The sequence below is a fragment of the Dermacentor andersoni genome, chromosome 6 (genome assembly GCF_023375885.2).
Source record: "Dermacentor andersoni chromosome 6, qqDerAnde1_hic_scaffold, whole genome shotgun sequence".
Taxonomy (NCBI): domain Eukaryota; kingdom Metazoa; phylum Arthropoda; class Arachnida; order Ixodida; family Ixodidae; genus Dermacentor; species Dermacentor andersoni.
Window position 1 is genome coordinate 142,081,165 of NC_092819.1, and position 144,179 is coordinate 142,225,343.

The following is a 144,179-nucleotide window of genomic DNA, read 5'->3' on the forward strand; positions in this document are numbered from 1 at the left end:
CACTATAACTGCCGAAGGGGGGTATGTAATGATTTAGTGCTTTAGAGTAAAGGTAGTAATGGTAACTTAGAGTAATGGTAGTAATGGGAGTAATGGTAATTGTGACATCATGCCGCCGCCCATAGCGGTGCTTCATCAACATTGAAATCAGTTGCTTAGCTAGTTTTTTGTTATATACGAAAGGCTAGGGACGTCACCCCCCCGTGGCACGTTGCCGTCGCCGCGGCAGCTTTTCCAGTCTCTTCTGGAATCGTTCAATCCCATTCCCCATCCGTATAGAGTAGCATGCCAGTGGTTGTATGTTTTTCTAATAAAGTAATGCTTTTCTAATAAAGAGCCTCTCTCTCTCTCTCTCGCTCGCTCGCTCTGCCTTGCATTGTTGTAAGGAGCACCTTATCATCAAGTATGTGGTTCGGACGCTTGCTTCGTGCTTGTTCTTTATTGAAACGTATGCTGTTCTGTATGTTGTAAGCGTGATTCAGGAGAATGTATGCACTCTTTGGTTCACCTTGCCGTGTTCGTGAAGCCTCTGCCATGCGGTGGTACGAGCCACTGCTCCTGGCCTGCATTGCCGCCGGAATCGACCCACATTTTTGCTAACGAATGCGCGGACACGAAAAATTCCAACCATCGAGAGGCTAACAGCTTCGCTGTGAATGAATTGAAAGCTTGGATTTCCTCGACGGGCCCTGCGAAACGGAAACTGGCGTGCGCACGTGGGCTCGCGTACGCGTGCTACTCGATGCGACAACTCTTGCATAGGCTTGTGTTTCTTCATCATCATCATCATCAGCCTGGTTACGCCCACTGCAGGGCAAAGGCCTCTCCCATACTTCTCCAACTACCCCGGTCATGTACTAATTGTGGCTATGTTGTCCCTGCAAACTTCATAATCTCATCGGCCCACCTAACTTTCTGCCGCCCTCTGCTACGCTTCCCTTCCCTTGGAATCCATTCTGCAACTCTTAATGACCATCGGTTATCTTCCCTCCTCATTACGTGTCCTGCCCATGCCCATTTCTTTTTCTTGATTTCAACTAAGATATCATTAACTCGCGTTTGTTCCTGCACCCAATCTGCTCTTTTCTTATGCCTTAACGTTACACCTATCATTCATCTTTCCATAGCTCGTTGCGTCGTCCTCAATTTAAGTAGAACCCTTTTCGTAAGCCTCCAGGTTTCTGCCCCGTACGTGAGTACTGGTAAGACACAGCTGTTATAAACTTTTCTCTTGAGGGATAATGGCAACTTGCTGTTCATGATGTGAGAATGCCTGCCAAACGCACCCCAGCCCATTCTTATTCTTCTGATTATTTCAGTCTCATGATCCGGATCCGCTGTCACTACCTGTCCTAAGTAGATGTATTCCCTTACCACTTCCAGTGCCTCACTACCTATCGTAAACTGCTGTTCTCTTCCGAGACTGTTGAACATTACTTTAGTTTTCTGCAGATTCATTTTTAGACCCCCCCCTTCGGCTTTGCCTCTCCAGGTTAGTGAGCATGCATTGCAGTTGGTCCCCTGAGTTACTAAGCAAGGCAATATCATCAGCTAATCACAAGTTACTAAGGTATTCTCCATTAACTCTTATCCCCATTTCTCCCCAATCCAGGTCTCTGAATACCTCCTGTAAACACGCTGTGAATAGCATTGGAGAGATCGTATCTCCCTGCCTGACGCCTTTCTTTATTGGGATTTTGTTGCTTTCTTTATGGAGGACTACGGTGGCTGTGGAGCCGCTATAGATATCTTTCAGTATTTTTACATACGGCTCGTCTACACCCAGATTCCGCAATGTCTCCATGACTGCTGAGGTTTCGACTGAATCAAACGCTTTCTCGTAATCAATGAAAGCTATATATAAAGGTTGGTTATATTCCGCACGTTTTTCTATCACCTGATTGATAGTGTGAGTATGGTCTATTGTTGAGTATCCTTTACGGAATCCTGCCTGGTCCTTTCGTTGACGGAAGTCTAAGGTGTTCCTGATTCTATTTGCAATTACCTTAGTAAATACTTTGTAGGCAACGGACAGTAAGCTAATCGGTCTATAATTTTTCAAGTCTTTCGAGTCCCCTTTCTTATGGATTAGGATTATCTTAGCGTTTTTCCAAGATTCCGGTACGCTCGAAGTCATGAGGCATTGCGTAGACAGGGTGGCCAGTTTCTATAGAACAATCTGCCCACCATCCTTCAACAAATCTGCTGTTACCTGATCCTCCCCAGCGGCCTTCCCCCTTTGCATAGCTCTCAAGGCTTTCTTTACTTCTTCCGGCGTTACCTGTGGGATTTCGAATTCCTCTAGACTACTCTCTCTTCCATTACCATCGTGGGTGCCACTGGTACTGTATAAATCTCTATAGAATTCCTCAGCCACTTGAACTATCTCATCCATATTAGTAATGATATTGCCGGCTTTGTCTCTTAACGCATACATCTGTTTCTTGCCAATTCCTAGTTTCTTCTTCACTGTTTTAAGGCTTCCGCCGTTCTTGAGAGCATGTTCAATTCTATCCATATTATACATCCTTGTGTCAGCTGTCTTACGCTTGTTGATTAACTTCAAAAGTTCTGCCAGTTCTATTCTAGCTGTAGGGCTAGAGGCTTTCATACATTGGCGTTTCTTGATGAGATCTTTCGTCTCCTGCGATAGCTTACTGGTATCCTCTCTAACATAGTTACCACCGACTTCTATTGCACACTCCTTAATGATGCCCACAAGATTGTCGTTCATTGCTTCAACACTAAGGTCCTCTTCCTGAGTTAAAGCCGAATACCAGTTCTGTAGCTTGATCTGGAGTTCCTCTGTTTTCCCTCTTACCGCTAACTCATTGATCGGCTTCTTATGTATCAGTTTCTTCCGTTCCCTCCTCAGGTCTAGTCTAATTCGAGTTCTTACCATCCTATGGTCACTGCAGCTCACTTTGCCGAGCACGTCCACATCTTGTATGATGCCAGGGTTAGCGCAGAGTATGAAGTCTATTTCATTTCTAGTCTCGCGTTCGGGCTCCTCCACGTCCACTTTCGGCTATCCCGCTTGTGGAAGAAGGTATTCATTATCCTCATGATAGTTCTGCAAACTCTACCAATAACTCTCCCCTGCTATTCCTAGTGCCTATGCCATGTTCCCCCACTGCCTTGTCTCCAGCCTACTTCTTGCCTACCTTGGCTATAAAGTCGCCCATTAGTATAGTGTATTTTGTTTTCACTCTACCCATCGCCGATTCCACGTCTTCATAGAAGCTTTCGAATTCCTGGTCATCATGACTGGATGTAGGGGCGTAGACCTGTACAACCTTCATTTCGCACCTCTTTTTAAGTTTCACAACAAGACCTGCCACCCTTTCGTTAATGCTATAGAATTCCTGTATGTTACCAGCTATATTCTTATTAATCAAGAATCCGACTCCTAGTTCTCGTCTCTCCGCTAAGCCCCGGTAGCACAGGACGTGCCCGCTTTTCAGCACTGTATATGCTTCTACTTGCCGTGGTTGCTCAGTGGCTATGGTGTTGGGCTGCTGAGCACGAGGTCGCGGGATCGAATCCCGGCCATGGCGGCCGCATTTAGATGGGGGCGAAATGCGAAAACACCCGTGTACTTAGATTTAGATGCACGTTAAAGAGCTCCAGGTGGTCGAAATTTCCGGAGTCCTCCACTACGGCGTGCCTCATAATCAGAAAGTGGTTTTGGCACATAAAACCCCATATATTATTATTATATGCTTCTTTCGGCCTCCTAACTTCACTGAGCCCTATTATATCCCATTTACTGCCCTCTAATTCCTTCAATAGCACTGCTAGACTCGCCTCACTAGATCACGTTCCAGCGTTAAACGTTGCTAGGTTCATATTCCAACGGCGGCCTGTCCGGAGCCAGTGATTCTTAGCACCCTCTGCTGCGTCGTAGGTCTGACCGCCGCCGTGGTCAGTGGCTTCGCAGCTGCTGGGGACTGAGGACCGGGGTTTGGTTGTTGTGTTCATATAGGAGGTTGTGGCCAAGTACTGCAGCAGGGTGGCCAATCCTGCTCTGATGAGGGAGTGCGTTACCGGTTCTGGTCACCGGGATCAGGCCACACTCCAGGCCTGTTTATGCAATTTTATCAACACGCGGATTTTTTTTAATCCGGTGGAAAATTGCGCGGCGCCGGGATTCTATCCACGGACCTCTTGCACGCGAGGCGGGTGTTCTACCTCTACGCCACCGTTGCAACCCCTTGTGTTTCTTCAATATTTCTTATTTCTTTTAAATGCAGCCGACCGCTTCGGGGCGAGTCCGCCGTTGTAGGTATGTGGCGTAGCGTTGAAATCGTCATCATCATAATCAACGCGAAGACGCGGTTTTTGGCCGATCCCCCATTGAGGGTGTTTGTTATAGTATATGGGAGTTATAATCATCAACACACTACCTAATTGCTAGAGCGTCAGATTGCTGCGCTGGAGAGGGGGGGGGGGGGGGGCGTGTTCGAGGTTCGAACCCCTCTATGGGACCCTCTTCAGTATTCTTTTGTAATGTGAATGGGAATCTAGACGGCGAGAATTCTACCAGCCACTGACCGACCGATCCTGTTGAAAACATGAAATGGTAAATAAAGCTTCATTTTAAAGATACCGATTAACATGGGTGAAGGAATCAAAATGGTGGATGATAAGGTGGCGCGCTTACGCGCAACCTTAATAAAGAGGTGGCCTCAAGGCCGGCAATGCGATGGAGTGAGAAAATCGCCCCGCGATATTCTCACAGCATGAATGACTCACAGCGATGACTCGCAGCAGGGAGTCGAAACCGGACTCCGAGACATAAGAGAGCCTGCGAGTTTGCGTCATCAAGTGCCGTTCAGCCACGCTTACAGGCAGTATCGTGTTGCATGAGGACTTTGGGTTGGGTGGCATGATGGCGTCTTATACCCTCGGTAGCTTCGTAAGTCAGGGGCAAGTGTGAGGTGTCCATGTGCTCATCGTCTCGATCGTACATGGGGCACCTAATGTTCGATTGACTGAATTCCCCGGCACAGAAGTTTCGCGTTCACTTTTCCGTGACGAGAGGGGTCAGGGCGACACCCAAAACGAAGCCCGCGTCTCAAAAGCGCATCTTTATTCCTTTAGCCCACGAAGGATGACCTCATACAACAAAGCAATTAAGGCACGTGTCTGACGACAAAAGAAAAAGCAGGACATTCTTGACACGCTCTATCTTTCCCTGGAAAAAGAATACATCTCTTCTTTCATGGGATCGCAGCATTCAGGTGCGTGAAATATACATGCATAAGCAAAGATTTAAGTGAGGATTAAAACAAAAAAGAAAACGAGAAAATGAAAGCCGAAAGGAATGTAAAATGGGACGTAACAGTAACAAGTTGTAACAACCGAAGTACACAAGCAGCGGACATTAACAAGTCTGGAATACGTATAGTGCAATGATACATAGCGCAGACTAAATGCCATAAGCTGTCCGTAATATACTGTCACGTTGAAGCGACGGTGAAGAAGCAAACGCTGTGAAACTATGAATCAAGAATTGAATGCCTTATCTGATGAACTTCTGCCCAGAACAACAAGCAGTACTCCAAGCACGACGATAGCGGTGAGTGTGGTCTTCGAAATCTGATATCATGGCTCAAGTGCTTCCTTTTTTACACACGAATTGCGATACCTTCCTGAAAAACTTCTTGCGCTCAATCGCCTTCCGGAATGTACACAACAGCGTCCGCACCGCGCACGTAGCCTGAACAGATAGGTAGGGCTCTGTCACTACAGAATCTGCAACAATATTCAATAAAATTGCACCAAGCGACAAGCCGGCAACAGGGTCAATCCGTATACGGACCGGAGATTCCGTGGCAATGTATATTTCCTGCTCCGCCTATGAATGTAACTTCAAGTTAGTACTGCAGATCAAACTTGCAATTGAGATTTTTTCAATGCTGTCCTGAATTCCTTTTTTTTTTGTGAGCCTGTGTTCCGTATACGTTTTCTCGCAGGTTTACAATGTTGCGTGATTGAAATGCGATAATACCACCCGTGAGCGATGGCTTCCAAATGTTGTCCCAATACGTCCAAACGGCTCTCTCGTTTGATCCTGTGTACCACAGTGCATCAGCTCAGTGTCCCGCGCGCTCCCACCCGTGGTGCAAAAAGCGCCGGCAGCCATGCGTTCCGAGTGCGGCGTTTGAAAAGATGTACCACTGTACGCGTGATCGTACAAATATTAGCCCACAATACGCTAGCGAATAATACTGACAGTCTCGACGAGCACTGTTATCCTACTGTTAGGCCTACTAACGTAACGCATCCGTCGTCCACCTGGCAATGCAAAGAAACAAAGGTGAATGGCGCTTACGTTATTGTGTCGCATGATCCCGCGGCGCCCGTGACCCCGTTACGGGCTACCTCGTGCTCATACCTGCGAATAAATCAGGCTCGTGCGCACGGCGTTGGGACAGCGTCGAACGGAATGATTCGCAACTCGAGCCAGGAGAGATGCGCGGGGAATGCCCACGTGCATATGTAGCTAGGAACAATTCTCAAACTTTCATGTGTACCGAGATGCTGCCATGTACTAGAAACGCTAGCGCACTCGTTTGGCGTCTGCCCAACCTATGCGAGCAGGAACCGGAAGGGTCTAGCTTTTGCTCTGGCAAACATCAATTCCAGACCACAGACCGAACGACTTCAGTTTGAATCCTTAGCACCGTTCAAGATGTCCCACAAGAGCAAGAAACCTTTAAAGAAATAATTATTCCTTTTGTCTAAGTAGTATGGTTTGCACGAGCAACGTTCAATATTTATAGCCCTTTTGTTGACAGAAGGAGGGTACACTGACGCATGAGGGCCGTAGCACACCATTTCGCGGGCTTTTCTTATCTCTCTTGTGAGCCTTCTTTCGCCCTTTCCAGCAGTGTGTATATATAAATCCCGTGTCAGAAATCACAACTAACTAACTAACTAACTAACTAACTAACTAACTAACTAACTAACTAACTAACTAACTAACTAACTAACTAACTAACTAACTAACTAACTAACTAACTAACTAACTAACTAACTAACTAACTAACTAACTAACTAAATAAATAAATAAAGAGATAAATAAATAAATAAAATAAATAAATAAATAAATAAATAAATAAATAAATAACTCTTATGCGTGCTGTCCGCAAGGTCAAATGCGAGACGAAGCAGAAGGATGTGAATCAAAGTAGGGCTAGTCTCAGGTTAGTCCCGATAGTTGGCGACGCCCTTCAGAGTAAGTTAGGTTAGGGTAGGTTAGGTTAGAACAGGTTATGTTGTAAAGTCGTTAGCATGTTCTAATCGGTTTCCATGGGGTTTGCTTTCGGCAAGCTGAATTTTAAGCACATGGGGATCGACTAGACTCGGTCATGAGCCAGTCTAAAGAGCCGTTATCTCCCGTCTGTTATGAAGGCTGACAGTATACCAAGACATCTAGCATGATTCCGAGTGACGAATTTCGCTTACTACAGGCTTGTAGTTTAGTCCGCTCCTTTCGCCAAGTTGCTTGTGCAGGCTGTTTCATATACAGCACTGGAGCGAAATTGTTCCGGTAAAAACCAGCGATAATGATTGTCAAGGACTGCGCAAATTTCTTTGAAACCCGCTAAAATTCCGTATTTCGTTGAGTACCATTTTGTGTAAACCACCTAAATCACGAAGCAAGAAAAAGCCTGTCATGCATCCGGGAAGAAAGTGGCGTGTTACGCAGTAACTCCTGCCCATGACCTACATGGCTGCGGGTTATTTTCCTGGAACAGACCACTTTACAAGGCGGCAAGCGGACCGAGCAACCTCTCCCTCAAGGATGGAAAGCTTCGCGTTATTGAAATAATTATATGCTTGAAGACGAATATTTGTCGCAGTGAGAATATTTATGGGTACTGTTTGTTGGTTTATTACACAATTCTGTAGAAAGCAGAGCTGGTCATTGGAATATCTACGGCCACCGTACAGCTGGCTATTATAAGCCTATTAGCTATATGTGTGCTGTACTTGGTGCATGTGACTAAAGGCTGCTTCGCATGGAGTGACTGGAGTGAAAAAAACCGTTGCTCTCACTTAGGACAGCGAGTTTTGTCGAAGGCATCCGCCTTCTTTTTTCACTTTAAATCCACAAAAAAATCCGCTAAGTACAGGCAACGAACAGAATCACGTTTAAAATGTCTTTTATTGCATATACGTGAAACACGGTTGAAAAAAATTACACTGGATACTAAAGTCTGTTTAATTTCTTCCATAATAGAATAAAAGATATAAATTATCACTATTAATGAACGCTTTTTTGTGCGACTTTGAAGTGGCGGATACGCATTGCGAAACGAAACTAAGATCTGTAGAATCACTGGCCGGAAAACAGGTTGGACTACCGGGTAATGATTATAATTACAGCAAAATATCTTCTGTTTCATCTTGGTATGGTCGCGCGTCCTCTTAACGTATCTGTTCACTGATGTGGCTGAGTCTAGGGTCGGTGTTATCACTGACCCTGTAGACTTCTATGGTGCGGATCTTGGGAACAACGCCCTGGGGCAACGGTAGCTGAAGCAACATTTATCGTGCGGCACTCAAGTGCTCCGAAGTCAACAGCTGCAGAGTTAGCGCGCACCATAATAGCGAGGCTTCCTTCAGCAGCGTGTGGCAACTGAGACATATCTTGTGCCACTTGCGGTGTTGTCTGCCTAAGGGAAGGAAACAATTCAGCAATCGTAATATATGTTTCTTCGTAGCAGGGTGCACAACTAAGTCCCCTTCCTTTGCAGAAAGTTCTGCCTTGCAATAGCGGCACTTGACTCTTCTGGTGTCACCTGACACTTCCATCAAGCAGTCTCGAAGCGTTGGCTGCAGTAGCGATTCTTCGCTGATTTCGGAGAGGCCGCTAGGGGGCCGTGACGAGCGGATGTGTATCACGTCGGCTCTGTCTTCCTGCAGTGATTTCTAGCGGCAAATGTTGACGGATCGACCAGAGCTGGTTAAAATCATCAATCGGAAGCTGCGAGGACTCTGCGGACACCAGCGTTTGGTCCGTAAGTGGATTTTTCGCCACCTTAGAGCCACACGTCTGCCAGCCGTGGTGCCGACGCGCTAACACGAACGCCGGCCACTGGGCCTAACGTGGGCTAAGGCTTACCGAAGCCCCCGGTGCCGCCGCGTCAGCTGTGCGGCAGCCAACAGAAGGAATGAATATCACCGTGGAAGGTCGCAGCGCCGAACAGGGCGAGCTCGACGCCCCGGATTGGATCACAGTACTCAACAAATGCAACCTCGAGGAGAAATGGGCACGGAACGCCAAGCGCGTCTCAGAAGACACCCCACCACCATCAGCGAAACGCGACGGCAAACAGCACGCGGAGAAATCGATCGCCTCGAACCAAGTCAAGCTTCCCGAAAATGGATGGAGAATCATTTTCCGCCCCAAGGGAGGCATGGTAGTCAAACAGTACGATGGACCAACCCTGACCGAAGCCATACATGTAGCTGCGAAGATTGAATGGAACAAGGCGTGCCAGCTTGTAAAGAACGAGAAGCAAGGAATTTTGGTCTTCTTCACCCCCAGCACGGAGGCAAGAGACAAGCTCCTACGCCTCACAAACCTGGAGATTGAAGGAAAAGTGCACGAAGTCACCGTTCACCTGGCAGTACCCGACGACTTCTCGAGAGGCGTCATCCACGGCATAGGACTACAGACCTCACTGCAAAAGATCACGCAGGGGATAGCAGAACATGAGGAGAACCCCAAGGTGCTGGCGATCAGGCGACTAGGACAGAGCAAGACCATCATGCTCACATTCGCCACCAAGGAGGTACCGAGGAAAATCAAATGTCTAGGTGCCATCCTGAACTGTTATTTGTACAAAAAAAAGTACGACGTATGCTATAAGTGCGGAGCCCTGGGACATCGTTCCGACGTTTGCGAGAGCAAGGAAGAGAAATGCAGAGGCTGCGGCATCCCCAACCCAAGCGAGGGACACGACTGCAACCCCACCTGCAAGCTGTGCGGCCAACCGCACCCCACTGGCGCCAGAATCTGCAAGGGGATCTTCAGAACGCCATACATCGTTAAGAAACGACAATGGGAGAAGCTGCAGCAACAGGAGGAGGCGGAGAAGAAACTACCAGAGCATCGCAGCCGGCGGGACGCTAGCAAGACGCGGGCCACGAGCAAGGAGCGCCGCCGGTCAGCATCCTTTCCGAGGCTACCACAGCAGGCCACCCCCACCCCGCCAAAGAAGCAAGGGACAACAACCATCAAAAAGGTAGGCTGGGAAGCGGGGAATTCCCATGACTCTGACATAGTGAGGGAGCTCAAAGAGCAAATGCAACAACAACACGAAATGATGAAACAGCAACAGGAACAATGGAAACTTTACCAGGAGCAAACAGTGGCTCAGATGCAGGAGCTCCGTAATCACGTTATCGAGTTGCAAAGGGAGAACACTGAGCTCAAGGCTCAACTCATTAGACAACCGGCAGCGCGTCAGGATGCCATGGCCGATACGTCGTCCGAATCAGAGCAAGAGGTATCTGCACCACCAAAGAAAAAGCGAGTTAAAAATACCGCTTCGGGCCTTGAAATCGCAGAGGGCAGGGCAGAAAAACTTGAGGTAGACATGCAGCAACTCAAAGAGGTAGTACAGCAGGCGGCCATAGCTACCCAGCGTAACGCGGAGAGGATAGACCAACTCTCAGCCCAGCTCAGCCAACTAGTCATCCCAATGGGAACTCGCCTTGATCAACTAGCAGAACAGCAAAACCAACTCTTTCTGCGGTTGAACCATGGCCAGACTCAACACTAGGGCAAACACAATATGGCAATGGAACTGTAGGGGCTTTATAAAAAAAAGAAACGTTCTCCAAGCCTACCTTGCGGGATGCGATGGTCCCGACATCATCGCGCTGCAAGAGTGTGGGAAAAACGCTAAACTCAGCGGATACAAAACATACCCAGGCCAGTCGCCAAACACTCAGACTGCTACCCTGGTGAAGAGAAATATCACCGTCATACAGCATGAGGTAGGATGCACGCAGATTGACTATGTGTTAACGGAGATTCTACCGCAGAGGCGGAAAGAACGCAGCCTGCTAGTCATAAACGTCTACAGCTCTCCTAAGCTAAGGAAAGGCTGTGGCTTCAGGGAGCTCTTTGCCAAAGCGCAAGCATTAGCACGGGGTAAGCAGCGTCTCGTAATCGTAGGGGATTTTAATGCTCCCCACCAAGCATGGGGCTACCACTACTCCCAGATAAAGGGAAGGGAATTATGGGACGCTATGATGAAATGCAATTTAACACTCCTCAACGATCCACTCGCACCGACAAGGCAGGGGAACAGCGTGTCATTCGACACCTCCCCCGACCTGGCCATGGTCGGAGCGGACGTTGAGGCTACTTGGCACAACACGAGAGAGAACCTGGGCAGTGACCACAGAATCATAGAGATCGTTGTCCAAAACGGAGTAAACATCAAACGGGAGAGAAAAATCCTAAAATCTATCAACTGGCAGTCCTTCCGAACCAATGGAGCGGATTGTGGGGCGATCACCGACATAGTTGAATGGACCAATGGCATTAAGCGGGCGTGCAAAGAGGCTGAGGAGGAAGTAGAATTAGATGAGGAACAAAACTGGGTTGATAGCCACATGAGACAGCTGTGGCGGAAAAAAAACGAAGCAGAAACCGAGCTAGCCCAAAAAAGGGGCAACCGTAACCTGAGAAGAAGAATAGCAGCTCTCAACAAGGAAATTGAGAGCCATGCCCAAACCCTAAATAGACAACACTGGAACGACATCTGCGATAGACTAGACGGTCAATTAAGCTCCGTCACCACCTGGAAACTATTGAGACACCTCTTAGACCCAGACAACACCAAAGCTGAGACCAGGAGACAAATGCAACGACTAACCCACAATTTCCAGGGGTCGGAGGAGGATATGATAAACCAGATCAAAGACAGGTACATAGGAGAAACAAACACCGAAACATTGCCCGACTACAGTGGCGAAAACAACGAAGAGCTGGACCAACCAATCACCTTAAGAGAGGTCCAAGCTGCCTTAAACAGGCTCAGCGGAAAAACCGCGGCTGGCCCAGATGGGGTCACCAATAAGATGCTTCGAAACCTCGATGACCACTCCCTCCAGCAACTGACAGCATTCTTTCAAAAGTGTTGGGAACGGGGGGAGATACCCGGGGAGTGGAAGACAGCAAATCTAGTCCTCATCCCCAAATCAGGAAAGGAACTCAAACTTGAGAACCTTAGGCCAATCTCGTTAACCTCCTGTGTAGCCAAGCTCATGGAACACGTCATACAGACTAGGCTCAACGATTACTTGGAAAGTAAGGAACTCTACCCAGACAGCATGATTGGTTTCAGACAACAACTGTCCACAACTGACGTCATGCTACAACTCAAAGAACAAGTATTGGAACGGAAGACTAGCGACTCGAGAGTCATAGTCGGACTGGACGTCAGCAAAGCATTTGACAACGTCAAACACAGAGCGATCCTGTCACACCTCAGTCACCTAAATGTTGGAAGCAAGCTATACAACTATATCAAAAGCTTCCTCACGGACCGAACGGTGAACATAGAAATCGGGGGCACAATAAAAAAAAACATTAAGCTAGGCAACAAGGGAACACCGCAGGGATCAGTGCTCTCCCCTACCTTGTTCAATATTGCAATGATCGGGCTGCCAGCACGACTCAGAAAGATAGAAGGCCTCTGCCACACACTCTATGCTGACGACCTCACCCTTTGGGTCGACAGAGGGGGGAGCGATGGCCAAATAGAAGGCACCCTACAAAGGGCAATATGGGAAACGGAATGCTATCTGAGACCCATAGGGCTAAAATGCTCGCCGGAAAAATCGGAGATGCTCATCATGGGCAAGCAGCAGGTCAATATCCAGCTCCTGGTCAACAACACCCCGGTACCAAGGGTGGACAAGATCAGGATACTGGGTATGTGGATACAACAAAATGGGAAAAACACCGAAACAATTAACCGACTAGCCGCCACGACCAACCAAACATGCAGGCTTCTCAGGAGGATAGCAAACAAAAACGCGGGGATGAAAGAGGCAAACCTACTTCGGCTCGTTCATTCTTTCATCATTAGCAGAATCACCTACGCTATCCCGTACTTAAAAACAACTAAAGCAGAGAGAGACAAGGTAGACATTCTCATCAGGAAAGGTGTCAAAACAGCACTAGGTTTACCAGCATGCACATCAACCGAGATGATTCTGAACCTAGGAGTGTCGAACACCCTAGAGGAAATGTGCGAGGCGAAACTCACGGCACAATATATCAGACTAACTGGCAGCAAAACGGGCCGATCCATCCTCAGAAACCTGGGCTATCAAAACCCAGAATCACGTGATAGGATAACCGTCATCCCCAAAGAAATTGCTAACAAGTTAAGAATAACCCCTATCCCAAGAAACATGCACCCCATACACAACAAGGAACGCAGGAGAAGCAGGGTCCAAAGACTCCAAGGCTCCCTCCTCCAAACACAAGGGGTAGTGTACACCGATGCGGCAGAATACCCAGAGGGGCATTATGCTGCAGTAGTAGTGAACGACAAAGGCGCGCTAGTCTCTAGCTGTAGCGTACGACACTCTTCACCAGATGAGGCAGAGATGGCGGCGATTGCCCTGGCAATCACACACCCATCAACTAGAATAGTCATCACCGATTCTAAAACTGCAATCAAAGCCTATGACAAAGGTAAGGTTTCCAAAGAGGCCGGCAAAATCCTGCAAGCAGGCAAGGAGAACGTACCTAACGACCTAATTAGGATAATATGGGCACCCGCTCATAGTGGACTCACAGGGAACGAGATCGCCAATGAGGTCGCCCGAGGACTCACACACCGGGCCCCAGCGCAGGCGGATTACTTCCTGTCCAAAAAGCGAGAGTTAACCACATACAGAGAAATTCTAGAACACTACAGAATGGGGAGGAGAACTCTGCCTCCCCCCCATAGATCTCTCACAAAGCAGGAAGAGGTAATATGGCGCAAACTGCAGACAGGTACCTTCCCAAACCCGTATATTCTGCACAAATGGCATCCTGAGGTGCACTCTCCAAAATGTAAAAACTGTGAAGGCACAGCAACGCTAAATCACATGCTTTGGGCTTGCCCAGCACTAAACGGCCTACATGGAAACAGAGAGTCATGGGAATCCTCGTTCCATAGCCAGGAAGAGCAAGCCCAAAAACAGGCCATCCGTCAAGCCCAGGCCGCCGCCGGAAGCCAACTGATTCCGGCCGACGTCTAGGGGGGAGGTAGACGGTGATAGGGAGAGCTGCGTCTCACCCGATCACCCATACTCTCTGACGGGTGTAAATAAAGTGCTATCTCTCTCTCTCTCTCGCTGATTTCGGGTATGTATGTCATCGGAGCCACTTCAGGAGGCAAAGTCCCTTAAACGCGTCCGTGAAAATGGCTAAGAGTGAAACTGCTTATGACTTGTGGAACTGCTACAGCTATAATAACTGTATAAGATAGTAACTCCCTCTGCCTTTCAAGAAGGCATGAATAAGCTGCACATTTGCGACACGTGACGTAAAAATTATTCTCGGGAAAATATCAGTTTTTGTACCGCCAGAGAAGATGCCAACGTTACATGAAGAGCGTTAAAAAACCTGCCACCCGCAAGAGAGCAAGTTTTCCCGCTAGGCAGCGCAGTTATCCGCTAAATCTAGTGGGGAAAACCACTAAATTGGCAAACTACAGGAAAAATAGGCGATAATACTGAGTGTCTACTTAAGCTGTGAGCACGGTGGTTCTGCCAGCATGATAATATCATGTACACAAAACTACGAAGATATACGTGCACATGGTAGCGCAACTCCCTTAAGAGCCCCTGCGTCCTGCAATGGCGGCTTCTGCAGACACAGTAGCGCCATCTACAGTTCGCGTGGGGTCAAATTCTCGGTGGCAAAAATAATAATCGTTCGCCGTTCAAGGCTTTTTGCGGGACGTTGTCTACTGCAGCAGCTAACATCACATCCCGTTTACTACATTCACACAGCACACAACACTGCAAATGAAGCGTGAGAGTATTCGCCGCAACATCGCGTCACAATCCATCACTTGTGACACACCTGTATTTATAGCCCTTAGTATATAGCGACAGGAACTACAACGGCGAGCCTTGAGATTTTTGCAAGGATTGAGGACGATGTCTTCAAGCACATTTTGATCTAAGTACTTTGTGCATGTGTCATCCCCTCCACACATCTGTTGTTTCCGCGTCAAGATAAAATCTACACTATACTGAAATAACTCGCAGACAGCATCTTCACCTTCACAAACGCGGCATGCGTGCCACCTGTAGTTTTTCTCTTGTACTGCAAACGTAGGTAACACATATTATTTAGTGTAAAGGCAGGTAAAATATAATGCTACTGATAAAATCTTACAAGGTTAATACTATTTATATCGCCATCATTTTTATGGCTACCCGTAATACAGTTTTGATACCATCACGATGGCAAATATGGTAATACAATCTCGGCACATGTCAGTTCAGGTCACCACGAGCAAATTTCCGTAAAGCTGCACAATTTAGCACTCATAATTATATGTAGGTGGAAGCAAACAGCCTGTAACTGCACATTTTCCTATTCTAACCACATTGTCTGTTCTTTATTCAAATGTGTTCATTGGCGCTGTATTGGATGCATAATTTTTATCAACTGGTACTTTGCCCCTCGAGATGTAGTCGCGCTTCAATCGGACAACCACGACCACTTAGAGTTGATGTACTAACTCCCTCAGGGCAACTTTAAACCGACTGGACCTGAGGCCGTTCTCTGAGTCAAAGATACTCGTACCGTGGCTACACCCGTCCCTGGCACAAAAAGTGATTAGTGCACTAGTACACTACTTGAAGCGCACCGGTTTAACAGACCACTTGTACACCATCCCACCTATACTCATTTCTTGCGCTTTCGCTCTTTTTCTGTTCCCCCTTTCCCTTATCCCCAGTGTGCGGTAACAAACCGGACGCTCATCTGGAAGACCTGTCTGCCTTTCCGCTCCTCGCTCCGTCTTTCTATCTAGTGGAAAAGCTCGGCGAAAAAAAACGACAGCCGCAAAGGCGCCGCCATGTTACTACGACTCATTCTTGTCACACTAAAGATATGGAAAATATGTCGCAAAATCTAGTATCTGCACATAGCACGTACGTATTGATAACGTAGAAAGTTCATTCCGCATATTTCTCAGAAGTATCGGATAGCTATTTATAAAATTTGCATGTAATATTTACGGTTTCTGAAATCCTACGTTTGCAGGTGCCGGAACTGGAAGGTGCCACCATACTGGGGGACAATCGGGATCCCGTTGACTACGCGTCTCATCTGAATCGCATCTCACCGTCTGCTCCTACGCGCCTGCGCAGAGTGGCAACATGGCGGCGCCCTTTCTGCTCCCGATTTCAATGAATGGGCGCTATGTTGAGTTTTTGTTCTAGAATTGGTTATATTAACTCATGCACGACCATAACTGATGTCGCTGCTCATTGGTGAAGCACATTTCAGCCTCGCCTTCGCAACGATGTAAATTGACCTTTCAGCAACCTTAACTTTGTCTTCTTGGCTTCGAACGGCTTTGTGACTTAGTGAATCGGTCATTGTCAAGAAAATACTGAGCTGCAAGAGCGGAAATTCACAATATGCACGTACCTCAAGTTGTTTTGCGTTCAGGCTTTTGAAATATGATTGTTTGGGGGTTTAGAAATATATAGCACAAAAATGAACCAACAAATACGCTCGAAGCCACAGGCATGAAGATTAAACAGATCCTTGTGCCATACCCATTATTCCATGGTAGTAGCCGAACAATCACCGTACCGTGTTATCCCCGGTAATTTCACAGAAAACTCCGTCTCTCCCGAGGGGTGGGCCCGTATATACAAGAACACCTTGCGCTTGAATTATTCGTAAGGCGAAATTTCAGCCAATCCTGGTGCTAGACGTAGAATTATTGAAGCCACTCAACAATTATATGATCATTTTGTCACCATGATTGCTATTGAGTATAACTGCTATTGATGATTCAATTGCAGTTGCCAATGATTACAACACTCTCACGACCAAAACACTTTGTGAATTCGCCCCTGCTCTTTCTGCCGTCTGCTTGCCTGACTGGCGTCTGTCTCTGGGAGTTACAGCTGGATATAGCTGACTCAAAAGCTACAGCCAGGAGGCCAGAGAAACTACCAGGCTCCTCGAAAGAAAAGCCTCGCAGTTGGCGAAAGATTAATCCTGGTCCGGGACTCGAACCCGGAACCACTGCCTTTCCGGGGCAGCCGCTCTGCCATCTGAGCTAATCAGGCGACTAGCGGATGGCAGGGCGAAGTCGAACTTGTCAACAACTCGAAGCAAAGGCAAGAGTTTGACGTAATAGTAGGTGTACGCTTGGGCGGACGTCTCATTTTCCCTTTAATTACCACTCTCCACCGTGCGGGTTTCCACAGAACTATTACGTCAAACTCTTGCCCTTGCTTCTAGTTGTTGTCAAGTTCGACTTCGCCCTGCCATCTGCTTGCCGCCTGGTTACCTCAGATGGTAGAGCGGCTGCCTCGAAAAGGCTGTGGCCTCGGGTCCGTGTCCCGGACCAGGACGAATTTTACTTCAACTGCGAAGCTTTTCTTTCGAGGAACCCGTATAGGTTTCCTGTGCAGCAAGCGCTTCGATTGGGTGGACGTCTCATTTTCCCTGTATTAATGCAAGTACAAAAATGTCAGTGCGTTACCCTGATATCATACATTACACTCTTCGCAACACATACGCTTAAGTATTTACAAACTTAACCTGCTATGGGATCTGCCAGGGGACGCTCAGTCACGTCAAGGTTAGACTTTGACGAACGCTTCAGCAATATCACTTGTGTTGTAGCATGCTTTTTTTCCTGGGCATGTTTCTTTCATTTTATTCCGCCAGCAGTGCACCATCTTAGGTGCGACGAATGAGTTGTTTTTCTACTGATTACAAATCGCCAGGGGAACTAATATGGTGTCCTCCAAATCCGCTGCTCCGGTTGTAAGCTGCTAACTGGGCCAAATGCACCACCGGCTCAGCCAACACACAGTGGTGGCCCTGACCGCAGAATAGGTAGCACCGGTGCCCTTGACACTAGGCGCTCACACGGATGCATTTTTCCACCGGGAGGCGTCAGGAAGCACGAGGACGACCTGTGGTGGATCAGTGCGTCACAAATAAAAACTCTCGCCGATAAACCCCCGTCCCCCATTGGACGTTGTAAGCGTACTCACTGTCGCAGGCCAAGCGCCACTGCATCGCCACGAATTGTCAGAACAGGGTGCACTTCGTGAATGCTGAGGCGCCTCTTTACGTCGCGCCTGAATGACCACATAGAGAACCACCCTCCAGTCGCGACGCTCGTAGCGCAGCCTTTTGTGCGAGCAAGGAATACCTTGCCCACTTTTTCACTCACGGACGTCAAACGTAGCGTCATGCTTGCGGGCACCCTGAATACTCCGTTTTGTTGCATTACCTGCGCAATTGCGTAATTAGCCAACGACGGGGGACATTATCGGTCGTGGTGAATTGCGTCTTCTAATCTTTTGTGCACTCACCGGAGGAACGACCTTAGGCCGTAACACTGAAGTATCTGTCAGCAACGTACTGTATAATTCGAACGACATGCGCTTCTGGTCGTGAAATCATCACTGCTGACTGCTGGCCAGGTTAATCTCATTTCTGTACTCCCGCCTTTATTTCGGGAAGCCACGGGCCAGGGTTTCAGTTGTGAGAAGCATCGTTCATCACCTCCCCGAGTTGTCATGGTGGCCATCGCCCGACTTCTGCCTCGCTTCGTGGTGACCAGCTTAGGCCTCGCGCTTAACTTCACTTCAAGGCTCATCCCGGATGGCGGCAGAGATGGCAGAGGTTGTCCCGGAATTGTGAGTTCAACTCTTTTCTATGTTTGCGCTACTATTGTTGGGATCAAATTATAAGATTTCGCCCGTCGGCTTCCTACGAATCGCGGAACCCACGTTTACACAGGTGTTCGTATGCAAGCGCGCTTTTTACAAAATGGCACGCGCCAATGTAGACAGTGAATGCGAACAGATAATGTGGACAGCCAATGAGGATGAGTCTGAACGAAAGAAAAACTTTGCGAATTCCCCACTAGCTTCGCAGTTACGCGATAGCTTAAACACAAAATAAATTAAATTGTGGGGTTTTACGTGCCAAAACCAGGCTTATACACAAGACGGTTAAATAGCTTAATGTCGTCTGTAGAGAACGCGTACAAGTAGGCATTCAAGGGAGCCTTCCCCTTTCTAAAGGTGTGAAAAGGTATCTCTAGGACGGCTGAAATACCGAATAGAATTGTGCCCATAGTAGAAAAGATACTTTTACGGTAGAATTGTACGTGAGAAGAAATCCCAGGCAGTCCTGAGGCTGGATATATTATTAACGAAGCCGGCCAGCCAACAACGACGAGCACTTACGAGCTGAAAGCTTTGTGATTTCAGCCCCTGTTGCTTCTGCGAGAGTAATTTACTCTATCTAGCCTTCACTGCCGTGATGTCCAGGGTGTGACTAAATTCACAGTGAAATTGACTTTCTTGTCGTTATAGTGAAAGGTGATAAACGTAAGGAATGAAGAGGTGCGGTGCTTCAGGCTTCGCGCTGTAACCTTCTACACGCAAAACATTATAACACCTTTATGGGTGTATAAATAGTGCTTGGTTGTCCTATAGTTTACGCTATAGTTTATGGGTAGGATCGGTGGGGTGAAATGAAGTTTTCTTGTTTGACTACTTATGGTGGCACGTAAAAAAATGATGATAATTGCGACAGACGACACCAAAATCGCATTAAGCAGTTGCAGCTATCTCTGTAAAAACTCTAGAGTTCGCATATATTTATATATATATATATATAGCCATAAAGATCAGGAATGCCATGAGAGAAACGAACACCCTTTCGAATGTGAACAATTTTTTTTTTCGTGTAGCTATGTTTGGAAAGACGTAAAACAGCAACAACTGTTGCCAACAAAGTAACACAGCCATAGCTCACGCCATTAGGGATACAGTAGAAGTGTAAGTCTAACGTTATGCATCCTACTTTTATGACGTCCTCATTCCGGCTTCCGCTGTCAACAGTGCAGAGTAGCAGGTATGCGCGCAGACGTGGCATAAATAATGCCACGCAAAAAAAGTAGGTCTTGCTGTTGCTGTTGCGTGTTAGTCCTCCCTCGTTTGTGTTGTCTGGTAGTGTTCGGACCTTCGCCTGATCCTCGTCATCAGCTTGATAGTCTGAAGGCTCTCAACATATTATTGTATGAGAGCGGACTGGACAAGAGACTTTGAAGAGTCCTGGATCGTGCAAGATTCTCAATGCCATCTTCATTATCATAATCAATGTCTTCTATTTTATTTCTTTCTACGCCCTTTCCCCTTCCCCAACGTCGAGTAGCAGGTCAGAACATTGATTCAGGCCGATCTCAGTTTTTCTATCATATTAAATACCTATATCTCTCTCTATTCTTTTGCGCCCGTGTTTGCTCACCTTACCTTCTTTCACGGTGAATACCTTCTCGTTTCTTTTCACAAGACACGAAAGAGACCAACGTCCTTCGCATCTCCATTTGCGATTTGTTTCGAAAAACCCCCTTATCCCCGATAAAAGCTGTTTTATATTAAGAATTGTCATAGGGCAATTATGTCTGGCATGTGTGCTATAATTCCTGTGTTACGTATAAGTCTGCGGAGTGTTTTGCGGGATCTGTTGTGTACCAAGGAATTATACACGGCGTTACCACCAATGCCGTCTTGCAGAACAAGACGGGAGCGTTCGGGTTGTCAAAGGCTGGAGAAGTTTATATTAAGTGGCGGACATCTGCTTCTGTGGCTACAAGCGGGCATTCTTTACACGTTACAGTAGGTGGAAAGTGCGGCCAGCTCCACGTAAAGGTGACAGCTATTGTAGGAGCCAGTCCAGCCCGCTTCCTTCTCTAAACATCATTTATCGCAGTAAGGCGGTAGGAGAGAGAGAGAGCTGTCTCACGACGGGACAAAAGCACGTGTGTCCAGCCCGAGGGAATCTGTTTGCCAGTACAACCTTCCTCCATTGTCCTTCCCCCCTTCCCGCAAGAAAACCACTTGTCGAAAAAAGTTGAAATAAAATGAGCGGCGGCGTGTTCCGCCGTCACATTCTTTTTTCCAGGAGTCCCTCATCGGCGATAACGGTTACCCCTTGGAGACCCACGAGGTAGCCACCGGGGACGGCTACATTCTGCAGATGCACCGAATACCCCACGGAAGGATGGGTTCCTGCGCTCACGTCAGCGCCTCCAAGGACACCTGGTGTGGAGGACGCGGTCCGGTCTTCGTCATGACAGGCCTTCTCGCCGATTCGACCTCCCTGGTGCTCGACTTCCCGGGCCAGTCACTCGGTGCGTTCGTCTTGTCTTCTCGAAACATGTGTTCATCTATCAAATTCAGCTAATTATGAACAACTGTGACCTCACGTCATGTTAAGGTGCTCTCTGAAGCTGCATGTCAGACATTATGCAAATGCTTCTACTACTACTGCTACGACTGCAACTACTACCATACTGACAGTAATAATCAATGAATCAATCAATCAATCAATCAATCAATCAATCAATCAATCAATCAATCAATCAATCAATCAATCAATCAATCACTTACTTACCCTGCTCAATAACAGCCCTAAGGTTTGAGTCGCTGGCACTAACGTTCATTAACAAAACAATATCTACAGGGGAATATAATTAAAATAAAACACAACGAATAGAAAAAGCAATTCTGAGAACAAAGAACCTAAAAGAAAGAACAAGGTAAATACGAAAGAAAAAGAAAGAGAAAAGCCAGTTAAACAATGTGTGAAACTATAATAATAATAATAATGCCTTTATTTATGTCATATGTAGGGTACACGACACTGGAAGCCAGCAGTAAAAGCTGTCATAAATGACAGCTTGACAAAGCCGCAGGCCCCCCAATAAACAACCCAAATCTAGGGAAAAAAAAGCAATGACTGCGAGTTATGAAAAATATCGAAATCATGAATATAAGCGTTTTAAAGGCAGTATTTTGTGTACATTTGATTGTTAGCGATGACAGGCTGGAGCATGAAAAGGCCTATGTTCTCTGGGGATTTCGCGCGCAATATGAAACGTGATACAACTGAGGATTTCGGGAGAGGTGAGGATACCGTGAAGGAGTTTGAAAAGAAAAAGAAAGTGAGCGACTACGTCGGCAGCGAAGTAAGGGCAACGACAATAATCCAGCAGTACTAGAACAAGGTCCATGTTATCAAAGTGGCAATGATGTATGCTTGAAAGTTTTTTTTCTGGACGCGATCAATAATGTCGCTGCTGGATCGAGAAATGCCACTGCTGACAACCGACGCGTATACGGGCTGTGGAACACAGATTGTTGTGTACAACGTGTGGAACGCCGTAGAAGAATCGAATTCCCTCGCTAGCGTGAAATGGAGACCAGACAACACGCATCCTGAATTGCAACGGCTTTAGTGTAAGCAGAAAAGGGCTAGGCAATATCAAAAAGGAGACCGAGATCATTGATCTCACAGACCTTATACAATGGTAAAGCATCAACAAAATAAGAAAAAGAATTGTTTGCGGTTTAAAGAGTGAAATTCATGACTTTGTTTCTATAGCAGCATTCAAGGTGACGTTACATCTTTGCACCATTCAGAAAAACAAAACAGGTCAGAGTGCAGAATGTGACAGTCGTCAACAGTATGAAATTGTTTAAAAATCTTGAGGCCATCGGCATACAGAAAAAAAAAGAATTCTGAATAGCAGAAAGAACGTCATTATTAAAAATTGAAAAAAAAAAGGTATGGTCCCAATAGTGGTGCTAGATCGACGCCACTATTTGCCATGTACAAATGCGATGTTTGGTCATTGGCAACGACATAACATGCTCTATCAAGAAGATAACGGCTCAAGAAATTGACAAATGACGAGAAACGCCCAAGTGCAAAAGCTTGGCACGTAGTGGCATGTGGTTGACTACATTTAAAGCTTTGTTGAGGTCACAGTAAATGGTGCGAACCTGCCCCCTAGGAAGTATCCGCGCGAATATCTGCGTCAGAACACTTGTAAGTGGAGCGGTCATAGACAATTCCATACTGAATCGGAATGAATCAGTTCTTCACAGTAAAAGAGGACATGTTGTGAAGGGCAAGGTCCAATATTTTAGACGTGGCACAGAGAAAATAAATTAGGTAACAATTCAAGACATCGGTATTACAGCCAGATTGATATACAGGTAAAACACGAGCAGTTTTCCACATGTGACGGAAAGTAGTATTCAGAGGGTTAATAAATACGGATATCGATACTGGGGCAAGTATATTCCCGTAAGCTTTTAGAAAGGCGGAGGGGATGCCATCACGCTGCAGGATAGGGAAGGCTTAAAGCTCTTAAGACATTCGCTGAATAATAATAATAATAATAATAATAATAATAATAATAATAATAATAATAATAATAATGTTTATAGCCATCAAAAGCACAAAACTACATGAACAGGCCGGTCTTAGCCGCAGATGACTTGTAGGACCGTGTCTATGAATATGATACACATGGCGAGAAAGAAAAAAAAAATACATAAATTGATGAGGCATGTAGAATAAATGAAATGAATGAAAAGAATGGAGCAGAACAAGATAACATTCGTTTAGTCTACTTAAAACGAAGGAACTTGCAGTAAATATTATGATGCAAAAAAGATCTGGCGGTTAATTTCACTATTGCTGCCTTAAAATTTCGTTCAGCATGCTTTTCGATGTCACACTAAAAATTTCATCTGGTAATTTGTTAAATACGTCCGGCACATAAGCACAGTGTCTGGAGGCCCGATACCTTGTGGCTGAACGAGGAACTACATACCGGGCGTGTTTTCGAAGTTCTTTTGAGGCGGCATTTTTTTTCTTTGAAAGCGGAATTTCAAAAAGGTATGACGACAGCTGTTTCTATAAGCAATGAATGAAAATTTGGTAGACCTAGTTCACAGAAGATATATGCAGCTGTTACTGTTGGGGAATTGTAGGCAACATTTAAAAAAAATATTTTTTTATAATCCTGTCTACCCTGCATCTCCAATGATCCGAACAGAAGCTGAATACTGTAATACCGTATCTCAATACACTGTAACCTAGTGCATGTAGAATAATCTTTCTTGGAGACAAGGGTGCGAAACTTTTGATATTAAACAACAGCCAAGCTACTGACCTCCGTTTAGAACAAACAAGTGATAAGTGATGTTGCCACGATAAGTTACTATCGAAATATAGATTCCCAGATATTTCACAGTCCACGTATGGGATAGGCGCACATCCACAATAAACACAGTCCGACTCATGTAAGTAGAGAAGCATGTTAATTACGGTAGTCTTGAGTGGAGAGCGAAAACAAACAAGTTGTGTTTTGGGGGCATTAACAACAATTCCATAATTAGTGAACCGAGGCATTACCTTGTACACGTCATTTTGCAGCATTTCTGTGGACATTTCGTGAAAAAGATGTTTTGCCAGTAACACAGTGTCATCCACATACTGGAACACGGAACATTTGGAAATTGCCAAAGGAAAGCCTTTAACAAAGATATTAAACAACAATGACGATAAGATGGCTTCCTGAAGAATTCCAGCTTTCAACGAGAGCTTAGAACTAAAAATGCCCTTATCATCGGTAGCCACCATTTGAAATCTACTGCTCAAGTAATCTTCGAGAATGTTATAAAAAGGCCAACGAAATCCCCCCAAAATCCAGTTTAGTTACCAAGATATGATGATTGAAAGATTCAAACGCTTTCGCTACATCTAACAACAGCGCACACGTGAAATGGTTCTGATCGAATGCCGAGAACAGTTCATCTGAAAATTCCTCAAGCAGTGCCACAGTACCACACCCTGAAACAAAGCCAAACTGTCGATCAATTAGGATGGAACATTTGTTGCGAAAAGAAGACATAGTATGGAAAAGAAATTTTTCTAAGACTGAGAAATAACCGGCAATATAGAAATTGGCCGATAGCTTTCAATACTTTCTTTCTTCCCTGACTTGTGTAGTGGCAAAACAACTGCATTTTTTAGGCATTCTGGAATTTAGTCACCTTCCAAGAAGCCGTTCAGTATACGGAAGATAATGTCGGACAGCGCATTTAAATTCCTTCTGCAGGTGATATTCCATTATATCTAGCGGGCTGGTTAGGCCGGAAAGTGTAAATGATTTCTTCCAGATCACCCTTCAAAATTCTCGGAAGAAAAGGTGACGCCGATACCGATTTCCCTAACGATCGAGTGTTTGTGGATCGAGAGACAGCTCTTTCGGATGCTCTAACAAAGTGCCTGTTCAAAGCACCAGCCACTGCTGTGGGAGGTTCCTGAAAAGCACCGAAAAGTGACCGTTTACTGGAACTCACTCCTCTCAGATGATTTACCAAAGACCGAGTTTTGTTTACATTATTTGAAAATTGTTGGAACTTATAAAAGAAGTAACAGCGTTTGGCGCCACGGAGAGGAGCAACAACTCTATTTCTTGCAGACATGTATTCTAAGTGCCGTGCTTGGTTTCTAGGATTTCTTCTGCAGCGTTTCCACAAGGTGTCTCGATACGAAATGGAAGAAAGACTTTCCGTGTTCATCCAGCAGTGACCCTTTCTTGTCGGCTTAGATATCAGCAGTGTGCAACGTAATTCAAAATTTTTTCAATTGCGTACAGAACCTTGCATACATTTGCTCGACGAATCTTGTTTGGTTAAGGATGCCCAGTCAAACGAACCAGTAAGCTTATCAAGCTTGGATTCATTAACCATAGGGACAACGCATTTGCGCTGCCCAGATGCAGTTTCGATCGACAGCGTTCCAGACGCGTCCGGTAATACAAGACGGCATGATACAAAGTAGTGGTCCGCCAACCTTTGTAGTATAGTACATGACCCAAATGAACTGCTGGGAGTTGTGACCGCTATGTGATCTAAACAAAATTGCGCTAGGCTATTGTTAACTAATTGTTCTCTGGTAGGAGCTCCAATTGTACATTCCAGACCACAAGTGGACAATGTAGATAAATAATCTCAGTCACTTTTTCGGGGCATAAATATTGATATTCAAGTCTCCGATCAACCTGAATCGGTCCACCTAGCTCCACTGCCACAGAATTTCATCAAGCTCTACAAGAAACCGTGAAAGGCTGCATGAGGTTGGTCGATAAATCGATAAGATATGGACAGAAAATGACTTCTTCCAAACTTTGACCATTATAGGTTCGGAATGTACAAAAGATGCATCAACAGAAGAAACTTCACAGTTGTTGTTCACAAAGAGAGCAATACCTCCGCCACGACGCCCGTTTCGTGTAACCAAACGTGCCGAAAAGCCATGCAAGATAAACGTATCAAGGCAAACCGGGAACCATCGATTTCTGCTATCACAAAAATGTCTACAAAGCTAGCTGTCGATTCAGCCAGTAATTTAAATTCGCACCACTATTTACGCAGAAGCGGTAAAGTATTTACAAGAACTGCACGCAAATTGTGTTTTAAATGAACTGAAGTCTGGTAGTTCGCTGAAAGAAAAAGGCATGTTGGCTAAGCAATATTTGCCAGTTCTGCTTGTTTAGCGATCCGAACATGAGACGCTGTTTATAATTTTTCACGAAGATCTTGCCTCCTTTCGTCCAACGAAACCGATAACCCGGATCCTTTGCTTTCGTTCTGGCTTTGGCTTTCGTTCTGATAACTTTGGTCAAGTTATCATTGAAGTAGATCTTTGGAAATTATAAACATTTACGTAGTTTCTTCAGCTTTCCCCGCGCTTCAAACCATTTTTCCTTCCAAATTACATATTTATAGCGCACGAGGACCACATGTATACGACCGATTTTGACTTTTAAGCGATGTACGGCCGCAATGTCACCAGACGAAAACCCCGACAGGTCCAGATTTGTTGCCATTCGCGTGATTGTTTGTGGTATGCTTTTGTTACTTCTCTCTAGCAAACCGTGAATCTCAAGATTCTTTAGTCTGTTGTATTGCTGACTTTCATTTTGGTTTTATTTTAGCTTTTGTATTACTGCAGCCTGAGTGAACACCATTTTTTTCAGAGCCAGTTCAGCACAACCAGAAATTTCACGCTGCTGGATATCCTGTTGTTGTTTCAAAACACAATCGTACTTCTGGGACAAAAGCGACATTATATAACAATAATAACGTTTCATGTGCGAGAGAGACAGAAGAAAAGGCAAAGAAAACTTCGCCTTATATATATAGGCTAACTTACCTGCGTATATTTAATACGCACGTAAACAACGGCCTTCATTGTGTACTCAAAGTTTGTCGCATATTCCAGTCTTTAGAAGGCTCAGCAGAGCTTTACTGGTATTTTGCACACACGAACATGCACGCCATTTTCGTTGTTGTTAAGGCGCATCACCAAAAAGAAAGAAAATAAATATATTGCAGGACACGCGCACTCAGTCGAGGGGAACTAAAGATGTGCTCTTTTACCTTCACTTTGCCTAAACCTGAATATTTGAGCGTAGTGCATACTAAGCCAACACTAGCCCCTGAAATGCGGTGTGGTGCAGGTAGAGAGTATTATTTCATTTCATGCTGTTTAAGCTGGTGACCACTTCATTATATATTTCAACAAACGTATAGAACGGGAATGCGCACAGCACCTGACGGAACAAATGACCTGACAAGTGTACCTACAGTATTCGTTTGTATATTATGTAGCATCGTTCACATAACGGCAAAGTTCGCAGAACATTGCAACGGAATTTCTTAGAACTACACTGTCGTGTTAAATAATTCCTACAGCTTATTTTAATAATAAAGGCACGAACACAACGACTAGTCGCTAAATATTTGCGACGTCGATGTATTATATATACCTGTTCAAATGTACAATTCAAATAATACAAAATAGAAGTCAGAGCGTACAGAGACTGTTATGGCTGCTACCGTGCAGGAACGGCATCCGGCCGGAGGGCCAGGAGCATAATAACGCTCACACAAGAACGGGAACACTGCGCCCGTTTATTCAGTGACAGCCCTTTTCCAAGACGCTCTGATGCAGCGTGGCACGTGCGCTCACGTCAGTGTCACGTCAAGGCGAACGCGGTTTTTCTGTATTCGTTGTCGTTTTCACTTTGCAACACTCCTACCTCCTTAAGGTGAGTACCACTGTACGGATTTTCTTATACTGGTCGATCTACGAAGGACAGCTGGTTCAGCCTCTTCTGGTTGCGTCGGCACACCAGCTGGTTTATCTTGCGAAGGTTGCGCCGGCACGGGCCTGTATCGAGGACGGACTTGATCCATGTGACGCTGAAACTCACCTTCTGCCGTTTGAGCGGAGATCATTCGGGATCCTCTTGTTTCTTTCACTGCGGCTGGCAGCCACCTTTCGCCCTCTCCGAAGTTGCGAGCCCAAACAGGAGTGCCCGGGTTCAGCCAGCACCACCTAGATAGCACAAGGCCTTTTCACTCCGATCCATGACGTCATGTTACCTGGACCGACTGCCATAGAGTCTAATGAGGATGTTCCTCAGTAGGCGACATTGATTTTGACGTCACCGCTTACCTAACGCCAGCCTTGTCAATGGAAATTTCGGGCCGGGTAGCGTGACGTCATGTATGACAATAAAGAGGCCTTGCGCTATCTAGGTGGTGTTCGTTCAGCTTGCTTCCTTGATCTGCCTGTGGACAGATAGGAAAAGTTACGGGCGGTGGAAGGCACGTGTCTAACCGAAAACGGATCTGATAACCCAAAAGACGTTGAGACGGTGATCGTCCATCATCCAGGGGCGTTCTACGGTACTTAAAGAGCAGTTTAGTCAATTGCTCAGCCAAGTCACCTGACTGAGCCTTCTGAGGCCATCTTTCAGCGTCCGCACGTTGCGTTCAGCAAGCCCGTTCGATTGTGGGTGGTATGGTGCCGTACTAAAATGGTTTATGCTATTTTCAGTCAGAAACTTCGGGAAAGTCTCTGACGTGAACTGACTTCCGTTGTCTGTCACAATGGTTCTCGGTATGCCCAGCCTGCACAAGATTTCACGCAAGGATGTAACTGTCGATTGCACTGTGGCATGACGCAATGGAATTGCTTCGATCCATTTCGAATGTGAATCTATGGCCACGAGGATTAATGGTGTTATTCACTGGACCAGCAAAATCCAAATGTATACGTGACCAATTCTCGTGCGTTAGTGGCCAGCTTAGTGGTATCTTCGCCGGTGGCATTGCGCTTGCTTGTATGCATGTTGTACACTTCCTACTGATTTGTTCGATAGCTCCGTCGATGCCGGGTCACCACACCACCCTACGGGTCAATGCTTTCATTCCAGACCATCCCTGGTGCCTCTCGTGCCGGAGTTGCAGCATGTAAGCACGAGCAGCCTCGGGAATCACGACTCTGTGACCCTAATAAATAGACCTTCGTAAACGGTTAGCTCACTCTTTCGTGTCAAACACCGTTCGAACCGCAGACCGGGCGCTTTGCGCTCCTTTGGCCAACCATGAAGCACGTAGGACTTGACAAATCTAAGTACTCGATCTTTCTCGGTGAACTGTCTCATTGCTTGTGAAGGGAGGGGGGTGTCATCCAGCTGCTGCAGCGAGTGCACGTATATGTGTAGCTCCTCTGATGTGTCCTCGGTGGTTTCTAGAGAAAGCCGACAGAGTGCATCTGCATTCAGGTTGTCCAAGCCAGGTTTGTACTCTATCTTGTACTGGTATGCTCCCAGTAGCAAGGACCAACGCTGAATTCTTGCAGCGGCCATGATGTGCGTGGGACAATCTTCGCGAAATAGACACACCAGCGGCTTGTGATTTGTGATCAAGGTTCTTCCCAGTCTGTAGTCCCGAAACTTTGATAGCCCGAACACTAGGGCCAACGCTTCACGCTCAAGTTGTGAATAATTCCTTCCTTCTTTGGTAAGTCTTCGAGAGCCAGAACCTATAGGCTTGTCAACATTGCCAATGCGATGGGACAGTACCACTCCGATTTCGTTCGGTGATGCATCACACTTCAAGCGCAGCAGCAGTGAGGGATCGAAGTGAGTAAGCATTTTGGCATCGCATAAAGCGTTTTTTCCCTTCTGAAAAGGTTCCCGTTGTTCAGAGCCCTAATTCCAGTGACGTTCTTTCGTTAGCAAATCGTAGAGCGGGGATAGCAGACTGGCCATATTGGGAAGGAACTTGCTGTAATACGTGAGAAGACCCAAGTAAGAACGCAGTTCACTCTCGTTCTTGGGTGTTGGCGCCTTCATGATAGCGTCCATTTTCTTCTCCAGAGGTTGCAGCCCTCCCGTACTGATCTTGTGGCTAAGGTACGAAACCGCAGGCATCTGAAGGTGCACTTGTCCTTCCTTAGCTTGACGCCGTGCTCTCGAAAGCACTGGAGAACTGTCTTGAGGTTCTTTCCGCTGTCATTCCCCTTCTCGGCAACTAGAACGTCGTCCAAGTACGCCTGGACTCTCAGCAAACTTTCAGGACGCTGTCCATTATTCGCTGAAAGATATCTGGGGCAGAAGACACACCAAATGGCAGGCGATTAAAGCAGAATAACCCCCGATGTGTTTTAATGACAGTGATCGTCCTTAACTGCTCATCCAGGGGAACCTGGTTGTAGGCGTCTCGAAGGCCCAATTTGCTGTAAACGTCACCCTCGTGTAGTGCAGCAAAAAGGTCATTTATTACCGGGAGTGGGTACTGCTCTGTCACACAGCTGTCATTTACAGTTAGCTTCTAATCGCCACACAATCGAACTGTTTCGTATTTCTTCATTACCGGAACTGTCGGCGTCGCCCACTCCCAGTGAGCCACCAAGGACAGTACTCCGTATGTACCAAGCCTGTTCACCTCGTTAGAAACGTTTTCTCGCATTGCATATGGAAGTGGCCTGCATTTGAAGAACGTTGGAACCGCATCCTCCTTCATGTACAGATGAGCGAGCGGAACCTTGAACAGACCCAGTTCAGATTCAAACACTTCCTCCTACTCACACAGGATCGCTTGCAAGTTTAACCCTTGCTCCTCAAAACCGCTCAAAACCGCTCAAAACAAGCTCAAAACCGCAGCCCCTTCGCTGTTCAGTGCCTGGATGAGATAATGGCCGCACAGGCTCGGTCCGGAGACGCGAACAACGGTCAGCGATGCCGTAACAGTCGTGTTGCAGTATGAAACTCGGAGCGTTAGCTTCCCGGCTGTAGGCAACGGACCCAAGTAGCATGATTATTTCAAGCTGGATTTTTCAAGACAGGGCCAGCTTGTGCGATGTTGGCAGTAGAGGTCCCAGGACACCACACACACGGGTGAGCCGGTGTCAATTTCCATCCCGTTGTCGGCCCCGCCCCAGCAAAGATTGCGTCGTACCAGGCTGACGAGTTCGTTGACTGCGGTTGGTTGCGGCTTTAGTGTATATAACTGCGCGGAGAGCTCGGCTCGGGCATTTTCCGTTGAGCCGCTGTTCAGCACCAAGCTCTGCTGCAGTCGGTTTCCTTTAGATCAACACATGGCAGCTAGGTGTCCATTTTTCCTACAGTTGAAAAATTTGGCGTGTCTAAAGGCACTAGTCGGCTCACCGGGCTCGCGGCTTCCCCACCAGTGACAGCCTTTAGACGATCCAGTCACCTGATTGCAGGTTTTTTCTTTCACTGCTGTCTATCATCCGTTAGTCTGTGAAGCTCGGGCTCTTCCTTCGGTTCCATCTGCTTCATAAGCTGAACACCCTATCGTGCAGCCTCTGCTGCAAGGAATTTGTTTTCTGCCTCCTGCAACGTCAGTTTCGGGTGAGAAATCAGTGCCTTCTGCACGTCACTGCTGTGAATTCGGCACACAATCCTGTCTCGCAGCAGGCGGTTCAACATGGTCCCGAAGTTGCGTTTATCAGCCAGGCGTCGAAGCTCCACGATAAACGGCTGAGCTGACTGCTCTTCCATTTGAATGCGGGTAAAGAACTTCAAGCTTCCGGCTATCTCGTTTGGCGTGGGTGCGTAAAATTCTTCGAGAATGGTAACTGCTTCCGCGTCGGTTAACTTGCTCACGTTCCGCAGTGCAGAACGCCCACTCGGTACGTCTACAGGCTGCAAACCCCGTGCCGAGATGAGAAGCGCTCTTTTTTTAACATCGTCGACGATGTCGGAACCCTCGAAGTACGACTCGACTCTGATGTAGTACGACGACAACTTGTCCTTGGCTTCGTCGAACTGTGGAACATGCTACGCCATGGCAGGAGTGTTCGCCCTCATCAAGGTGCTTGTTCGTTGCTGGCCGCCACTGTTATGACTGCTACCAGGCAGGAGCGGCATCCGGCCGGACGGCCAGGAGCATAATAACGCTCACAGAAGAACGGGAACACTGCGCCCGTTTATTCAGTGACAGCCCTTTTCCAACACGTTCTGAAGCAGCCCGCGGCACGCCTTGTGACGACAGTCTCGCATCATGGCGAACGCGGTTTTTCTGTTTTCGTTTCGTTTTCACGTTGCAGCAGAGACAAAAAGAAAAAAGAATGCGCAATAGCATTTTTTGCACCCAGAATGTCACATCCTGCCATAATAGAACATACCTTATTTCACTTTTACTTCGCTCGTAAAAACATCTTTCCAAGTGTTAAATTTATTCGTAATGCCAATAATTATTCATGGTCGAAGTTACCTGGCACAAAGGTATTAGCGTTCCAAAGTTCGTTTTTGTCCGTGGATCTCCGAGTGCTATGTGCATTGCTAGACAGTGAGAGGCATTGTCCTCATTCTAAATATTAAAGTGGTTTTGAACGTCTATTTGAACTACCTGAAAACAATAAATCTAGTTCGCTGCCAAGGTGTAATATTTCACAATAGTGAGACTGTAGGAAACTGGTTTAGGTTTCCTTTACAATTTTGGTAACAGTGTGACATTTTCTTCGAAATGACTTAGGGGGGGGGGGGGTGACTGCTGAAGTTCTTTATTTGCCGTATTACCTGTTATGAATACTCAATAGCGATAGTTAAATGTAAAAAAATATAATGGTACATGTTTAAGTGACCTATTTAAAATGTACCTAACTGCGGCAGAAAGGTCTGTAATGAGATGCCAATGGCTTGGTGCGTTTATCGAGTAGCATGCCAGACGATCAGCCAGGCGAGCATCATTGTGGCTTGTATCTTTCTGTCTTCTCTTCTCGAGTCTCTCGTTCATCCGTTAAATTTTCCTCAAGTTAAATTCCCAAGAGAGAGAAAAGGATGCATAGAAAGGCAGGGAGGTTAACCACAAGTAGTTCCGGTTGGCTACCCAGCACGGGTGGAAGGGTTAAGGGGGATAAAAGGAGAATGATAGTGGAAGGGGGAAATAGAGAGAAAGAGAGACGAGTACGAACAAACCGCTTACACTATAGAGCGGTAGAGGGCGGTGTTCTTAAAGCTTATCGTAAAGCCCTGTAGACTGCAGGAACCTTAATAACGCGAGTAATACCTTCACCGCGGTTGCTCTTTGGGAGCACTGACCTAAAGCTTTGAGTTCTTGTAATGAACGATTCTTCAACTGGTCCAGTACTCTGCACATATACTTGTCTCTGGCCACTATACCGCCAGCAGATAAAGATAATATGTGCGAGCGTCTCATCGCTGCTCCATGTGTCGCCCGTGGGGCTGTTGGCCATTCCAATAAGGAAAGCGTATGAGTTCCTAATGCAACGCCTAGCTACAGATGGTACAGCATGGTCTGTTCACGTCGTGGCAACCCAGATGGTAAGTGCATCAGTATGTCCGGAGACAACGAGCGCAAACGACACATGGTGAAAAGCTTCGAGTCCCACGAGGGCAAAGTACTTTCACGGGACATCAACCGCAGCCTAGCCGCAGCGTCTGTTCGCGAATGCGGAATGAAGAAACGTTGACGACTTTCATGTGCGAATCGGTTGGCTTCGTCGGCGTGGTCATTTCCGCTGATGTTGCAATGTCCTGGAAGCCATTGAAATATTATATCGTGTCCTTTGTTATTGCTGTGATTATATATGTGTCGAATTTCTGAGGTCAGTTGTTCATTGGGTCCGTGGCACATTGGGTTTTGTATGCACTTAACGGCGTCCTTGGTGTCACTAAAGACTGTCAATAATTGTAGTGGTCCCTGAATAATGAAATCACCCGCAGCATGGAGTGCCGCAAGTTCTGCACCCTTCGATGTGGTCGCACATGAAGCTTTAATTTGACTTCTTCAAATTTTGCGGGATGATGACTGCTGCAGCAGAGCTGTTCAGTTTTACCGAACGATTTGTGTAGACATATTGCCGGAATCTTTGCCTGTTGTGAATGTCTTCCAAAGTTGCTAGCCTCAAAGCTTACAACGGTGCTCTAGCTTTCCTTCTGATACCTACAATTGTCAATTGCACTCGCAGCCGGTGCAGAAACCACAATGGGTCTCATAATCGTGTAATAGGCGTAGGTTGTGATGGCAAGTAGGACTGATGTCTCAAATATTTCTGGCAAAAGTTAAATCTGGCCTCTTTGCTGGCAAGCAAGCAGGATGGTGTGAGGGAATGCGAGTAAGGTGTTGGAGGTGTGCTCTCAGGACAACCTCGCCAATGTCTACTGTCAAAGGAGCGTCTCTGGCAATTTGCACCTACATTTTGGGAGACTGAGACAACTTCGGAGTTCTTGTACTTGCACACTCTAGATATCGCGGATATTTGTAGTGCAAGTATGTTCTAATACAGGTAAGCTGTACCGCAGGAATCCCTAGAACAGTGTTTTGTAGGGTTTGAACATTTATGGTATTGTTGCGCCCCAGGACGTCCCGCCGATATACGCAAGGAGGTCCACAATGGAGGCTAAATGTTTTGTCATGAACGACACGTAAGGGCTCCAAGACACGTATCTATCAATAATGACGCCAAGAAATCGGTGCATTTGTCGGTATCGCACAGCTTGGTCATTATTGCGCAAACTATGGGGGTCCATCGCCTCCAGCAGCATAGCTTTGCGAGTAAAAGCATCCAGTGCACATATCTCAGGTGAAAGCTCCAGTTCTTGCCTTCTTAGGTATATTGACACGGCCATTGAAGCCTTCTAAAATGCTGCGCGGACTTGTACACTAAAGGATAGTCTAATAGCACTCCGGCACGCTAGCCAAGCAGTAAAAGAACCATAATATCTGCTGCTGTCATATAATTACGATTTATAACCAAGGTAGCAAATAGTATCGTTCTGTGCCAGTCACTGCGATAGACAAAGGGTAGATGGACTGCATCAGATTTAGCGCTCAGCTCAGGCGCGCAGTCAGACCACTTGTGTGTGGATGATAGGCAGTGCTTTGCCAACATTCAGCGGGGCAAGCACGAAGAATGTTACCTGCCCCGCGTAGCAGGACGTGCTTACCACTGCCCGTGAGGAGCTCTCTTCGGCTGTCATGATAGAGAATGACGTCATAAAGGAGACAACAAGCGACGTCGGTAGAGCAGCTTGTTGGCCACACCCTGGGGATAGCAATGGTCGTAGCGAGGACCATCGCGACCACTGCCCATCATTTCTCGAGGTGCACGTCGTGACAGCGCAGGGTGGTCAAGCGCACTTGTGTGTGGACGATAAGCTGTGCTTATCCAGTGTTCAGTGCGGCAAGTACAGAGGATGTTACCTTCCACTCGTGCTAAGACGTACTTACCACTGTCTTGAGGAGCTCATTTGGGGTGTCATGATGGAGACAGCGAAACCGTCTAGGATGTCAAACCAAAAAGTAAGAATGATTCTAAAGGGCTATAAAATGTTGTAGCCGGCAAACAGCCTGCGCTGAAGAACGCTTATGTCATTGGAAACATCCATATACACTGATGGGGCGAAGCACAGCACGGTAAATATCAGGCATGAAAAAACGGCGCGAACACAGCACCACGTGCCATGGAGGACTAAGTGAGCGGTTGTGGTTGCTCAGTGTTCAGTGGGGCGAGAACGGAGGATGCTACCTACCACTCGTGGCATGACGCACTCCCAACAGTCTTGAATAGTTCATTCCTCGGTGCCATGGTGGACACAGCGAAACCGCCTAGGATGCCAAAGCCAACAAGGAAGAATGATTCTACAGGGCTATAAAAAGGTTGTAGCTGTCAAGCAGGCTGCGCTGAAGAGCGCTTGTGGAAATGGAAGCATTCACATTCATCGATGTGGCGAAGCGCGGAAAACTAGACATCAGGCTAAAAAAAACGGCGCGAATGCAGTCCCACGTGTGATGGAGAACTAAGTAAGCTGTAATTAGTACCTCGTGAAGCTGATTCGGAGTACTGGAGGGTAGTGGGCGATGTAGCAGAAGCACAAGTTAACCGTCCCCTCAGCAACACGGGTCATCCAGAAGGTGCCACAGGCTGGACGGCGAAAGAAGCAACATTCGTCAGCACCCGTGGGCACCGGTACACAGCCTCTCCAAAAAGATGCGCAACTGAGGAACCGGATTGCCAGCGTTTCCGCGCACAGACGCGCCATACATATCCAATGCTTTGTCCAGGTTACGCCGCGGCGGTACTAGATGGCATCGAACTTTCAGTGATGTGGGAAAGACTTGTTTCAGTGTACACGCGTCATAAAAACTCGTATGGTTGTTGGTAAAACATTGTGTCGTTTTGCTCATTTAGAGCTAGTGCATTACCACCAACATTGTTGAGTTGCATTTTCTGCAAAATTTATTCGAAGAAAAAAAAAACACAAATCACAAGGTCGCAGTGCGTCGAACTGGCACCCCGATCCCTACTCGCACTCCTTCGGGCTGGGGAGCTTAGTTGTACCCTGACCTCACAGCTTACAACAATGAGGCCAACATGGGTGGCACACCGCCACCTACCGAGCCGAGACCAATTGCAGTTAGCGTTCAGTTGTTGGCTGTGGTGAAGGTAGTAAGCCATCGGCAGGACTATGTAGCGAATAATTCTACCTTGAGCACAGAAATTGTCCTGATGAGAGCACATCGTTTAGCAAGCGTTGTTATGAAGAAGAACGAGAGAACCCGTAGAAAAGATCACGATTATTTGTCGGCTGCTATAACGGTCCTCAATTCACCTGCCCACAGGCGTTGCGTCTGATGGAATTATTAAGGATCTGGCGGGATTATATATTCACTAAATGTACCTCGACAAGAGAAGTCGACCTAAGTACGGCATATGATCTAGCAGAGGTTGCGATGACGAGAGATATGTAATGAACGGGGGACGAAGTGCGCACTTTTCGGCCGGCTGTTATAGCAGGCCTAATTGGGATACCTGTACACAAAGAATCGATTTTAGTCTAGCTGACGCGCTGTGCTGTCCGGATCAAGAACTTGACTGGCCGAGTCGGTGACAAGGAACCAGATCAAGGAAGGACAGTTCAGGCGAACTCCGGCATGCTAGCCAAGCGGTAAAGGAGCTTGAGTATATTCTGCTGTTATAAGGTTACCATATAAAACAAACATAACAAATAATATCCTTTTTTCAGAGTCTCTGTGATAGGTAAAGGGTAGATCGACCACATCACATTTGCACTCAGTTCAGGCGCGCGGTCAGGCCTCGTTTGTGCGCATCACAAGCTGTGCTTAGCCGGGGTTCAGTGTGGCAAGCATGAAGGATCTTACCTACGACATGTAGCAGCACGTTCTCACCAGCGCGTGTGAGGAGCTCATCTCGTGTGTCATGATGAAGAACGACGTCGCAGAGGTGACAAGAAGCGAGGTCGGTGGAACAGCTTGTCGGGAACGCCCTGCGGATAACAATGGGCGTGGTGTCGTCAATCGAGACATCAGCCATTTCGCCATGTGGACGTTGTGACCTCGCCTAGGTGGTCAAGGCCGCTTGTGTGAATCATACGCTGCGGTTACCCAGTGTTCAGCGGAGCAAGCAAGGAGCATGTTACCTACCATTTGTGGAAGGATGTGCTCCCCACCGTCTTGAATAGCTCATTTCGGGTGCCATGATGGAGACATAGCGTCTGCTCCAAGAATGTCAAAGCCAACAAGGAAGAATCACTCCACATGGCTATAAAAAGGTCACAGCTGGCAAACAAGCAGCGCTGAAGAGCGGTTATGCCATTGGCAGCATTTATATTCACTTGGTGGCGAAGCACAGAACGGTAAATATCAGGCATGAAAAAAGGATTCGAACGAAGTGCACCGTGCCATGAAGAACTAAATGAGCGGCTGTGATTGCCCAGTGTTCAGTTGGGCAAGCACGGAGGATGTTACCTACAACTCGTGGCAGGAAGTACTAGCAACTGTATTGAAAAGCTCATTTCCAGTCCCATGATGGAGACATAGCGACAGCACAAAAAATGTCAAAGCCAGCAATAAAGGATAATTTTACAGAGCAATAAAAGGTTGTTACTGGTAAACAGGCTGCGCTGAAGAGCGCTTGTGGCTATGGCAACGTTCACATTCACTGATGTGACGAAGCAGAGAACGGTAAATATCAGGCATGAAAAAACGGCACGAATGCAGTCCCACGTTGCATGGAGAACGACGTGAGCGGCTGCGGTTGCCCAGTGCTCAGTTGGGCAAGCACGGAGGATGTTAACTACCACTCGTGCCAGGCATACTCACCACATTCTTGAATGGCTCATTCTGGGTTCCATGATGGAGACCTAGCGACACCGCAAAAATGTCATTGCCAACAAGGAAGAACGACTCGTCGCGGCTATAAAAAGGTTGTAGCTGCAAAACACGCTGCGCTGAAGAGCGTTCATGTCATTGGCAGCATTCACATTAATGGAAGTGGCGAAGCACAGAACGGTAAATATGAGGCATGAAAAAACAGCGCGAACGCAGTCCCAGGTGCCATGGAGAACGTCGTGAGTGGCTGCGGTTGCCCAGTGTTCAGTTGGGCAAGCACAGAGTATGTTACCTACCACTCGTGGCAGGCATACTCACGACAGTCTTGAATGGCTCGTCCTGGATTCCTTGATGGAGAAATAACGACACCGCCAAGGATGTCAAAGCGCACAAGGTAGAATGGCGCTTCACGGCTAATAAATGGTTGTAGCTGGCATAACAGGCTGCGCTGAAGAGTTCTTGTGGCATTGGCAGCATTCAAATTCACTGATGTGGCGAAGCGCACAACAGTAAATATAAGGCATGAACAAACGGCGCGAATGCAGTCCCAGGTGCCATGGTGTACGCAGTGAGCGGCTGAGGTTGCCCAGTGTTCAGTTGGGCAAGTGCGGTGGATGTTAGCTACCACTCGTGGCAGGACGTGCTCACCACAGCCTTGAATGGGTTATTCCGGGTGCAATGATTGAGACCTAGCAAAACCACCTAAGATGCCAAAGCAATGAGGAAGAATGAATGTACAGGGCTATAAAAAGTTGCAGATGGAAAACGGGTGGCACTGAAGAGCGTCTATGACATTCGTAGCATTCACATTCACTGATGTGGTGAAGTACGGATATCAGGTAAGAAATACGGAACTAACGCATACCCACGTGCGAATGAGAACTAAGTAAGCTTCAATTTATACAAATGACATAGGGTGGATGACGAAGTAGCACAAGCACAAGTTATCCGCTCCCTCAGCAACTTGCGACACTGCACAGACGGCACCGGTTGGACGGTGCAAGAAGCAACATTCCTCAGCGCCCATGGGCACCGGTACACAGTCTCTCCAAAAAAATGCGCAACAGAGGAGCCGGATTGCCACAAGGCACAATTCTCAGCGTTTCCACGCACAGACGCGTCATACATATTCAATGTTATGTCCAGGCTACGCCGCGGCGGTACTAGATGGCATCGAACTTTCAGAGATGTGGGAAAGAGTTGCTTAACTTTACACGCGTCATAAAAACTCGTATCGTTGTTGGTAAAACATTGTGTCGTTTTGCTCATTTAAAGCTAATGCATTACTTAAAACATCGTTCAGTCTCGTTTTCTGCAAAAGGTATTCAAAGAAAAAAACACACCAATCACAGTGTGGCAATGCTTCGAACAGGCACCCCGACCCCTACTCGGACTCCTTCGGGGTAGGGAGCTTAGTTTTAACCCTGACCTCACCGTTTAGAACAATGAGGCCAACATGGGTCGCACACACGCCACCGGTAGCGTTCGCGAGTCTTATTCTGCCTCCCGCCACCTACCGAGCCGAGACCAATTGCAGTTAGCGTTCAGTTGTTGGCTGTGGTGAAGGTAGTAAGCCATCGGCAGGACTATATAGTGAATAATTCTACCTTGAGCATAGAAATTGTCCTGATGAGAGCATATCGTTTAGCAAGCGTTGTTATGAAGAAGAACGAGAGAACCCGTAGAAAAGATCACGATTATTTGTCGGCTGCTATAACGGTCCTCAATTCACCTGCCCACAGGCGTTGCGTCTGATGGAATTATTATGGCACTGGCGGGATTATATATTCAGTAAGTCTACCTCGAGAAGAGAAGTCGACCTAAGTACGGCATATGGTCTTGCAGAGGTTGCGATGACGAGAGATATGTAATGAACCGGGGACGAAGTGCCCGCTTTTCGGCCGGCTGTTATAGCAGGCCTAATGGGGATACCTGTACACAAAGAATCGATTTTAGTCTAGCTGACGGGCGGTGCTGTCCGCATCAAGAACGTGACTGGTCAATTTGGCGACAAGGAACCAGCTCAAGCAAGGACAGTTCAGGCGAACTCCAGCATGCTAGCCAAGCGGTAAAGGAGCTTAAGTATATTCTGCTGTTATAAGGTTACCGTATAAAACAAACATAACAAATAGTATCCTTTTTTCAGAGTCACTGTGATAGGTAAAGGGTTGATCGACCACATCACATTTGCACTCAGTTCAGGCGCGCGGTCAGGCCTCGTTTGTGTGCATGACAAGCTGTGCTTAGCCGGGGTTCAGTGTGGCAAGCATGAAGGATCTTACCTACGACATGCAGCAGCACGTTCTCACCTGCGCGTGTAAGGAGCTCATCTCGTGTGTCATGATGCAGAACGACGTCGCAGAGGTGACAAGTAGCGAGGTCGGTGGAACAGCTTGTCGGGAACGCCCTGCTGATAACAATGGGCGTGGTGTCGTCAATCGAGACATCAGCCATTTCGCCATGTGGACGCTGTGACCTCGCCTAGGTGGTCAAGGCCGCTTGTGTGAATCATACGCTGTGGTTACCCAGTGTTCAGCAGAGCAAGCAAGGAGCATGTTACCTACCATTTGTGGAAGGACGTGCTCACCACCGTCTTGAATAGCTCATTTCGGGTGCCATGATGGAGACATAGCGTCGGCTCCAAGAATGTCAAAGCCAACAAGGAAGAATGACTCCACATGGCTATAAAAAGGTCATAGCTGGCAAACAGGCAGCGCTGAAGAGCGGTTATGCCATTGGCAGCATTTATATTCACTGGGTGGCGAAGCACAGAACGGTAAATATCAGGCATGAAAAAAGGATTCGAACGAAGTGCACCGTGCCATGAAGGACTAAATGAGCGGCTGTGATTGCCCAGTGTTCAGTTGGGCAAGCACGGAGGATGTTACCTACAACTCGTGGCAGGAAGTACTAGCAACTGTATTGAAAAGCTCATTTCCACTCCCATGATGGAGACATAGCGACAGCACAAAAAATGTCAAAGCCAGCAATAAAGGATAATTTTAGAGAGCAATAAAAGGTTGTTACTGGTAAACAGGCTGCGCTGAAGAGCGCTTGTGGCTATGGCAACGTTCACATTCACTGATGTGACGAAGCAGAGAACGGTAAATATCAGGCATGAAAAAACGGCACGAATGCAGTCCCACGTTCCATGGAGAACGACGTGAGCGGCTGCGGTTGCCCAGTGCTCAGTTGGGCAAGCACGGAGGATGTTAACTACCACTCGTGCCAGGCATACTCACCACATTCTTGAATGGCTCATTCTGGGTTCCATGATGGAGACCTAGCGACACCGCAAAGATGTCATTGCCAACAAGGAAGAACGACTCGGCGCGGCTATAAAAAGGTTGTAGCTGCAAAACACGCTGCGCTGAAGAGCGTTCATGTCATTGGCGGCATTCACATTTATGGAAGTGGCGAAGCACAGAACGGTAAAAATGAGGCATGAAAAAACAGCGCGAACGCAGTCCCAGGTGCCATGGAGAACGTCGTGAGTGGCTGCGGTTGCCCAGTGTTCAGTTGGGCAAGCACAAAGTATGTTACCTACCACTCGTGGCAGGCATACTCACCACAGTCTTGAATGGCTCGTCCTGGATTCCTTGATGGAGACATAACGACACCGCCAAGGATGTCAAAGCGCACAAGGTAGAATGACGCTTCACGGCTAATAAATGGTTGTAGCTGGCATAACAGGCTGCGCTGAAGAGTTCTTGTGGCATTGGCAGCATTCAAATTCACTGATGTGGCGAAGCGCACAACAGTAAATATAAGGCATGAACAAACGGCGCGAATGCAGTCCCAGGTGCCATGGTGTACGAAGTGAGCGGCTGAGGTTGCCGAGTGTTCAGTTGGGCAAGCGCGGTGGATGTTAGCTACCACTCGTGGCAGGACGTGCTCACCACAGCCTTGAATGGTTTATTCCGGGTGCAATGATTGAGACCTAGCAAAGCCACCTAAGATGCCAAAGCAATGAGGAAGAATGATTGTACAGGGCTATAAAAAGTTGCAGATGGAAAACGGGTGGCACTGAAGAGCGCTTATGACATTCGTAGCATTCACATTCACTGATGTGGTGAAGTACGGATATCAGGTAAGAAATACGGAACTAACGCATACCCACGTGCGAATGAGAAATAAGTAAGCTTCAATTTATACAATTGAAATAGGGTGGATGACGAGGTAGCACAAGCACAAGTTATCCGCTCCCTCAGCAACTTGCGACACTGCACTGACGGCACCGGTTGGATGGTGCAAGAAGCAACATTCCTCAGCGCCCGTGGGCACCGGTACACAGTCTCTCCAAAAAAATGCGCAACAGAGGAGCCGGATTGCCACAAGGCACAATTCTCAGCGTTTCCACGCACCGACGCGCCATACATATTCAATGTTATGTCCAGGCTACGCCGCGTCGGTACTAGAAGGCATCGAACTTTCAGAGATGTGAGAAAGAGTTGCTTAACTGTACACGCGTCATGAAAACTCGTATCGTTGTTGGTAAAAAATTGTGTCGTTTTGCTCATTTAAAGCTAATGCATTACTTAAAACATCGTTCAGTCGCGTTTTGTGCAAAAGGTATTCAAAGAAAAAAACACACCAATCACAGTGTGGCAATGCTTCGAACAGGCACCCCGACCCCTGGACTCCTTCGGGGTAGGGAGCTTAGTTTTAACCCTGACCTCAACGTTTAGAACAATGAGGCCAACATGGGTCGCACACACGCCACCGGTAGCGTTCGCGAGTCTTATTCTGCCTCCCGCCACCTACCGAGCCGAGACCAATTGCTGTTAGCGTTCAGTTGTTGGCTGTGGTGAAGGTAGTAAGCCATCGGCAGGACTATATAGTGAATAATTCTACGTTGAGCACAGAAATTGTCCTGATGAGAGCATATCGTTTAGCAAGCGTTGTTATGAAGAAGAACGAGAGAACCCGTAGAAAAGATCACGATTATTTGTCGGCTGCTATAACGGTCCTCAATTCACCTGCCCACAGGCGTTGCGTCTGATGGAATTATTATGGCACTGGCGGGATTATATATTCAGTAAGTCTACCTCGAGAAGAGAAGTCGACCTAAGTACGGCATATGGTCTAGCAGAGGTTGCGATGACGAGAGATATGTAATGAACCGGGGACGAAGTGCCCGCTTTTCGGCCGGCTGTTATAGCAGGCCTAATGGGGATACCTGTACACAAAGAATCGATTTTAGTCTAGCTGACGGGCTGTGCTGTCCGGATCAAGAACGTGACTGGTCAATTTGGCGACAAGGAACCAGCTCAAGGAAGGACAGTTCAGGCGAACTCCGGCATGCTAGCCAAGCGGTAAAGGAGCTTAAGTATATTCTGCTGTTATAAGGTTACCATATAAAACAAACATAACAAATAGTATCCTTTTTTCAGAGTCACTGTGATAGGTAAAGGGTAGATCGACCACATCACATTTGCACTGAGTTCAGGCGCGCGGTCAGACCTCGTTTGTGTGCATGACAAGCTGTGCTTAGCCGGGGCTCAGTGTGGCAAGCATGAAGGATCTTACCTACGACATGTAGCAGCACGTTCTCACCTGCGCGTGTGAGGAGCTCATCTCGTGTGCCACGATGCAGAACGACGTCGCAGAGGTGACAAGTAGCGAGGTCGGTGGAACAGCTTGTCGGGAACGCCCTGCTGATAACAATGGGCGTGGTGTCGTCAATCGAGACATCAGCCATTTCGCCATGTGGACGTTGTGACCTCGCCTAGGTGGTCAAGGCCGCTTGTGTGAATCATACGCTGTGGTTACCCAGTGTTCAGCGGAGCAAGCAAGGAGCATGTTACCTACCATTTGTGGAAGGATGTGCTCCCCACCGTCTTGAATAGCTCATTTCGGGTGCCATGATGGAGACATAGCGTCTGCTCCAAGAATGTCAAAGCCAACAAGGAAGAATCACTCCACATGGCTATAAAAAGGTCACAGCTGGCAAACAAGCAGCGCTGAAGAGCGGTTATGCCATTGGCAGCATTTATATTCACTTGGTGGCGAAGCACAGAACGGTAAATATCAGGCATGAAAAAAGGATTCGAACGAAGTGCACCGTGCCATGAAGAACTAAATGAGAGGCTGTGATTGCCCAGTGTTCAGTTGGGCAAGCACGGAGGATGTTACCTACAACTCGTGGCAGGAAGTACTAGCAACTGTATTGAAAAGCTCATTTCCAGTCCCATGATGGAGACATAGCGGCAGCACAAAAAATGTCAAAGCCAGCAATAAAGGATAATTTTAGAGAGCAATAAAAGGTTGTTACTGGTAAACAGGCTGCGCTGAAGAGCGCTTGTGGCTATGGCAACGTTCACATTCACTGATGTGACGAAGCAGAGAACGGTAAATATCAGGCATGAAAAAACGGCACGAATGCAGTCCCACGTTCGATGGAGAACGACGTGAGCGGCTGCGGTTGCCCAGTGCTCAGTTGGGCAAGCACGGAGGATGTTAACTACCACTCGTGCCAGGCATACTCACCACATTCTTGAATGGCTCATTCTGGGTTCCATGATGGAGACCTAGCGACACCGCAAAGATGTCATTGCCAACAAGGAAGAACGACTCGTCGCAGCTAAAAAAAGGTTGTAGCTGCAAAACACGCTGCGCTGAAGAGCGTTCATGTCATTGGCAGCATTCACATTTATGGAAGTGGCGATGCACAGAACGTTAAATATGAGGAATGAAAAAACAGCGCGAACGCAGTCCCAGGTGCCATGGACAACGTCGTGAGTGGCTGCAGTTGCCCAGTGTTCAGTTGGGCAAGCACAGAGTATGTTACCTACCACTCGTGGCAGGCATACTCACCACAGTCTTGAATGGCTCGTCCTGGATTCCTTGATGGAAACATAACGACACCGCCAAGGATGTCAAAGCGCACAAGGTAGAATGGCGCTTCACGGCTAATAAATGGTTGTAGCTGGCATAACAGGCTGCGCTGAAGAGTTCTTGTGGCATTGGCAGCATTCAAATTCACTGATGTGGCGAAGCGCACAACAGTAAATATAAGGCATGAACAAACGGCGCGAATGCAGTCCCAGGTGCCATGGTGTACGCAGTGAGCGGCTGAGGTTGCCCAGTGTTCAGTTGGGCAAGTGCGGTGGATGTTAGCTACCACTCGTGGCAGGACGTGCTCACCACAGCCTTGAATGGGTTATTCCGGGTGCAATGATTGAGACCTAGCAAAACCACCTAAGATGCCAAAGCAATGAGGAAGAATGAATGTACAGGGCTATAAAAAGTTGCAGATGGAAAACGGGTGGCACTGAAGAGCGTCTATGACATTCGTAGCATTCACATTCACTGATGTGGTGAAGTACGGATATCAGGTAAGAAATACGGAACTCACGCATACCCACGTGCGAATGAGAACTAAGTAAGCTTCAATTTATACAAATGACATAGGGTGGATGACGAAGTAGCACAAGCACAAGTTATCCGCTCCCTCAGCAACTTGCGACACTGCACAGACGGCACCGGTTGGACGGTGCAAGAAGCAACATTCCTCAGCGCCCGTGGGCACCGGTACACAGTCTCTCCAAAAAAATGCGCAACAGAGGAGCCGGATTGCCACAAGGCACAATTCTCAGCGTTTCCACGCACAGACGCGTCATACATATTCAATGTTATGTCCAGGCTACGCCGCGGCGGTACTAGATGGCATCGAACTTTCAGAGATGTGGGAAAGAGTTGCTTAACTTTACACGCGTCATAAAAACTCGTATCGTTGTTGGTAAAACATTGTGTCGTTTTGCTCATTTAAAGCTAATGCATTACTTAAAACATCGTTCAGTCGCGTTTTCTGCAAAAGGTATTCAAAGAAAAAAACACACCAATCACAGTGTGGCAATGCTTCGAACAGGCACCCCGACCCCTACTCGGACTCCTTCGGGGTAGGGAGCTTAGTTTTAACCCTGACCTCACCGTTTAGAACAATGAGGCCAACATGGGTCGCACACACGCCACCGGTAGCGTTCGCGAGTCTTATTCTGCCTCCCGCCACCTACCGAGCCGAGACCAATTGCAGTTAGCGTTCAGTTGTTGGCTGTGGTGAAGGTAGTAAGCCATCGGCAGGACTATATAGTGAATAATTCTACCTTGAGCATAGAAATTGTCCTGATGAGAGCATATCGTTTAGCAAGCGTTGTTATGAAGAAGAACGAGAGAACCCGTAGAAAAGATCACGATTATTTGTCGGCTGCTATAACGGTCCTCAATTCACCTGCCCACAGGCGTTGCGTCTGATGGAATTATTATGGCACTGGCGGGATTATATATTCAGTAAGTCTACCTCGAGAAGAGAAGTCGACCTAAGTACGGCATATGGTCTTGCAGAGGTTGCGATGACGAGAGATATGTAATGAACCGGGGACGAAGTGCCCGCTTTTCGGCCGGCTGTTATAGCAGGCCTAATGGGGATACCTGTACACAAAGAATCGATTTTAGTCTAGCTGACGGGCGGTGCTGTCCGCATCAAGAACGTGACTGGTCAATTTGGCGACAAGGAACCAGCTCAAGCAAGGACAGTTCAGGCGAACTCCAGCATGCTAGCCAAGCGGTAAAGGAGCTTAAGTATATTCTGCTGTTATAAGGTTACCGTATAAAACAAACATAACAAATAGTATCCTTTTTTCAGAGTCACTGTGATAGGTAAAGGGTTGATCGACCACATCACATTTGCACTCAGTTCAGGCGCGCGGTCAGGCCTCGTTTGTGTGCATGACAAGCTGTGCTTAGCCGGGGTTCAGTGTGGCAAGCATGAAGGATCTTACCTACGACATGCAGCAGCACGTTCTCACCTGCGCGTGTGAGGAGCTCATCTCGTGTGTCATGATGCAGAACGACGTCGCAGAGGTGACAAGTAGCGAGGTCGGTGGAACAGCTTGTCGGGAACGCCCTGCTGATAACAATGGGCGTGGTGTCGTCAATCGAGACATCAGCCATTTCGCCATGTGGACGCTGTGACCTCGCCTAGGTGGTCAAGGCCGCTTGTGTGAATCATACGCTGTGGTTACCCAGTGTTCAGCGGAGCAAGCAAGGAGCATGTTACCTACCATTTGTGGAAGGACGTGCTCACCACCGTCTTGAATAGCTCATTTCGGGTGCCATGATGGAGACATAGCGTCGGCTCCAAGAATGTCAAAGCCAACAAGGAAGAATGACTCCACATGGCTATAAAAAGGTCATAGCTGGCAAACAGGCAGCGCTGAAGAGCGGTTATGCCATTGGCAGCATATATATTCACTGGGTGGCGAAGCACAGAACGGTAAATATCAGGCATGAAAAAAGGATTCGAACGAAGTGCACCGTGCCATGAAGGACTAAATGAGCGGCTGTGATTGCCCAGTGTTCAGTTGGGCAAGCACGGAGGATGTTACCTACAACTCGTGGCAGGAAGTACTAGCAACTGTATTGAAAAGCTCATTTCCACTCCCATGATGGAGACATAGCGACAGCACAAAAAATGTCAAAGCCAGCAATAAAGGATAATTTTAGAGAGCAATAAAAGGTTGTTACTGGTAAACAGGCTGCGCTGAAGAGCGCTTGTGGCTATGGCAACGTTCACATTCACTGATGTGACGAAGCAGAGAACGGTAAATATCAGGCATGAAAAAACGGCACGAATGCAGTCCCACGTTCCATGGAGAACGACGTGAGCGGCTGCGGTTGCCCAGTGCTCAGTTGGGCAAGCACGGAGGATGTTAACTACCACTCGTGCCAGGCATACTCACCACATTCTTGAATGGCTCATTCTGGGTTCCATGATGGAGACCTAGCGACACCGCAAAGATGTCATTGCCAACAAGGAAGAACGACTCGGCGCGGCTATAAAAAGGTTGTAGCTGCAAAACACGCTGCGCTGAAGAGCGTTCATGTCATTCGCGGCATTCACATTTATGGAAGTGGCGAAGCACAGAACGGTAAATATGAGGCATGAAAAAACAGCGCGAACGCAGTCCCAGGTGCCATGGAGAACGTCGTGAGTGGCTGCGGTTGCCCAGTGTTCAGTTGGGCAAGCACAAAGTATGTTACCTACCACTCGTGGCAGGCATACTCACCACAGTCTTGAATGGCTCGTCCTGGATTCCTTGATGGAGACATAACGACACCGCCAAGGATGTCAAAGCGCACAAGGTAGAATGACGCTTCACGGCTAATAAATGGTTGTAGCTGGCATAACAGGCTGCGCTGAAGAGTTCTTGTGGCATTGGCAGCATTCAAATTCACTGATGTGGCGAAGCGCACAACAGTAAATATAAGGCATGAACAAACGGCGCGAATGCAGTCCCAGGTGCCATGGTGTACGAAGTGAGCGGCTGAGGTTGCCGAGTGTTCAGTTGGGCAAGCTCGGTGGATGTTAGCTACCACTCGTGGCAGGACGTGCTCACCACAGCCTTGAATGGTTTATTCCGGGTGCAATGATTGAGACCTAGCAAAGCCACCTAAGATGCCAAAGCAATGAGGAAGAATGATTGTACAGGGCTATAAAAAGTTGCAGATGGAAAACGGGTGGCACTGAAGAGCGCTTATGACATTCGTAGCATTCACATTCACTGATGTGGTGAAGTACGGATATCAGGTAAGAAATACGGAACTAACGCATACCCACGTGCGAATGAGAAATAAGTAAGCTTCAATTTATACAATTGAAATAGGGTGGATGACAAGGTAGCACAAGCACAAGTTATCCGCTCCCTCAGCAACTTGCGACACTGCACTGACGGCACCGGTTGGATGGTGCAAGAAGCAACATTCCTCAGCGCCCGTGGGCACCGGTACACAGTCTCTCCAAAAAAATGCGCAACAGAGGAGCCGGATTGCCACAAGGCACAATTCTCAGCGTTTCCACGCACAGACGCGCCATACATAATCAATGTTATGTCCAGGCTACGCCGCGTCGGTACTAGAAGGCATCGAACTTTCAGAGATGTGAGAAACAGTTGCTTAACTGTACACGCGTCATGAAAACTCGTATCGTTGTTGGTAAAAAATTGTGTCGTTTTGCTCATTTAAAGCTAATGCATTACTTAAAACATCGTTCAGTCGCGTTTTGTGCAAAAGGTATTCAAAGAAAAAAACACACCAATCACAGTGTGGCAATGCTTCGAACAGGCACCCCGACCCCTGGACTCCTTCGGGGTAGGGAGCTTAGTTTTAACCCTGACCTCAACGTTTAGAACAATGAGGCCAACATGGGTCGCACACACGCCACCGGTAGCGTTCGCGAGTCTTATTCTGCCTCCCGCCACCTACCGAGCCGAGACCAATTGCTGTTAGCGTTCAGTTGTTGGCTGTGGTGAAGGTAGTAAGCCATCGGCATTCACTATATAGTGAATAATTCTACGTTGAGCACAGAAATTGTCCTGATGAGAGCATATCGTTTAGCAAGCGTTGTTATGAAGAAGAACGAGAGAACCCGTAGAAAAGATCACGATTATTTGTCGGCTGCTATAACGGTCCTCAATTCACCTGCCCACAGGCGTTGCGTCTGATGGAATTATTATGGCACTGGCGGGATTATATATTCAGTAAGTCTACCTCGAGAAGAGAAGTCGACCTAAGTACGGCATATGGTCTAGCAGAGGTTGCGATGACGAGAGATATGTAATGAACCGGGGACGAAGTGCCCGCTTTTCGGCCGGCTGTTATAGCAGGCCTAATGGGGATACCTGTACACAAAGAATCGATTTTAGTCTAGCTGACGGGCTGTGCTGTCCGGATCAAGAACGTGACTGGTCAATTTGGCGACAAGGAACCAGCTCAAGGAAGGACAGTTCAGGCGAACTCCGGCATGCTAGCCAAGCGGTAAAGGAGCTTAAGTATATTCTGCTGTTATAAGGTTACCATATAAAACAAACATAACAAATAGTATCCTTTTTTCAGAGTCACTGTGATAGGTAAAGGGTAGATCGACCACATCACATTTGCACTGAGTTCAGGCGCGCGGTCAGACCTCGTTTGTGTGCATGACAAGCTGTGCTTAGCCGGGGCTCAGTGTGGCAAGCATGAAGGATCTTACCTACGACATGTAGCAGCACGTTCTCACCTGCGCGTGTGAGGAGCTCATCTCGTGTGCCACGATGCAGAACGACGTCGCAGAGGTGACAAGTAGCGAGGTCGGTGGAACAGCTTGTCGGGAACGCCCTGCTGATAACAATGGGCGTGGTGTCGTCAATCGAGACATCAGCCATTTCGCCATGTGGACGTTGTGACCTCGCCTAGGTGGTCAAGGCCGCTTGTGTGAATCATACGCTGTGGTTACCCAGTGTTCAGCGGAGCAAGCAAGGAGCATGTTACCTACCATTTGTGGAAGGATGTGCTCCCCACCGTCTTGAATAGCTCATTTCGGGTGCCATGATGGAGACATAGCGTCTGCTCCAAGAATGTCAAAGCCAACAAGGAAGAATCACTCCACATGGCTATAAAAAGGTCACAGCTGGCAAACAAGCAGCGCTGAAGAGCGGTTATGCCATTGGCAGCATTTATATTCACTTGGTGGCGAAGCACAGAACGGTAAATATCAGGCATGAAAAAAGGATTCGAACGAAGTGCACCGTGCCATGAAGAACTAAATGAGCGGCTGTGATTGCCCAGTGTTCAGTTGGGCAAGCACGGAGGATGTTACCTACAACTCGTGGCAGGAAGTACTAGCAACTGTATTGAAAAGCTCATTTCCAGTCCCATGATGGAGACATAGCGGCAGCACAAAAAATGTCAAAGCCAGCAATAAAGGATAATTTTACAGAGCAATAAAAGGTTGTTACTGGTAAACAGGCTGCGCTGAAGAGCGCTTGTGGCTATGGCAACGTTCACATTCACTGATGTGACGAAGCAGAGAACGGTAAATATCAGGCATGAAAAAACGGCACGAATGCAGTCCCACGTTCGATGGAGAACGACGTGAGCGGCTGCGGTTGCCCAGTGCTCAGTTGGGCAAGCACGGAGGATGTTAACTACCACTCGTGCCAGGCATACTCACCACATTCTTGAATGGCTCATTCTGGGTTCCATGATGGAGACCTAGCGACACCGCAAAGATGTCATTGCCAACAAGGAAGAACGACTCGTCGCAGCTAAAAAAAGGTTGTAGCTGCAAAACACGCTGCGCTGAAGAGCGTTCATGTCATTGGCAGCATTCACATTTATGGAAGTGGCGATGCACAGAACGTTAAATATGAGGCATGAAAAAACAGCGCGAACGCAGTCCCAGGTGCCATGGAGAACGTCGTGAGTGGCTGCAGTTGCCCAGTGTTCAGTTGGGCAAGCACAGAGTATGTTACCTACCACTCGTGGCAGGCATACTCACCACAGTCTTGAATGGCTCGTCCTGGATTCCTTGATGGAGACATAACGACACCGCCAAGGATGTCAAAGCGCACAAGGTAGAATGGCGCTTCACGGCTAATAAATGGTTGTAGCTGGCATAACAGGCTGCGCTGAAGAGTTCTTGTGGCATTGGCAGCATTCAAATTCACTGATGTGGCGAAGCGCACAACTGTAAATATAAGGCATGAACAAACGGCGCGAATGCAGTCCCAGGTGCCATGGTGTACGAAGTGAGCGGCTGAGGTTGCCCAGTGTTCAGTTGGGCAAGCGCGGTGGATGTTAGCTACCACTCGTGGCAGGACGTGCTCACCACAGCCTTGAATGGTTTATTCCGGGTGCAATGATTGAGACCTAGCAAAACCACCTAAGATGCCAAAGCAATGAGGAAGAATGATTGTAGAGGGCTATAAAAAGTTGCAGGTGGAAAACGGGTGGCACTGAAGAGCGCCTATGACATTCGTAGCATTCACATTTACTGATGTGGTGAAGTACGGATATCAGGTAAGAAATACGGAACTAACGCATACCCACGTGCGAATGAGAACTAAGTAAGCTTCAATTTATACAATCGACATAGGGTGGATGACGAGGTAGCACAAGCACAAGTTATCCGCTCCCTCAGCAACTTGCGACACTGCACAGACGGCACCGGTTGGACGGTGCAAGAAGCAACATTCCTCAGCGCCCGTGGGCACCGGTACACAGTCTCTCCAAAAAAATGCGCAACAGAGGAGCCGGATTGCCACAAGGCACAATTCTCAGCGTTTCCACGCACAGACGCGCCATACATATTCAATGTTATGTCCAGGCTACGCCGCGGCGGTACTAGATGGCATCGAACTTTCAGAGATGTGGGAAAGAGTTGCTTAACTGTACACGCGTCATAAAAACTCATATCTTTGTTGGTAAAACATTGTGTCGTTTTGCTCATTTAAAGCTAATGCATTACTTAAAACATCGTTCAGTCGCGTTTTCTGCAAAAGGTATTCAAAGAAAAAAACACATCAATCACAGTGTGGCAATGCTTCGAACAGGCACCCCGACCCCTACTCGGACTCCTTCGGGGTAGGGAGCTTAGTTTTAACCCTGACCTCACCGTTTAGAACAATGAAGCCAACATGGGTCGCACGCACGCCACCGGTAGCGTTCGCGAGTCTTATTCTGCCTCCCGCCACCTACCGAGCCGAGACCAATTGCAGTTAGCGTTCAGTTGTTGGCTGTGGTGAAGGTAGTAAGCCATCGGCAGGACTATATAGTGAATAATTCTACCTTGAACACAGAAATTGTCCTGATGAGAGCATATCGTTTAGCAAGCGTTGTTATGAAGAAGAACGAGAGAACCCGTAGAAAAGATCACGATTATTTGTCGGCTGCTATAACGGTCCTCAATTCACCTGCCCACAGGCGTTGCGTCTGATGGAATTATTATGGCACTGGCGGGATTATATATTCAGTAAGTCTACCTCGAGAAGAGAAGTCGACCTAAGTACGGCATATGGTCTAGCAGAGGTTGCGATGACGAGAGATAAGTAATGAACCGGGCACGAAGTGCCCGCTTTTCGGACGGCTGTTATAGCAGGCCTAATGGGGATACCTGTACACAAAGAATCGATTTTAGTCTAGCTGACGGGCTGTGCTGTCCGGATCAAGAACGTGACTGGTCAATTTGGCGACAAGGAACCAGCTCAAGGCAGGACAGTTAAGGCGAACTCCGGCATGCGAGCCAAGCGGTAAAGCAGCTTAAGTATATTCTGCTGTTATAAGGTTACCATATAAAACAAACATAACAAATAGTATCCTTTTTTCAGAGTCACTGTGATAGGTAAAGGGCAGATTGACCACATCACATTTGCACTCAGTTCAGGCGCGCGGTCAGACCTCGTTTGTGTGCATGACAAGCTGTGCTTAGCCGTGCTTCAGTGTGGCAAGCATGAAGGATCTTACCTACGACATGTAGCAGCACGTTCTCACCTGCGCGTGTGAGGAGCTCATCTCGTGTGTCATGATGCAGAACGACGTCGCAGAGGTGACAAGTAGCGAGGTCGGTGGAACAGCTTGTCGGGAACGCCCTGCTGATAACAATGGGCGTGGTGTCGTCAATCGAGACATCAGCCATTTCGCCATGTGGACGTTGTGACCTCGCCTAGGTGGTCAAGGCCGCTTGTGTGAATCATACGCTGTGGTTACCCAGTGTTCAGCGGAGCAAGCAAGGAGCATGTTACCTACCATTTGTGGAAGGACGTGCTGACCACCGTCTTGAATAGCTCATTTCGGGTGCCATGATGGAGACATAGCGTCGGCTCCAAGAATGTCAAAGCCAACAATTAAGAAAGAATCCACATGGCTATAAAAAGGTCATAGCTGGCAAACAGGCAGCGCTGAAAAGCGGTTATGCCATTGGCAGCATTTATATTCACTGGGTGGCGAAGCACAGAACGGTAAATATCAGGCTTGAAAAAAGGATTCGAACGAAGTGCACCGTGCCATGAAGAACTAAATGAGCGGCTGTGATTGCCCAGTGTTCAGTTGGGCAAGCACGGAGGATTTTACCTACAACTCGTGGCAGGCAGTACTAGCAGCTGTATTGAAAAGCTCATTTCCAGTCCCATGATGGAGACATAGCGACAGCACAAAAAATGTCAAAGCCAGCAATAAAGGATAATTTTACAGAGCAATAAAAGGTTGTTACTGGTAAACAGGCTGCGCTGAAGAGCGCTTGTGGCTATGGCAACGTTCCCATTCACTGATGTGACGAAGCAGAGAACGGTAAATATAAGGCATGAAAAAACGGCACTAATGCAGTCCCACGTTCCATGGAGAACGACGTGAGCGGCTGCGGTTGCCCAGTGCTCAGTTGGGCAAGCACGGAGGATGTTAACTACCACTCGTGCCAGGCATACTCACCACATTCTTGAATGGCTCATTCTGGGTTCCATGATGGAGACCTAGCGACACCGCAAAGATGTCATTGCCAACAAGGAAGAACGACTCGTCGCGGCTATAAAAAGGTTGTAGCTGCAAAACACGCTGCGCTGAAGAGCGTTCATGTCATTGGCAGCATTCACATTTATGGAAGTGGCGAAGCAAAGAACGGTAAATATGAGGCATGAAAAAACAGCGCGAACGCAGTCCCAGGTGCCATGGAGAACGTCGTGAGTGGCTGCAGTTGCCCAGTGTTCAGTTGGGCAAGCACAGAGTATGTTACCTACCACTCGTGGCAGGCATACTCACCACAGTCTTGAATGGCTCGTCCTGGATTCCTTGATGGAGACATAACGACACCGCCAAAGATGTCAAAGCGCACAAGGTAGAATGACGCTTCACGGCTAATCAATGGTTGTAGCTGGCATAACAGGCTGCGCTGAAGAGTTCTTGTGGCATTGGCAGCATTCAAATTCACTGATGTGGCGAAGCGCACAACAGTAAATATAAGGCATGAACAAACGGCGCGAATGCAGTCCCAGGTGCCATGGTGTACGAAGTGAGCGGCTGAGGTTGCCCAGTGTTCAGTTGGGCAAGCGCGGTGGATGTTAGCTACCACTCGTGGCAGGACGTGCTCACCACAGCGTTGAATGGTTTATTCCGGGTGCAATGATTGAGACCTAGCAAAACCACCTAAGATGCCAAAGCAATGAGGAAGAATGATTGTACAGGGCTATAAAAAGTTGCAGATGGAAAACGGGTGGCATTGAAGAGCGCTTATGACATTCGCAGCATTCACATTCACTGATGTGGTGAAGTGCGGATATCAGGTAAGAAATACGGAACTAACGCATACCCACGTGCGAATGAGAACTAAGTAAGCTTCAATTTATACAATTGACATAGGGTGGATGACGAGGTAGCACAAGCACAAGTTATCCGCTCCCTCAGCAACTTGCGACACTGCACAGACGGCACCGGTTGGACGGTGCAAGAAGCAACATTCCTCAGCGCCCGTGGGCACCGGTAGACAGTCTCTCCAAAAAAATGCGCAACAGAGGAGCCGGATTGCCACAAGGCACAATTCTCAGCGTTTCCACGCACAGACGCGCCATACATATTCAATGTTATGTCCAGGCTGCGCCGCGGCGGTACTAGATGGCATCGAACTTTCAGAGATGTGGGAAAGAGTTGCTTAACTGTACACGCGTCATAAAAAGTCGTATCGTTGTTGGTAAAACATTGTGTCGTTTTGCTCATTTAAAGCTAATGCATTACTTAAAACATCGTTCAGTCGCGTTTTCTGCAAAAGGTATTCAAAGAAAAAAACACACCAATCACAGTGTGGCAATGCTTCGAACAGGCACCCCGACCCCTACTCGGACTCCTTCGGGGTAGGGAGCTTAGTTTTAACCCTGACCTCACCGTTTAGAACAATGAGGCCAACATGGGTCGCACACACGCCACCGGTAGCGTTCGCGAGTCTTATTCTGCCTCCCGCCACCTACCGAGCCGAGACCAATTGCAGTTAGCGTTCAGTTGTTGGCTGTGGTGAGGGTAGTAAGCCATCGGCAGGACTATATAGTGAATAATTCTACCTTGAGCACAGAAATTGTCCTGATAAGAGCCTATCGTTTAGCAAGCGTTGTTATGAAGAAGAACGAGAGAACCCGTAGAAAAGATCACGATTATTTGTCGGCTGCTGTAACGGTCCTCAATTCACCTGCCCACAGGCGTTGCGTCTGATGCAATTATTATGGCACTGGCGGGATTATATATTCAGTAAGTTTACTTCGAGAAGAGAAGTCGACCTAAGTACGGCATATGGTCAAGCAGAGGTTGCGATGACGAGAGATATGTAATGAACCGGGGACGAAGTGCCCGCTTTTCGGCCGGCTGTTATAGCAGGCCTAATGGGGATACCTGTACACAGAGAAATGATTTTGGTCGAGCTGACGGGCTGTGCTGGCCGGATCAACGACGTGACTGGCGAATTGGGTGAAAAGTGACCAGCTCAAGGAAGGATAGTTTAGTCGCACTTTGGCATGCTTCCCAAGCTGTAAAGGAACTTGAGTATATTCTGCTGTTATAACGTTACCATATAAAACAAACATAACACGTAGTATCCTTTTTTCAGAGTCATTGCGATAGGTAAAGTGTAGATCGACAACACCACATTTGCACTCAGTTCAGGCGCGCGGTAAGACCACGTTTGTGTGCATGACAAGCTGTGCTTAGTCGGTGTTCAGTGGGGCGAGCATGAAGGATCTTACCTACCAGACGTAGCAGGACGTTCTCACCTGTGCTGGTGAGGAGCTCGTCTCGTGTGTCATAATGCAGAACGACGTCGCAGAGGTGAGAACTAGCGCGGTCGCTGGAGTAGCTTGGCGGGAACGCCCGCTGATAACAATGGCCTTGGTGTCGTCCATAGAGACATCAGCCATTTCTCCAGGTGCACGTTGTGACCTCGCCTAGGTGGTAAAGGCCGCTTGCGTGAATCGTAAGCTGTGGTTACCAGGGTTTAGCGGAGCAAGCAACGAGGATGTTACCTACCATTAGTGGCAGGACGTTCTCACCACAGCCTTGAATAGCTCATTTCGGGTGCCACGATGGAGATATAGCGACAACGCCAAAAATGTCAAAGCCAGCAAGGAAGAATGACTCCACATGGCTGGGAAAAGGTCGTAGCTGGCAAACAGGCAGCGCTGAAGAGCGTTTATGCCATTGGCAGCATTTATATTCACTGTGAGTCGAAGCACAGAACGCTAAATATCAGGCATGAAAAAAGGGTTCGAACGAAGTGCCACGTGCCGTGAAGGACTAAATTAGCGGCTGTGAATGCCCAGTGTTCAGTTGGGCAAGCACGGAGGATGCTACCTACAACTCGTGGCAGGACCTACTAACAACTGTAGTGAAAAGCTCATTTCCGGTGCCATGTAGGAGACATAGCGACAGCGCCAAGAATGTCAATGCCAACAAAGAAGAATGACTCCACATGGCTGGAAAAAGGTCGTAGCTGGCAAACAAGCAGCGCTGAAGACCATTTATGCCATTGGCCGCATTTATATTCACTGATGTGGCGAAGCACACAATGGTAAATGTCAGGCATGAAAAACAGCGCGAACGCAGTCGCAGGTGTCATGGAGAACGACGTGAGTGGCTGCGGTTGCACAGTGTTCAGTTGGGCAAGCACGGGGGATCTTACCTACCACTCGAGGCAGGCATACTCAGTACAGTCTTCAATGGCTCATTCTGGGTTCCATGATGGAGTCATAGCGACACCGCAAGGATGTCAAAGCCCACAAGGAAGAAGGACTATACACGCTATAAAAGGGTTATAGCTTAAAGACACGCTGGGCTGAAGAGTGTTGATGTCATTGGCAGCAGTCACATTTACGGATGTGGCGAAGCACAGAACGGTAAATGTCAGGCATGAAGAAATGGCGCGGATGCAGTCCCACGTGCTATGAAGAACTAAATGAGCGGCTCTGATTGCCCAGTGCTCAGTTGGGCAAGCACGGAGGACGTTACCTAAAACTCGTGGCAGGACGTACTAAGAAATGTAATCGAAAGCTCATTTCCGGTGCCATAATGGAGACTAGCGACACCGCCTAGGATGTCCCAGCCAATAATGAAGGATAATTCTACAGGGCAATAAAAGGTTGTAACTGGTAAACAGGCTGCGGTGAAGAGCGCTTGTGCATATGGCAACATTCACATTCACTGATGTGGCGAAGCACAGAACGTTAAATATCAGGCATGAAAAAACGGCGCAGACGCAGTCCCTGGTGCCGTGGAGAAGGAAGTGAGCTGGTACGGTTGCCCTGTGTTCACTTTGGCAAGTTCGGATGATGTTACCTATCACTCATGGAGGGCATACTCACCGATGTCTTGAATAGCTCATTCCGTGTGCCATGATGGAGAAATAGCGACACCGACAAGGATATCAAAGCCAACAAGGAAGAACGACTCTGCACGGCTATAAGAATTCGTAGCCGGCAAACAGGCTGCGCTGAAGAGCGTTTATGCCATGGGCAGCATTCATATTCACTGTGTGGCGAAGCACAGAACGGTAAATATCAGCCATGAAAAAAGGGCTCGAACGCAGTTCCACATTCCATGAAGAACTAAATGAGCGGCGCTGATTGCCCAGTGTTCAGTTGGGCAAGTACGGAGGATGTTACCTACCACTCGTGGCAGGACGTACTCACCCCTGTATGGAAAAGCTCATTTAGGGTGCCATTATGGAGACTTGCGGCACCGCCTAGGATGCCACAGTCAACAACCCTTAAGGCAATATGAGATGAGTTTTACATGAAAGTCTGATGAGTTTTGACATCACAGCCATTGGACTTTCTGATGAGTTTCTTTGGAATTTTCTGATGTATTCCTAATGTCATTCTAAAACATATTGTTACCGGAAGGAAGAAGCGTTCGTCTATTTACAAGTGGCTTTTATTGGCTGAGCCAACAAGCATAGAGCATCGATACTGCTAAACACTTCTTCGTCGTCCCTAAGGCCACCATCAGCGTCGTCTTCTTTCCACATTACCAACTGTGACATCACCCCCTTCCGAAAAGCACCTGATTGGTGCGGCTCATCGGTCTGAGAAAGGTAAGGTTTGAGACGGCTGACGTGGATGATGTCAGAGACAGGTGAAGGCACCGTGGAATTCAGCGGAGACACTTCATATGTGACAGGGGTCACCTGGCGAAGGATGCGGTAAGTCATAGTATCGCGAGAGGAATTTCTCGGAAAGACCAACATGCCGTGTTGGATACCAAACTAGCACGAGAGCACCTGGTTCGTAGTTCACGTCTTGATGGCGCTGGTTGTAACGGCACTTCTGGCGTGTCTGTGAAGCAGAAAGACGAATACGGGCAATCTGGCGTGCTTGGGTCGCTGTGGCTATTACATCCCGAGTGTACTCTGTCGGCGAGTCGAGTGTGGTCGAAAGGAAAGTCTCGAAAGGCAAAGTCGGCTCACGGCCGAAGAGGAGATAGAAGGGTGAATAGCCAGCTGTGTCGTGGCGCGAGGAATTGTAGGCGAACGTGACAAATGGTAGAGCAATGTCCCAGTCACGATGATCGGAGGAAAGATACATTGCTAGCATGTCAGTTATTGTGCGGTTCAGGCGTTCGGTAAGACCATCAGTTTTAGTATGGTAAGCGGTAGTAAGTTTGTGTTTAGTAGCACATGATCAAAGTAGGTCGTCTATGACTTTGGCAGGAAAGTATCTGCCGCGATCGGTGAGAAGTTGACGAGGTGCACCGTGGTGCAAGATAACGTCGTGAAGCAAGAAATCAGTGACGGTTGTAGCGCAACTGGTCGGTAGGGCTCTAGTACCGGCATAGCGAGTTGTATAGTCCGTAGCGACGGCAATCTCCCTATTTCCGTCCTTGGATATAGGGAATGGTCCGAGGAGATCAAGGCCAACGCGAAAGAAAGGGTCGGCCGGTATATCCAAAGGCTGCAGCAGTCCAGCAGGAGGCACAGCTGGTCTTTGCCGGCGTTGACACGACTCACACGCGGCAACATAGCGCCGGACGGAGCGGTTGAGACGGGGCCAGAAAAACCGTCGCCGAATTCGGTCATAGGTCCGCGTGACGCCAAGGTGTCCAGCGGTGGGAACGTCGTGGAGTTGCTGCAGTACAATCTGCTGCAGATGAGACGGAATGACGGTTAGGAGCTCGGGCCCGTCGGGGTGCATGTTGCGGCGATACAGGATGCCGATGTAGTTCGAACATGTGAAGGGATGGGCCAGATGGAGCAGAGAGCAGCCGTTCGATAATGAGGCGTAACGACTCATCGCGTCGTTGTTCAGCGTCGTTGTTCAGCGTCGTTGTTCAGCGTTGTTCACTCTTGCAAGGCTGAGAGTGAAAGAACGCAGATCGGTGCGACATCCACTAAACCGTCCGGTACATCGACGGAATGACGAGACAGGCAGTCGGCGTCCTGATGTGGACGACCCGACTTGTGGACCACAGTGTATGTGTATTCTTGCAGCCGTAGGGCCCAGCGACCGAGGCGTCCGGTGGGATCCTTGAGGGAGGAAAGCCAACAAAGGGCGTGGTGGTCGGTTTTAACTGTAAATGGTCGACCATATATGTAGGGTCGGAACTTGCCCACCGCCCAAATGAGGGCTAGGCACTCGCGCTCAGTAATCGAGTAATTGCGCTCGGCGGGGGAGAGGAGGCGACTGTCGTAGGCGATAACGCGGTCGTGCCCACATTGGCGTTGCCATAGCCACTGGCGTCAGTGCGGATTTCTGTCGGAGCGGAGGGGTCAAAATGAGCGAGAACAGGAGGTGTGGAAAGCAGCGTGATGAGCTGCGAGAAAGCAGATGCTTGTTCAGAGCCCCAAGAGAAAGGCACGTCTTTCTTCAGGAGGTCATAAGGGGACGGGCAACATGGGCGAAATTTTCCACAAACCTGCGGAAGTAAGAGCAAAGGCCCATAAAGCTGCGAACATCTTTGGCACAAGTTGGTACGGGGAAATTCTGCACAGCATGAAATTTAGCGGGGTCGGGGCGAATGCCTGACGAATCGACGAGGTGTCCGAGCCTGGTTATTTGGTGGTGACCGAAGTGGCACTTGGATGAGTTGAGCTGTAAGCCAGCGGTGCGAAAAACAGAAAGAACAGATGAAAGTCTTTCAAGATGAGTTGCAAAAGTTGAAGAGAATACGATGACGTCATCGAAGTAGCACAAACAGATGGACCATTTCGAACCACGCAAGAGCATGTACATCATCCGTTCAAAGGTCGCCGGGGCATTGCACAAGCCAAATGGCATTACTCGGAACTGATATAGGCCGTATGATGTGACGAATGCAGCCTTTTCACGGTTCATTTCATCCACGGCAATTTGCCAATATCCAGAGCGAAGGTCTATAGATGAAAAATAAGTGGCACCATGGAGACAATCTAGAGCGTCGTCAATGCGGGGAAGTGGATATGCATCTTTCTTGGTGATCGTGTTTAGATGACGATAGTCAACGCAGAATCGCCAGCTGTTATCCTTCTTTTTGACGAGAACAACAGGGGACGCACACGGTATGGAAGAGTGTTCAATAATGCCTTTGGCAAGCATCTTGTCAACCTCGCTCTGGATAACTTGTCGCTCAGAGGGCGACACCCGGTATGGGCGTCTGCGAACAGGTGCTGCATCGCCGGTATTTATCCGATGCGTCACGACCGTAGTTTGACGCAAAGGACGATCGTTCAGATCGAAAATGTCGGAGTAGGACTCGAGGAGGCCACGGAGCTGTGCGGCTTGTTGGGTTGAGAGGTCCGGTGCAATCATCTTTGTAAAGTCGTCGGTCGGGTCTGATGCAGAAGGCGCAGAATGAGCAGTGGTCGAAGACGGCTCAACAGATAGAGCAGAAATGTGGCACTCGTGCGTTGGTGACAACGTGGCAAGAGACATGCCTCGAGGTACTACTTGCGGGCACTGTCCGAAATTTAGGATCGGAAGACATGTCTGATTGTCCGCAACAGAAACGATGGTGTGTGGGAAGGAGACATTGTGAGACAGCAGGACTGATGTCGCGGGAGTAAGGACATAGTCTCCGTCAGGTACAGGTGGGCTGGCTAAAACAGGGATGAACGTTGCTGCAAGAGATGGCAGGCGTATAAAATCCGCGGAATAAAGCTGAGCTGGAGCTTGAGCAGGAAGGTCAATGGGAACAGGTAGGGGTAGGTAAAGTTGTACAACACTGGAGGAACAGTCAATCAGAGCAGAATGGGCGGACAAAAAGTCGAGTCCGAGGATCACATTGTGAGGGCAACGTTCAAGCACACTAAAGAAAACGGACGTGTGGCGACCGGCGACACTGACACGAGCAGTACACATTCCAAGCACAGCCGGAGTTCCACCATCGGCGACCTGGAGCAGTCGAGTCGGAGCAGGAGTAAGTACTTTTTTCAAGCGCGTCTGAAGCTCCGCTCTCATGATGGAACTTTGGGCTCCAGTGTCAATGAGTGCTGTAACGGGCAAACCATCCACGTCCACGTCCAGAAGGTTCCGATTAGTAGGCAGGGTCAGCAGAGGAATTTCAGGCCGGTGTTCTAGAGCAGCGTCACCTCCAGGAGCTGCCCCAGTTAGTTTCCCGTCGGAGAGCGGCGACGGTAAGCTGGGGATGGAGAGCGACCCAGCTGGGGCGAACGGGAGCGGCGACTATGTGGTGATGGCGATCGGCTGGTCGCGGTGGCTCGAGCGTTGTCAGGTGCGTCTTCAACCTCGGTGGAGAGTGATGGCGGGCGAGGATTCAGTGGGGAGCAGCGGTAGGCGGGAAAGCTTGGTCGAGAATGGGCTGGCCAGGAACTTCGACATTGGCGAGGGATGTGGCCCACACGTCCACAGTAAAAACAGATGGGTCTATCGTCATGGGTACGCCATTCGGCCGGGTTGCGATAGCTCGGATATGGACCGTATTTGCTCCGGTGAACAGGGGCAGAGGCAGCAGATGAAGCAAAGTCAGGACGGCTGGCGGAGCAGATGGATCGAAGACCTACATTGGCAAGTTCTTGGCGAATGACCGACTGAATGAGGGAAACAAGCGGCCGGGAATCGCCAAAGCACTGCGTGACTGGCGTGGAAGGAGACGCTGCTTCAATTTTTCGCCGAACGATACGTACGACGTTCTCGCAGGAGGTGGACTCACGCGGTGGACAAATGTGTTCGCACGTCGACGAAGCTGCGGTATTAGGTAGACGAGTGAACTGTCGAACTAGCCTTTATGTCATTGGCAGCATTTACATTCATTGATGTGGGGAAGCACAGAAAGGTAAATATCAGGCATGAAAAAACGGCGCGAGCGCAGTGCCACGTGCCGTGGAGAACGAAGTAAGCGGCTGGGGTTGCCCAGTGTTCAGTTGGGCAAGCACGGAGGATGTTACCTACCACTCGTGCAGGATGTACTCACCACAGTCTTGAATATCTCATTCCGGGTGCCATGATGGAGACATAGCGACACCGCCTGGGATGCCAAAGCAATGAGGAAGAATTATTATACAGGGCTATAAAACGTTGTAGCTGGAAAACGGGTTTCACTGAAGAGCGCTTATGGCATTGGTAGCTTTCACATTCACTGATGTGGCGAAGTAAGGAAAGGCAAATATCAGGCACGAAAGAACGGCGCGAACTCAGTCCCACGTGCGAATGAGTACTAAGTAAGCTGCAATTGATACATCTGCTGGGAGCAGAACCACCAGCCCATTGCCAATACAGACTCCCGTTCATCGGGCCAGCCGCAGGATCAGGAGACTGCCTCCAGAAGACAGGACATCGATTCCAACCCCGTGAACTGGTATGGATAGCTTGATGGCGACCCGGTACACACTTCAGAGCCCACGGGTTCTAAACTCGTTCCACGGCGACATGTTCGAATACGTCGAAGTCTGCAAGGCCTACTCCGAGCGCTTGGCTGAGTGCAACGAATGAGACGACGCCACCAAACTTAGAAATGTATATTTTACCAGGAGGACGGCGCACCTACTTGGTTTCAAAATCGTGAAAAGCAATTGACATCATGGCACGAGTTGCGCCGTCACCTATTAGACACCTATACCAGTGCTGATCGCCGCGAACGAGCAGAACGAGCAATCCAAGCCCGCGTCCTGCTTCCCAATGAAAGTGTTAATGCGTTGGTCGAAGACGTGACGCGCCTCTGCGGACGAGCGGACCCTGGAATGACCGCGTATAGGGAGTTGGGTCCCCTGATGCAAGGAGTGAAGGTGCAGCTCTTCGCTGGTCTTATGCGGAGATCTCTGAAGACAGTCGCCGAATTTTTATCTGAGCCTGCAAGTAAGGAGAAGATGCTTCAGCACCGATCGAACTTCTACGAGCCGCAAGTGAAGGCAACATCCACATCCGATATTTTCACTGCGACCGGAAGAAACAGTGACTACCTTCGGGAACTCTTCGGCACCATTGTGCGCGAAGAAATGCAGAAGATTTATGGCGCGTCACAGGCTACGGTGAACTCCATTGCCAATGTGGTAAAAGATGAAGTACACAAAGTTCTCCGGTGTACTTTTCCTCTTGCTAACCGTGCGCCTGCACGGACTGAATACCGCCATGCGACCTACGCAGAAGCCTTGAGACTCCCTGCTTCGTCACCCCCGCTGTTTGTTCACGCCGCTCATCCGGTTGCACTTTCACCAGCCCAACCGGTACAATACATCGCAGAACGCCGCACGCCTCAAGCGTTTCCGCCTGCCGCTCCTCCTGTTGCGCTTTAGCTGCAGCAGCCAGTGCATTACGTCGACGATCGACGCATGACCCCTCGGATGTCACGTGTTTGGTGCACACCGGACCGGTGTCCTCTGTGCTTTCACTTCGGTGAGGCAGATCATTTTAACCGCCAATGCCCATACCGACGTCTCGGGTTGCGGGGCTTTACCGCCCAGTCGCCGCCGCCCCGACCTCGCGAATGACCCCAAGATATTTAAAATTATCTGGCTCAACAGCGCACGCCACCGCCTACTGGACGACAGTCATGCTTGCCGTCGCCAAAGCGATTTTCACCACCGAAAAGACACAAGTACAACAGAGGTGAAGGGTGACGAGCACAGTCTGAAGAAACAGAGAGCTAACCGCATTAGCTACACATATTAGCGCAGATATAAAAAAATGAAGAAATGAATACAAAAATAATCACGAACGCGCAAGATGGTCTCATGCGTAGGACGTGAACTATGCGAGGGCTAGATTGTTGCCTACGCCGTGTTTGAGCCGCGCTGTCCGGAACGACTTCGTAGTTCAAATCAATAAGGCGGCTCTGCACTTTGTATGGGCCAAAATACCGGCTGAGCAAGTTTTTACTAAGACCACGGCGGTGAACAGGAGTCCACACCCATACTTGGTCGCCGAGGTTGTAGAATACTTGTCTGTGGCGGATGTTATAACGCCGTGCATCTGCGTGCTGCTGCTGTCTGATGTGCAGCCGCGTAAGGTGGCGAGGTTCCTAAACGCGCTATGCAAATTCTTCGGCGTCATAGTTAGACACTCGTCGTCTTGACACGGCAGCATGGCGTCCAGCATCTTCTGAATTTCGCGGCCGTAGAGGAGACGAAATTGTGTAAAGTGCTTCGTTTCTTGTACGGCAGTATTATACGCGAAGGTCACGTAATGCAAGATATCATCCCATGTTTTGTGCTGGATGTCGATGTACATAGAGATGATTTCCGTGGTGGTCTTGTTTAGGCGTTCCGTAAGTTCGTTGGAGTGCGGGTGACAAGCAGTGTTCTTTCGATGCCTGGTGTTGCTCAAATGAAAATTTTCGTCCATGAGCTGCGCTGTGTACGCGGCCCCTTTCATTGACTATAGTGGACGGGGCACCATGACGCAATAGACCAGAACACGATAGTCTCGAACGGGATGGACTGTGCGCATACTTAGGAACCCAGCGACCGGCCGCCATCTTCCCTGAGCTGCCAAGACGCGTTCACGTGCATTTAGCGTGTGTGTGTTATGGCGTGTTCAATGTGTGAATATGTCTGTGCGTCCAACATCCAAGTACACAACATCATCCGGGCGTCACTGCGTCATATATAGATGTGCAAATAACCAGCGAAAATGAAGCAGATTGCAGAGCACCGTTTGCGACGAACACGATGTACGTCGAGAGCTGTGACGCTGTGGCATATTCAGCCGTGCGTGTCCTTTTTTCTCTGTATGTGTATCTGTGCGTGTCTCTGTATGTGTGTCTACGGGCCTCGATTACACAAAGGCCTGACGTGGGCTTCGTACACCGGTTCTCGCCATAGAACTCCGCACTTGATTCACAAGTAAATGACGCGAAAGTGTTCGCACCGCTAAAAAGTTCTGACGCTCATGACAATCGAACTCATGCGTAACATATTGAATTCCGTGCACTGGCGTTCGTGGCCACGAAATTTCGCAATACCTTTCAGCAACTATTCGAAACCTTTACGTGTGAAAGCTGGTTTGTGTTGCTTATCGTATCTACTGGCCAGAGGGCAAGGGCGGCGATGTTTGTTAAAAAGTATGCATACATTGCACAGTAGATCCGACACGGCTGAACTAATGTCAATTCATCTCCCGCAGTCCCGAGACAAAAAACGGACACATCTGGGCATCCGCTCACGTGCGCTACGGTTACTCGAACCTACGGCATGCCGCCTGTTTTCAATATGCGGGCCGCGAGATTTTTCCAGGCACTACAACGCGGAGTTAAAGTATATCGCGTACTGCAAGGCTTTTACTAGTTCATGATGTATTCTGTTCATGACGTATGAATATTCGGCTTTATTGACACACTACAGGGCAAGCAGGATACGATATCGTCCCCCACATGAATCACTCACGAGAGTGGAGGTCACTGACTGGAGACCAGCTCCAGACAGGAACCTTCCCAAACTTAAACCTATTTTGTTCAATGTGTAGCGCACTACTACGTGCCACAATGGTGTGGTCAAACCAAGACTATCATCGAACGTTTTCACCGCCAACTGAAGGCTTCACTCATGGTTTCGACTTTTCCTTCATCATGGATCGAGCGCCTTCCTTTCTTTATGTTTGGCATCTGCACTGCTCTTCGCAGTGACCCTTCTATCAGCGCCGCCAACGTTTGGCATCACTCTACGAGTCCCTGGTGAATTCTTGAACGACTCGCGCACTGTAGCTGCAAACGTTCGACGGTTGCAGAATGACCGGCATGCTGTATTGCAACAGCGTAATTTAGTATTCTGCTTAAATTTATTACTACCCTGCCTTGTCCACAGTTGTGAGTGGTACGCGTGCCGCATGTTGCAGTTATGCTAAATACGGCGGGTTTATTTACGTGAACCAACTGAGTATATGCCTCCACCGCAGGGTTTGTTCTCGCTGACAACGGCTACGACGTCTGGCTGGGAAACACACGTGGCAACACCTTCGGCAGGAGGCACCGGACTTTGGACGTTAGATCGAGGCCATTCTGGAATTTCACGTGAGAGCGACGTCTTCTTGACGGTTGTGTGTTAAAGATATAAACATGTTCGGCAGTATGTTACGCTCATGTAACATGTCAAGGCGAATGCTTGCTGTAGACATTGCAATGCATTAGGTTGTACGATCGGATAGGTCAGACTGCTTGTAAGACAGAACAAGCCGCAGTGTGAAGTAAACGTGTGGCAAGCCGTTGTCTGCGAGCTTCGGCCTCCTCTCTGCGTTGCCGTATCGCATCCTCGCGCTGCTGCTTTCGTTGTTCTGCTTAGCTGCGGCTTCGCGTGTTCGTATAGCGGGGTCAGACTCGAGCCAACGACGTTTCACTTCAACTTTACGTTTCGTCCTCTCAACAGGGGAAAGCAGCACTCACGGTCGAACGCTTTGCTCCCGCCGCTTCGCACGTCATTACTCGTTTCTCGCTTGTATACTTCCGAGGGGGGAATGCAATACATTTGTGGTGGTTCGAGTTCTTGTTTTGGGCTCGTTCTTTATTGAAACGTATGCTGTTCGGTGTGTTGTATGGCTGATTTCTATAAATGTATGCACTATTCACTTCACTACACTGAGCGCTTGTAGCCTCTGCCTTAAGAGTGTATGAGCCATTGCGTCTCCTGCTTGGTTACGGTGGTATGAGCCATCGTTTACGGGGTATCAGCCATTGCTGATAATATTTTTTGAACCATTCGACTTGACGCAGTGGTTTTTAGGCATGAGGCATTGCAACGACTAACTTAAGGCTTTCGCCTTAATAAGTGCTATAAAGGTTTACGCGCCTATACCCCGACACTGTGTGAGGCATGCTTTAATGAAGGACTCCGCATTAATGGTGACTATCTTGGCTTCTTTAGCGTGCACCCAGAGCACGGTGGACAATCGTCTCTGCATTCCGCCCCCGCCTAAATACGGCTGTCACGATCGGGAAACGAACCCGCAACCTCGTACTGAGCAGCACCAACGCCATAACAGCTGAGCCAGCAGTGCGGGTGATGGTCGTACGCGTTCGGTGCGCCAGAGGCCATATCGTTAACTGATAACGACACAGCACGTGTACTGACTGTTCTAAAGTGCTCGTGGCAAAGTCTTGTGGGCTCGAAAGAAATGCTTTTAATTTTGAGACAAGAAGCGGGAAGCGCCGGTGCACGCGAAAGCTGAGAATGGTCCCCCCCACTTGCTGCACACCTATTGACACATAGGCGATGACCCAAGTTGGCATAGGAGAGGTCCGCCTATTACCAGCATAGACCGAGTGGCACGAACCCAGTGCTCCAAGTCGGTGTCAAAGAGTCTCTTCGAGCAGCAGCACCTACCGAGTATCCGTTGTCGGTGGGAAAGGGGTTCGTTGAAGAGCGGCATGTACGTACACATTGCCACGTATTCACGGACCCGAGTCTATCCGATGGCTGGTGTCGAACCCTGTTCCTTCAGCACAGCAGCCCTATGCGCTTATAATACAAGAAAAGGGGTAAAGCGTGCAGACATGGACACAAGAAAAGTGGACAACACGAACGCCGACTATCAACTGAAGGAAGCACTGAGGCGAAGAAAGAAGACCTGCATGTGTACCCGATCGACACGTGGGGCTACCATTCTAGAGCATGCACAGAGGAGTTTGTGTCTTCTTTCTCTTTTTCGCCTCAGTGCTTGCTTCTGTTGATAGTCGGCGTTCATGTTGTCCACTTCGCTTCTCTTGCGTCCGTGTCTGCAGGCCTTACCCCCTTTTTTTTTGCGTTATGAATCCTTACCAACTAGTTCAGCTTTCTGTCGGTCTAACCCTACACGCTACCCATTCGACTACGCACTACTGAGTGACTCAGGTATAGGCGAGAAAACATTCACGTAGAAATGTTGACACAAACGTAGCCACCGGAAAGTGCGTGAAGTACCCAAACAATATAAATGCATTATAAACTAAGGAAGCATACACACAAACAAACAATTTGCGGTCTCTCTGTTATAAGTGCAAACTGTCATGATGCTCACTACAAATCAATGCTTTTTAAAAACATTTGTTATTTAGTGTATTTAGATAAGACTAACTCTTTACACCTAATTCTCTCACACGTTTCCTTAATTGCCAAGGCTGCGATACATCTTGAGAGTTAAGTTGAAGAATACATATTTCGCAAGAACTGTCCGAGACGGTGTTTGCTTGAGACAACATGTCGGTGCGAGGTTGGGAACTGATGAGACCTTGTCTCCAATGACGAGCAATAGATGGTCATGCTGCACATGTGCATGAACATGGGATCACTATCAAAATTCTTGTGAAACTGGGCCAGAATAAGGCATAAATTTATGGGAGAGAGAGAGAGAAAAGGGAAAGAAAGACAGGAAGGTTAGTCAGTGTAAGCACTGGCTGGCTGCCCTCTGCTGGGGCAAGAGATAAAGGGAATAAAAGGTGAAAGAAGAAACAAATAAAAAATAAGAGAAAAATTCACACAATCACGCGATGTCACGCGCTGCAGCTTTCAAAGTCGATCGAACAATTTAAATGTTGCAAAAGGTATATTGCAAGGATACCCTAAAGAAAAATGGTGAGTTTAAGTGGATCCGTCTTGTTTCGGGAAGGGCGTGAAGATCCCAAGGACGGTGCAAGATCAGGACACCGGACACCCTTCCACCTCGTGCGAAGATGAGAACTTGATCGTGGCATATTTTTATCTTCAGTGACCACCGAATCAATGTTATAATGACACTAGAAACACTTGGTTTGGGAAAGAAATCTGTTGACCAGGTTTTAACTCAGAAATTTCAAAACGATGAGGGTTTGCACCAAGATGGTGCCAAAGCGGCTAACTCCTGAGCATAGGTTCTCATAAAATTAACGTTGCATTGATTGAAAAGCTTTAGACGACAGCGATCAATTCTTGGAAAGGGTAATATCGCCGGCGACCTTTGCGAATACGACATCGAACTGAATTCGCACAGCAATAAGTTGAAATAGAATTAAGAGCTAAGGCCAGGAAAACACAGAAGATCAAAGCAAAAATCAGAGCCATGAAATTGTCCACCACGAATCTGTACCAAAATTCAAACTCTACGGAAAGCATTCTACGTGGCGGTCCTGAAGCATCTGAGAAGTTCGTGCGCCGCGTGCTACCAAACTTGTCGGAAGAGGGGCGCTGGGTTTCCCACCACGATAATGCCTCTGCGCACTCTGTGTCAGTTTTTGGCAAATGATTTCGTAACTGTCTTATAACACTCTTTTTAATCGCCGTACTTACTCCCCGGCGATTTCCTTTTTAAGTATTACTCTCAGGAGCGTCACATGACGGACAATTATATGCCGTTCGTTTCATTCAGCTGCGGCTAACCACTTTCTTTAAGTTCTTGGCACAAGTTGCGTGAAACACCCTGTGTGGTATCGGTGGACGGGCTCGCCCAGCGCTTGCCGCATGCTTTGGTAATGATGTGATCGGCGCACTACGGCGCACGCGACTATGGCGCCATCTCGTAGTCTCGTGCAACACTCTGCTCTTCTACTCACTCTTTTGCCACGCTCTCCTTGTCCGCTTTCCTCCTATCTTCTACCGTCTTTTATCCCCCGCTGCGCTCCGCGTTCGCTCGTTCATCCTTCCCTGGGCTCGTTCGCTCGGTTACGCCGACACCGATGCTCAACGGAAGAACCCCCCCCCCCCCCGGGCGTCTAAGAGCACACATTCCGTACACATTTGTATAGCCCATTCCTCTTAGATGCACTTAACTTTGACAATTAGCGTGAAGTACTAGCGAACGGTCGACACGGATTTTGGCAAAGGCCGCGCGGCCCACAAATATCCTATGCGCGTCCTACACCCGCTAGCACGTCCGCCCTTCCCGATACGGGCAGAAACCCAGTACGCCCACAGGGTTGTCGGCATTATGGAAGAAGTGCAAGAACCGAATCACTCTCAAATGCCAAGTGAAGTACCACGTATACACGTCGTCATAAAATATTTCATTCATTTGCCGTCCTACCTAATCCATCTCAGTTTTTAACTACATCCGCATCATTGCCGAATGTAAGTTGCTGATCTGTCTATATCTTACGAGCCAATAGTGTGCGTTCGAAAGCAGGATGGGAAAGCAAACATGTTTTTAAACGTTTGCTGTCGCCCAACGGAGCTCCAATGTGCTTAGCAATGAAGTTATTGCAGAGCAAACATTTCCGTTCATATTTTGTGAAATTAATGTTGTGCAATAAAATAGGTCAGCATGGACGCACCAGGGTAACTACAGCTGAACCAGGTAGGAACGTACACCTTGCAGGTTGCCGCGCGTCACAGTAATGGCAGAGTTTCCGATTGCCCGAACATTCGCGGTCATAGATAAAAAGAACGACTTTTCAACACCGCCTGTCCTGTGCTGCAGGTTTCACGAGCATGCGCTCTACGACCTGCCCGCTCAGATCGACTACGTGCTGAACGAAACGGGCCAGAGACAACTCCTGTACGTCGGCATTTCCCAAGGAACGCTTATCTTCTTCGCCATGATGTCGGAGAGGCCCGAATACAACAACAAGGTATGCGAGACACCGGACAACGGGATGGCGAGCTATGATGATTCCCCTGATTTAATGCACACTTCACACATCTGCCGTCATGTGGCGCTGACTGACACTGCCGCCATATCCATATCCATATACCAAGGTATACATACCTTGGTATATACAACTAAACCATTTATCCATATATGTATATACAGCTGAACCGTTTATCCATATACCAAGGTATTTATACCTTGGTATATGGATAAACGAAGGCAATATATTTGTGAAAACACAGGAAAAAAATAACAGTAAAGGGTAAGAGAAATGCAGTCATAATGAAACACAGAGTGCTATGGGGATACAATCGGTACGAAGCTCTACGGGGTATGCGGAAAGGTGTAATGGTTCTAGGACTTACTATTGGAAATGCGGGGTACAATCTGGACTCGATGGGAACTAAAGGTCAGTGGGACGCCTCTCATTAGGAGCTCACGGGAAGACTAGAAATGAAGATGTGCAAGGTGATATGGGCTCGACAAGTTTTAGAGTGAGGGAAGCTCACAGCAAAATTAATTTGAAGGAGGACTGAGGAATGTGGAAGAAACTAAATGGGGTGGGAGAGTGTTCAGGTATCTGTACAGAAAAAAAACAAACATTGATTGATAGTCGAGGAAAAGAACTAGAAGCATACCAGCAAGTATGCGGACTGTAGGGCAGGCAACACAGCAACAAAGAATGCCAAGCGGAAACTCAGAGGCAGGCTGAAATAATCCCATGGGGGCCGGCAGTGGAAAAGAAACCTACCATGAGTAACTACTTAAGAGGAAGGAACGAAACCAGGAAAGAAACGATTTGTCATAACTCAAAGGGAAGCTCATTACTTTCCAAGCGAGATCAGGATGCCTTCGAACGCGCACCGATAAAGCGAGATATAAGAAGGAAGAAGAAACATGTGCTTGTTGCAGTAAAGCTATGGAAACGATGGAGCATGTTTTATTGGAATGTGAAGACATCTGCCCAGCGGTCGATTTAGGCACCAGTGGCCTCCTTGAAGCCCTTGGGTTCAGCGAGAGCAGAGGAAAAGTAAACATGTCCCCAATAAAGATTATTAAGAGGCGATTGGAAGATTGGTGGAAGAAAAGTAGGGAAACAACAAAAACGGAGATGTACAAAAGCAAACTTCACAATAAGGGGCCAGAAAATTTGGTTGTAGGAGTCCATCATTTTTTTCCTTTTTTTCTCTTTTAACCCAGGTAGGACACTAGGCAGCATAATAGCAATAGCTTCGTGGCGCAACCCACCGCCCCGTTCCACAGGGGACGCTCATAGCATTCATCCATCCATCCATCCATCCAGCCAGCCAGCCAGCCGTTTCTTGTAGCCAGGCGTACCATCACAAGAAATGAAACCCAAACAAGAAAGCACAAAGTATGACGCCCTTCTCCAAGAACTCCATAATTTAAGACCTTGCAGTGCTTGTTATAGAGTCCTGAAAGATTGCACAGGGATCTCGCACTAAGCATGTTCAGGGCTTAGCAAGTAGCGCTCGACGACGGCCACGCGTATTGTGGAGCTGTGGGTTCGGTCGCCGCCTGCCACGAGCGATTCTTTGCGTCAACTTGCATTTCCCTTTATCTTGGTATTTCTACGTTTCAGTTAAGCGTTATCTTCTCCTGTGCTTTATCTGGCTTCATTACACGTTGGCTTCATGTGGCTTGGACGCGCAGGTGAAGGCTTTCGCCGGACTGGCGCCCTTCAACAAGCTGGCCTACATCAAAGTGCCACCACTTGCCATCTTTGGCCCGTACGCGGAGTCCGCTCTGGTAAGCCCCGCTGTCTCATGGCTTTAGTGTCGCGTCGATCTACAGGTCACGCGTTGGGCCGTCTTCGCCTTCCTCAATTATTTTCGCTAGCGTCTGCCACCGGAAATATCTGCACCAGCAGCACATTTAGTGGCTAATGTGTAGAGTGTGCCCCCCAACCGGCACGGGGCGCAGGATGCTGCGGTATAATTAAAATAAGAAGCACATAATACTAAGCATTTCCTCCCCGTGCTCTGCGAGGATGAAACGGGCTTTCTTTTATTTATTTACACGTACTGTTATCTCATAATTTAGTGACAATGAGGCGTGCAGAAGAGCACACAGAAGTATACACAAGAAGAAGACCAGCAAACATGTGGTTAGGCCAATGCTTCAGAAATAGTTCGCACGCCAACGCGGACTTAATGATCCCTCTAAATTAATTATATTCGAGTGTCTCACGTGCCAAAGACACCATATGACTATGAGGAACTTCGCAGTGAGGGACTCCGGATTTATTTGGACCACGTGGAGTTCGTAACGTGCGTCCAATGCACGGTACACAGGCATTTTTGCATTTCGCCCCCATCGAAGTACGGCCGCAGTAGCAGTGATTTCAATCCCGCGCGCTCTGTTTTGGTAGCGTAGTGCCAAAGCCACTAAGCCACTACGGCGGGTGCCGTCTAATTTGTTCCACAGCCCGACAGCATATGGAGAAAAGAAAGACGACCGTCAAAAAAGAGTTAACAGCTTTTCCAGTCAAGCTAAGGGTTGGCTGTGGGAACGTGTGCGAATGTTTATGCCGACAAGGATGCGTGGCCAGTCCATCGTGTACGCCTTGCAGTTGTTACGAGACACTTCCGCATCGGATATTGGAGTGTCCCGCTTTCAATGCGCATTGCCTGTCGCTTGTGAGGCACTGTCATCTCCTTGGCCTGCGGTGTACGACACTCGACGAATGTTTGTAGCCCAGTGGTTGTGCGTCTCGACGCTATCACGCTCATCGCGCTCTAAAAGTACCTAGCTTAACGTCACGTTTGTAGCTTATTTCGGTTTTCCAACGACAAGACTTCAGACACTATTTCTTCTATTTTAACATTCTTTAGTAGCGTGACCTGCAGTGACCGGCCCTACAGTGAGTGACCTGTACTGTACGTATGCCTCACGCTTTATTCTTTGAGAGTCTTCATCTTGTTACCTTCCATTTCTGTGTTTCTTCCCCCTCCTTTCTGAAGAGTAGGCACGGCACGCGTTGTGCCCTTTCCAGTGGCAGTTGCCAGCCTGCTCCTCGCTTTCTCTTTCCTGTTAAGTGTGTATATATGTTTTCAAGCCAAATAATCATAATAATCCTAATTCCGTGGGTAGAACGTGAAGCACTACTAACAAAAATAATAAGTGTATCAGCACACGTTTGCCTATTGACAATATTGTGCCACGTGGAAACACGTTCACAGAAACTCCTGAGCTCATGTGACCATAAACGTGCATAGAAAGACGGGAAGAAATGTGGAGAAATGGCTGTAGCGTTGTAATACAATTATTATAGTTTTCGTCTGAACTTGTTCAAGTCTATAGTATTTCCCTCTTATGAATTTTTGGTGGGCTAGTTTGTTGTAGACTACAAGTGAACGTTTAACAGCGCAAACACTCAAACGACAAGACGAGTAGGCGACACACGCGGACACTAACTTTCAACTGCTTTTATTTCCTTCAGTGGATATTCAAGTGAATATGGTTAGCATTGTGAGGTGCCCGAGCCACCGATGCATATTCTTATGTAGGTCCTACCAAGGATTTGTACGCTGTAAGCATGCAATGCTTTGTTGCACTTTTTAATCTAAGTATAAGATAGCCGAATTTACCAATAGCTTTTGCATAGGATAATCTGTGTGTCTGCGCTACGGCGTCAGAAGAGCGAATGTTAAACCAAATGACATAATTCATGTACGTTTTCCGCCTGATGACCATCACCTTAATACGGAAAACATGGTGGGGCTTTCTTGTTGCTGAAGCTCGTTAATAGCGTAACCTTAAAGCTATTCTTCAGATGCGATGTGGTTCTTCATTTACAAAACAAAGAAAATACACTGTATTGTATAAGCTGGCCATGAGTATTAGTAATATTTGATGATAAGATGTAGCCATCTGTGTGCAGGTGTAGTTTGACAGATGTGTTTGTAATAATGACGATAACGTTGCTGATATCAATAGTAAACAAATGAGGCCCTAAAACTAATTCTTACAGAACTCTGGATGCCACGCGAATTGTTCATTAGTGAGAATTATTGAATTCGACTGGCTAAGACCTTAATTGTAAGGAATCGCTTATACAGCCCACTAAAAGCTTTTCATGTAGTCCAGAGTAAAATGCAGCAAGTTTGAGGATGAGCTTGTTCTTACAAATGAGGGTGAGTGTTTTTGAATAATCAATAAAAACTGCGCCTACTTTACCGAGTTGACTTAACAGTAATGTCATGCGCAAATTCAAACAATTGAGACAGCGCAGTGGATACAGGCAGAAAACCACGCTGATTCCTGGAAAGCAAATTATTGGTGGACAAATGTTAACTTATGTGCTTATGAACCATATGCTCCAATACTTTAAAACAGGTGCATCAAGGATATACACTTATCAAGAATATAGGTCTGTAGTTGGAGAGGCGTTGTTTATCGAGAGATTTAAAACTGCGAAGACGTTAGCCATCTTCCAAAGCATCTGTCACACATTCACATTCTACTGATTTCTTAATAGAACCCAGATATTTCACGCCAGATTCTGAGAACATTTTCTGAAATGTGTTGGAGATTAAGTGTCTTCGCCAGCGCTCTTAGTGATATCGTCCGGATGGCCGCGGACCCCGCTAGACTACAAGGAGTGGCCACCGTCTAAGGGAGGGAGCCCCTCTGGCCGCCCTTGACCCCATCAAAGACTCAATAAAAGTTGTTTCTCTCTCTGGAGAAGATTGAGGACATTGTCGTAGCTGATGTTCCACTTTGAAGAAAAATAAAACGTAATATGGTATGGTGACAATGTTTATTGGCATCCTTTTGAAACGAGGCGATGACAAATGGTAACCTAGCCTGCTTGATTTGACCAGGTATATCAGCTTTAAACAGACATTTTCAAAATGTCAAGCGAAATCTATTCACTTGCAGTAGGATGCCATACTCCAACCTGCCGAAGGTAGGGCAAGACTTAACTGCTCGCTCGACAGCATAGCTACAAGCATAGCAGCTGCTTTCCCGCTTGTTCTGTGGTGCCACCTCACTTTTCCATAAGCGCCATAAGAAGTAAAAATTAAATAAACTTGTGAGAAGGCAGGGCCATGTTCACGAAGGTTTTATCTTGATTCGTGCTGGAAAAAAAGCATTTTGCCACGTACGTCAGCGTATTCCTACAGATGGAGCATTTAATAAAGCGATTTACTCACTAAAAAGTCACGACAGCTCAGCAAAGTACATTAGAGAAGGTTTTTCATATGAGAGAAAATCCTGTCAGCGCCAACCCTGGGTTGTTCTTGTAAGCGTTACAAGAGACACGCTGCAGGTTTCAGTGGCTAACCTGCCCTTCAACCACCGGGGTGGACCTCGCTGAGAAAGCGGTATTTTTAGTCAGCATTAAAACGCGTAAAACTCGCAAAACACGACCTGCCTGTCTTTGTAAAATCGAGCCACAACATAGGAATGCAATGAGAGACCCGCGGCAATTTTTTTGTTATTACCAAGGAATGGCTGATGTGCACCTACTACGGTGGATTGGCCAAGGAGCGGGCGGTTTCACATGTATTCTTGTTAACATTACGACCTAAGTATGACAATATACCTGAGCGTAACATTGGGGTCGATCAGGTGCGCATCTTGTTTCTTTGTCGTCACTTAGAAGAAGCGCGCACTAACTTTTTATCAGTAAATTGTTGCTATGCGCCGAGCATAGCTGCGCCGAGCATCTCAAGCGCTGGCTCGCACGGGCTTGTTTATTCGGCTTTTTCGGACTTGCGTCCGTGACGTAATGGTTAGAGCATCGAACATGCTTGCTGCGGAGCCATGGTTTGAAGCCGACCAGCGGCATTTTAGCGCGATTAGCATTGTTAATGTACTTTACGCACATTCCGGTGTCTATAATTCTGCCTGTCAAGCTCTGGGTCTCTTACCATTTTTCACCCAGCTTCGGTGACTCCGTGCCAACTCCTACCAACTTGGGTAGTCTGTATGCTCTAATGAGTACAGCGATCGGCTGCTGTGCTGAGGGGAGCACACTTTGAAGCCAACCGTCGGACCATCTTGGGTCAGTATAGTTATGTGACATGGGACACCGTGCCGCTCTTCAATAAACCTATTCGAAGTCAACTTGGTTCAATGGGCATGTACCACTGAGCACGTGCCTTCGCAAGAGTGCCTCGGAGAAGATGGCAGACACGGCCAGCGTTGCCAGATGAATGCGCACTTAGAATATTTACTTTTAAACATCTTTAAACCATTACCATTGGTGTTCTAGGGTGCTCGCGTTCGAACGCCGATATGAAAATAATTGTTGAACACTTCTGTAATAACCGAGGTGTCAAACAAGGCTCCTGATTAATTACAAAAAGAGCTGGTAGGATGAACTATCTCTCATGAATATGGCAAAAGCGTTATCATAATAACATTCCCTAGCAGCGTGCATTTTATTTATAAGAGCATATTTTGGTAAGCATAACACGCAATATTTACTTCCTGTCATTTATACTGTGTGTCGAAAAAGCTGGACAATTTTCCAGACATGCTTTGAATTTGTTTTTGAAGCACTTTTTAGGGACAAGGATTTTACACTATGTCGCACAATATTGTAAAACCTGTACTAAAAACAATATCGCGGTGGTAGTTGCTAACTTAAAAAAAACACCACGTTTGCTTCTAGTGCGTTTATACCGTTGTTATTTGCACGACTTAAGTCGGTGATCATTTTTTTCGTCCGGATTTCGTGATTGCGTAATAATTTTCAAAGCGACAGAAACGGGCTTGCGGTCAGGCATACCGTCTACAACATCCCACTCGAAAGCATGCTATGCCCGTCGTTAGAATATGTTTTCACGCGTAGGGTAATAAAACGGTGAAAACTTTAGTTAAAACAAAGGAAATTTCAACGTGAGTAAGCAATTCGTATAGGGCCTTGGGTCGAACGAGTGACATAAGTGAAGACCGGTCAGTGCAAGGTAAACTAATATCGCCACATAAAACCGTCTTTAATTTGTGCAATTTGTAAATTGCCACGAATTCCAAAACAGCATAAATTGAAATATTAGAATACAGTAGAAGATAGATAGTACAGCAGAATCTTTGCATCACAAAGACTCGAATTGAGGCAGCTTGTACAGCTCGTGAAGTAATTGAAAACTTGTTTTTTTGTTTTTTATAAGTACAACTACTCCGCCACTGTGACAGGCATATATAGGTACGTCTACCGCTCCGAAGCGAAGTCGAGATTCAAGTCACTTGGTTAACGCTCATATTTAAAACAGCGCAAACTGGGCGAAAAACAATCAGAGAGGTGCGCATGAATAAGCAGTGCACATCGCCAAATACACGTGGTAGAGCGGGAAGAAAGGAGTGCAAAATACGCGAACTTTTAACCAAGAAACGCCGGGAAGCCGATATAAAGGCATGTATTTTTTTATCACAAGCGCATCTAAGTGAATGAAAAGTTGGCCTACCTCGTGTTCCAGTGGTGGCAGAATGATTGCTTAAAATATTTCGCACATCCAGATGGCGCACGAGTGAAATGTACTTAGGATAAGTGTGCACTTACGTACTCTGTTACGCTGTAGTGGCGGTGAACAACCGTAGTGGCACAACGTAGGTCATGAAACTAACTGTTTATTGCCTGAACCTGTGCACAGCAAAACAAGTAACACTAAGCACAACGATAGCGGTGAGCACGCTCGCCGATCCTAGGAATGAGCTGATCGCCGGGTTGAGTGCGTCGGCGTCTTTATACACGACTCGTCGGAGGCTCCAGAGCAACTGACACATGGTGCTCGCATACCTGGCATAAAGTACAACACTATTCGTGGCGCGCATGCAATGTGATTGCACAAGGTTCGGCGAGAGCGTATAGACAACAGGTAGGATCAACGATAACATTCGAGTAAGTTCCAAATCATGCAGGTGCGTTTTGCCCTGAATTGTAGCTTTAGGTTATTAGAGCTTTAAAGGCGGTAGATGGATGCAACTTTATTGAACGTCGGCCAAGGCTCAACGCGACCCGGGCTTAGGTCTCCTACGGGGGAAAGTCAAGGCCCTGCCTCAACCTCGCCTCACGGGCTTGCGAGGCGGCCCACGTCTCGATGCCGAGGTCTGAGCTGCGCAGAGCGGCGGCCCACTTTGACGACAGGGTCTTCGGAGCAACTGTCATCCTTCCTATAGTTACATTGCACTCCCACAACAAGAGTTTGAGTGTTGCTGGCGCTTCCTGGCACAATTTGCCCGTGTCATCCTGATGCTTATCTGAGAAGACGCGTTTCAGATGGAATGTCTTAGCGAAAGTATTCGCCTAGAGCTGTGTCCAGGCGACGGCCGTTCCCGGAAAGAAAGGACAAACAAGTATGCGTGTCATTCTTGGCCTCCTGATGTTTCTTGAAATAAGGGTTGCGCATTTTCCGCTCTTTTCAATCTTCCTTTCGGTCTGTCTTCGTGTATTTTGCGCCGTATACGTTGTTTGCTAAGTGGTAAACCAACTAGTCCGCACCGTAGCACTTCTGCAACAAGGTACGCGAGTCTTCTTTCACAAGACTGAACACAAACACAAGATGAAACAACGTGACTGATCTACTGCTGTCCTGGGGCGGCTTGAACTAACATTTAATAACGAAAATAATAAGGAATTTAAGAAGGCCTTCTAGTGCGAACCAGGAGTTGTCTAGGGAACATATAAGAACGCGTTGTTAAATTAGGTATATTTTCTTAAATAAATGTTCGCGCAATCCACTCCTGGTCACCTTTCCTGTAATTTCCACGCGCGCAGCGCCTGGCTCAAGCGGCGGGCGGCTACGATGTGCTCCCCAAGGACTTCCAACTCATGAGCCTCGTGAGGATATTGTGCGGGAGTGTGGCCAAGCCCGTCTGCACTTTCCTCGGCGACAGGTTCACCAACATCGGGAGCAGATACATCAACCTGGTAAGCCGCGCGCTCAGATGAGTGCTAACTTCATCTCGTTTCTGTAGAACGCGGAAAACGCGCAGACGTTTAGAAATATCGGTCGGTTTATGTGGAAAACCAGCTGCCTTTCGTGAACACGCGGTGATTGAATATTGCCTGTAAACGGTGCTTTCTCGTACATACTTAGGTGCGTGCTCGAAGACGGCGGGAAAAAACAATTCAGACAACGGTCAGCCAAACCGAGCGCTGCGAGTAGCTTTAGTCACGTTTTTTTAGCAATGTCTTTAAGTATTCCCGTAATCACGTGAGCGTTGTTCCCAGATACAGTGACCTGTGACTTTATTGTACAGGAAATTTTCGAAAATGCATTGCACGCACAGTTAATTCTCTCTCGTTAAAGTTCGTAACGACGGTGATCTTTCTCACGCATCGTTAATTGAAGTGCTACTAGACACCTTTTGTGTGCGTTGTCAGTAAATAAAATAAAATACAACATTGCATATGCAACCTTGTCCTTCGAAGAAGTGAAGCTGCCGCAGGTAAGTGGAAAAGCAATCTTGTGGCAATATTTTGGTAAAAACAAAGCAGAAGTAATTGCTAATTTTGCTCCTAAAATCGTTTAAATTAAAACGCACGTCAGCGTATAAGCATGCGCTGTTTCTCAAATAATGTTTGCTGAATGCCAATTCACTCGCATTGCCTGTTTCTTTTCTGTGTGTATGCGCGGTATGTACAAGAATTGCACGGACTGTCAACCATCCTTTCTTGGGGTCTTAAACAGCGACCAGATGGAAAGCATTCCAGGCGTTTATTGCGCACGTTCGCGCCCGGTGTTACCCCATCAAATTCTTAAGCCACGCGATAGCTATGATATCATGACCGAGATGTCCTGCGCTCATTGTGCGAAACACACGAGGCGTAGTCGCATGGAGCCCAGCTGGTTTAGGATAAGAAGTTCGATTACTCTGGGGTATATATATATATATATATATGCGCCGTCTTGCAATGGCTGGGCCGAAAATACGTGGAAACCAGTGCCATCTGGCTGACGCTGTAGAGGGACGCTGAAAGCTATTTGCGTTAATTCGAGCTGTTAATGTCACGCGTTCAAATACCTCACTACCTCTGTTCACCGGAGCGAAATGTATAACCCACTCACTAGGAGCTGAAATATTCTTTTTTTTTTTCATGTCACACGCTCAAATTACGCGATGGTGTTTTTATTGTACGATGTAAGAGATTTTGTTCTAATACTTAGCAGTAGTGCTTTTGTCCCCTCGCTACGCCCCGTCGGAAAGTCTTCTTAAGCAAAATAAGTTGTCAAATGCCATTGAGACTAACTACTGTATTACAAAAACTCTCTCAAAGGTTCAGCAATAGCATAGTTGGAAGAAAATGAAATGTTGGCACCACATATTGTTATTTATTTATTTATTTAATTAATGCGGTTATGAGTAGCGCTTTGGGCTGCTCTCTAATGTACTAAGTACTAAGTAAGGGTTTTTATTTACAGTAAGCAGTATACAAAGCTCACTGCAGGGGCAGGGGCTAAAGGCAATCAAGCCTGACAAATACGACAATGTACGAATAGCCACCTAGCGGCAGTGAGACGGCACTCTTGATGGCGCAGAGAGATTGCACAGCGAACAGTGCATCGTGGTTGCGCCTGCGCCATGAGATGGATTACACGTAATTTGCCACCAGTTATTTCGGTATACATGACCATTTTGAAGTGCGGAAACGCGCAACTAGACTTTTATGACAATTCTCTGCAACATTTTAGTATAAGCACGTGCTGTAATTTGTTACTGAAAAGATAACGTACATAGTTTATTAGCGAATGAATGGCTTTATTTCCTTTTCTTTCAAATCATGTGCGCCTCGGTGACATAATGCGAACAAATGATGCAGGCTTCTTTTTAGGTGTTCAAATCAAGAAAAAAAGAATTGCGGCAAAACCCATCGCACGATGACTGTAGACGATATCTAGCGACATCTATTGCTGAAGCCATGTTTACCTAAAATCTGTTGTGCTCATTCTAAGACTTGCCTTGCTTCGGCTACATGCCGCATACACTGTGTCCGGTATCGGCCCAGTTTGCTGCAGTACTCGTTTGCCAAAGTCACTCATAAGTATGACGTCATGACCACGACTCGATGACGACGATGGGATGACAAAGGAATGGCGTCGATGGAACGACATATGCCGTATGACGACCACGGCACGTCGATAATGAGATGACCATCGTGAAATGATTCCAACGGTATTGGCGACGATAGCGTGATGACAACGGCACGGGAGCATTGGCACGACGACGAGTGCATTATGTCGATGGCGTGAGTATAAGACGATATGAAGACGACCGGAAGACGAAGCTGGACTAACGACGATGGCACGATCAGGACGGCACGACGATGATGGTGCGATAACGGATGCATGACGCTCACTGCTCGATGACAATACAATGATGACGATGGCATGACAAGAGCGGCATAATCAAGATTTCATGGGGACAGAATTTACTACAATAGAGTGACAAAGAAGCATTGACTGCGACGTAACGACGAAGGTGGTATGACGCCGGCTGCGTGAAGACGGGGACGCAACCCCACGACCTCCAGTAAAGTACTTTCGCTTACTCACATGAGCACATGACCCAAGCAGGTAGACAACCTCGGCCAGAAAGCAAATTGCGGGCTTTTAGGTGCCGAAACGGCGATTTGATTGTGAGGCATGCCGTACTGGGGGACTCCGGAAATTTGGACCACCTGGGGTTCGGTTCTTTAACGTGCACCTAAACACGGGTGTTTTGGCATTTCGCCCCCACCGAAAGGCGGCCACCGTGGCCGCGATTCGATCCCGCGACCTCGTGCTTAGCAGCCCAACACCATAGCCATAAGCAACCACGGCTGAAAGACAACCTGGGCCATTGTGTCGGCGTAAGAAAATTAGATAGATAGATAGATAGATAGATAGATAGATAGATAGATAGATAGATAGATAGATAGATAGATAGATAGATAGATAGATAGATAGATAGATAGATAGATAGAAATGCAGCCTCGGAATGGCTTAAGTAAGCAAAGAATGCTATTCTCATTACAACCCACTGTATTTCAAGCAAACAAAAAAAGAGAAAAAAAAAACTGCATTGAAATAAAGACTGTGCTCGGTCACTACGGGTGGAGCCGCTCTTCCAGGGCCTCACTGCCTATAGAATAGGCGCGGACAGAGCAAATTTCCCAGGACGTTGTCTTTTGCAGGTATGTTTCTAAGTTAGTAATATTCCGGAGGGAAACCTGTCTATATAAGAAAGAACAGTGAGTAATCAACACACCATATATATATATATAAATATATATATATATATATATATATATATATATATATATTATTTATTTATTCGTGGTACTATTGTACAAAGGGCGTATAGTATCGCCATCTAGCTTACGTGTCTGGCATTGCATCTCCATGTTTCGATTTATTATTATTCCTCTCGCTTTTTCCAGACGCGGATTCCTGTTTACCTGTGTCACAATCCTGCAGGAACTTCAATGAAAAATGTCATACATTACGCGCAAGTGAGTAGTATGGCTGTTTACCCTATGATAGCTTTGCAATATTTTTTTTTTTTTGGCGCCATCCTTGTGGAAAAGTCGCCTAAGTGCACTGCTTATACTCTTCAGATTACACACTGATACCAAATACATTTTCTTTTAGAACTGGTGCGAACCATATAACACCTTAAGGCTTTATAGTTTTTAGTAGTCCTTCATGCCAGTTGCTCGCACAAGAAGGAAAAAAAAACATTGATGATGACTCTAAATGTAATAGCCGAACTTGCTGTCAAGAAAAGGCACACAAGATTGAGCGGGTGTGGTATTTTCACTGGAACAATGAACTAGCATTTCGCCTGAATGGCCAATTATATGCCTATATTAAGGGAGACAAAGAAAATGGAAAACACGAAAACTCATACATGTCGCGCCGGTGCAAACGATGCATAACTTTGGCACTCGCGCTAAACTTGTTGCTTATCGGTTTACTAGCGCCAATGAACGTTTCAAATACCTCAAAGCGCTAGCTACCATACGCCAAGAATGGTAATGGCGAAAATTAGTCGAGATGCGATTTTAGGCGAGTTCGTATGTTTATGACTTTCAAAGAGTGTTTCAAACGTCTTTAAGTACCAGCGGCCGCTAATGAAAAGTGGTAACAGTGTGCATGTAAGTAACCATGAGCCGCTAAAATCTGACACACCACGCACAACTGTCAACTGTGGTGACACCACAGACAACTGTCACCATGTTAGTTAGTTAGTTCTTAGGCGCCTGTTAGTTAGTTCTTAGGCGCCTCTTCCGGCGTTGAGCGTCGGCCTGCCTCGGCGTTGTTGTACCCCGTAACCGAGCGAACGAGCACAGCAAATATGAAAGTGAACGCGGAGCGCAGGGGGAGATGAAAGAAGAGCGCGTGAGGAGGAAAGTGTACTTCACGTGATGGCTTTTAGTGAAAAAAAAAAGGAAAAAAGAAAAGCGTGAGAGACGAAGGGAAAGGCGAAGACGAGCGCTACACTTATAACTGTTTATTCGCAAAACAGAGCATCCTGTACATATACGCACACCTGCGCTAAAGCATAAAACACGCAAAGGATGCCGGTTAGCTGAAGGCATTGTTATTGTTCTTTAAATGCTTAGCAATCTCAATTCCTAATCATAAAGCGTAACAGTGGTTTGACTCAATTTCCTCATTTCTGCAAAGTATTTTGTAGTTTCCAGTCACTTTAACTTTCTCGTGTTGCTTGCTGTTCGTAGCTTATAATATGCCTTTGAAGGTATTATTTCCTACAACAACATGAAGATAATAAAAGTGCACGAAGGTTTATATATAACGCGTTTCAATCATTCCAATAGATTCAGCAGTACGAAAGTTGTACTCAGCGAAATGCCACATTTGGTTGTTATAGTTTTCCTAGTGTTCTTGGTTAAAGTACGCTTGAAAAATTACGCCCCCCCCCCTCCTTTTCCCCTTTCCTTCTCGTTGCTCCCCTTTCTTTTTTTCTTGGCCACGGTAGCAACCCTAGTTTCGCCCGTTCACCGCAGGAGCAAGAATTGCTGAAACAGCCCTGGAAGCAACAAAACGAAAGCGTCGAGGCCGGCTTTGTGGTTTCTTACACAATTTTATGAAGACCGAAGTGAGGTACTGTAGCTGAAAGGCGCGTCGTAGCCTAGGCAGACGCATAGACAATCGAACCGGCCGGGAAACGAAAGCCACTTGGTTTGCTCGCAAGACCACGCAGCTTGAGGAATCCGGGCATGACGCAGAAGCACGTCGGAACTAGGCTGACGGACGCGGTAGATGAGTGTTCCACTAGAAATGTGTTATCGCTTCCCAGGTTCGTTTATAGCTAAAGTTTATACACACACACACACACACACACACACACGCACACACACACACACACACACACACACACACACACACACACACACACACACACACACACACACACACACACACACGCACACGCACACGCACGCACGCACACACACACACACACACACACACACACACACACACACATATATATATATATATATATATATATATGTTTGTAATAACGCATAGTATGGCTAGGGTATAAGGCCAGCTATCCTATATTTATTGTGCCCATTCCTCCTGCACTTCGTCGCCTCATTTATCTCCGCTTCTAAGTTCCATGGAACGGCCACGTACAACATATATATATATATATATATATATATATATATATATATATATTGCATGGAAGATAACGAACGTGCGCACTGGGTCAGCAGCATCGGCAGCATGAAGCGCGCAGCAGAAGCTCGAGCTCGAGCTTCTGCTGCGCGCTTCTGCTGCACGCCCACATGAAGTGGAAGTGATCGCAAAACGGGAAGCCACGTCACTTGCATTCACTTGACAATTGACCTGGGTGGCACAAGTGATACAGGACGGGACATGGGGAACGTCTTTGTTTCGAGTCGTTCCAGGCCACGGCCTCTCTATCTCCTATCTCTATCTCCCGGAGGGTAGGTTCCGCGATCTTGCATAAAGTGCTGCGTAAGTTCGTGGTAGTGCTGTAGCCTGCTGTCTTGGCTTCGCCCGTACTCCGGCTGGCCTTCCACGTTCCCGTCGGTAAACCCTTGAACGGCTGAGGGCGCTATACCCGCGGACAACTTTCTGTGGCAGTGAAGGGAAAGCTACGGAGGCAACGTCTGAAAAGAGTCCCGTGTTTTCGTCTACGTTAGCTTAAGCTGGGGAACGGAAGACATAAAACACCTTGTTAGCAACAATTAAACAAGACAAAACACAGTACTGAATGTAAGAGCTTAATTATATTGTGAAGCGAAACCGTCGCACCTGGAAGCTGCGTCGATTCAGCGTCTGTTCCGAGCAGCCAAAAGCACTGTCAAACGCTGCCGGACTACTTGGCGCCTTAACACTTGTGCAGCAACCAGGCGCCCGTAGCTTTCCCTTCATTGCCACAGAAAGTTGTCCGCGAGTATAGCTGGGTCGTTTCCGGGGAGGGCCAAGTGTGCTGGTGTCGATTCCAGATGTACTTTTTATTTGCTAGTTGAGAGATTTAGAATAACTTGCGTGATCGCAGAATCCGCCCTCGGTCGAAGTTTCGGGCCGCGACTTTAGAACCACTTATAATTGTTTCCTTGTCAGCTTTAATCATGGCCAGAGCTATGGCAGCCTCCTCCGCCTCCTTGGTGTTTCGCTTGATTAGTGAGCATGCGGCGGGTATGTGGTGGGCGAAGAGAGTTGGACTGAGGGGAAGAGATAAGGAAGCTTGCGGACAGAAGGTTGGCCAGCTCAGAAGATAATTGCTGGTGTCTACCAGCGATAATCCCTTGTACTACACTGGATTTAATTCGGCTGATCGTGACAATGACGCACTCTGTGAATTTGTTGAATCAGCGCAGTTCCGCGTCAAAACAAAAAAAATCGTGTCCAGGAATTCTGAATTTGCCCTTGCGGTTATCTGTCGAAATTCACCACAATGCACCAGCGTAGCTCAATGGCCTGCAATATTAAAAAAATAGCATTTGAAAATATTGGCCAAATTTTAACAGCTTTCACGTAGCAACGTAGAGAGGGTACGCATTCATAATAACAAGCGTATTTACGGCCCTTTGTCTTATTTCCCTGCTGCGTTATAGCAGTGTTTTGTCAAGAATAAAACGCTGCTATAATGAAGCAGGAAAGTTACGACTCAGTGCTCAAATGGTCATATTATTACACATGCATACTTTCTCTAAATTGATAGTTGAAATTTGTTGAAATTCAACTGGTCTTTTGAAGAATCATTGTTTTAACAGGTTCACGTTAAGTAATACAGGTGCACTGAGCCCGAAGAAGCAATGTCAATTTTTCCTGGATATGTAGAAACTTGTGGACCTTTATTTCGCTCCAGAGAGAGTACATTCGCAAAAAAAAGTTATTTTAATTATAACTGAATTATTATACTAAATAATTAGTAATAGCCTGGTTTGTTAACTATCCCTAGCAGGAAACAATCCCTTCACCATATCAAAAATGCTACTATGCAGACTATGCGTCAACATTCCCGTGCCTAAACTATAATTTGAGTTATGAGAATGGCGCAGCGTACATGATACGTTGGGAAATTACAGGGCTAAATGAATCAGTCATCGCTTATATTTTAGGAAAGTTGTTTTCGGATTTTTTTTCCATACAGCTCGTTCGATCAAAGCGTGCCCAAAAGTTCGACTATGGGGCGTCTACGAACAACGAAGTCTACGGGCAGGTGAGTTGAAAAGACCCTCCATTATCCGACTTTTATTGACAATAATTAAAATGTATATGAGAAAGTATTTACCTTGTGATTTTAAAGCAGTTACAATTTAAGCACGGCGCTAAAACTGCCAGATCAAATCATTTAACAACACAGGTATCTAAGGCGGAGCACATAAGCAATTAGGGGTGTGCGAATACCGACTAGTGCATTTGTAGTCGAATGTCGAATTGAATATCAAATATTAGAAAAAAAAAATTCACAAAATACAATGCTTACAAATGTTCCGCCCGAAAATATGGCACACTAAACCGACTCGGCATAAGCGCGCTTTCACGCTAGAGGAATGTTTTTGTAACAACAATACTTTTTTCTTTTCATTCTTTCCGCGAGCTGTGCGAGAGTGGAACTGCTTAAACCCTGCAATTACTGCCCAGCCCACATTAGAAACGTTTAACAATCATCTAGAAGAAGCAATTGCAATCACAACTTAAATTAAATAAATTATGGGGTTTTACGTGCCAAAACCACTTTCTGATTATGAGGCACGCCGTAGTGGGGGACTCCGGAAATTTCGACCACCTGGGGTTCTTTAACGTGCACCTAAATCTAAGTACACGGGTGTTGTCGCATGTGAATCACAACTTAGTCTTTTAGTTATTTTATTTCTTTTTCTTCTGCAAGAGCAATTGTGTGAAGACCAGTGTGTTACTCAATAAATGTAAGCGTCCATGTTTTTCTGCGCTAACTCCTTGTTTGTTCAGTGTTTGCTCACATTGTACTTTTTTGAGGACCATATGCCCACACCTGTAACAATCCCTATCGGGATTGACAGCATTGTGAAATAAATAAATTCGCACGCCCCTATTAAAACTAGCGCGCAACTTTGACGTGGGTATTTGCGGCGATACCCGCAACATACATAGAGTTCCAAACAGAGTGTTTCTATGAAATAATAACATACGATGTTTAGTGCAGTTTACACAAACAGAAAAAAAATATAAACCTCCTCAGATTCAGAAAAACTTATTCTGTGAGCAAACAAGCAGTTGTTTTTTTACAAACAGGTGTGTCATTTCTCAAATGTGGCAACCTTTCGAAATAAGTTTCAGCCTTATAGTGATGTGAGCAATTTTTGTAACATTCACTGCCAGTCCATGTGTTATCTGTTGTTTCCATTACTGAAATGTGCCAATATTGGTCGTATTTCCTCCCAGGTGCAGTATATCACTGCACCTGGGAGTGCCCACACCCTCCGGGCTACTCCCCTATTCCTTCACCTTCCCCTTCCTCCTGGGAGACTGCGCGGGCCAGCTCAGACCCGCAAGAGCAGCGATGGCTGATCCGGCGGGCACGCGGAGTGGCGCGAGCCAATGGGGCCCTGAACTAAGGGCTCCACCCTGCGAGGAAGTCGCCCAAACTCCTGATAAATAAATGTTTTCTCTCTCTCTCTCCTCGCATTTTCACCCCGTGTCTATACAAAGCGATTGCAGGAGGGACACGCGTACACTTCAGCACATTGCAACTTGTAGCCTACATAGCTAGTTCGTAAGGGCGTTAAAGAATGAACGGTATGGCAGATATAGGAAACGTCAGGCAATGTGCAGGGTGTCCAAACTATGATGCACCACGATTTAAAAAATATGCAAATACCAGGTAGCTGAACAGAGCCAACGTAATGTTGTTTGCCGTCACATGGAGATGCTCAGATCATATTTTTTGCATCCTGTCTGATTAGATAATTAGTCCTAATTATTTACTCAACTTCTCAAATATTATAATTGGATGAAAGAAGTAAGCGAGAAATTGTAGAGCAACATGAAAAACTCTGATACAGTTTTCTGTTGCTCAATACGTGCTACATAAAAGTGTTTTTTCGAGCGTGAACGAAGCCTGAGAATACACACAAAGTGAGTCGAGCGGCCAGTCGCGCGGTACTTTCCCGTGTATTCGGGGGCTTCTTTCGCGCTCGGAAACGTGCAGCTAAATGTACGTACGCGGGTGTTTCGTATTTCGCCCCCATCTAAATGCGGCCGCTGTGGCAGGGACTCGATCCTGCGGCCTCATGCTTAGCAGGCCAAGACTGTATCCACTAAGCAACCACGGCGGGCTCTGGCTATAGTTAGGCTACTCCTGTGTATAGTCACTATGCGACCCTGGCAAATATTACCGAGGTAGTCTGCCCCTGTCTAGTAAGACGTAGGATTTTCACGCTGTCGGTTTCGCCATTTCGCCACGCTAAGAGAGCATGTGAAGTGGGCTGCTGACGCCACGATGAGAGTAGCTCTCGCAACTTTCCCGCTCTGATTGAGTTCAAGGCAACATTGACGGTGACGCCTTGAAAGAACCCGCATAATTCCGCACCACTCGCACGCGTGACAATCTCTAATCAGAAGCACCTTTGAACATCATGTGATCATGGGTCGTATAACGTAAACTATTCGAATATGTTTTTATTCCAATCTCCTGACGTCAAATTTGCGTAACCGCGACGCAAGCATCGGGCGGTCACCCGCAGGGTTGTCTGAACAAACCAATCAAATGTTCCCCTCGTTCATAGGAGGTCACTTTTGTTTGCTTGAAAAACTAATAACATTGCCTGGACTGAGCTGTTCGTGTTATCTAATTGGCTCACAAGAGGCGAGGAGCATGCTCAAGTGGAGAGGGATTTTTGACCAATCGCGGTGGGTTTATTGGAGAATTGGAATAGGAAAGTTTGAAATAGTTTTACGTTACCGCGCCCCATATCACGAGACATGTAGGCCATTAATGTAGACCGTTATAGTCACAGGCGTTAAAAAATTGGGCCAAACGTTGCCTTTACATACCGTCAGATTAGAGATATGAGTGCGAACTAATCAATTTTGATGATATAGTGACAAAGGCTTCAGCTATATTCATCTTTTTCCTCAATGTCTAAACTTCCTCCTCCGTGCCTCACTCAAACGTTCTTTGCCGCCAGCGCAAGCCGCCCGAGTACAACCTGTCGCGGGTGACCACGGACGTGGGCCTCTTTTGGAGCAAGGGCGACCAGTTCGTGACGCCGAGGGAGGTGGACGAGCTGCGATCTTCGCTGGGTGCCAGGGTCAAGCGGGAAGGTTACATCGCCGACCCTTTCTACACGCACGTGCACTTTGCCATCGGTCTGGTGAACAAGAAGTACCTATTCAAGAACCTGCTGGATTTCCTCGCTGGGTACCCTGTTGAACAACAACCACTGGAAAAAGACGCGGGCGCAACAACAGACGCTGTCTACACGACCCTTGATTCCTGACTTCTGGTCATGAAAATAAACAAAATTTTTTGTGCGTACGTGTTAAGATATCACCAGAAAAATCAGTTTCTTCGTCCACCCTATCCAGAGTATGGATATTACTTCTCCCCTCCGGCGTCCGACACGCACCGCCAGTGGTTTATAAACTTGAAATACTCCTCCGCAAGTAAGGATCGAGTACTTCCGAAAAGGATAGCGTCGGTAAATTTGCTGTAGGCTTCGAATTCACAGAAGCAGACGCAGATGAAGCATGAATACAATTTGTATTTACGAGAACTGTTACAAGGAATCACATATATAGATCCAAGGTGGAACTGGAACACCTACACGGCGAACCTTCCTTGGCAGAGCCGATGGGGATAAGCGCCCCAAATTTGGTCCAGAGCCGTTGGTCGGTGCGGCGAGACTCCTGGTGCGGTGGCTGAGCACAGCCGCGCGCGCCTTATCTTGGCGGTAACTATTGTGCCCTTGGTTCGAAGGGTAGGCGACCGCATATAGCTGATAGCTTCTTGTGCGCTCTGTTATCGCGCGTCCAGTTTGCGTTGAGGCGAGAGACAGAACAAATTCGCTCCCCGCTTCTGGCACTCTTCATCACGCCAGCGTTCTGAAATGTGACTGCCCGTGGTCGCCCAATGAGAGGTCTTTGCGCTTGCCCATGCACGGGTGAGTGATTTGGTTAGTAGGCGAATGTGTACCGCAGTTCATGCAGCTGATAGAACGACTAAACTTACTTAGTATAACTGTGGAATAAACTACTCTCGCAAGCAATGCTCCGCCTGTTGGGTAAAACTGACTTTGACAACAACAGCGATGATAACAAGACTGATTTTTTTTTTTGTAAAGGAAAGAACGAGGTAGGATATCTTAGAAAGCGCCGAATTCTTGGCCGATGCCCCACGGTGGGCATGTGTCAATTGTGCAGAGGACCATCGTAATCATAACCATCATCACCAGCAGATGGGCAACATTTGTGCACCTCTAAAAAATGACAATGATGATGATTATGATGAGGTTCGTATTGAATGCAGGGGATGCTTAAGAGGCATATATCGGCACCGCGTTTGCTATCGTACGCTCGCAAATATTCGTAGACTCTAGAAGAGGAGTAAAGAAACCAGCTTAGAACACGACATTCACATAATGTCACGTTTTCACAAAGGCCTCGCGTTATTGTTGTTCTTGGTGCTGCCTTGTGTTTTCAATTTCGTTGAGTGCTTTTTCTTCTAGGCACTCGGCATAGGCAGTATGCAGGATTCGACAATTATCGTGTTTTGTCATTAAGCTTCATAAGAGCTGTCTCGAAATTAAAGAAAGACTCTTCGAAAACGTGAAATAACATTAAAATGACGAGTAAGAACGTATGTGAAGGGGCGATTCAGAAATTGAGCATAAGTTTACCTACTGGTTACCCGCTCATGGAAACGTTGAAGATTCGCTGAGGAATGTAAGACGTCGTTCAATTCAAGCTTTGTTGGCGAAAGGCATTTCTAAGTTGTGATGAAGTGAACCTTCGTCGCAATGTCATAGCACATTGTAAGGAGCTCGAAATACATGCGAGCTCAGTTTCCTGAATTTTCAGTGCCGTGGAAATCAGCGATGTTGACGAAGCGCCACATTTGTAATGTTGAAGATTGCAATGTATACAAGTGGTGCCGGGAAATTAGAAAAAGAATAAAGCCGAAGTTATAAAACATGGCGTACTAATCAGCTATATGTCATCATATCATCATATCCCTGTTCGTCTGTTTTTCGGGGCAACGCGTATGTAGTTAAAAAGCTTAACGAAAGGGGCTTGCGATAAACGCCTGCAGTCCTGTGTGATAGAAGTACTAGTAGCAAGAGTTAGCTATTTGTTGTCTGTTATCTATTGGGTATAGCGCTCTGGAAATTCGGAATTTAGTATGGCCTAATTGAGCATATTGTGCCTTATATTCTGAGCTCTGGGGCAAAGCCACGAAAGATGATGCAACAGCCGCAGACAAAGTTGCCGGTCATAGAAGACATGCTGCAGTCTTTTCACTCACTTATCCCCAGGGGCGAATGAACCAGGCGTTAAAGCAACGCCAGCCAGAAGCCCCCGAACACAGATATCTTTTACGCGACTATTTCAAAGCCTGTGTCCAAAACTAAGCGCTCACACTCCTTTGTGTGCGATGACATAATGATTGAGACTTCGGAAATTGGACGCCTCTCATTGCCAGCGGTATACATCCAAGGCTGCATGATAGACTGTTGTATATATGACCATCATTTCTACAGCTTACATGATTTTGCCGTGAAGTGACAAGCGAACAGCCACGAAACGACCATCGATTGCAGATATGAATTCTGGCGAATAATGACTGAGTGAGTGAATAAACATTTATTTGGTCCAGCAAAGCGCGATAAAACGCGCACCCGGCTAATCCCACGACGGGACTGACAGATCTAGTCTGCCGGCCCGATCGCGGGCGCGCTGGACGGCCAGGATTTGGTCCTCAAAGACGGGACTTCGCAGGAGTGCGTCCCACTCTTCCTTGGTGAACTTCGGGCCCAGCGACCCGCACTCCCAGAGCATATGAGGGAACGTAGCTACCTCACCACAGGCCACGCAAGAAAAATTCGGATAAATCTCTGGATATATGCTATTAAGGGATGCCGGATTTGGGTACCAGTTCGTTTGCAGAAGTTTTAGTGTGACTGCCTGCGGCCTGCTTAGCTTGGAGTGAGGCGGGGGGAAAACCCTTCTCTCTAAGTAAAAGAATTTCGTAATTTCGTTGTGTGTGAAAGGAGCGTCTCTGTGTCCGGGGAGAGAGTCGCCCGATCCGAGGGCAGCGCGGTCGGTAAAGCCACGCGCAGCCTCGTGGGCAGACTTGTTGAGGTTCAGAGGAACCCCCTCAATCGCCCCGACGTGTGCAGGGAACCAAAGGATCGAGTGCATGGAGGTGTTGCCCTGTTTGGCGCCTTTCAGAATTTGAACTACCTGCCGGGTTCCCGGCCTTTCTGGAATGCCCTGATGGCGGCTTTCGAATCGCTATACACCCTGTCTCTCCGACCGTCTTGCAAGGCGAGTGCAATGGCCACTTGCTCGGCCACCTCTGGGCTCGTCGTCCGGACGGAAGCACAGTTGATGACTTTGCCCAGCGTGTCAATGACGGAAACCGCAAAAGCCTTGCCGTCTCGGTATGCAGCTGCGTCCACGAAGCTTGCTGCGATTTTGTCCTTGTTTATTTGCTTTAGTATATTCAATGTTCTTGCCTTGCGACGACCTGCGTTGTGAACGGGATGAACGTTGCGGGGCAAAGGGGTGACCACGATCTGCTCCCCTATTTCTCTGGGGATTTGGGTGTCTTCAGCCAAGTTCTTGGTTGGTGCGAGTCCGATCTCCTCGAGGATACGCCTGCCGGCTGGCGTGGTGGACAGCCGAGTTAGCTGGGCCCGTTCTTCTGGCGAATAATGACATAGTGAATTTGGCGGAGTTCCGATAAAAATAAAAAGATCGTATAACCACCTCAGACACAAATTTAGTTACAATTTCAAAGCATTGTATGAAACATCGCAAGATAATAGTGTACGCCTAGAACTTTCATGTGTACACCCGTGAGCAAAAGTATATGGACCAGGGATTGCACGATATAACTAATGTTCTCCTTTGTCTGTGAATGCAACTTGAAAGTAAAGTTTGCAGTCCAAACTTGGCATTACGAATTTTCTAGTGCACTCGTCAGTTTCCTTTTACGCGTGTGAATTACGAAGAAATTCTGTTTTCTTTGGGGGGGACCTTATAGTGCGTATACTTTTTCTCACGGGTGTACATTATTTTGCCTCTAAAGAAACAGATCCCTATCCAAAACTTTCGGGCTGTCTCGTTCTTAACCATCATTACGACGTCACAATAGTGACAAGAGTTTGACACCATACTAAGGAACATTTCTGGTTCACGTTTAGAGCAACGTAGAAAAATCAAATTCTCTTCCCAATCACAACTACGTCTGTCACCGTCGGTGTTTATTCTTTGTCTTAATTATGGAGGGGAGTGAAAGAAGAGCTGCTTCAGAAATGAAACCCGGATTGTGTAAGTCGAGCTGAATAAAAGCCTCTTACGTAACACTTACGTCTGTTCCATGCGATACTGTTGCGTGCACGCCACATATCAGGACAGAAGGAAGTCCTAACTCTGGAGCGCTTCCTTCTGTCCTGGTTTGTTGTGTGCCTGCTGCAGTATTATAATGAATGAGAGCCAACTAGGGTAACTTTCAGTAGTTTCACAGTTACGTCCCTCCCTCGACAAACTCGCTCTTGGAGTCGAAACTTAAGCGCTAACTTTGCGGGTGAGAAGAAACCTTTTATCGTCGTCCTCGCCTAAACGGTACAATTACAATGCAGCCCTTTGTGGCACCTTATAAAATCTACCGATATCTACTGCGACATTTTTGGTTCTATAGAAACGGTAAAACAGATCACGTTTTAATTTCCAACATACAGAAATGAAACAGCTTTAGACGAAGGCTAAATAAACAACTTTGTCAGTCACCATGCAGTGACGCTGAAAAACACATTAGGCTAGAGGCCTTGGTATACTAGGCAGCGGCAAGCCTAAACCTTGTTGCTTGCTCATCTTCGGTATATTGGACTGCTAGACAGGCTTTAGAAAATGCGTACATACGTACACATCTAAATTATCGAAGTTCAGCTCCACATTTTATTCATTTTGAATGCAACACATTGAACATAATTCCATCATTTCACATGAAAAAACCAACTTCATGTTTTTGAAATGTGTCTCTCTTCTTCCGCTTATTCTCTCCTTTGAGGCCTTTGAATAATTTATCCCCTCCCAAACGCACATTATCACGTAGGCGACTTTGCACACTCTGGTAAAAATGTCTGCGCTTCACGAAACACATTTATCTCTCTTTCGTCACTGACCGCTCAAGATTTACAAATGCCTGCTACAAGCAGTTCGGAAAGTTCAGACTTCGTGACGGATTTAAGGTTGGTATGTTCAACACAATCGTAACCTCTTGGTGTGCTACCTAAGTCGCTTTGTGAACCTGCGTACGCATGCAAAATGAAGCATCGAGTTGGCGTATTTTGAATGAGGGAATGAAGTTTTGATTTCGCAATGTGTCTGCAGATGTAAATGTGAGGAAATAAACGTAGGCTGGGGAGCAAGCGCCTTTAACACGTCGGCCTTTATGTCCTAACGACTCCGCTCGTGTTCAGTTCTTTTGTCCCTTCATCGCCGATTTAGAAACCGTAGTGCCGCCATTTTCTCCAGGATGAGACATGCGGCGCCAGGAGCGTTATGAAAAGAATTGCGCAAAATGAAGTACATCGTCAAAACATATCAGCCCGCGCCTATATTTTATTTGGTTTGGGCTGAGTATGCCTTCGCCTCAACAAAATTTATAAGGCTGAAATTCATTTTTTTATTAATCCTATCAAACTTGAACCTAACGTGTTGGGGCTCGTGTTATAAGTGTGTATTTGTCCAGTACTTATATGCACGCATTGCCTGACAATTTTTCGGGTAAGTTAAATCCAGTAAATACTTTCAAGTTAAGTTTACAGCACATAGAATGTCACCATGAGACATGTAAATAAATATATAGCAAAAGCTATATTCCTTGTACTATGAACGCAAGCTCGCTGTCGTCCCACAGCCTGTCACATCACAACCACTGTAAATTTTTCAAGCACGCATTGCCACGAGCAGAGCTTAATATGATAGAAGACAATATCGCTTTATTATGTTTTATTGCATTCTAACGACTCAGCCACATCCACCGAAGTCATAGCTGCAACGAGCGGAGCTTAATATGATAGAAGAGAATATCGCTTTATTATGTTTTATTGCATTCTAACGACTCAGCCACATCCACCGAAGTCATAGCTGCAACTTGTTCTTAATATGATAGCTCTTCCTGGCGCATATGTAGGGATTTAGCTGACAGCATGAAGGTACCATCAAGCATTTGAAGTGTTTTATAAAACTAAAGCGTCAATATCAGCTGTCAGAAATAATGTTCCTATTATGGTTTTGATTTTGGGTAACGGGAAGTAGCATATTCGCAAAAATAGTTTGCCGATGACACCAGTTCAAAGCAGATCTGGGAAACATAATGCTCCCAATTAATAACGTTGTTTATGCAAGAGCATCTCATGGAAGGCATTCCTGGCATACACTCTGAGCTTAAGAGTGCTTGCTAAACATAAAGCGAATAATTTTGGCTTTTTGTTCGCAAAGGGCTTTGACACGGGCTTTGACATATCACAAGCATGATATTGTTACGTATTAAGACGTAACATAGTATAGTAACATTGACAACATAGTATAGTAAATTAATACACCACTCGTCGTCTTCGACTCAGCACGATAATTAATTAACAACAACACTGGATTCAAGCTTCGTCACCAGATCCTCAAAATGTCCGCCAAACGATAACACTATGCGACCGATATTCGGCGCCTCAGGTCGATGCGCCCCTTCTCAGACTGAGGGGCTAAACTTGCAGCCCGCAGGGGCCAAGAGGGGGGTGCGGCATCTCAAGGAAATAGGCTGCACCCGTCGGCACCGGTGTTCATGTGCTTGCCGGGAGCGCACCCGAAAGTGCGCGCGAAGTGCCTCGTCCGCCGCAACATGGCGTCGCAGGGCGGCTCGGCCCCCGGCCACAGATCCGGTACTCCGGCTATGTAGAACGCAGGTGACGGCAGGCCGCCACCGGGACAGTTTGCGTAGCAGGCGGCCACGAACAACAGCTGGGGCAGCGTCAGCGCCTCGAGGCCCACGAGCCGCTTGTCTCCGGCCTCGGCACGCGCCGTGTACGTGTCGAAGAGCACGTCGAACGACAGCACCTGCGCCACGCATGCAGGAGGTCAAGACGCTCGTCTATGAAACGCACTCATGACCTGCGAAGCAGCTGCCGAAGCACGAGACGATCGGCAGGGCGAGAAAACACGAGGGACCACATGAATGTAGCAGTGCGTGCTTCCCGTCTAGCCAGTTATGCGCCCGCTATTACCGCTAGTTGTGCCCGGCGAAGTCCCGAATACGCAGCACACGCTTTCTAGACAAGTGACTTGACCTCTGTACGAGAGAGCGCAGAAAGTCCGACAGGACATCCCGGAGCAGTACGCCCATTATGGTGACACCAGAAGCTCGCTAGAAAAAAAGAGAACTCTGGATCGAAACCTAACATCTCTTGAAGGTTGGAAGTGTTGTGGTTCGGCCTGCGTCGAAATGATAGGTAATACATCGATTTGCGTCACCTTCGTCTGTTCTGCCTTGAAATGACTTTGTGACTGTGGAAGTCGATTACATTCAACGAAGTAATGCATTACAAATCCCAAAATTTGGAATATGTAGGCGCGTTGGCAGTCGTAAGCGGTTATGCGATGAATGAAATTATTGGTAGCGAATTGATACAATTATTTATGCGATAGCATCAATTGGTCCACTGAGCCAAAACCCCTAAATTCCCATTTGCTGCGACGCCACGTCACCAACACTCCGTGACGGAGCAGAGCACGCGAAAGGGAGCACCTGCTGCCGCGATAGCGTGCCACGTTTTGCGTGCGGGTAAAGGTCATCGCTGTGACGCCACGTAACTCTCGCTCTCGCCTTCAGAAGCCTGTGTTACCCGCGCATTACTTGTCTGCGCAAGCTCTCGCCTGTGATCTAATTGCGCCTCGGTAAGGCCAAATCAAAAGTGTACCGAAATTTCCATTGCCAAGCCCGGCTTGAAGAAAGTGGCGACGTCAAAATTGCCGCGGCTGAGTCCGTAGTGGCCCCATTAGATTCTATGATAGTCAGGAAAGGTGGCACGGTGTCACAGAGTGAAGTGCATTGGCCTTCGCCAAGGCATCTAAACGCGCTCACTTGCCCACGAGGAGTTCATGACTCGAGGGACCGTTGAGTGGTGTTCAGTTGGACATTATTGCTTTCGCATTCGCAACTCCTAAGAAGTATTTAGGTGTCCTCGGATTTTCACACACGAGGCCTAATGAATAAATCTTCAATACAGTCTGTAGCCACAAGCACAAAGATTAAACAAATCTATTTAGCAGCTATTGACGTAGCTGAAAGAACATGATGGAGCATTCCCTCTAATAATTTCAGTCTGAGACTTTATGATTGTTATGCATGCTCTAAGTAAATCTATACCAAATTCTATCCTTGCTAATGAGGACAGCTAATCACACGAGAAACAGCTTTCAGACAAGTGGAACTGGTACTGAAAGGAGCTTTTGTTTACATTTTAACGCTTCGTTCAGACAAGCTTAGGAAATGAGTTAAACTTTAATTTGAAATAATGTTATTCATTGCTCCGCGCGAAAGGACTTCTTCCAGATAGCTTGGAGGTTTCAATCCAAATAGCATTTATTCCCTACTTCGGGCATCTTCCGTCCGTCCGTCCGTCCGTCCGTGTCTGTCTGTCTGTCTGTCTGTCTGTCCGTCTGTCCGTCTGTCCGTCTGTCCGTCCGTCCGTCCGTCCGTCCGTCCGTCCGTCCGTCCGTCCGTCCGTCCGTCCGTCCGTCCGTCCGTCCGTCCGTCCGTCCGTCCGTCCGTCCGTCTGTCTGTCTGTCTGTCTGTCTGTCTGTCTGTCTGTCTGTCTGTCTGTCTGTCTGTCTGTCTGTCTGTCTGTCTGTCTGTCTGTCTGTCTGTCTGTCTGTCTGTCTGTCTGTCTGTCTGTCTGTCTGTCTGTCTGTCTGTCTGTCTGTCTGTCTGTCTGTCTGTCTGTCTGTCTGTCTGTCTGTCTGTCTGTCTGTCTGTCTGTCTGTCTGTCTGTCTGTCTGTCTGTCTGTCTGTCTGTCTGTCTGTCTGTCTGTCTGTCTGTCTGTCTGTCTGTCTGTCTGTCTGTCTGTCTGTCTGTCTGTCTGTCTGTCTGTCTGTCTGTCTGTCTGTCTGTCTGTCTGTCTGTCTGTCTGTCTGTCTGTCTGTCTGTCTGTCTGTCTGTCTGTCTGTCTGTCTGTCTGTCTGTCTGTCTGTCTGTCTGTCTGTCTGTCTGTCTGTCTGTCTGTCTGTCTGTCTGTCTGTCTGTCTGTCTGTCTGTCTGTCTGTCTGTCTGTCTGTCTGTCTGTCTGTCTGTCTGTCTGTCCGTCCGTCCGTCCGTCCGTCCGTCCGTCCGTCCGTCCGTCCGTCCGTCCGTCCGTCCGTCCGTCCGTCCGTCCGTCCGTCCGCCCGCCCGCCCGCCCGTCCGTCCGTCCGTCCGTCCGTCCGTCCGTCTGCCTGTCTGTCTGTCTGTCTGTCTGTCTGTCTGTCTGTCTGTCTGTCTGTCTGTCTGTCTGTCTGTCTGTCTGCATGTCTGTCTGGGCCACAAGGCGTCTGTTCGTCAGCGTGATGGCGTTGTTTTCTGTCCCATTGTCGTCATTCCAGCTTCGTCACTGATTCTCGTCATGCAGTTCTCGTCACGCATTCTACACCGAACCAGCGGCCTAAGCTACTTAATAGCTTGGGTCACTATGTCTGTGCTCATGGTTGTGATGCCGTTCTAGTTGTTGTATGCTCGTCATTCTAGTATGCCATCTGGCCCGTTTCATGCCGTCTTATTCGCGGGATTCTCGTCATACAATCTTCGTCACGCATTCTACACAGAACCTACTGCCCAAGCTGCCTAATAGCTTGGGCCACTATGTCTGAGCTCGTGGTCGTGATGCCGTTCTGGTTGTTGCATCGTAGCCATTCTAGTGTGCCATCCGACCCGCTTCATGCCGTCGTATTCACGGGATTCTCGTCATACAGTCGTCGTGTATTTCTTGTCCTATCAACGTCGTGATGCCGTCGTGGTCGTTCTATCCCCGCCAATCCAGTTTTGTTATCGGACTCTTGTCTTGCCGTCATAGTCCCACCATCGTCGCAATACAGTCTTTAGGTTCGTTAAAATGTGGCACATATTTACACGTCGCAACATACTTAGTGACCCAAGTTGCTCGACCGGGCACGAACCCTGTTTTCTCAGCACAGCATCCTGACGCTTTACCCATTCGATTACGGCCTACCCATTTACTCAGGCAGGCATGAATATGGTTAGATGCAAACATAGATTCATAGACGGATACATCGAGGAAAGTGCGTGAAGTATGCTATTAATGCCAATGGACTAAAAAACACTTTATGAATTCTTTCTATTCCTGAGTGAAGTTTGTGACCTTTTTATGAAAAGCTGCAATGGGGGTGTAGTGCAACAAATGCACTTTCCCGGGCATAATTTTTACCGTATGTCCATTGTCTGAAAGGAGGAACGGTGTGCATGCTTTGATGGCCTGTGAAACAGCCGGTATTGATAAAATGATTACACAGGGTGAAAATGAAACGTTTAGAAATAACCTGTTGCAGAGAACGTAATTCTAGTACTTGAGCTGCATTATTCAAAGAGGCGGACATGCACGTGAAATGGATACAGATATTCAACTAATTAACAAAAATTCACTAGTTAGCTTCTTAATAATTGATACTGCGGCAGATATGGCAATTTAAGAATTGTAGCCGGTAGGCTTCCAAGGCTTGTCACCTTGAAAGGAATTGTGCTGGAATGCTTCTAAGCACGAGGTCGCCGGATCGCGTCGCGGTCACGGCGGCCGCATTTCGATGGAAGCGAAACGCGAAAACACCCATGTACTTGGATTTGGGTGCACGTTAAAGAACCCCAGTTCGTCCAAATTTGCCGAGCCTCCCGCTACGGAATGCCTCATAATCAGATCGCGCTCTCGGGACCTAAAACCCCATAATCTAATCCACTCTTAGCATAAATCTCCAGAATGGTGCCTGTTTCAACATATGTGCCGTGAAATTTGCCACAAAGTGAATTGTAGTTCCATTTAATTTTTCACCAAAACGTTCTTTTCTGCATTTAAACACAACAGCAACTGGAACGCCCAGATATTTCGTTCTACATTTGGCCTATATTACATTGAATCTTGTGTCACGTTAGATATTCATTTCAGGTGGATGCGTCTTCCAAGCTCGCCAGGTACAATTCATAATTCCAATATGTGTCGTCAGGTAAATAAGTAAGAAGTTAATTAGTAAAATTTCGGTAACTGGTTCAATATATATTTAAGTTTACCGGTCTAATCATGTTCGCCTTGTCGAATATTTAGCGCAAGGACAAGAATTATGCTATCACAGGCAATTGTTTAAAATTTCATAAAATTGAAAGTTATCATCCTGTATAATTTGCGCACTTAAATAGATGCAACCATGCGAGTGTCTCTGATTTTTCACTTCAGAATCGCAACCTCCTTTGTTAAATGTGCTATGCCACAAGATATTTGAGATGGAATTATGTATTTTATGGTAAACATTGCGCGACCCACTGCAAGCTAGAAAGTTTTGAGCACATCCGGTTCGATTAAGTTTGCATTCGAGCTTTTTACATCATAAGTGAACTGTACAGAACCTTGGCAACACTGAATCGTGACGAAATAAAATGTGTTCTGTGTAGACAATGTGTTGGGCAAATACATGACAGCGCTTTCGAATCTTGGTATCTGGGCTCAACATGAGGCACGCTCGCACTTAATCGGCGCACACATGCTTTCAGAATGTTTTGGAGCATGCAGACAACCCAGTCGTGACCGCGCACTTAATATTGCACAACCGATGCTAAAGCAGTGATCGCTGTTGGTTGGACGGGCCTAGAAGCTGCTATCCCAAATAAAAAAATCCACGTGAAAATGTGTGATGTGAGCCTACCTTTTCGTGTGTAAGCCCGTGATATAAAGACGTACGCCCGCCTAGTCTAGGGTACAACGATCAACTGAGAATAGTTGGACGTGTTATGACCACATTAAGCGTACATTCGACTAGTCGCTGTCTAGCACTCTAACGTGCTACGGCGTGCAAATAGTTTTTCCCCCGCCTACTATGCGCCTTGGAAATCGTTTACCTGGATATATACGTTCCCTTCGATTGAATTAATATTCCACCACAGTTGACGAGCACGGTAGTTGGCCGCTATTTTTCCATTTTTGTGTAATTTCAGATTTCTTCGTTGTAAAGTAAGCAGTTTCTCCGGCTCCTTTTGTAAAACCGCCCCCTAGTCATGTACAGCAAAATGCTTTTATGCGTTCTTGAAATCAGAAAGAAACATCCAGCAGTGAATTTGAGGAGCCATAATAATCTCGACGAAAATCTTGTGTCTCATATTTACGGCATTTAGCCTCAACCATTCGCAACTGCCGAAACACTGAGCCAGTGGTGGAGCGCAGCACTGGCCATCACCGCTCACCTGCATCATTTGACTCTCGTCCTGGCGTGCACTGCTGGCGTCGGGCTGGACGCAGTGCATGAACTCCAGGATTGGCTCCCGTGCTGGTGGCGAGCTGCTCCGGTAGGCCGCCAGGAAGAGCTCACCCAGTGCCTGCGCCACCTGCCAAGCCGTAATCCCCGGCATGCCAGGCGTCAATGTGAGCCTGGTGGCAGCTCTAGGCAGCAAATATTAAGCAGTGTTCATACCAGTGCTGCGAAACCACCAAAGCCAGTTCTCCTCCTAAATCAAATTTGAAACTCCTATACATTCCACTAAGTCCTTGCAAGATGCTGTTGTTAATTAGGTTATGAAAATACGACTGCGAATTTTGCAAATTCATTTCTAAGCTCGTTTTAAATCTTTCAGATATTGAAATCACTGTACAGATGTTCAAATGATGCTCCAGCAATGCAGGTATCTGTGCTCCTCCTGGATGAAGCCGTAGTCGCTGAAGAACATATTAGAACATGTGTACTTTATTCTACAAAAGACTTTCGACAACAAAAACTGTCAATATTGACTCGTAACCTTACTCGGAAGATGGACGGCACAGGACACATAATGTATTTGTGTGAAAACAGTGTGCCAAATAGCGCGCCGCTTCACAACACTAGCCTAAAAGTTGTGAAATAATTTTTCCTTCCATGTCCTGTAATGATGTAGAAGACTCGCACTCTTCCGCGCTTGCACGTCTTTTCAAAAACGCACACAGATACGCTTCCGATTTTTTTTCTTTCCTCAATGCCAAACTCAACAAACGCACAAGTACTGGGGCTTTCTCCAAGGCTGTTCTGCCAAGAGGCGGTTTTCGGTGAATTTTACTGCACGCCTGCACAGTCGGCTGCAGAGCGCAACAACTGCCCCCTAGAGTTTAGCTGATCCAGGGGGCACGCAGAGTGGCGCGAGCCAATGGGGCCCTCAATTATGGGCTTCACCCTGCAAGGAAGTCAGCGTACCTGATTAGAAATAAATTCTGTCTCTCTCTTTCTCAGCACTTCGCACCCCATTGTATTAGCGGCCATGGTGTAGCGCTGCTAAGCTTGAGTTCGCGGGATGAAATTGCGGCCGCATATTGGGGATGGGGGCGAAATTGAATAACACCCGTCTCCCGTGCACTGAGGGCACATTAAATACCCCCCGTGGTCAAAACTAAACCGGAGTCCCCCACTACGGCGTGCCTCATAATCAAATCGTGGTTTAGGAACATAAAACCTCAGAATTTCAATTTTCTCAGCACTATAGGTATATGTGTGCGCTTACACATTGATTTGCCTGTGCTGCTTTGTTTTGTGTTGCTGCATAGGGTTCTTTCGCTTGTTACAGATCATTATTATTGTGATGTGAATTGTGAGGACGCTTCCGGCTTATTTCTGCGATCGTCATTGTCGCCGTTATGTTTCGTATTTGTAACTCATTATGCAACACAGAGCCGAGGGGTGCAGACAGTACACGAGTAGAGAAGTGGACAACACGAACGCCGACAATCAGCTGGTAGAGGCACGGCATATCTATAATGGTGGAAGTGCGTGCGTGAGTCAGCCTTCCATTACTTTACATAAGGAAGAGATTAAGTGCCTTAACAGTTATCTCTCACGTAGACTGGCACATGTACCCGACAGACACGTGGTGATACCATTCCAGAGCTTGCGCAGATGAGTTTTGTATCTTCTTTCTATTTTCGCCTCAGTGCTTCCTTCAGTTGATAGTCGGCGTTCGTGTCCTGTCGTGTTCGTGTCCTCTTGTGTCCTGTCTGCAAGCCTCACCTATTTGTTGCATAATGAATCATTACCAACTAGCTCAGCTGTCTGTCGTTCTATGCTATAAACTCGCGTCCGCTCACAGCATGCTGTCGGCACGAGGGAAAGCCTGCGAGGGTGAGCCGAGAAGGATGGTGCTTGATGCGGCGATGTCTTCTCGCACGAGCAAGGGAAGAAGGCGGGGAGGGTGCGCGCCGTCTTCTCAAGCGTGCAAGGACGCGGGGTAGTAGTGGCCAGGTTACTGCGCATGTCTTCTACTCCAGCTGCGGCGGCTGAGAGCGGCCGCACGTGTCCTATCCGGGAGGCAATCTACGCTGGGTTCGCGGGCTAGCAGGCCTGATATAGCTGATGGCTTTGTGTGCGCGGCCTTCTCGCGCGCCTAGTTGACATTGAAGCGAGAATCGGCGCGAAGGGGACTTCTCTAGCCGCTGCTGCTGCTCTTCATCGCGGCCAGTGTTCTGACAGCCAGTGGTTGCGGTCATCAAGTGAGATTTGTTCGCGTTTGCGTGTGCGCGCGTGACAAAGTGCTTGTTAATTTCATTAGTATTTGAACCTTTACGACAGTTTATGCTGCTCGTAAAACGACTATCCCTGCTTCGATGGACTCCGAATAATTTACTTAAAATGATAAGTAGTAAGCAAAATAATAGGTGAGCGGCAGAATACTTTAGCATGGTTTGAAACTAAGAAACTTGTTTTGAACCCCAAAAAGATCGAGTATGTAGCGTTTGCTTTTAGCCGAAAGACTACTCCTAATAAGCGCAACTTCTCCCTCGGAGACACAAATCGAACAAATTAGTGGTCATAAATACCTGGAAATAAATCCTGGCTCGATACCACACTGGGCGCCACATCTTGAACAAGTAACATAAATATAGTTTTTTGTTGTTATAGCTTAATAAAAGCGCGCAAACATTTCCATCATGAAACATTATGTCTAATTTATTTCAGCATCTTTCATTACCATTTAACGAACTGTATAGAATCACGGGGTTTCAACTATGCCTCGTACGTTCAACATTCATAAAAATTCAGAAACGGATGGTCAGACTAACTGCGGCGGCCACTAAGGATGCGCCCACTGCTGAGCTTTCTGCAAAATTAAACACGATGTCATTTATGCAAGCTCGGGACTATACCACAGCTACGCTAACCACGAACAAGCTAGAGCACTGGTCAAAATTTATCATGCCAACAAGGGATACTATACAGGCTGAGCATAGAAAATTCAACTTGCCAAAATTCAGAATGTGTACGGCCAACGTTGCCTATTATTTGTCGATGCGAAAAACCAGAAATAAAACATCGAAAATTTTTGGAAACTTCTAAATATTGTTCGATCATAATAACATCATTTTCCATCATGTATATAAGATCATCTATTTTTGCTTTTTGCCTTGGATTGTAACGTTTGCTGACTTTTATGATGTGTATCGATAACTTGTCACATCGGCTAAGGATCCAGATGACACTGGCTACCACATTGTATTACACTAAGCCAGATTACAGATTTCTGCTTCTTACCTTGGTGACAGGGGCGGCAGTAAATTGCCCTTTAAAAAGTGATAGAGAATGCGTAAGTGCAAACCTAAACGTAAAACTTGTTTTTAATCTATATGGCAGATAATTGCAAAATATAGTATATCTCGCCAAATTTCTTGCGTGATTTGTGCTCAAAGGGGCAGAGATCAGTATAGGAGTGTAGTATGCAGTTCCCATGGTCTATTTTGACTGTCCTTGCCACTGAGCTTAAATACAGACCAAACGATTGCTCAATGGGAAACAAATTTCCAAAACTAAAATAACGAAAGGATTGTTATGCATTAGATTTCCAACCAACAACTACTGTTTTACATGCGAAATTCCACCACGTATTCCACAAAGGAGCAGTAGTAACCAGGGTTTCGGAAAGAAATATTTTTCATTCTGGTTTTAGTTTCGTTCAACCTAAAACAATTACGCTCTTTCTGCTCCGATACGAAAAAAAAAACAATGATCCGTAATGGTTTATAACGGTTTTTGTTCGCCTGCAAAAATTTTCGAAGCAGTGTAATGATAAAAGCTTTGTATATTTTTCGCAGTAAGTGAATTGTAAATTCTGAAATCATGGTCAGTGCCTTGAACCAAGGCACTGAGCATGATCTTAGAATTGACAATTCTGAGATCGTTGTTCCGTTACCGCTGTTCCGATAAAACGAACCTAAACGAACAGACGCGAACTATAAAACTTAGGTAACAAATGGTGGTACCGTAGAAAACAAAACGATACGCTTTTAGCGCACAAGCTCTGGTTTTTGCTACTGCGCCAATATGCTTGTGCACCGAGCAATAGCGCTCGACCGGCTATCACTCGCTCTATCCCTGCTGGAAATACACGCGCATATTCTGACGTCGGTTGTTGCGGATTGCCGACTGTTCCTTTGAACCAGAAACTGATCTCAAATATTTTTATAGACAAAATAGTAAATAACGTTTAGCTTACGATTTCGTTCCGGGCAAGAATATCGTTTATTTTTTTAAATAAATGTGTGTAGTTAAGTGGCGCAAGGGCCACGTTCTTTTGTCGTTTTTCGTTTTGGTTTTTGTTGCGTTCCGACACACTGGTAGTAAATGTTCACGGAAATCACTTCCCGGAGACCAATAGTTTGTACCTTAATAGTTACCGTTAGGGTGCCGATAGCTCAGGTCCTAGCACTTAGTTCTAGAAAGGATAAATTGTTCTGGCAGATCAATTAATTAGATAGATAGATAGATAGATAGATAGATAGATAGATAGATAGATAGATAGATAGATAGATAGATAGATAGATAGATAGATAGATAGATAGATAGATAGATAGATAGATAGATAGATAGATAGAGTAGATAGATAGATAGATTTAGACAACACGAAATCAAACAGGCACTTGTCACTCTTGGGGGCGAAAAGGCAATGCATGCCCGAAAAAGTGCCGGATTTGCTTACTACCCTGCAACTGGCTTGAGCACAACACTGACTGTGGGTAGTTAAAGTAAGTCAAATTAATCCCCCAAGAGGCTAACCTCTTTCCTGCCCTTTGTGGTTTTTTTTTCTCTTTTTATAGAGTGTGCAAACAACAGTGATCTCACCTGGCTTCCCATACCAGCGTAATTCAGAGCCCGTGCCGCGTCTTCGTCGTACAGAGGGTACGCGAAGGCGTAGGGCAGCAAGAGGAAGTCCTTGCCCAAATTTGCGTGGAAGACGAGCGCCTGCATCGACTCGGCGACAGCCGCTCTCTGCGGAGACCGCGACGCCACGCGGGCGGCGGCCGCGGCGAGGCGCCAGTTGGTGACCAGTGAGTTACCCATCGCCACTGGTTGGCCTGACCACACGCCACCACTGCCCACCGAGCCGCGCCCAGATTCGGGACTTGTTCTGTCTACGGCCTGCGTCGAGCGCGCATTCGTTCGCGTTAGCCACACGCGCTCCGGGCCATCGGCCATCAGTGTTTACGCACGACAAAAACAACCGCAAGAATATGCAAAACAAGAACAACGATGGCGAAGACGACAAGAAATAAATTTCAGCCTATTTTCTTTTTCATTTTTTTTTTATGTGTGATTTCGCGACATGCCGCTGAAATGAAGTGGTTAAGGCTGGAAAAGTGCAATGAGAAATTTGTCATCCAACCTGAAAATAGCAAGCGGCTAAATGCATACAAACGCTCAATAAACTTGAAGCCGGTCGAGAGGCCAGAAATCTACTACTGACGTTCGTGCATACACTGGAGCGCCGTGCCATTTCGTGGCTGGATGACCTTTACTTTATGCGACTTCTTCTAAACTACGTCGATGTCCGCAGAACCTAATTGCTTGGCCAAAGTTCGGGTCTAACTTTGCCAGGAATTCTCCACTTTGCCCTGTCTTGCGTTAGCTGATTCCAACACACCATATTGAACTCAAATAAAGACCGGTAAAGCGGAAGAGAACACAAAAACGACATGAGTGTTAACTTTCAACTGGTTTCTTCAACACTTCCATTAGGTTGTTTCAATCGGAGATCGATTTTTTACAATTGGTTGCCCCGCTAGGCTGATGAGTGTACTTGTATCTGCGTTCTGCGCATGTTCTATTTGTCTATATAGTGCCACGCGTTGCTGTGAATAAACCAGTTGGAAGTTGCTGCCCGTGTCGCTTTTGTGTTCTCTGCCACTGTCCTCGTCTTCATTTGCGGTCAATATGATATGCAGTAAGCACCAACTAGGCCAAACTGAAGTTCTTCTTATTCCAACATGCACTTACAATTTTGCTAATTTCATTCCACCGCCCAATTTTATGCCCGCCTCAAATGCGCTTCTCTACCCTTGGCACCCACTCTGTAACTCTAATAGTCTACCGGATATTTGCCCTACGCCCTACATGACCTGCCCAACTCAATATTTAAGGCGATGCTTTTTTTTTGCCTCTTCCTTCGACTTTGCCACTGTTTCTGCTGCTGTATGGAACACAGTGTCGGGGAGTGGCTCAAGAGCGTGTGTATACATGACAGGAGCGTTGCACAACGGAAAGGCGGCGGGAGCAACTCGTTTGGACCTTTGCGCGGCGTCGAATGCGCACAATACCCTCTGGAGCTACCTGGACGTCGCCACATTAGCCTCTTGACAGCTGCAATTATCCGTGACCCCTCAGGAAAAGCACTGCAGAAATTGTAGTGCTTGCCTTTCTAGTCCAGAGGGAAGCTAGATAGAATGGTAGAGAGGAATGGGAGGTGGTTCAGAGGATCCCTAGAACTGACGTAGTCACCTCACGAGTAAATAACAGCCTCGCAAGTCTTCGCTTACACTTCCCGCGGGGTGGGGGTTAGGGAAAAGGTGCCGTGAGAAGGCATAGACATGCTACTACTGCAAACACGACAGCGGTTGCGGACAAAATTTGCAGACAAACAGGATAAATTTAAGTTCAAGGTACGCTACAGTAGGTTTCTGCTATTTCTGGAAAAAAGCACACCATTCACATTTGTCAAGCGGACAACTTACGCAAGGCGTGCAGAAGCAGAGCCGCATTAAAGCGTATCATAGGCTCTTGGCAACACTACGGAAGCGGTCACACGTCAAATCAACCCTTCCGTTCCCGCCGCGGTAGTTCTTAGGACTATGGCATTGCTCAATGCCGGGGGTTTGATCCCGACTGCGGCATCCACACTTCGACAGCGGCGAAGTGTGGATCTGGATCTAATCGAAGCGAATTAATCTGGAGTCCGCCACTACGGCGTCCCCATAATTCGATTGTGGTGAAAAGTTTAATAGTTCTGTCACGATGCGATGTGCCATGTGAGCTCAACCCTCTCTGAGGTCGTTTAATATGGCTGACATAAACGTCTCGAGCGAACAGCTATACCTGTGTGTTCTGTGTACTACGCGGAATGGTGTACGCAAGCTAACTTTTAACAACTCACCGCTCTCGTGTTGGACAAAACGTGGAAGAAATTAAACATTTGCCGCTAACATCACCGCTAAATGTTGTCAATCAAAGCAAACGGCACAGAAAGCTTCGCTTATATTGATTTCCGCAGTGCGTGGGATCTGCATAATTTTTATGTTAATGTCAACTGGAATGACACCTCTCGCCGTTTCCTCAATGATACACCCCGCTAATTTCCTGTTTCTTAACGTTACTCTTAACATTTTTTGCTCCATCGCCCATGGTGCGGTCCTTAACTTGTTCTCGAGCGTCGTTGTTAACGAAAAAGGGGAAATCGTCATCCACCGAAATGTAGCGCGAAACTACAAAGAAAGCCGATACGGGTTTCTCAGAAAGGACGTTTCGCACATGAGGAAAAATTCGTCCTCGTCCGGGATTCCAACTCGGGACCAGCGCCTTTCCGCGGTGGTCACTCTACCATCTGAGCTAACTAGAAGACTAGCACATCGCGGCGGGAAGGTGAATTAATTATTAATTAATTAATACATTAGTTAATAAATATTAATTAATTAATTAAGTTTTGTTGCATGCTTCCTTGAGGCACTTTGCACTCTGGCACATTCTCTTCCTTACACGCCAATCAATCTGTTCAGCGATTTCAACTTTCCAACAATAGTACGGTCTGACATAGCACAAACATTATCGAATCACAACGCAGAAAGTGAATTTCTTGACACGTGTCTTACGTTTGGCTTGTCTCAGCTCATCTTCAACCCAACAACGCATATAAATCAATCGTCCAGCTTGCTTGACCTCTTGTTTGCCAAGCATTTTCTGACAACTTTTCTCAGCTAACATTTTTGCCTGGCTTAGTGATCATGCTGTAATTCACGCTACTTATCAATTTCATATAGCATATCCCCCCAAGATAAGAAAGATCATAACGCTCTACGACAGAGGTGATTATGTCGCGTTCAATGAAAAGTTAACTCAGTTCAGTTACTCCTTTCTTGAAACGTTTACTTGTCGTTCTGTTGAAGGTAACTGGTTAATGTTTAAATCCAAAATGCAGGAACTAACGTAAGCCCATATTAACTACCATCACTGTAACTGAACCGCTCTCATCCTCATCCCCTTGGTTTAATAACGCATTAAAACGCCTGAACAATAAAAATAAAAGGCTTTATCGTATCGCCAAGGAATCTAACATGCCACGTGCCTGGGAAAGGTACCACTGCATTGACAAAATGTTTCAGCCACAAGCTAAAACTAAGCGATCATTCTTTTCAACCTCACTTCCTGATATGCTACGTAATAACCCTCGTCAATTCTGGAAGGTTGTCAATCCATGCCCGAAGAAATCGATAAATAAACTTGACCAAAATGGCGTCCCTATCCCTGATACTGAACTTGCAACAACACTTTTCTCGAAATTCCGTTCAGTTTTTAGAAAGGAAACTGAAGGTAATCTTCCTTATTTTCCTAACCCTCAATATCCTCTCATGCCAGCCATCAAGTTTGAACCTGACGGCATTTGCAGTGTAATCGAATCTTTGAAGCTTTCAAACTTCATCGGCTGGCATCGACGAAATTAACGCGAAAGTGTTTAAAAAGGCAAAAGGTGTCACTAGTGTCATCTTATCACACATTTTTCAACAGTCACTCTCGTTTGGATTGGTGCCGCAGGACTGGAAGACAGGTAAGATCATTCCACTCCCCAAAAAAGCTTCTGCAACGTCATGTCTTGACTACCGGCCAATTTCCATTACCAGTGTTCATTCCAAACTGATGGAGCATGTCATTTTTTCCCACATCATGAGATTTATAATTACTAACAACTTTTTTCATCATAATCAGCACGGAGTTCTTAAGAATTTTTCGTGCGATACTCAACTTGCACTCTTCATAAATGACATAAGTTCCCAATTAGACCTGAATGTATCCGTGGACTCATTGTTTTTGGACTTAGAGAAAGCTTTTGATAAGGTACCCCACAAACGTATTTTCTTGAAACTTTCACTCCTGAATCTCAATCTCCTAATTTATAATTGGTTGCGCAGTTTTCTGACCGGCCGGCAACAGTTCGTTTTTGCAAATAACTTTTCACCTCCTCTGTCTCCTGTACTTTCTGAGGTTCCTCAAGGTTCTGCTCTTGAACCATACTCTTCTTAATCTACATTAATGACCTTCATAAAAAATTATGGGGTTTTACCTGCCAAAACCACTTTCTCATTATGAGGCACGCCGTAGTGGAGGACTCCGGAAATTTTGACAGCCTGGGGTTCTTTACCGTGCACCTAAATCTAAATACACGGGTGTTTTCGCATTTCTCCCCCATTGAAATGCGGTCGCCGTGGTCGGGATTCGATGCCGCGACCTCGTGCTCAGCAGCCCAACACCATAGCCACTGAGCAACCGTGGCAGGCGACCTTCCTAATGACATATCTTCTAACATACGCCTATTTGCGGATGACTGTGTTATTTACCGACCCATTAACAATAGCACAGATATCCTTTTCCTGCAGCGTGACTTACAAACAGCTGAAAAATGGTGTAAGACATGGTTGATGTCATTAAATGTAAATAAAACCTCATTAATCTCCTTCAGCCTTCGGCATTCTTATGTAGCACCCCCATATCTCTTAGGTAATCCAATAATATTGTCACGGGTATAAACTATTTACACGATGTATTTACACAATGCGTATATGTACAGCATCTGTGACCTGTTATAAATACAAAGGGCTTATTTTAACGCAGGATTTTTCATGGTCCTCTCACATCGCTAAAATAACTAAAGAGGCCAACCGCATCTTAGGCTTCGTCCGACGAAATCTGAAATTTGCCCCTCCTGCGGTAAAAACTCTTGCCTACTATTCTGTGGTAAGGCCCAAACTTGAATATGCATGCTCAGTGTGGGACCCTCATCATACTAATCTTTCTAACATGCTCGAATCTCTGCAAAAGCGCGTAGACAGATTTATCTTCCATGACTATTCTTCACATACCCGTGTCATAGCGCTAAAATCTAATGCGAATTTTTCTAGACTAGAAACAAGACGTCAAGTGTCCAGGCTCATTCAATATCACAAGTTTTATCATGCGCCGATTGGTAACACCGTCATATCGCCTGCTCACCGCCATTCATCCCGGACCAATCATTCAAAGACAGTGTACCCCCCGCATGCGCGCACATCATCCCATCTGCATTCGATTTTTTCCACGTAGAGTGAGAAACTGCAGTCTCTCACTCTACGTGAGAGACTCCGCGTAGTTTTCCAAGTTTTCCACGTAGAGTGAAGTGGACCACCCCAGTGCGACTGCGTTCAGAACTGCCATCGAACACATTATTCTTTGAAGCTGCCCACCCATCATGTAAAACCTCTTTCTAGGGGCATTTGAGGAATAAATAAATAAATAAATAAATAATCGACAACTCGAAGCACAGGGACATGGACCTTCCTTGTTAATCTCCCACTTTTCTTACCAGCGACAGTGACAAGCTTCCAGCTATGAATTGGTAATGCGTGCCGTATGCACACAAACTCATTTTTATTATTATCTACAATTCCCTCTCATGGTCAGAATCTCCTATGAGTAATTAATCAAGATAAACATACTCCTGCACACACTCTAGGCGCTGACTGGCGATCATGAATTCTGGTTCCCTTGTCACGCGCAATTGAACATTACCTTTGCCTTCTGCATATTGAACATCAACCCTACTTTTATGTTTTCTCACCTAAGGTCTTCAATCATCTGTTGCTATTGATCTCCATGAATGATCGAGAACCTTAACCGTGAAAGAGTGATAGTAGGGCTGCCGATTAATATGCCAAAGACAAAGACCAGGCAAGAAAACACGAATTCATGACAGCCACTGAGCCTCTAGAGTCTGTGCAAGAGTGCAGCAATATGGAAATATAAAACTAATGCCTAGCAGGACAAAATATAGAGATGCAGTCTACACGCACTAAACCCACCGTCCCGCGCCTTTCCTCGTGATTTTTTATACCTCTTCGATATTTTAATAGCATCCTTACATTTTTACGCCCCTGGAACTGAGTTCTGAGCGTTCACCTAGTGCAGGCCTGCGTAATATTATTTTTCATTACCAAGCGCTCTTTACCGACTACTTAGGTGCTTGTAAAGGATCTTTCTGCTTAGTTTATTTTATGTTCTGATCGTACAGCAGCCATCGTGTTTCAATGGCAGCCGACCGTAAAAGTTAAGAAGAGATTCCATGACTGATAGATGCTCTAGTGTATGATTACCGACTAAGTGAAACACGTGAGGTTCTTGAATATGGTAGTAAACAAAATAATCATTAAGCTACATAGTAATATCCTTAGCACATCTTAACAACTCATTTGCAACAGCAAAGCGATAATTTAAACCACAAATTAGGGCTGGACAATTATGCAGAGACACAAAAATGAGAGACGGTGGCATAGAGCACCACCTTGAAGTTTTCGCAAAAGCATGACGAGGATCACCTCCGATTCTGAGAACATGTAGCCGCGAGTGAATCGTTTATTGATTAAAGAAAGGCCAAACTCGAGTATTTAATAAAGTGAGGAATCAAACGTACTGCAAAGTTCGAGAAATCGTTATGCTCCTAACAGGCCACTTGGCAATAAAAAACACCTCTAAATTCATGACGTAACACAAAGGTTCCGGCGCTCAGGTTTGAAGAAAATGAAGATTTCAAGAAAGTTTAGTTTTACCTTCCTTTTTTTGGCGATTGATGGATTATTTTTCGGTGAATGATTTAACATATAATGAAGGAACACGGGTGGAGGCATGGCAAGGAACTACACGTATTTACTTAATCCCGATCATTGGAACACCCACGCACAAGATTGATAACATCCGTTCTAAAGGCTTTATGCCTCATTTGGCAGCCTCGGCTCCAGCATTTGCTCGGTCCAGCCAACCAAAGGAAAAAAACGTGCCATGGAATGAGCTGCATTTAGAGCTACGTGATAGTTCAACGTCTTTCTGTCCACTTGTTTCCTTCTTTAGGGTTTTTTTGTGAGAATTCTTATAATGCATTCAACTTTGAAATTAGCTCTGAAAGAATATTTTAATGAAGTTACTAGCTGATTTGCGGTCGCTTCTTACTGGCCCCTTAACATGGATTACAGTTTCGATTCATTATCCTTTTTTCTATTGGTATCGACAGAAAACAAGCCCGCTGCAGCCTATCGCTCAGCACAAAGTAGCACCGGAAGCAGACAAACCGTCCATTGCCCCGTACACCGTATTTACAAACCGTACACTACAATTTCACTTGAAACCCTAGCGTCGCCAGTCTCGGCTGCTATGCATGCGAATGAAATGAGACGCCATCCTTTCCGAACGAGAAACCACGCTTCATCGCACATCTGAATGTTATGCGCCGAGCTTTCGGAAGCTCAAGCTCACGCATGTTCGTGCTTCAGGGATCTAAATGGCGAACATTTGCCGTCGTATATGGAACATGCGCACTTTATGGCATTTCTCCAGTCTTGCTGTCTTGTCCGCGCCTTCAACTCGGTGGACCCAGATGAGGCTGCCATTGCTCTCGCTGCTATGGTCGGATTTACCACCATTACCAGCGACTCAAAGACCGCCATATCCGACAATGCACGTTAAATTAAGACCCCAACCATGCTGCAAGTACTGCGTCCCCTATCCTCCAACAAACAACAAGTAAGTGAGGAACCCAACCCAATTTAATGTATATGGGTCCCGGCCCACGCAGGGAAACTGGGGAACGTGGTAGCCCCTAAATGTGCTACAGGAATCGTCAGCCGAGCGGTGGGTTCCGCATCTGACCCGAGGGACCTCGTCAGCGAGCCACTGACTACATACCGGCGCTGCACAACGCTACCAATGACGGACAAATCCCCCACCCCATCGCAAGCTCCCCAAGGGACAATAAATCACCTGGAGCCTACTCCAAACGCACTCCTTTCACAACCCACAAATATACACACACTTTGACCCTGAGTTGATAGACCAGCACTGCTCACTATTAGGGTCCACAGCCTCATGAGACCATATTCTCTTGGGCTGTATGGAAGAACCCTACCGCACCCCACCAGATCTCCTTGCTGCTCACTCGCCTGAAGCATGGGAAGCAATATTCGGGGACCCGAGCTTGGAAGTTCAACTTCGGGGCATCGAAAGAGGCGAGCAGGTGGCTGTAAGGCATTCCCTTGTAGCCGCTCCTCACAAAAATACAATGCCGAAATAAAGTTGTTTCCTCCTCCTCCTGTCTTTCTTCCGCCACTCGTTAGGCTGAGCCTTCTGGCGCTACTATCAACTTTGGAAAGCTTCAGCGCGTGATGCTTCTAAATGGCTTGCATAGACGTCATCGTGGCCCTATTTTGGTGTACTAGCACATCGAGAAGCTACGCGTACAAGAAACGCGACAACACGAAAAGCGCATCTTGCTCCGAACGACAAAACGGCAACAGTGGAATCAATACTATGAAGAACGGTCACCGTTAAAATACGAAGCACTATGTTAGTATGCTGCACTGATAGCATCGTGACTATCATGCCCGGGTACTGGCACATTGGAAAGCTGCGTCCACGATGTTACGGGAAGAATATCGACACTTGCCGAGAAGGTGACAGCAGTCGAGTTCCAGTCGGCGACGACAGTGACGTTGCTGTCCCGTTGGGGCCACCTGGCGAGCAGGCTGTTGAACTCACCGCGCACCGCCCTCACCAGAGCTTCCGCGTCGTGACGGGCACTCGTGTGGCTCACCTCGGCGCTGTAGCCGGCGAACAGCTCGAAGCCGGTGAGCAGGTACGTGTGCGCCAGGCAGAAGACGCCGTGCAGGACGCGTGCGTGCTGCTCGCTCTCGTAGAAGCTGTTGATGAGGCGCTGGCTGGCGAACAGCGCTGCCACCTGTACGGGCGTTGAGTTTCGCGACTAGAGCTGCTTAACAGCATATTTGAGTGATTGATTGACTGATCGATTTAATTGTTGATTAATTTAAATATTGGTTGGTTTATTGATTGGCTTTCGAGATTTGACGTCCCGAAACAACACTGCGGCTACCAGAAACGCCGTATTTGAAACATCCATATTCACTTTCACCACCTGCTGTTGCGCATCATGTCACTACTTATAAATACGGGAGTGTTTCATCGTTTTGCATTCATCGGAATACCCCCGTGGTTGCTCAGTGGATATGGTGTTGGGCTGCTGAGCACGGGGTCGCGGGATCAAATCCCGGCCACGGCGGCCGCATTTCGATGGGGGCGAAATGCGAAAACACCCGTGTACTTAGATTTAGGTGCACGTTAAAGATCCCCGGGTAGTCTAAATTTCCGGAAACCTCCGATACGGCGTGCCTCCTAATCAGAAAGTGGTTTTGGCACGTAAAACCGCATCGCTTAATTTAATTCATCGGAATGCAGCTGACATTGCCGGGCACTGAACTAGAAATCTCGGGTTCAGAATCAGAACTCCATAGCCGGTCATACATAGCGCTGGGCCGCCAGCCCGTGAAAGGAAGTGCGACCAATGATAGTAAAAAAGTTTTGGGTTGTGAAGTCATTCGTTATTGACTGCATAGACTTGTGGAGGAGTGCTAAACGGCGGGGCAACGAAAGGCAAACGAAGGGCGAAGACTAACAGCCAATTATTATTTGATGGCAGTTCAATGAATTTGTCTATAGACGATGCACAAATAGTTAAAAAGAACTATTCACTGCGATGCGAAATAGTCAGCGCATGTAGCAAACCGAAGGCACAACCAAGTTCAGCGCTCCTCTAAAAGCTTCAATGCGCCTACAAGCTCAATTTACAACTCTTGTGCGGAAACTCGCACTTATGGAACTACATGTAAATAATTAAGTAATTACCCAGTGTAAATGAATCATTTTTTCCTTGATCCACTACTCTTGTTTACTCGCGAATTGAAACAGTAATTCAATTACCTTTTTCAGTAAGCAGTCATATGTATGCACAGTTTTTGTGCTTAGGCGTTCGGCTGTAACAGGTGACGTAGCTTTGATCACTTAATTCTGTAGAAGACAGGCGAATCGAGGCACTCAGAATTTGTTCCCTCATAATAATGCTTCACCACATGTTGGCTGATGAGTTGAGCCTGTGTTGCTATGTCTCGATAACGATTGCCACTTTAGATGTTGATGCCTGTAAATCGCTTACATACAATATTTGCAGCTTTCCACTGGCCCTACCTAGAGTACCTCCTCCCAGCCTCAGCAAGATATTGAGCGTTGCGCCTCATAGGAAACCTGGACACGAGCATGGCAACATTAAGTAAGAGCCATCTTGTGCGGAAGTTGTCTAATATGCGTTCCACCGACACCCTTCGGGGATAGAACCATGAAACGAGGGTCTGAGTGCGCTGGTCGATACTTGAATAGGTTCATGAACGATGCATTTTGTATGCACAAGCAACAACATGTTGCAGCTTATCAGCATATCGCAGACAAGAATAACTCAATAAGGCATACCAAAATCCCCACAATGTATGATATTGTAGCAGTGTTCATTGAAGGGCAATTTGTAGTGGGGGAATTTGATGTCAGGAAAATTCATGGTAACTCTTTTAGACAAATGGCAGGACCCTTTTTTTAGAGCCGACCGCATCTCTTCACAAAACACGTTTCTCCCTGACACACATGATCAAGAGATTTGCCGCGACTTCTCATTGGACGAGGGACTCTGGTAGTTTCACGTTCGCGTTTACCGCAGACACCCGCTGTCTCACCATGGGCAAGGCGTTGCCGGCGCTCTTCTAACGGCGATGACATGCCGTGCTTTGAAGGGTACCTCACAAGAGGGCTCACAGCTTACATGTGGATCGCTTTATGGGGCTATGTCAACAGAGTCGTCGGCTAGAGACTTAAGCGTAGGACACATATTTGCTTCTGTGGCCCAATAAATAGCAATACCTCCGAAATCACGTTCTCCATAACTTTTACTCGTACGAAGTGTTGTTCTATGCGCTTTCCCGCTCGGATTTATTTTTGTTCGCAATTGTGCAGCCGGCATCAAGTGTGTACAACCCACAGGATGTGAGAAAACGGTCAATATTTCCTCAGCCTGAAAACTCAGTCCAGCATTCACATTTTCAACCCGTAGTAATATGCACACAAAAGAGTACTGCGAGGTTTATTGGCTGTCGTCACATTCTGCTTGAAACTTAGGCCTTTCACGAGATTCCGCGGTCCACAAACATAAAACACTCTACAGTCAAGTTAATATATATTCCGAGGACACCATACGCGCTTTTCTTGCTTTTTCTGCGGAGGGCACCAGGTATTTCTGATTGTGTCAGCCTCATGCACCTTCTTTCGAAAGCATTAAGTGTTTGCTCCACACAACCTGCAGTTGCTAAATTTGCCATATTTCCTTCATTATAGGTTGGTCTGAATGCTAGGCGGACTCCCGAAATTGGGAGTTTTAGAAAAAATCACTTCTTCAAAAGCAAGCCAAATGTGAGAAAAATATTTCCGCGGTGAAAGAAAGACGCATTTTATTACCGTTTCTCGGCTATAATCACCAGCATGTACAATGTTTTCTCTGCTTCGTGTTCCTCGACACCGCTAGCTTCATTATCACCAAGTTCTTACAACACGGAACCGTTTTCATCTCCGTCTAGGGTGTCCGAGTTGGCACACTTTCGTAATTCCAGCCTTATATAAGCTCGGCGTAAATTCGAACCCCTGCTACAGCAGTCCGGTTCATCGTCATCATCAGCCTGGTTACGCCCACTGCATACTTCTCAAACTACCCCAGTCATGTACTAATTGTGGCCATGTTGTCCCTGCAAACTTCGTAATCTCATCCCCCCACTTAACTTTCTGCGGTCCCCTCCTACGCATCCCTTCGATTGGAATCCAGTACGTAACCCTTAATGACCATCGGGTATCTTCCCTCCTCATTACATGTCCTGCCCATTCCCATTTCTTTTTCTTGATTTCAACTAAGATGTCACTAACTCGCGTTTGTTCCCTCACAATCTGCTCTTTTTTATCCCTTAACATTACACCTTTCATTCTTCTTTCCATAGCTCGTTCCGTCGTCCTCAATTTGAGCAGACGCCTTTTCGTAAGCCTCCAGGTTTCTGCTCCGTGCGTGAGTACTGCTAAGATACAGCTGTTATATACTTTTCTTTTGAGGGAATATGGCAACCTGCTGTTTATGATCTGAAAATGCCTGCGAAACGCACCCCTGCCCATTCTTATTCTTCTGATTATTTCAGTCTCATGATCTGGATCTGCGGTCACTACCTATTCCAAGTAGATGTATTCCCTTACCACTTCCAGTGCCTCGCTACCTATCGTAAACTACTGTTCTCTTCCGTGACTGTTAAACATTACTTTACTTTCCTGCAGATTAATTTTTAAACCCACCCTTCTGCTTTGCTTCTCCAGATCTGTGAGCATGCATTGCAATTGGTCCGCTGAGTTACTAAGCAAGGCAATAATATCAGCGAATCGCAAGTTACTAAAATATTCTCCATTAACTTCTATCCCCAATTCTTCCCAATCCACGTCTCTAAATGCCTCCTGTAAGCACACTGTGAATAGCATTGGAAAACTCGTATCTCCCTGCCTGACGCCTTTCTTGATTGGGATTTTGTTGCTTTCTTTATGCAGGACTACGGTGGCTGTGGAGCCACTATAGGTATCTTTCAGTATTTTTACATACGGCTCGTCTACACACTGATTCCGTAATGCCTCCATGACTGTTGAGCTTTCGACTGAATGAAACGTTGTCTCGTAATCAATGAAAGCTATATATAAGGGTTGGTTATATTCCGCACATTTCTCTATCACCTGATTGATAGTGTGAATATGGTTTATTGTTGAGTAGCCTTTACGGAATCCTGCCTGGTCCTTTGGTTGACAGAAATCTAAGGTGTTCCTGATTCTATTTGCGATTACCTTAGTAAATACTTTGTATGCAACGGACAGTAAGCTGATCGGTCTATAATTTTTCATGTCTTTGGCGTCCCCTTTGTTATGGATTAGGATCATGTTAGCGTCCTTCCAAGATTCCGGTATGCTCGAAGCTATGAGGCATTGCCTATAGAGGGTGGCCAGTTTTTCTAGAACAATCTGTCTGCCATCCTTCAACAAATCTGCCGTTACCTGATCCTCCCCAGCTGCCTTCCCCCTTTGCATAGCTCCCAAGGCTTTCTTTACTTCTTCCGGCGTTACTTGTGGGATTTCAAATTTCTCTAGTCCATTCTCTCTTCCATTATCGTCGTGGGTGCCACTGGTACTGTACAAATCTCTACAGAACTGCTCAGCCACTTGAACTATCTCATCCATATTAGTAATGATATTGCCGGCTTTTTCTCTTAACACATACATCTGATTGTTGCCTATTCCTAGTTTCTTCTTCACTGCTTTTAGACTTCCTCCGTTCCTGAGAGCATGTTCAATTCTATCCAATATAAACTTCCTTATGTCAGCTGTCTAACGCTTGTTGATTAACTTGAAAAGTTCTGCCAGTTCTATTCTAGCGGTAGGGTTAGAGGCTCTCATACATTGGCGTTTCTTGACCAGATCTTTCGTCTCCCCCGATAGCTTACGGCACCCTGTCTAACGGAGTTGCCACCGTCTTCAACTGCCCACTGCTTAATGCCCGGTTCACTAACAGTGAAGTATGTAGCCATATCGACGGCATTTATACTAGCACCTGAACCTGTTCCGAGCAACGCCTGCAGCGTTTCAAGCCTCCTCCGTGTTGGCCTGTAGGCTATCCCACATTACGAACAGCCTCTCAAAGACAAAAGCAACATTTATTTTCTCCTCTTGGAGAGTGTCTTTCATCGATAGACAATATTCACCGGCTGCAGCCAAACCAAATCTTCTTATGTAAGCCCGACTGCTGCTTACTTATACATTATTTTGTTTAAATAGGCGTCTGCCTGTATTCGAGCTAATACGTTAGCTTAGATGTCCCAGGATTTTTAAACATGCCCCTTAAACCACGATAAATTGAGCCTTCTATGTCAAACCTCTGAATAAAAACTAATTGCATAGAAGTAGCTGCACTGCACTTAAAACAATTGAGAAATATTATCCGTACCTTTTTAAACGTACTCGAAAAATGGCCGTCTATACATTCGAGTAAATACGTAAAGCCGCTATAGATGTGCGTTCGCTGTTCGCGTTAAGTCTGGCGGCGGCATCAACCCAAACTGGTCCAGTTGCTCTTATATGCATGGAGCCATACCTGCACAATGCACCAGGAGACGAACATGTGCGTCTCCTCTTCGCCATTTGACTCCCAGATCTCGATAAAGGTGCGCACGAAGTCGCTGTTGTCGTTGCGAAGCAGGACGTCGTGTGTCGCGGCGACTCCGTAAGAAGACAGCGCGTCTCGCCAGCGGGTGAGCAGCGCCGGCCGGCCCTTGAAGATTGTGCTGTTCTCCAGCGCAGTGGTGCGCGCAGTCCGGTCACCCACGATGCTGGCCAGGGGATCCAGAAACTCGGAGTCCACGCGATCGGCGACTTCATAGGCTTCGCTCTGCAGTTTCCGGCGGTTAGCACGCAGTGAAGAGGAGTACAATGTGCATTCCTGACTGTTTAGGCAAGTAAGTACAACTGATGACCACAAGGGACAAACGAGCACCAAATATGCGCCAATTAACAAGCCCAAGTCTGTAGATACATGTCTGAACTCATAGGATTGAAAAAAATTGGAAGGCAATTCAATCGCGTGTTGAGGGTGAGAGCGTATCGGAATCGCTGTGCACTGCACTTTATCGCACTCCCCCTCGCGTAGCTAGGGCCAGTGAGAGGAGCGTTCACTCTTTCTTCACTCTTTTTTGTACAATTTATTTCGTAATATAGCGTATTCCGATACGGGGCTGGTAGTGGTCAATTGCTCACATTTGTCAAGAAGGGTGTTTGAGTCAACGTGCTTCTTCCCAGTGTTAGCGTATATACTTATTGACATAGTTTAATAAACAAGCTGAAGTAACATAAAATCTGCCTTCATGTTTCAATAATTACGTACATGCGGAAGAAGCCATCTATCGCCTGCTCACATTCCGCCACAACCACACCCACAGGAATTGAACTTTGGCCACCCTCCTTATCGGTGTGCTAGCAGTAGGCTAGTTTCGAACGCTCAATTAGCATCGAACCACGCAAAACTTGTCAGATAAGAAGCATGATTGCCAGCGCGTGCTGGCAACCCGATAAAACGCTCGCCTCGTTTATAGGAGGTCAGTTTTGCTTGATTTCAAAACGTATAACATAGCCTACATTGAACGGTTTTTGTTATCTAATTGGCTGTCACGATGCGAGAAGCACGCTCAAGTGGAGAGGATGTCGTTAGGCCCGAGCCAGCACATTGAAACTAGATAACCGGATGAAGAGGGTGGTGGCAGCCTCTGCGATTGGTCCACTTCCCCTTAGGGAGCTTGCAGCGGCTTCTCTAAAATCGAAGCGGCATGCAACGGAAGGTAAAAAAATGCCGCTAAACCAGATCCTCAGCAAAGAAGAGTTGGCAGAGCGATGTCGTACACGTGCCGAGAGGGATCGATAACGTTACATGGTCACGCAAGAAGTTTTGTTATACGCAAATAAACCCATGCTCTCCGGCAGGTGTGAGTGTGCGGGGCAGTGTGCGGCTATTCAGAAAAAGAATGGAGTTTTGTTGGGCATATAAATGCTTCTTTGACGCCCACACGTCACTTTCAGGCAATGAGTTATTGCGGTTCTGTGGCGTTCAATGACACACAGGTGATATGGGTGCAGCCTGAAACCTTTTCACCAATAGCTGAGTGTTAGGTCAAAAAGGAGTGGAATCAGAAATAATTATTTTTCTTTTGTTCAATCGAATCATGCATAATCAGTGCGCACTGGTCATGTCAGATTGCGAGCTATGGCGGTTTTCGTGACGTCGTGTGACAGACAGGCGAAGTAGGGTGGTCCAAAAGAGTTTTTGACCAATCGAGGAGGGCTAATTGCAGAATTGGAGTAGAACGTTTGCACTAGTTTTACTGTATAGCGCCCCTAGTCATTCACTGAATAACGTGCAAAGCACTGCGTTTGACTGCCATAAGTCCGCTTCTGCTGAAGGCATTAAAAATACCTTGCAGCAAAGAATTTCGGAACCAGTGTAATTTATAGTCAAGGGGAAAAGAGACGCTAAACAAAACTGCGCGGAGGCCCCGCCTTCTTACTCTCGCCTTCCATTTCTTTTTTTTTTTTTTGCACAGCGCGCTATTGTTGACGGTCTCTTGCGCGCGCTCTTGCGTTTTCCTCGTTTCGCGCAGCGCGTGATATTGAGGGTTGTGAACCAGAAAACCTCACTGGTGGTATAAGGCACTGCTATATACACGAACACAGGCAGAAGAAAGCGGGTCATAGAGCATGGCCGTGCGCCGCAACACGGAAGAAAAATGACTTAGTTTCGCTCGCAGCGATCTACTGAAGGATGTAGGAACAAGCACATCAAACGGAAGTGCATCTCTCTCGCTACGGTAGGAAGCAAAACAAGAACGTGCAAGCATTTTGTTTCTACGTTCTATTATTTGTCTAAACATTTATTCATCTATTGAAAAATTAATGAAATTATGGGGTTTTACGTGGGAAAGCATGATCTCATTAGAAGGCATGCCGAAGTGGGGGACTCTGAATTATTTTGACCACTTGGGATTTCTTAACGTGCACCTAAATCTAGGTAGACGGGTGTTTTTGCATTTTCGCCTCCATCTAAGTGCGCCGCCGTTGCCGGGTGTTGCTCTTAGAAGCACTACACAAAAGCCACTAAGCAACCACAGCGGGTTGCAACAGCCTAAACGAATAACTCATGTTGGCTTGAATATTTCTCGATCTGGCTTGAATAATTCACGTATCAGTATGGGTGACGTCACAGTGCCACCATGTACGTAGGCCATGGTGGGCAAATCGAGAGAAGGGCAAACGCCGTTCGGCTTGAAATTTAAGCTATTTCGGTGACGCGTAGGAATACTGAGCCGACACCATCGTGAGCGCGCCTTGTATGCACTACTCTTGGCAGCACAATGAGGCCAGACATGGTGAGAATCCTGTAAAGCCGACCCCCTTGGAGTGCTTTTCCGGCGAAAACGCGGCAGCTGGCCACGCGGCACCATCCGCCTGGAGGCCGGGGGTCGAAATCTAGCTATTCGCCGCCAATCAATCTGGGCTTGACATTGTCAGCCTGCCGCCCACCGGAAGCGGCGAACGCAGGCAGCCAGCAAGGTCCAATCAGGGCTCGAATACATCCGAGTTCTGGCCACCAAAATTCGCCGTGAGTATCCATAAAATGGTATGGCCACGAAAGCGGCGCGCGTCATGGATAATTACAGATCACAGGCTTGCACATGCGACGGGTATTATGGGACGTCACGTGCTCACTACAAGGACACTCGCAAAAGGGATTAGGGTGTGGCACGAGATTCAAGCGGCGATTCAAAGTGGCCCTGGCAATAAGTCAACCATGCATCATTACGGCGCCTTTATTGACATATGCGATTTGTTTACACAGACGCTCGCTGTTCCAGTGGCCGGTAAACAGCACTACATGCTGTGGTTCACTACGTTGATAGCGAATTGCACTAAGCAATGTTTTCTCGTAGCGTTGTCAGTTGAAGTAGGCAGCCATAGCGAGTATTCTCATCGCTCTCTTCTCTAACGATCAATGTTGGCAGGTGCCTTTTTGTTCGAAGTCGGGCATGGGGTCTCGGCGCAGTCCGGACTCAACCTGGGGTCAGTGCATTCGATTCCAGCGGCGTGGCCGAGAGGAATGGGGGGGGGGGGGGGCATTTGCTGTCCGAAAGTTATGAGAAATACCCGCCCTGAGTGTTCGTGACGCCGAAATGTTCGTGTCAGCGCAGGTCAGTGTCGATCGAGAGAGCGAGGAGGGACGGGCCGTTTGAGGCGTGCGAGCTTATAGGCTTTTGTGCCACTGGACTCACGAGCGTGCAGTCTATTGTGTGCAAATCGCGTTGATCAACCTGGTCATCTCAACCACTCTGCTCATAAACCCAGAGCGAACTCACCGCTGAAAAGTCGTCGCCGCCGCTTCCCAGGTTGTCGTTGAGAAGACCAACGTACGCTATACGCGCGGGCCGCCTGGCCTGCTGAGACGAGTGCTTGCGAGCAAGCATGCCAAACTCACGAGATAGTGTTAGCACGACGGTGTCGGTTTGTCGTCTCGATGAAGTGCTTCGGTAAAGGGTTTCACCCTTGCTGCCTGGAAAAATGCAAATTATTTTATTTGTTATCGAGAAGTCCTTTCACTTAAATACAAATAGCACAGATGTGTCAGAGGAGGCAGGAGACTCCAAGTGATCAACAGTTTGTTGTCACGAATCAGTGCTGGGCCGGAATTTTGTAGCGATGCCTTTTCCGATGCTATACTTTTGCAGGCTTGTCGCGCTTGGCCAGTGGTCAGAGCGACGGTCTGCCCACATTATCAACGGGATCAGGCAGCCGTGTGTGGTGCATAATAAGAATAGCATAGAATAAGGCATAAGGCATCGCTACAAAATAGCGGCCCTGCTCTGCTTTTATCCACGTTTCTTCAGGCGTTCCGCAGGGATCGGTTCTTGGAGCGCTTCTGTTTCTTATTTATATTCCTACGGAACAATATGTGCGATCACGAAAAGGCGAGCAGTGCGAAGACGACGACGTTGATGAGAAGCTAGCGCGGGCTGTTGCCTCTTGGCGAAGCGCAGCGTATTTTCTTGTAAATATACTTGCACATAGCTTTTCATCTGCGTCTTCCTACGTAACATATCTGGTGGAGGTGGACGTTCCCTGTACCTCGTCACGGAGCTTCGCAGTGGACGGTACGTCGAGCCTTCCTTCATGGCTGCCGGTGACGACAACCAGACTCCCCCGGCTCCGACACCTGCTGCCACTTCGACGACCTACATCACTCTCCCCGCTCCCCGTGATCCTGGCGTATTCTCGGGCAAAGATGGGGAAGACGTCGATGACTGGATCAGCCTGTATGAACACGTCAGCCGCAATAACCGGTGGGACCCTACTATTATGCTCGCCAACGTAGTCTTTTACCTCGGTGGCACACCTAGAGTTTGGTATCGCACACACGAAGATGAGCTCACCAGTTGGGATTCACTTAAGACACAGCTTCGGGACTTGTTCGGCAACCCCTACGGTCACCAACTTGCCACGCAGAAGGCGCTTTCCGACCGTGTGCAGACGTCAACAGAGCCCTATGTCCCGTACATTCAGGACGTCTTGGCTCTGTGCCGCAAAGTTGGCACCCACATGACTGAGTCAGACAAGGTTGCCCACATCCTCAAAGGCATTGCCGACGACGCCTTCAATTTGCTCGTTTGCAACAACGTAGCGACGGTGGATGCTGTTATAAAAGAGTGCCGCCACCTGGAACTCGCTAAAAGCCGACCTATTGACCAGCAGTTTGCCCGTCTGCCCAACACCCCAGCGACATCTTCCTGTGCCGACACTCCTCGTCCCAACAACACTGCCGATGTTACCAGGATCGTCCGGCGTGAGATCGAGGCCGCCTATCCGGCTGCCTTCGACTCCAGTCCCACCAACACATCTGCAGTGACGGTCTCACTGATCCAGGAAGTTGTTCGCCAAGAGTTCGAAAACATGGGTCTTCACACCATCTGCTCGGCCCATCGTCCTGATACCCGCCCGGCTTCTTCGATTCCGCCCCGTCCCGCACCTTCTTACCCACCACGTTTCCGCAACCCAGCCGAATGGCGCACTGCTGACGACAAGCCCATTTGTTTCCACTGCCATCGAATCGGGCACATTTCTCGGCACTGTCGCAATCGCTGGAGTTCTCCGACCCGGTCTACTTATACCGCCTACTCTCGCCCCCCAGGTGGCCCTTCTCGTCCCTATGCCGCACGCTCCGATAACGCCAGCGCTGATTCTCCTCCACCGAACCGCTCCTATTCTCGTTCGCCTTCTCCCCAACAACGACAATCTCACTCTCCCCAACCCCGTCGCTCCTATTCGCCGACTCCCTTCGTACGCCGCTCCCAGCCGGAAAACTAGACGATGCAGCGCCTCGAGGTGACGCTGCATTGCTCCCTACGCCGCCAAATCCTCTACTGACGTTGCCCACTCATCTGAACCTTCTTGACGTGCAATTCGACGGTGTTTCTGTGTCTGCAATTCATAGACACTGGGGCGCATTTGTCCGTAATGAGCGCTGACCTTCGTAACCGGCTCAAGAAAATTATCACGCCCGCCACGAAGCCTGTTGTCCGTGTCGCCGATGGCGGAACAGCCCCCGTAATTGGTATGTGTACCGCCCGCGTCTCCTTCGCCGATCGCTCACAATCGTGCTATTCACAGTCATCGTCCACTGTCCCCATGACATCATCCTCGGCTTAGACTTCCTCTCCGCACATTCTGCTCTCATCGATTGTTCCGCCAGTACTCTCCGCCTTGACCTGCCTGTTCTGGATCCTGCTGAACCACACCCCAGTCACCTCAGTTCCGTCGACTTCGTTCGCTTGCCACCTTCGGCACTGACCTACGTTGACCTAGTGTCTTCACCACCAGTCCCCGACGGTCACTACATCGCGGCTCCTATGCAAGACGTCCTCCTTAAACACGGGATCACAGTACCTCATACAGTTTTATCTATTACGGCGAATTGCGTCTGCCTGCCAGTGGTCAAATTTGGCTTGACGACACAAGTGCTGCCACGCGGAATGTCTCTGGCCCAGCTTTGCTCATTCGCGGATCACTCAGTAGCATCCATTGCAGTAGACGACCCTTCATCCGATGCTCCTCTACCGTCGCAGTCGGCAAATTGTACCATCGCTGACTTACAGAAAATGATTGCGCCCGACTTGCCGTCCGAGCATGCTCGTGAACTCTACCGCGTTCTGTTTTCCTACCATGATATTTTTGACTTTAACGATCGTCCTTTGGCCCAAACTACAGCTGTCAAACATCGCATTAATACCGGCGATGCCCCTCCTATTCATCGCCGCCCGTATAGAGTGTCGCCAGCTCAGCGTCAAGTTATTCACGCAGAAGTTCGCAAAATGCTTGCCAAGAACATTATTGAACCATCATATAGTCCATGGGCGTCACCTGTTGTACTGGTCAAAAAGAAGGATGGCTCATGGCGCTTTTCGTCGACTATCGGCACCTTAACAGGGTTACCAAAAAGGACGTGTATCCCCTACCTCGGATTGATGATGCCCTTGACTGCCTCCACGATGCTCGCTATTTCTCCTCTATTGACCTTCGCTCCAGCTACTGGCAGATTGCCGTGGACGATCTTGACCGCGAGAAGACAGCTTTTGTAACACCCGACGGTCTTTATCAATTCAAAGTGATGCCGTTCGGTCTATGTAACGCCCCTGCCACTTTTGAACGCATGATGGACTCCCTTCTTCACGGTTTCAAATGGTCCACGTGCCTGTGCTACTTGGATGACGTTATCATATTCTCCCCAACGTTCGCTACGCTCCTCGAGCGCCTCTCAGCAGTCCTGGACGTTTTTCGTCGAGCAGGTCTGCAACTCAACGCATCGAAGTGTCAATTCGGCCGTCGCCAGATTACCGTCCTTGGACATCTCGTTGACGCGAACGGAGTGCAACCGGACCCAGGCAAGATCCATGCTGTTGCGCACTTCCCTGTTCCGAAGTGTGTCAAGGATGTGTGTAGCTTCATCGGCCTTTGTTCATACTTCCGCCGTTTCGTGAGAAATTTCGCCGCCATAGCACGACCACTAACCGAGCTTTTGAAAAAAGACGCCCCTTTCCAGTGGGGCGATAACGAGGCCTCTGCATTCTCACATCTAATTGACATTCTCACAACGCCTCCCGTTCTGGCCCATTTCGATCCTTCTGCGCCCACCGAAGTCCGTACTGATGCCAGCGGTCACGGAATTGGCGCAGTAGTGGCACAACGCCAGCATGGCCATGATCGTGTTGTCGCTTATGCCAGCAGGCTCCTCTCACCCGCGGAGCGCAACTATTCCATCACTGAGCGTGAGTGTCTGGCCCTAGTTTGGGCGGTTGCGAAATTCCGCCCATACTTACATGGCCGACCCTTTTCCGTTGTCACAGACCATCACGCGCTTTGTTGGTTATGCTCACTGAAAGATCCTACAGGAAGACTTGGTCGCTGGGCCTTACGCCTCCAAGAATATTCGTATACTGTCACCTATAAATCTGGCCGTCTACACAAGGACGCTGACTGCCTGTCTCACTACCCGGTCGACGAGCCTGACGACGCCGACAGTAGTAGCGCCAACGGCATTCTCTCTGTGTCTGCCTTCGCTAACATCGCCGATGAGCAGTACCGAGACCTATCGCTGCGAGCACTTATCGAGCGTCTGCGCTCAACACCTACCGACACATCCGTTCGCCGATATGTCCTCCAGGGCGGCATTCTGTATCGAAGGAACTTCCTCCCTGACGGCTCTGATCTTCTTCTTGTCGTGCCAAAACAGCTACAACAGACTGTGCTCTTTGAGATGCATGACGCACCCACTGCAGGACATCTTGGGGTAACCCGCACGTACGACCACGTTCGCCGCCGCTTCTATTGGCATGGTCTCGCTCGCTCCGTTCGACGCTATGTTGCTGCCTGTGATCCCTGCCAGCGTCGGAAAACACCTCAGGTGCTACCTGCCGGTCATCTCCAGCCGATCACCGTCCCTGTAGAACCGTTCTTTCGTGTTGGATTAGACCTGCTCGGTCCCTGTCCCACGTCATCCTCTGGGAACAAATGGGTAGCCGTCGCGACTGATTACGCCACCCGATACGCTATCACTCGGGCTCTCCCTACCAGTTGCGCCACTGACGTCGTGGACTTTCTCTTGCGTGACATTATCTTGCTTCATGGCGCTCCGCGACAGCTGCTTACTGACCGTGGTCGAAACTTCCTCTCGAAAGTTATCGCTGACATTGTGCGTTCCTGCTCCATTCAACACAAACTGACTACCTCATACCATCCTCAAACCAATGGCCTGACAGGCACGACACCGCCGGATTTTCTCCATTTTATCTACTGTACGGTCGCGAACCTACCTTGCCCCTAGACAAGGCACTTCCTCCTGCTGCGATCTCGACAAGCGAGTATGCGCGCGACGCCATCGCCCTCACCGACCATGCACGCCAGCTTGCCCGTGCTCGACTGACGGCCTCACAAGCTACTCAGCAGTGTCATTACAACGCCCGCCATCAGGACGTACAGTTTTCGCCTGGTGCGCTCGTGCTCCTGTGGTCGCCCTCCCGTCACGTCGGACTTTCGGAGAAGCTCCTTTCGCGATACACAGGGCCCTACCGCGTGCTGCTTCAGGTGACGCCTGTGACTTACGAAATTGCTCCTGTGGGTTGAACCTCGTCCTCTCTTCTGGCATCAAGTGATGCCATGCATGTCAGTAGGCTCAAGGCCTACTACACTGCTTCCGAGTCCGATCTTTAGTCGCTCCGGGACGGCGCTTTTGCAGCCGGGGGTAGTGCTACGGAACAATATGTGCGATCATGAAAAGGCGAGCAGTGCGAAGACGACGACGACGATGAGAAGCTAGCGCGGGCTGTTGGCTCTTGGCCAAGCGCCGCGTATTTTCTTGTAAATATACTTGCACATAGCTTTTCGTCTGCGTCTTCCTACGTAACAATATCAATGATTTGGCATCTCGCTTAAAATCTAACGTTCTTTAATTTGCTCACGACTTTGCTATTTTTCGCGAAATAAGGACTGTTAGTGGCATTACCCTCTTACAGTCCGATCTTGATGCTGTTACTACCTGGTGCAAACATGGTTAATGGAACCTAACACTAGCAAATGTAAAACAATGCATACTTCTCGCACTAAAGCCTCCACATCTCCTTTTTATCTTAACAATGTTCAATTAGAATGAGTCATCTCGTACAAATACCTTGGCATTCACATTGCCACTAACTTAACCTGGAACCTTCACACGGAACATAAATTCAGCAACGCAAACCGCATGTTAGGTTACTTACGTCGCAACTTCCTTAGAGCGCCATCGTCACTTAAGCTATTGCTGTACAAAACACTAATACGTTCCAAGAAAGAATACGCATACTCGATATGGGATCCAAGTCAGAATAAACTTGTAAAGGCACTAGAACTAGTTCAAAATACCTACGTTATGTTCATTCTGTTTAACTACAATCGAACGGCAAGTGTTACTGCCATGAAGTCTAATGTTGCCCTCCCATCCCTTTCTACGTGCCGCCAAAAATCCCGACTAACTCTTTTTCATAAGTTTGATTATCATCCTGTTCTGTGCGACCAATTTATCTATAGGCTACATTACTGATCCCATCGCATCGACCACAGCCACAAGGTTGCAATTGACATTTGAAACACTAAACATTTCTTTCACACTTTTTTGCCAAGGACTAATCGCGGTTATAATCATCTTCCTTCTGATGCAGTATCTATCAGTGATAACCAACACTTCCGAAATTTTCTAGCTTACAATGTATAAACAGAGTCGTTGTAATGTCGGTTTTTCATGTTGTTATGCTAATATTTTATGGATTTTTAATGATATATTAACAATGTATTATGAGAGAATATTGTATTTTTCTTTTACGTTTTGCTGGTATATAAACACCAATCTCCTCTGTAATGTCCTCGCCCTGAGGGTATCATAAACAAATAAACAAACAAATAAATAAATAATAAATAAATAAGCTGTGTGCGAACAAGGAAAGCACCAACATGGAACCAACTTTCCCGAAAGGCTACTTGCCTTCGTAAGCCACAGTCAGTGCATTTCTGTTCTGAGAATTACATATTTCATTTCACACCCATCACCAGCGGTTTCCTTTCGCTATATATGTATACAGCATTATTACGCATGAACAATGTTCGCGGCCCCGCGGTTGCAATTGATTCCATAAAGCACAACTGACGTGATGCACACCGATGAGCGATACCTTAGCTTGCCAAAGCGTTTGGTGGCGTCTCTTCACACAAGATCTATGGCAGCTACGATAATTACCAGAAGTTCAGAGTAGTAGGGTGGAACCTCCCGGGACTGCATAAATTAGGTTATCAGTGACGTTGTAATTGAAGGTCCCGGATTATTTTGACCAATTCGCATTCTTTACCCTTCACAGAAAGTACGGTGCAAGCACGTTCTTTTATTGCAAAAGAAATTACATGGACACTCCAGGCGCATTTCGGTCGTCGCCGTCTGCATCGCCGTCGCTGTGTTCTTCCTCATAGAGTCTAAGTGCAATAACATTATCGCGCCGCGCCGTATGCTGCATATGCGAGCCGGCTCGATCTGGCACGCCAAAGGGAGGAACGCGGGGAGAAGCGCGCGGTCTTCCGTCACGCGCAAGTTTGCTATTGTCGCTTACTATTGTCGTTTTACTATTGTGACACCTGCATATGGCACGGCCGCACGGGCCCTGTCTTGAAAGCGATCTGCGATGCGGACACAGTGCGCCGAGTGCTGATAGCTTCGTGAGGGCTGTGTTCTCGCCGCTTAGTTCACGTTGAAGAGAGAGACAGCACGAAGGTCAATTCGCTCGCTGCTGCTGCCACTCTTCCTCACTCGAGCGTTTTGACAGCGAGTGCGCTGTTGTGGAGTGAAAGGTGTTCCTGTTTGCTTGTGCGCTCGTGACACCATGCTCGTCAATTTCGTTGGATTGCTCAGCGGATAAATCTACTCTCCTTAATTTGTATAGCTGTCTACACATTTGCTATTGCAATCGATGCTTCGCCTTTCGGCCGATACTGCGACTTTTATTTCATCATGCTCCTAATAGAATGCAGTCACCACGGTTAAGAATCACACTTTCGACCTCGTGCATGACAATGCCGCGCTAAGGCACACTGATCTGCCCGGCGGTTTAATTATCGTAACTGAACGTGATCTACTACTGCACACATGAGAGGCAGAGACGCGTGATGAACGCGCCAACAAACGTAAGACAATACGAACATCACAGTTCTGTGCGTATCTGGTTGCTCTGACCACTTGAGATTTTACAACAAACTCAGAAATTTCAATACGCAGATGTTTCCTTGCATACCATTGCACTTTAATCCCACTGGCGGAATTTATGCTTTGAATAGAAAACAGGTACCTATGCGCCTAGGAGGCGACTCTAGCAGAGTCTTAGCCAACGACGTGGATGTCCCCCTACACGACGCAGTGTCTGATATGTCCACAGATGAACTTAAAAGAGGCTCATTGCATTTTTGTTTAATGAGGGATTGCAAGCAATTAGGTATGTGTCTATTGATTTAGGCCGGCCGAACCCCAGAAAGAGCAGCGTATCCATTTTGATTTGCTGAATTTCAGTTCTCAAAACTTCGTCTTAAGCGCTTCGAAAATAATACAAAGACCGTAGTAAGGTTTTTGATATGCTCGAGGAAAGTTTTAGCTGCCAACACTCGGCCGACGAACCACTAAATAAATAATTACCACGATAGTTCATTTTTGCTCAATCATTTATTCATATTATGTATATATGATTTCCATGGCCAGAAATAAGCGTAAACGAGTTGTTCTAATTTTCATTGATGCGTAGTGGTGTGTATCGGTTGTTTACTTAACGCAAAGGCAAAACCAACCTGGGCGAATGTCAACGTGCAAGATGGCCGTCCAGCCGAGGTGGATGGCGGCGAACAACAGAGTGTGCAGCGCATCCGGTTTACCAATCGCGCGGCCAGGCCATGCAACGCCGGCCTCGGCCAGGGCGCGCCTCACATTCGCCATCTCGTTTCTGTTATCCCTGCAACCGGACACCGGAAATATATAAATAAATAAATAAATAAATAAATAAATAAATAAATAAATAAATAATTAAATAAATAATTAAATCAAACAAACAAACTGCAACGGGGGTGTTCGCCTAGCAGCACTAGTTATAGGTTGTATCGGTAGGCTTAAACAGCTCGTCGCTACATCGCAACGGGAAGCAAGCACTTCTCGTCGTCTTCTTCTCTTGCACCAGCACACCAGCACCATGCCCGCTGCTCAGTGCTTTCAGTACGATCACTCCCCACCGAAAGAGTAGCCATCCTGGCGACCTAAGGACAGGAGAACACAGGGGGGACATGGCACTGCTTTGGACAATTTCCTGGCCCCGACGACGCTGGTCGGAAGGCGTTTCGATTGGCGCGATGAGGTAGTTAACCGCGCATGTTTGTTTCAGTACCCCATAAGGACCGTGGTACTTGGAGAGCAGCTTGGAGGAAAGGCCTGAAGGAGTAAAAGGCACCCACAACTAGATCAGCGAGCCAAGCGCAAAGCCCGTAGCCGTAGTGGATGAATCGTGGCGAAGCTTTTGGCGCCACTGGTCCTGTGATGTGAGCGAACGAGCGAGCTGTCGACATTCTTCAGCGTAAGCAGCCTCTCTAGAAACAGTCGTCCACTCCGAAGCCTCTGGCAGGTAAGAGAGAATCGTGTCCATAGTGCATGAAGGTTAGTGTCCGTAAAGGAGAAAGAAAGGGGAGAATCCAGTGGTGCTTTGCGTGGCGGTATTGTAAGCGTAGGTGACAAAAGGCAGAATGCGATCCCAATTTGAGTGGTCATATGTAGCATACATGGCCAACATGTCACCAATGGTGCGGTCGAAACGCTCTGTCATCCAATTAGTTTGAGGATGATATGCTGTGGTAGTGCGGTGAACGATGCGACACTCCTTTAGCAATGTTGAAAGGACGTCAGAGACGAAAACGCGACCGCGGTCGCTCAGTAATTCTCGAAGTGCTGCATGGCGTAAAATCAGGTTTGGAAGGATAAAACTGGCGGCGTCTTTTGCTGTGGCAGATGCTAGGGCTGAAGTTTCAGCGTACCGCGTGAGGTGGTCGATAGCAACAATAAGCCAGTGGTTGCCACTTGTAATGTTGGGAAGCGGACCGTGTAGGTCAATGCGGACGTGGTCGAACCCGCGCGCGGGGCATGGTAAAGGTTGCAAGGGGCCGGTGGCATGTTGAGGTGGCGTCATGCGTCGTTGGTATATGTGGCATGAGCGGACATACAGGCGAACGAAACGGTACATACCGCGCCAATAGTACCGAAGCTGTAGGCGAGAGTACGACGTTAATACACCAGCGTGGCCGCATTCTGGGTCGTCGTGGAACCCGCCATGGTCGCTCAGTGGCTATGGTGTTGGGCTGCTGAGCACGAGGTCACGGGATCGAATCCCGGCCACGGGGGCCGCATTTCGATGGGGGCGAAATGCGAAAACACCCGTGTACTTAGATTTAGGTGCACGTTAAAGAACCTCAGGTGGTCGAAATTTCCGGAGTCCTCAACTACGGCGTGCCTCATAATGAGAAGAGGGTCTTGGCACGTAAAACCCCATTATTTAATTTTTTTTTCGTCGTGGAACGTGGCGCAGATGTCGGAGCGGAGGTTCCGGGGTATAACAAGCAGCCACTTGCGGCCGCTCAAGCTGTAGTTGCGGCGGTACAGCAGGTTATTCCGAATAATGAAGTGCGCGGCTTGGCGACGAAGCGTCCGAGAGATCGGTGCTGGCGATTGGCTAGACAGGAAGTCAATAAGCGAAGAGATCCATGGGTCTTTGTGCTGCTCTGATGGCATGTCGGAAATGTTGAGGGCGAAGGCACCGCAGGTGGAAATAGACGAGTGGACAGGACAAGAGGGCAGGGGTGGCAGGGATAGAGCGTCTGCGTCTGAATGCTCTCGGCTTGAACGATAAACAACGCGGATACTGTACTCTTGTAGGCGCAATGCCCAACGGACAAGCCGACCAGTTGGATCTTTTAGTGAAGGTAACCAGCATAAGGCATGATGGTCGGTCACGATGTCAAATGGACGCCTGTACACATAAGGACGAAATTTGCCGATAGCCCAAGTGATGGCCAGACATTCCTTCTCAGTAACCGAGTAGTTCGCCGCGGCTTTGGTAAGGGTGCGGCTGGCATACGCGACGACGTATTCTTCGAAGCCATCCTTGCGTTGTGCAAGAACAGCGCCGAGCCTGTCACCACTAGCGTGGTGACGGGCTCGGCGATCCCTCTGGATCGTCTTCGCTCCCACTTCGATCGCTCTGGAGCAGAGGGATCGAAGTGGCGCAGTACTGGAGGCGAGGTGAAAACGCGTCGCACTTTTTGGAATGCGTCTTCGCACGCCGGGTCCAGGCAGAGAGGTCAGAACTGCCGGTGGGAAGCTGTGTCAAGGAGGCGATGATAGAGGCAAAGTTGCAGATGAAGCGTCGCAAATATAAGCACAGGCCGATGAAGCTGCGAAACTCTTTCATGGTGGTTGGTTTAGGAAACTCGGATACGGCGCTAAGTTTTGTGGGGTCCGCGAGGATTCCGTCTTTTGAAACTACATGGCCGAGAATAGTAAGCGTGCGAGCGCCGAAGTGGCATTTCTTCAAATTTAGTTGCAGTGCTGCAGTGGAGAGGCACGCAAGTACTTGCTCGAAGCGGCTGAGGTGCGGCGCAAAGTCGGTGGAAAAAACCACAATGTCATCTAAATAACAGAGGCACGCTTTCCGCTTCAGGCATCGAAGAATGGTGTCCATAATTCGCTCGAAAGTGGCAGGCGCCTTGCAGAGGCCGAACGGCTAACAGTAATTCATATAGCCCATCAGGCGTTACGAAGGCTGCCTTTTGGTGATCGACCTCTGCCATTGGCACTTGCCAGTACCAGGAGCGCAAATCCAGCTAGGAAAAGAATTCCGCTCCCTGGAGACATTTCAAGGCATCGTCGATGCGCGGTAGAGGATAGACATCTTTGGGCGTTATTCGGTTAAGGCGGCGATAGTCGACGCAGAACCGAATGGAGCCACCTTTTTTTTAACGAGGACAACCGGAGATGCCCAGGGACTGTTAGGGGGCTAGATGATGCCCCGCTCCAGCATGTCGTCAACGTGGTGGTCGATGATACGGCGTTCAGCAGCCGACACACGATCCGTATGCAGGCGCAATGGTTTTGTTGACCGGTGTCGATACGGTGAACGACTGCGGATGCTCGGCCCAAGGATCTTTGGTCATGGTCAAATGAGGAACGAAAACGTTGGAGGAGCTTGCTGATTTCGGTGTGCTGCGCAGGTGTGAGTTCTGCGTCGACGGCATGAGCGAACATGTATACAGGGGCATCAGGTACGGCGGGAGGAGTGAAGGAATATATCGGGAGTGATGCCTTATCACCAAACATGGTGGCCGGGAGAATGCTATCGGAAGCTTCAGAGGTACCCAGGCACTCGCCGCGGAGCAGGGATGATGGGCAGGCAGACGGATTGCACACGTAAAGGGCAGCAGAACCGTCGCAAAAAGCGACGGCCCCAAACGGAAGCAGAAACTTCCAGTGGCGCGCACAAGTGGTCGATGGTGTAAACAGAACAGATGAGTTCGCAGAAGAGTTACATGACACAGGAACCAGAGCGGTGGAGAAAGGTACGATATCGATGTCAGAGGCGGCAACAACTTTAGGAGAAGAATGGTCGTCAGGGTCGAAACACGGCACTGATAACGTAAATTTGGCACGAGCGCAGTTGATAAGAGTTTGATTGACAGATAGAAAATTCCATCCATGAATAACGTCGTGTGAGGAACGAGATAGGACGACAAATTCGATAACATACATAACGCTTTGAATGACAACACGGGCTGTGCACGACGCTGAAGGCTGAATGCGATGCGAGGTTGCCGTACGCAGAGAAAGAGAGGTAAGTGGAATGGTCACTCTGTTCAAATTGCGGCAAAGCTTCTCACTAATAATAGAAACGGCGGCTCCGGTGTCGATAAGTACGCATACGGTGACGCCGTCTACGGACAGTTCAATTTCGTTCGCCGGGGCAGAATGAGGCCTTGAAATGTTCGACGTAAACTCAATTCTTGCCTCTGGAACTGCGACTGTTAGTTTTCCTCTCGGACTGGGCTGGGTCGGCGAACCATCGAGGAAATGAATCGGCGACGTGGGGAAGGTGACTGGCGTGCATCGAAAGGGAGGCGATTGTAAGATCAGTCAGGAGGGAGGTTAGATGGGTCCTGACGTGGACGTCGAGCAGGCCTGTAGCTTGAGGCATTGTCAGGCAAACGGGGCCTGCGACGGCGGCAGAATCATGCTACGTGGCCCGGAAAATGGCAGAAATAGCATATTGGCCGGTTGTCAGATGCACGCCATGGGTTGACGACAGGGGCTCCAGCGGCCGAGTAAGTGACGGCAATCGGGCGTCAATGTGGCGGTGGCACATGGAAGATGCCAGTGGCCAGGTAGGCATCCGGAGCCGGAGGAGCGTAAGGCCGGGTGAAAACTTCAGCGTACGTGAGCGGTTGAGCTGCAGGCTGCGGAGGAGGGGCAGATGGCAGTGCCGCAGCAACTTGCGTCTGAATAACGTGGCGAAGCGAAGGAGCCAAGGTTGTCGACGGCTCGGGTGTGGTGTTCGCAGAGACAGTTGGCGTGCGACTTCCTGACGCATGAACTGCTTTATCTCCGGCGTTAAAGCTGAGATGTCGGCAGCGTCGCGGCCGAAATCCAAAGGAGATAGATCCGCGGTGTCCTACTGAGCAGCGCGTGTTGATGCTCGCTGCTTGCGCTGGTCGTCGCACTGCTGACAAAGCTGTATGACCTCGGCAATCGTCCGCGGACTCTTTCCGACGAGAATCTGGAAGGCATGGTCATCGATGCCTTTCATGACGTGCTTGATCTTGCCAGCTTCGTCCATAGATGAGTTGACGCGCGTGCGTAGCGAGAGCACACCTTCAATATGAAGGTCTCCTCCTAGCGTTGAGCTCGACCACGCAATCGCTGCTCAGCGCGAAGCCGGCGAACAGCTGGATGGCCGAAAACCTCTGCCAAGGTTGTCGTGAAAACTGACCAGGTGGTAAAATCGGCTTCGTGATTACGGAACCATAGGTTTGCCACGTCACGCAAGTAAAAGATGACATTTGTGAGCTTGGCGCGGTGGTCTCACTTATTATAGGCGCTTACACAGTCATATTCGGCGAGCCAGTCTTCCACGTCGTGGTCGTCTGTGCCGCTAAATATAGCCGGATCGCGCTGCCATATGGCGCCAGAACAGACGATGGCGGGGGGCACGGGAGCAGCAGCCTGGAATGGTCCCAGTTCATCCATTGCAACATCTGGTAGCAGCGTTCGACTGCGGAGTTCCAGAATGTCGAAGAGAAACCCAGCAGCTCCACCAAATGCAATGGAGGTGTCCGCCTAGCAGCACTAGTTATAGGTTGTAGCGGTAGGCTTAAACAGGTCGTCGCTATATCGTAACGGGAAGCAAGCACTTCTCGTCGTCGTCTTCTCTTGCACCAGCACAGCAGCACCATGCCCACTGCCCAGTGCCTCAAGTGCAAAACAAACAATGAAACCAGCAACCAACCAACTAAGAAATCAATCAGCCAATGAAGCTAAATGATTAATTTATTTAAATAAGTCATAAAATACAGAGAGAGAGAAAGAAATGTTTATTATACAAAACAGTGTCCCGAGCGACGCCCTTTATCACCCTAAGGTGATACAGGGCGTGATACGTTCTTGAACTAAGGCTCCTTAGTTCAGGAACCCTCTGGCTTCGACTGCCCTCTTGGCCCTGGCGACGAGTTGTCACTCGTCTTCCAGGTCCCCGAGGGTTAGCTTGGCTTCCCACGTTTCGAATCGGTGGTTTACTTCTTGTGCTCGTTTTGCGTCCATTTCTGGGGCGCTATAACGTAAAACTATTCCAAACTTTCCTATTCCTATTCTGCAATCAGCCCACCGCGATTGGAAAAAAAATTTTTTGGATCACCCCCACTTCACCTGTCTGTCGCGCGACGTCACGAAAACCGCGATAGCTCCCGATCTGAATGACGTGTACACACTGATTATGCATAATTTGACCGAACAAAACAAAAATAGTTATTTCTGATTCGACCCTTTTTTGCGATTAGCCCTCGGCTATTGGTCAAAAGATTTCGGGCTGCACCCACTTCACCTGCCTTTCACGCGACGTCACAAAACCGCAAAAACATTCCGCGTCAAAGTGACACCTACGCGTTAAAGAGCATTAATATGCCGAACAAAACTGAATTTTCTTCTGAATAGCCGCAGGCTGCCCCGTTCCGAAAGGAATAAAGATGGCTGCCGCCGATCGCTCTGGCACTGGCTACTCGCACCTGCCAGAGAGCATGGGTTTATTTCCGTGTAATAAAACTTTTTGCGTGGCCGTGTAACGTTTTTGAGTACTTTTGGCTAGTTTACGACCTCGTTCTGCCAACTCTTCTTTGCTGAGGATCCGTTTTAGCGTCATTCTTAAGCTTCCGCTGCATGCCGCCGCTATTGTCGACGAGCCACCGCAAGCTAAGCAATAGAAAGCGGACCAATCGCAGTTGCCGGCACCACCCTCTTCTTCCGGTTATCGATATTCAGTGCAGTGGCTCGGCCCTATCAAGTCCCTCGCCCCTTGAGCATGCTCCTCGCCTCTTGTGAGCAAATTAGATAAGGCAAGCCGCTCAGTGCAGTCACTTTTATTCGTTTTTCAAGCAAACAAAAGTTACTTCCTATGAACGAGGGGAGCATTTGATTGGTTTGTTCAGACAACCCTGCGGGTGCCGGCCCGATGCTTGCGTAGGCGGTTACGCAAATCTGACGTCAGCAAATTGAATAAAAATATATTGGAATAGTTTTACGTTATACGGCCCCTGGTTGGATTTCGCTGCCTTCCTGCCACGGGCATTCTAGGAGCAAGCGTTCCAGGGTGTCGGGTACGTTGCAGAGTGGGCAGAGGTAGCTGTGGAGCGTCGGGTAGAGGCGATGCATTATTGTTCCGTGCGTGTACGTATTACTTTGCAGGCGTCTAAGGATCAGCCCTTCTTCTCTGACGAGTTTATGGTGCAGTGGAGGGTACACTCGACGCTCGAGCCTATAATGCTGCAATATGGTCGAATAGTTGGGTATGGCCTCCGCATTTTCGGTCGCGGGTCTGAGAGCGCGTGGGGAGACGGGAGCCCGGCCAACACCACCTAGATAGCACAAGGTCTGTTGGCTACGCTCCATGACGGCATGCTACTTGGCCCGAAATTTCCATTGCCAAGGCTGGCATGACGAAAGCGGCGACGTCAAAGTCACTCTTGCTTACTCGGGAGCATCCCTATTAGATTCTATGGCAGTCGGGCCAGGTAGCATGACGTCATGGATAGGAGCGAACAGGCCTTGTGTTATCTAGGCGGTGTTGGCCAAGCTGACGTGCTCGTGGGCCGCGGCGTGGGCCGCTTAGTTCCCCTCTAGTTTGTCGTGTCCGGGTACCCACGTTACGCAGGTGTACGGGAGTGGAGTGCTTCGTCTTTTTAGTATCTTGAGTGCATCAGCCGAGATGTGGCCCCTCAAGAAGTTTCTACAGGTGGCTTGAGAGTTGGTAAATATAACCGCTGCATCTATGCATGTGTAGGTGGCGGGAGCGATTGTCGCTTCTTCAGCCGTTTCCCGACTGCGTGCCTTGTTGGTTGGCGATGCTAGCTCGCCGCCTCGGGAGTCTACGACGCTGAGAGCGTACGCGTTTCGATGCGGGTGCGTGGCTACGTCGGAGTATCGGGCATTCTGGTCGTGCTTGAAACTTATTTTGATGGTGTTGA

General features: G+C 47.5%; 2 protein-coding genes across 2 annotated transcripts; one reads left to right on the forward strand and one right to left on the reverse strand.

Moving 5' to 3' along the window:
• The first annotated feature begins 12,879 nt into the window (after nucleotides 1-12,879).
• Nucleotides 12,880-92,288, forward strand: LOC126523378 (lipase member J-like). The gene is made up of 10 exons (XM_072288998.1): nucleotides 12,880-12,967; nucleotides 18,773-18,948; nucleotides 21,191-21,485; nucleotides 67,698-67,812; nucleotides 72,162-72,312; nucleotides 74,007-74,102; nucleotides 81,082-81,234; nucleotides 84,727-84,798; nucleotides 88,944-89,012; nucleotides 91,963-92,288. Exons 1-10 carry the CDS (start codon nucleotides 12,880-12,882, stop codon nucleotides 92,272-92,274), a joined length of 1,527 nt encoding a protein of 508 aa, XP_072145099.1. The 3' UTR covers nucleotides 92,275-92,288.
• A 6,249-nt stretch (nucleotides 92,289-98,537) lies between these two features.
• Nucleotides 98,538-110,162, reverse strand: LOC129382660 (uncharacterized). The gene is made up of 3 exons (XM_055066768.2): nucleotides 109,374-110,162; nucleotides 104,488-104,628; nucleotides 98,538-99,112 (listed from the first exon to the last, which is right to left on the reverse strand). The coding sequence occupies exons 1-3, from the start codon at nucleotides 109,725-109,727 to the stop codon at nucleotides 98,804-98,806; spliced, it is 804 nt and encodes a 267-aa protein (XP_054922743.1). The 5' UTR covers nucleotides 109,728-110,162; the 3' UTR covers nucleotides 98,538-98,803.
• Nucleotides 110,163-144,179: the final 34,017 nt, after the last annotated feature.

Bases quoted from the DNA above. Each gene is read 5' to 3' on its own strand.
- LOC126523378 (XM_072288998.1), top strand. From the start codon at position 12,880: ATGCTCATCATGGGCAAGCAGCAGGTCAATATCCAGCTCCTGGTCAAC. The intron at 67,813-72,161 runs GTGAGAGCGACG...CCTGTGCTGCAG, and splicing joins AGGCCATTCTGGAATTTCAC to GTTTCACGAGCATGCGCTCT. The intron at 84,799-88,943 runs GTGAGTAGTATG...TTTTCCATACAG, and splicing joins ATGTCATACATTACGCGCAA to CTCGTTCGATCAAAGCGTGC.
- LOC129382660 (XM_055066768.2), bottom strand. From the start codon at position 109,727: ATGGCCGATGGCCCGGAGCGCGTGTGGCTAACGCGAACGAATGCGCGC. The intron at 104,629-109,373 runs GTGAGATCACTG...ACGGCTTGGCAG, and splicing joins ACGCTGGTATGGGAAGCCAG to GTGGCGCAGGCACTGGGTGA. The intron at 99,113-104,487 runs GTGAGCGGTGAT...TGCGTGGCGCAG, and splicing joins ACGAGAGTCAAATGATGCAG to GTGCTGTCGTTCGACGTGCT.